Here is a 144179-nt window from a genome sequence, read left to right on the forward strand (position 1 = left end):
ATATAAAAGTATACTGACGTTAGGGGCAAAAGATTTTCCTTTAATGCTCTTATTTTTAATATTTTTGATATGTTTAAACTAACGGTATCTTTAAAATGAACATAAAACTTATGTTATTTGTGAATATATTCATATTGCAACAAGGAGAAACACAATTCTATTATATGATAAGACAAAAATTTTATAATTGTTCATAATTTTAAGTTAGATAATGATTATCTTATGTTTGAAGTGAATGGAAATTATCTTATACATGTTCTAAATTAAAAGCAAAAGACAGAAACCAAACCACGAATGAGGGAGGCCATGCAATTCTGAGTTGGTCTTTTCTTGGTTTTGAGAACTTTATTTAGTGGCAAAGGCATTGACTTTGTTTAGGTGGGAGCATCTCAACCAATAGGGTTGATGATGCCAATTTTGGAATAAAATGAAATGGAGAATAGGAGAAAGGGTTTTGATCTATCCTTTCTTTTTTAAGGGTTCTATATAGCATCCATAACCAAAGATTTTATGCTTTAATTCTTTTGCTTTCGGTAGTTGTTAGGTCAAAACCCTTGTGACCAAAAAGAATACATCAAGATGGTCAAAGAACTCACTAGAAAAAGAAATCAGAGGCCCATATATAAATATCTCATAAATTCATGGAGGCTTTAAATTGAAGATTTGGGTAGTTTGAAATTCTTAATTTGAGTCATAATTTCAGATTATTATTGGGTTTGAGAGGATAAGGAAATATAAACTCTACCAAATTACTCTCTTCAAGAAAATAATAAGTTATTGTTATTTAAGGTTTCATACACAGACACACACAACATATATGCAAGTGTACATTAGCTTTATCCAAAACTAGAATATTTGAAACAACATGAACTGAATTCCAAAACTGTAAGTACCCAAGAAAATAAGGAAAAAAATAAGTAAACGAAATTAGGAAAATGGTGAAACAAGACGGGGGCATATTGCATATGAACTTTATTTTTTGGTACAACCAACCTCTTTGAATGAGCTAAAGGTCAGATACAAGTTGTGCCATTAATTCACAACCAAATCTTTTACTGCAATGGACTTTCCATTAAATCTCTGTGTGGAAACTTCCATCTTCACCCTTGTGAGGTATACAAAGACAGTTACATATGGGGGGTCCCTTCATTTTTGGAAGAGAATATATTCCATTATGGGCTGTTTCAAGGAGGATATATATGAACATGTACAAATACATATATAGCTAAAGTTGTATTAATGTGTATATGGATAAGCAAAAAAGCCATATGTGATTAGGTGCATGAATTCAAGAGAAGAAAAAAATGATAAAATCCCATCCCATAAGTTACATTATAGGAGATTCGAATCTTTATATATGTATATAGGTATTCTTTTATGGGTTATAAATAGAGACCTCAAATCAATGTCTTGGCATCCTACAAACAATATTTCTCAAGTAGTGATTAGTTCTTTGAGAAGAAGAAGAAGAAGAGAGGTCTAACATGAAGATAAGAGTGTTGCTGTTTGGTAGCCAAGGATGACTTGCCTGCATGATGCCCTTCATAAATTATCTAAAGAAGCCATTTTTGTTGGGTTAATTCATCTAGGCAGTCTCCTTTGGCTAACTTGACAGGCTCTTTTCTCTCATTTTAGGCCTTCTCTTCTTCATTAAATACTCTGAAAAATTATTACGTTTCCCAAAATACAGATGGGTTGACAGATTTCATAAGTTTTGTGACCGTCTATATTTGTAAACTCTGTAAACTCCTCTAGGTGTTCTTCAAACAAGGTGATACATATATAGATACATACACATTGTTGATCTATATATGTTTCGTATATGTATTGGAACTATTTGAGGAAGGGAGGCCTTACATGGGGATGAGAGTGTTGTTGGATAGCCAAGGATGACTTGCCTGAGGCCACAACAATGAGGGTTTGAAGATTAAAATGGAGAGAAATTAATTTAAGGCCTTCTTGTTTGGTTTTCTCAGGCAGTCTCCTTGGCTAAGCTGACACACTCTCTTCTCTCATGCTAGGCCCTTCTCTTCTTCTTATCTCCAAATGAGCATTTATAGCTCCTGAAGAATAATACATATATATATACATATATATATATATGCGTGTATGCATATGTTATATGCTTGCAGGGTTGCAACCTGGATTAGATGCGCCTGTAACCAACTTAACCCACAATTGCTTCCAAGAAGAAGGTATATGGTATCTAACAATGCAAAAGAGTCACATGACTTACATGATAAATATATATATAAATATAATTTGATAAGTATATATGTACATATATATATGTATTGAGAATATGTACATATATATGCAGATGTAGATAATATATGCACCTTAATCCTGTGAAACAAACAGATGAAGCTGCAAAACTCAAGTCATGTGGTCCATTAATTCTTTTCTCACTTTGTTCCTGTTTACTTCGAGTAGGAGAGCTTTTGGTTGTATCCTCCAGCTATTTTCACAATCACATGGGATGATAAATGCATGTAATTATAAAATACTAGCCTCTCTCTCTCTCTCTCTCTCTCTATATATATATATATATATATATACACTTCTAAGCAATTATTATTCAATTAGGTAATAACATATAAGGCAACATTTTATTTTTACCATGGATTGTAAGTAATTTTCTTTGTACCTGGGTTTTATTGAATACTCATTTATTCTAAGATGATTCTATCATAATAGTATGATATATTTTCTGTATATTTTAGTTGACATTTTAGTAATTTATATCATTTGTGTGATCAATAATTTATACCCCTTGTATAGTTGACATAGAAACAAATTAATGTTAGATTTTTATTAAAGAATTAATTGACTGAACTAACTTGATTTTAGGATCTACCTACTTACATGTAAAACAAGATACATAATTTGATATTTGTTTGGTACTTGATGGAGTTGGATAAGGGATATTTGAGAATACTTAGATTAAAAATTTCTAGATAATCTGAAATTTAGATTGTATAAGAAAGAATAAGATTTTCTCGTAATGAACTCTTATACTTTCAATTAAACTGAATGTTAAAAATAGACAATCATGTATTTTAGATATAGTACGATATATGAATTATGTCATCTCTTTATTTCGTTTCGAAACTATTTTTTAATAACTGTTGTCCACATATTAAACAAAGTCTCTTCTTAATAGTACTAAAGACACAACACGATATATAATATGACAGTAATTGAATTTTACAAGAATTAGGATTTAGAGATTTTTCATTTAAGTCATGCGACTAGAAGTTTTAAATTAAAAGTTAATTTAATAAATATCTATTTGTAAAATATTCATAAAAAATTTTAAAAATTAATTTTATAATTTAGAATAGTAAAAGATGTTTTTCGTTAAACATACATCTTTTTAAAAGAAACTAATTTATTCAAAAAAAAACCAATACGAACGAAGTTAAATTTAATAAAAAAAATTAAGAAGAAACTAAAATATCTATATAATAAATAATTTACTTATTATATAAATTAGTGAATTTCAAATAGAAATAGAATATATGTCGCTAATACTATCTAAACACTTTAAGATAATTTTATAAATTTATTAGGGATAACAATGTTTAAGTTATCATAAAAGATAAAAATTATCTTAAAGTGTTTAGATAGTATTAGCGACATATATTCTATTTTATAAATTTATTACTGATAACAATGTTTAAGTTATCATAAAAAATAAAAATTTAGTATCTACATTTAAAATATAATTATTCGAGTTAAAATATATAAAAATCTATATAAGATAAAATGATGTCCACGAATTCTAATCAAATCTGGAGCTTTCTGAACCCATCGAAAAGAGTGCAATCCTAGGATGCAAGTTGGCATACAAGAAAAAGAAAAAGCACAAATATAGAAGTATGAAAACTAACAAGATAAGGCTGGTTTCCAGTGGTTATGCTCAAAGAGAAACAAAATGCATTTATAGTTTAATATGACTATGAAATGTGATAGGTGGATGTGAAAATAACATTCCCTTAATGGAAATATTAAAGAGTGTATGTATATGATGCTGAAAATTTACATTCAATGACACCAATAAGGTCCGAAAGTTCCAAAGATCCATTATGAATTCAGTCAAATGTCCATTATGAATTCAATGAAAACTCTTTTAGTTGAAATATTTATTTCTCCTATAAAACCTTGAGGAAGTTTTGGTCTCATCAAGAATAAAGATGAAGTCTGCACAAGAACGCGAATATGGTCAAAGTAGTTTTACTTATACTCTGTGTAAATGATATTATACTTATCAAGAATTATGTTAAGATAATTTGTATTATGTGATTCATCCTAATTAATTAATTAAATTGGAATTTGCCCAAAAAGACTTCATTTTCTTTCCCAAATTGCCATGCTTGTCTTATCTCTACTGACAGCTTCTTTGGCGTCAAGGTCAGCAGTACCGGCATTTTGAACCTGATCAAGAATGTCATGCAATCATCAAAGGGTCATAATAGGGATGAAATGATGGAGAAGGAGAAATGATATGAAAAAGATGAGGTGGAATGCGTCTCAAAGTCAAGAAATTGAAAAGGGTCAACATAAAAAACTCTGTTGGACATTACAATAAGTAAAAGTTTAGTTCTTGGTTATAAATTACAGATTCTCAAAAAACAAAAACAAAAAAAAAAATCAGCAGCAGTATCAACTACGTAATAACCATGAGAAGATTAGGTTGGGAAGACGTCGCAGTTTTTCTGGCATGAAATGTTTGGAGCACCCATGGATTCTCTCTCTCACTCACCCGCCGCCATTACCTTATCAACCAGTTTCTCTGTCAAGCCTCACAAACTACTTTTCCGCGTTGGTTCTGCTACTCAACACATCAAATATCCCAACCCTCCAAACAACGTCCTCCATTTGAATCTTTCCTTTTCTTCGTACTCCACTTCCCGCATTTGTTTACCCACAAGACGAAACGCAGCATCAACCTCTGATACTACTTTAACTTCCTCTTCTTCGTCAACCGCTTCGAACACCCGCCATTGGATGGTCCTCATGGATAGACCTCCTCAAGGGTTCAATTCCAAGCCAGAAATTGTTGATTACTATGTGCAGACTTTAGAGAGAGTATTGGGCAAGTGGGTATGCTTTAATGTTTGTTCAGACGTTGTATTTGTTAGGTTATTTCGCGTCTTATGGATTGATGTTGTTTTTCTTTTTTTTTTCTTTTTTCCTTGCAGTGAAATGGATGCTCAAATGTGTATATATAATGTTTCTGGCGATGGCCATTTGGGGTTTTGCTGTGACCTTGACGAAGAAGCATCCCGTGAACTTGCTCGTACGTGTTTTATTGGTCTATGAATTGTGTGTATTTTCAATTTGTTTGCACAACTAGTTTGGAGATTATGTCTTTCTTTGGCTTGCAATGAAAATTTAATGTTCTGATTTCAAGTGGGTTCTTTGATTTATGGATAAAAATTTATCCTTGACTTTACCAGGTTGAAGTCTGTACGTGCCATGACATAAAGTATAGGGATTGTGCTTTAGATGTTCAATTCAGTAAGTTCTTTTTTTTCTTCTGTAGGTTTACCTGGAGTTTTACTAATTAGACAAGATCTGGATTATAATTCTGAAGAAAAAGATTATAGCCTTCCAAATGTTCAATCAAGTAATCTATCAAATCCACTTGTTGGTAATGTTCCATTATTTCCATCCCAAAGAACAAAGCATTGGCTTGTTCGAATTGACAAGCCAGGAGTGGGGGTTGTTACAAAGGCACAGATGGTTGATTATTACACTCAAATCCTAACCAAGGTTTTGGGGAAGTAAGTATCAAAATGATTACTGCTGTCTGATATTGTCTTGTTTCTTTTGTTTCAAGTAAAAGAGTTGTTTTTGGCAGTGAGAAGGATGCACAAATGTGCATATACCATGTTTCTTGGCAATCCAATTTCAGGTTCTGTTGTGAAATTGATGACGAATGTGCAAAAGAGCTAGCTGGTTTGTTTATGCTCTCTCACCCACACAATATGGTTTGGAGTGTATTGCAGATTGATAACAAATGCTTCCATATGGTGCAGGTGTGCCTGGTGTTTTAGCTGTTGAGTCAGATAAAAGTTTCGACTCAGAAAATAAAGATTATGGTGGTTAGTCTTTTTTTCATCCTCAGTTCAGTATGTTTACTTGTTTGAACTTCATATGTAAATTCAGAAGCTCTTTCACAAAGTATGTCCTTGGAGTGCTTCTTTAATCAATAGTTTTGAATCATTATCAATACACTCTTAAGTTATTGTTGGATTAGTTTCTTCCTGCATGGATGATCTTTTCTCGAGATATAGGACATAATCTCACTATTCTGCAGCAATTGACAAATAAAGTAACAAACAGCACTATTTTAGCAAAAATCATAAGGTAAAAAGAGAACTGACTAGGAGGAAAAGGTAGAATGTTAGGAGAATATTTGAGCAAAGTTCAGGGGAAAAGGTAACTGAAATGAGGGAGGTCCAAGTAATGTGTCAAATGCTCGTTGCTGGAGATCTGGAATGTTTGAGGCTGAACGATTTAACCATTTGACTAAAAATCACCTTTTTAAGGGAATGCGCAAGAGTTAAGGAAGAGAAAGAGTGAGGATTTGAAACTGGGACATGTAGGGGCTGGAAAAATAGAATAACATGGAAGGAATACAGAGGAAAATGTTCACATCAAGGAGAAAGAACAAGTGAGAATAAAGAGATAGAATCACAAGAATGGGGTAGGGACAGGGACCATCCCTCTCCTCCAAAACACGATAGGAAGATTAGAGATTGGATTTCTCTTCTAACTATGGTGGAGCACATCCATTTAGCCTGGCTCTACTAACTCTCCTATTGGAAGCTTTCCAAAGATGGGGAGTTCTATGTTAAAGCCTGCTACACTCACTTGATGGCTCCTGAGACAATCTTTGATTTTGTTTCCCTTTGAGACCAGTATGGAAGACTAAAGTTTCCCTGAGACTTTACTTTCTTGCTTAGGAGGCAGCAAGGGAAGGATCTTAACTGTTGACAATCTTATGATAAAAACATATTTCTGTTCTGGCTTCCTGTGCAACAAGGAGACTAAACATCCGAGCCATTTTCTTCTGGTGTCCAGAAACTAGAAGGCTATGTAACTCAACTCTCAACCCCCTTAGTTGCGGGGTGGTTAATGGCTCTGTCAAGGATGCTTTATAGACTTGGGTTGGAATTATGACAGCAAAGATTAAGAGAGAATTATTGTCATTTATCCCTCTGCTACCTTCTAGGTTGCCTGAAAAGAGAGGAACATATAGCCTTTAAAATATCTTGTCCCCTTTTGCCTCTATTTGGTTGTAATAATCATGCGTATCAAGTTTTGGAATGTATCATAACATGTATCAAGTTTTGGAATGTGAGATTAGATTGACTTGATAGGATTGCTATGACCAATGTGCTCAGAAATTTATTTACTTCATCTACTGCTTATAACTTTAACCATTTCTAAGTTGCAGTGATGCTTTGGAATTTTCCAGGGAACAATCTGCAGAATTCGACAATCCTGCCTGACTCTACAGAAGCAACTAAAACAACCCCAATCAAGAGTAAAAAGCTCTTTGTAACTGGTATGTTGTAACTTTAACATAATGCAAAGTTTACATATGTTAGTTTCTTTCCTGCCCATTGTTATGATGCATGCATGCTTAATTATATTATGCCTTTTCTTGTTGAATGTGGCATTTTGTGGCTAAAAATGGGAAAAGATTTTGATCCTTACAAATTATTGTGAATTTTCATGAATGTTTATTCTGTCCTTGTAGCCAATTATAGGCTCAATGAATGCCTTCTTGGAGAAATAAAAACTCATGAGAAAATGCTCTAACCACATTTGTTTTTAAACAGGCTTATCATTTTATACATCTGAGAAAACATTACGAGCAGCTTTTGAAGGGTTTGGTGAGCTTGTTGAAGGTATTCCTGTTACTAGATCATCAATTATGGATGTGAGAACTAAATACTTGTACTGACGAAATTGTGTTCATGCTTATAAAATATTCTCCATCTTCTCCATCCTACCCTAAAAAAGTTACTTCTTGACAGTAAAAATTATCATGGACAAAATTTCAAAGAGATCGAAAGGTTATGCATTTATAGAGTACACTACAGAGGAGGCTGCTAGTGCGGCACTCAAAGAGATGAATGGAAAGGTGGGTTTAAGCATGAAATGAGTTCTTGTACTTTAGCTCTTAGTTGTCAATAGATAAAGAGTCTCATAAAACTATGGAAGGAAAAGGGTTAAGACTGTCTTCTTGTTGCTGGCTTATGTAGATTATTAATGGCTGGATGATAGTTGTTGATGTTGCCAAGAGCAAACCAAGATACAGCAGGAGCTGACCCATGTCAGAAAGCTGAAGGAGAACAAAGAAAGTGAGAATGCATCTAGCAGGCTGCCTTATTGCACCCAGAGATACCTCGCAAAATAGGAAGCTTACCAGAAGTACCTATTTGTCAAAAGACTACATATAATCAGATATTGATACCCAATTAAAATTCACATTCCGTGTATGATTTATACTAGGTCAAAGGAGCTTTAGGATTTGGTCCTCAAATCCATCTTCATGCCTTGCTGCCTAAGGGAAGATTCTGTTCGAACTTTGAAGAGATTCCATGAAGAACAGAACTTTGAAATCCAAACAGCAGAGTGAAAATCCCTTACCAATGTTGTGTAACGGAAGAGATGTAATCTAGTTGAACCGAAAATTGTTCACCCATCACTAATGAGCTTTATTGAGCTTTTCTATGTATATGCTTAATAGCTTATAGCAGTAGTTTTGAGTCAGATTCGTCTTACCAATTGCAATACACTTCAGACTGTAAGCCTTCAAGTACAATGCACCAAAATCATAAGCTAGTTTTAAGAGTGCTTTCACAAACAAACTCCATAAATTGCCTCTCCAGACCAGAAGAAAAGAGAAAATGATGCTGTAAATAAATTCTTTAACAAATTTTGATGTTCTTTTTCTTTTATTACAAATAATAAACAAATTCAGGTAGTCTAAGATTGTATAAATAAAAGATTATTGATATTGTAATTAAATATGGTGTTAGGGCTCCAAGCATAAAAACATCTAAATCATGCCTATTCTACCATTACCATTCCCAAAAGTTTTACCCAATATCAATATCTTTTGATGGTTAATTGTAAAATTTCAATTACTTGCATGAAATAATATATGTATATGAGAGTTTTTTTTTTCTTTTTAACATGTTATATATGTACTGAGATATTAAACCTCTAAATAAGATAGTACCATATGTAAAAAAAAAAAAAAAAAACTTTTATTATTATTCTACAAAAGTCTATTATATGATATGTAACGACCTGTTTTCTCTATTAAAAAATAAGTGTTACTTCACACATATAACCTGACAAATTTATGCAACAATAAACGAAAACTTAATATTCAATCATCTTCTATACGAAATTACAAGTTATGAGACTTATAAGATCATTTACATTATATCGGTATAATGTAATTAAACTGACTTTATAAGATGAACTCTTAGTGTTATTAAAGATTATTTAAAGTCTTCTTTCGACCTTAAATTTATTTTTGAGCTGAACTAATATGCATTCAGATGTATGAATTAGGGTGAGGTTCACGAACTCAGTAAAAAAAAGGGGCAGTATCCATAACAAAGATATGCATACACTCAATCATCAAATCTTGTAAATCAGTTTATTTAGTAAACATTTATAATTTCTTATTTCAGTAATATAACTCAATTCAACAGTTCCATAAATAGTACAATTTGATATTTAATATCACAATTCAAGCAATAAACAGTTGAATAGATATTAGTTCAATATCTTAGTATCGTAAACTTTTACTCATGACTTCCTATCAGCTTATGTCTTATTAAAAATAGTTTTATCGCGCGATGTCATTTCCACTAGCACCAACGAGCACAGTAAAGATCTTCTCTACCATGTGAATACGGTACAGTTCAGTTCACAGTTTGCAGTACACAGTATACAGTTCACAATTTTTATTGTTTCACCACATTTGGTTAAAGTTGTATCCACGGTAGGGTTCACCATAGTCACACGCTAAAAAACTACACACACACACACACCCCTCGATGATACGGGTTAAACGAATTTTTTCGTCTTTTAAGGATTCTTATATTATCTTTTTACTAATCAAGTTCACCACCAGATGACTTATTCAAACATACATCTATTTATATATCACATATACATTATACATCAATAAAGCTACACAACAAACACAATATATACACTTTATATGCCCAATTATCGACTCAAATAAGTGTTTATAAACATGCAACACATACAACACAAATATACTTATATATTCACACAAGACATATATATATTCCAAAAACAGACACATACAAATTGTTCACTCATACATACACACGTTGCACAATCTATAATTATACATTTATATATATATATATATATATATATATATATATGCGTCACATACACCTATAACTCGATAATTAGCATATATAAAATCTGCATATACATATAAGTAACAATATAAATATATAATTATATGCCATACACAATATCGTGTAGGTTTTTAATCATATGCAATTGCACACACGCGAATATGATGAGTTCGCAGAACTTATGGTGGAAAACGTAAACAGTTTGTAAAGTCTGTAAACAATTAGTTTTAGCATAAAAATTTTTTTCATAAAACATAAAAGTCTATGAATGAGATTAATCAAATTGAAAAGTATTGGAATATTTATTGGTTCGAGTCTACAGTCTTTTCTAAATTCCGATTACTGTTTAGACAATTTTTTTTCTTTACAAACAAAAATACGTGGATTGAATGACGAAGACTTGTGGAAATAATTAAAATACAAAAACATATTGAGATTTACCATAAACAAGCGATCCCAGTCACCGAAATTGCTACGTGCCACCGCACGCATGTCCCTAGTTTACAACGTGCCATTGCCAGACTGTCGCTGCCAGACCACTGCCGGACCATCATGTGTCATCGCAAACCACCGTGAATCGACCAGAATTCACCATGAAATGTTTCACGCACACAGATTCGGTGCGTACATGGTGAAATCGTACCAGAATGAGCTAGAAATATGTGAAATCGCACGGCCAATCGCCATGGATCACCTTCTTCTTTGGATACACGTCGTCGCACGATTCTCTCTCTAGTTTTCAATCGAGCAGACCGTCAGCCACTTAGACTCCTTGGCTCGTCGCGAGAGCCGTACATCGTCACTGACCGCCTCGCGCAGGTCGATGGTAGCCACAACTCCCATCTCTCTCTCTCTCTCTCTCTCTCTCTCTCTCTCTCTACAGAAATCTCTCTCTCTCTTTTTGTACCACTCCCCCTCTCCATGGCTCTATTTTTCCTTCTTTCAGATCAAAACGACGTCGTTTTGGCTTTTCATGCTTCTAAGAAATAGGTGGGTTGGGTTTGTTTCTCTCGGGTCGGGTTGTTACATGATATGTATATAGAAATACATAAAATATTTGATTGGTTGATTAATTGAATATAACATGAAATCATAAACCATTTAAAATTTTTTGAAATTATCCAAATTAGTTATATATTTCAGCATTTAGTAGATTGTATCCTAATGGATTTAGTAGAAAATTTAATTTTGCTACTTCAGATTAAATTCTAGTTTCATTTCTTGAAGATAAAAAAAAAGTTTAAATCCGAACATAATTAACTTCCAAAACTAGATTGTAAGAATCATTTTTCTCTTTTCTTCCATATATGTTTAGGGGAGAGAATCCAGTCACTTTTTAAAAAAAAAATTAAAAATTAAAAAGATTAATTAAAATATTTAACTAAATTGAATGAACTACATATACTAATCAAAATCGAATTAACATATAGATTTGATTAACTCTATTTTTACTCACTCCTTGATATGTTCTTATATAATAGTTATTTTACTTCGCTAACACATTCGGAATCACAAGCGTTATTCATTAAAAATTAAAATAAAATAAATAAAACTCTCTTTATAAAAAAAAAATGTTAAGTACATTAATTCATAAGGTAGGTAGGTGAGAAATAGTTGTATAATTTTGTTTCTCCAAAAATTAATTATGACATGAAAGCTCCTTTTTACTCATTAAATTGGTCAAGAACCAATTTCAAATTTTTTCACCTGAATAAGAAATGGTATCTTAACACTTAATTTTTGAACAAATAAAACAAGATATTCATGAGCAAATTAGACTTTAATTTCCAAATTTGCACAACAAAGATAAGTCAACACTAGGATTAAATCATATCTTTGAATTTACTCATTAATTCTTTCCCAGCTCCAATACATGAACCCCACCATTAGCTTTGAATCACAGGCTATATATGTGTGTATATATGTATACTATTTTGTATCAATTGTATTATACAAAAAAAAAAAATCTAAATACTCACAATACTATCTTTTGCAGTTCTATCAATGGCTGAATATGAAATGATGAAAAGACAGCTTAATAATATCATTTGTTCCATGCAAGATCAGGTACTACTCGATCTTTCTCTTTTATTTCTCGTTTTTTATCTATCTTTCGGTCGATCTATATATTTAGTTATCTATCTATCTAATTTTTATTTGTTTTGGATATAACTTTTATAAAATGATTAGTACAATAGTATATACGTATTGTTTTGACAAAAATTGATAGGATCGTGATTATTTTTGTTTTTAAAACTTATTTTATTAAGAATTTAAAAAATAAATAGATAAACAAGTAACATAATTTACGTTTTTTATATATAATTTAAAGATATAGATAAAAATAATATTTTTCTCTTATAATGAAAAACGACATTTGATATACGCACTAAAAATAATGTCCGATCTTTGGATACATAGAATATAGAAACAACTCAAGTGATAATCCTAAATTCAACATCAAAAAATTTTATAATCTCGTAATTTTCATTCTGATGTAGAATTAATATAGAATTTATATTAATCTCGATTCAATCAGAAAATTTTATTTGAATCTCGATTCAATCAAATGTAATTCACCGTAAGAAATTATATCATTACATTTACGTGTAATATGAATTTTTTTCCACATGAAAACTAAAAAAACTTAGTACACATAAATGTAATGATACACTTTTGGTAGTATATTAATAATAATTATTAATTATAAATATTTATACTTAATAGTATATAGAAAATTTTCATATTCTATAAAAAATTTATGGAGTATAGGCTGTCATCTTGTATATATTCTCATTTTAACATTTTTTTATACTATAATTAGTTTTTGTATATAACTTGATAAGCTTCCATACGAATTTACTTGAAGAAATTTAACTTCGTATCGATATACTAATATATTTGGTAATGCAGGGTATTACAGACCAGCATTTTGCAATAGCTTATGATCTGAAAAAAACTGCGGATAATCCCTACTTCTTCGTTCAACTTCTCTCTACCTTTATTAGCGATACCAATACAACTTTAAGAGACATGAATAGAATTTTGTAAGTCTCCATCTAAATATAATATAGTATTCTTTGATCTTAACAATTTCGTTTTCGTTTTTGTGTTCTTTCTTTGTGTTAAATGTTATTGTGTTTTTCTTTTTACAGAAGTCAACCTATGATAGATTTTTATGGGCTTGAGGAATTTTCCTTGAAAATCAAAGGAGCGGCATCCTGGTAATTGCATGTATACTGGATGTTTTTGAATACAGATTATGAAACAACGTAATATATACATATACATTACTATATATGTATGATAATTGTAAGTTATTATGATTAATGGGTGATTCATATTCTCACACATGCTTATAAGGTAGTGAGTTTGAATATAAGTATATATTTTTTGTGTTATCTTTAGTAAATTGTGATATTATCAGTTATATTAGTATTAGTATTAGTATTAGTATTAATACACGTAGCATGTAATTATTGAAAAACTATAATTATGTATATTTATTAAGCTTCATTAATCAATTTGGTATTTCCACAGCATTGGCGCTTGCCGGATGGCAATAAAATGTCAGGAACTCCTAAATGTTATTCAGGAAAGATCAAGGGAAAGGTAAATATATATATATATAGAGATACCTGTGCAATAATAAAATACAGTGCTTTGCTAAATTTATACAATTTATCAAACATATGTACATATATATATATGTATGTATTCTTCTCTCCAGATAGACTTAGGAAAGTTATATAAGTGTATAAATACAGATAATTTCATGAGAGGGAATAGATATTGGCCGAATCCTGTGATACTTCGTAATATATATAAATATATATATATATATATGCCGTATATATGTCATCATCTATAAGCCCCACTATATATCTTGTCAACTGTGAGTTAATTAATAATTAGCTTTAACTACAAATATCTGGATTTACTTATCATGGTAATTACGAATGAGTTCTTTCAGTTTATACTTTTTTAAAGCTTGCATTATACTGAAAAGTTCTTCCTTTGCATGAGCTAATCTTTCGTTTTTGTTTTTTTTGTTTTACATTCTTTAAATTTCTGTAGGCTTATCATGGCTTTGAATTCAATCCAAAGTGAGTTTTCAATGGTGGAGATAAGGATGAACTTCATTATTGAGGTAATATATATAACATATATATATATAGGACTATATTGTTTGAGTTCTGTAATGAATCATAGATTTCCTGGCTCTTTTTTTTTTCTGGGTTTTCTTAAGATCATATTTTAGAGGATAAATGGATAAAAGTTTTGATAATAAAAATTAATATTTTATATAGAGTTTGATTTTAATGTTAATTTAAAATATATATATATATAAATATAATAAAAATTTTATGATAATTTTATATTAAATTCAAGTTGGTTATTCTTATAATTCATCTTTTGGTATGAGAAAATACAAAAACTACAACTATAGAATTTGATGTAAGAGTGAAATTAATTTAATTAAATATTAAATATATAAATTTTGATCAACTTTTACGCATTAAATAAGTAAGATTTAGGGATTAAACAAGAAAAAATTATGTTTAATAAAGTGTTAATTGTCAGTTTATCTTTAATGGATTTTGGATAGATGATAATTGATTAGTAGATTTTGACCTACTTCTTGTTAATAGCATAACATAATAAAGTTTATATCATTTGTTTTACTTGTAATTTCTTATTACTTATTTTTTAAATACATTTTTTTTTATATTCAGCACTTATTTTATAGTTTGTAATTAAATTTTTACCGTGCAGTTGGAAAAGAAAATTGTCCCTATTGAAAATGCTTGATCGTGAAGCAGAAGTCGAGAAGCCGATGAATGAATTTCTGGAGCAGAACTTGAAATAATAATTATTTGTGTTGCTTCTTTATTTAAGCAAACATTAAGATATTTGGTTCTTCTTTCGAATGTTTTCATTTTATTTAAGTAGGAAGAGACATTACTTCCATTCAATAAGTATGTGATCTTACCAATATATAATATATTGGACTAATATTTGATTTTTATATTGTATTAAATGTAGTTTGAAAGTTATTTTTATTATGTTCATATATGTTTTATATATGAGTATGCATTATATATCATACACATACGTATATTTATATGATTATATTTTGAATTTTCATAATTATAACTCTATTTATAGATTTAAATTTAGAATGATGATTTAAGAATGAAAAAATTTATATCGTAACATGCAACTTCCAAGAACACTTCAATACATACTATTATACAAAGCAATCACTATTTATTCACTTTATATAATGAAAGGCGAACTGTCTTGAGTAAGTTAATTACCATGTATAACTCTTATCATTATTTGTCTGAATTTTCCTCACTATATTTGTATGTGTGTATATATATATATATATTGTAATTATAAAATCTTAATTATTTGTGTAATGATCCAGAACTTAAAGGAAATAAATTTATATTTTAAATGCAAATACGAATAAAAATGTTATGGTTTATATTGCTTACACAATAAATTAGAATTCTCAATAAAGTTACGGGAATGTCTCTTCTACATTAATTTATAAAAAGACAAACGGTAACTAAAAAAATAAATAAATAGATATCTTAGGGTTAACCTTTATTAACACTTGAAGGGAGTCCAAGATATGAACTACTCATAACTCTTTTGTTGATCGAAATCTGTATATTAATCTTCTTGATCTTAAATGGTTAATAAAATAGTGAAGTGTACTAGTTCAATAAGAATATCAAACTAATCACTGATACGAAAAACTAAAGATTGGTAAAAATTATAAAATAACTAATTAAGTCTTTGATTTAAGTAAATACGTTTAACTCTAAAACGTTTTATTCCATACTTACTGTTATAGATTTTTTCGAAAACAACGTATGAAAATAAATAACTAAGTAACACTTTAATTTCGTGCATAAGATCAATAATTATTTCTTTTAAGCTACTTACTATGACCTCTGGAGGTCCATAGAGATATCATTCTACTCGTGAATCTAGTATTAAGATTTGACAATTAACCTGATCAGCCTCATACCTCGTCCAGTAATGGGCACCAAAAACATCATTGCCTCAATACCCTATCCGGTATGAAGGTAAACCATATCTCCTAAAACTTTTCCAGTATGAGACTTTTCAGCCCCGTCCGACTGAGGTAATGTCCACAATAGGGTTCTCTATGTACTAAGTCTATCCACACTTTCCCAAGATACCCAGAAATATTTCATTTATATAGATTTTCATCATCCAAATAACCATTAACGCATACCAACATCTCATTTCATATTCACATATTAATTTAAACGGTATTTAAGCATACGATATAATTTAACATAACTGAATAAATAATGCAGGAGGAACCAAATAACTAAATAATCAAGAAAACTATAAAAACTATTAATTTAAATAAGCATAATATAATATTAAGAAATTTAGACAGTACAGAAAAATAAACAGAAAATCAAGACAAATATGAACTAACCGGTTCTGACTCCACTAATAACCTATAATTATTTTTTTTAGGATTTTTCTAAGTTTCATAAAACACAAAATTATCGATTATTAATTCTCAATTTACCGTAATAGAGAATAGGGTAATGGATCATTACTCGAATCGATGTTTTGAAACGCTGTCCTACTCACTACACTTCCTGACAGGGTCCAGATTTCTTGAATTTTTTATAGGAAAATCAAAATATTCGTTACATACCCAAAAGTACCTCAAAATTCTGAAATCAGTGTTGAAAACTCTTTTCGACAAATTTTAGGGTTCCAGCATGGCGTTGCCGCCATACTCCGACACCGGCTTCGCCATCCACGATGGTGGTTCGCCTCGAATTGACCAGTTTTCCACGTATCCCTACAAAAAAAATATATTATGGGACCTCGGTTGGCTAGAAAATTGAAAAAAAAATCGAACCTACCGGTAAGGGTTCTCTGGGTGCAGCGGTTCTGCCAGTTCTCCTTTGTGACTGAGGTTTTTTCTTTGGTTAACCTGCACATAAAATGACGGTGAATAAAATTGCCAAAAATTTATGTGAAACAGAAAACGGGAAGGGGGTCATCGAAAAGGGTTTAGGGTTTTGGCTGCAGCGGTTCCGTCAGACTTTATCTGCGATTTTCAACTCACTTGCTGTCCTTTTTGCTTCGATATAGTTATCGGGAGGTTTGGAATTGAATTCCAATCATATAGGATAAAATTTTACCCTTTTTTGGCAGTCGTCGATGGCTCCAGTACTTTCGGGGTCGGGGATCGGTCTCTTTCTCTAACATCTTATTCTTTTTCTCCGGCGAGGGCTGGGCATCTAGGATTTGGTTCTTCTGCGACGTAATGTTTAAATACTCATCTCCTGTCGATCTAAGCTGTCCGTTCGGGGATACGTGGAGCGAGGAGGACCGTTCAATAGTTTTTCATTTAGACTAATTGCATATATGAATCTGTACCGTCTATTGCGATCAATCTCGTGCATCCGATCACGTCTAAAGAGAGAATGCATCTAACTCGCTCGTGTGCGCGGGATGCAATCTGCACCGTCGGATCACCCAGGTACGTGGATTGCCTGTGTGGTCTCCTGCGTGGAGCCAATGTCAGCCTATTTGTCATGCAGCGTGCTTTGCTTCACTCGAGTTGCTGATTGGGCCTTCCCGTGTTGCCAAATTTTTTTTTTTTTACGATTTAACTCACAATTTTTAATTTTTCTTTCAAAAATACTCTACATATTCAAAAATTCGTCTATTCTTTTCAAAATTATTTTTAGTTTCGCCCATAATCTATTTTTCTCAAAAAAATTCAATAAAAATAAATTGAATTAATTATTTTATAATTTCTTTATATAAAAAAAAAATTCCGGGCCTATTTTCAATTTTGGATATTATAATGAAATTTTCAATCTGAATAAAAGATGTCTTACACTTGTACTAGAGATTTTTTTTTTTTTTGTATGCACGGGATAACTCTCTATATAATAAAAATATTAAAATCTCTAAATAAGATATTACTATATGTAAAAAAAAAACATTTATTGTTATGTTAGAAGAGTACATTGTATGATATAATATGTATATAGAAATATATAAATTGTTTGATTGATTGGTCAACTAAACAAACCATTTTTTTATGAAGAAATCATAAACCATTTTAAAAAATTTAGAAATTATACAAATTAGTTACATAGTTCAGCATTTGGTAACTTATATCCTAAAGTATTTGGTAGAAAATTTAATTTGCTAGTTTAAATTAAATTCTATCTTTATTTCTTGTAGAAAAAAATATTAAAACATAATTATATTTAACTTCTAAAATTAGATTGTAATAGTCCGTTTTTTCTCTCGTTTTTCATATATATTTAATGTTTAAGACAATGAATATAGTCGGTTTTATTAAAAAAAACTAAAAATTAAAAAAAAAATCCTAACACTTAATTTCCAAACAAATGAAGCAATATATTCATAACAAATTAACCTTTTGACTTCCAAAATAAGTACAACATAGATAAGTCCTACATTAATTTTGAATCACAGCCTATATATATATATATGTGTGTGTGTATATGTATACAATTCTATACCAATCTTATTTTAAAAAAAAAAATTAAATAGTCAAATACTATCTTTGAAGTTTCATCAATGGCTGAATATGAAATAATGAAGAGACAGCTCCATGCTGCCATTTCTTCCATGCAAGATCAGGTACTAATTTTTTTCTCTCCATCTTTCTCCTTTATTTCTCTTTTTTACCTATTCATTAATCTATTTATCTATCAGCGTATCTATTTATTTATAATAAATTTTAAATATAATTTTTTAAAAATAGTTAGCGCAATGGAAATATAGTATGTACATGCTATTTTGATAAAAATTAATAGGATCGTGATTGGTTTTAGTTTTAAATTTTTTATTTTATTAATAATTTTAAAAATAAGTAGATAAATAAATAATCTAACTTACATTCGTCTTACTTAATATGTAGATCTAAATATATATATATATTCATAATAAAAGATGACATTTAATATATATAAATCAGTAAATAAATAATTGAAAAAAGTGTCGATCTATAGATATATAGAATATCATAAAATTTTATAAACATATAATTGAAACTATTTCATTCTGTTGTAGAATTAATATATGATTTATATTTGAAAAATATGGCTCCTATATCTCCACATCAATGGTTAGGTGCGAAGATATTCCAAAATTTTGTAGCAAAATTTTTAACCATTTATAAGTTCTAAATTATGTAAGATAGGATACGATTAAGTTCTGCCATAAAAAATAAAAAAAAAAACATTCTTTTTATTGGAATAATTAATTTCTTTTAAAAAAAATTAAATTTCACAAGCTTATTTGAATCTTAATTCAACCCAATTAAAAAAAAACATTTAATATTTTATCCACTTAAAAAATAATATATTATTGCTAGTTTTTTCTTTCAAATTTATATTATTTTCGTTGTATAAAATGTGACACGTTTTACTTTTTTTGCTAATAAAATGATCGTTATTAATAATGACAAAATAGATATTTCAAAATTATACTATTACATAAAAATTTTAAGACGAAAGATTTTGATAATCTTTTAATTAGTTTCTTAACTTTAAGATGTCTTCTATCTCTAAATAATATTTATCCAAATAGGTATTTATTACTCTCACGTGCATGAGTTTATGATTGTGCAATAATTCAACTCTATATTGCCAAAAAGTCAAATTTACTTCTCATAATGGAAACTCATTAATCATTCGAGACTTTGTTCTCAGTTCACGTTAACTTAATGTACTCATGATAACTTACGTTGATAAAATTTATGATAATAATATAACAAGCCAGTTTAAAAAGTTTTTGCCCTAGCGACTTTGTGACAATCAAGTATTTTTATATAAAAAAATATACTATATTCATTAATTTATCAGTCTCGTCTAACTTTTTTTTGAACATTTTTGAATTGATTATGTTCCATGATCCTACACACTCATTGTTAGTTGTTTCTCAATTATTTATATCGTAGCTAGGTAAGAAATTCATTCTTCCAATGTTATTGTCTAATAGCTTTAGTAGCCTAAAAATTAAATTTTGTTCTAATATTTGTTCTAATAACTACTAAGTTACTTTAGTAGTTAAGTCTTCAAGGTCAATGTTCTAAGAGCTTAATAAATTTAGTAGCCTAGAAATTAGACCAAGTGTATACTAGATGCTAGGTGTATATTCGCATAGAATAAAATTTTTTATCTTACTTAATATTAATATCATTGTTAATACTAATAATCAATTGTAAATATATATTTTTCGTTTTATTCCCACTTAACAATGTATGAAGAATTCTCAAATTCTATATGAATTTCTAGAGTATAGACTATCATCTTGTGCGTGTCATTATTTTAAAATTTATTTTTTGTATTGTAATTGGTATATATATATCGCTTGAGTAACTTACATATGAATTTACTTAAAAAAATTTACTTCACTTTGATAAACCAATATATTTGGCAATGCAGGGTATCGTGGATCATCGTTTAGCAATGGCTTATGACATAAAATATTCTTCGGATGATCCTTTCTTCTTCGTTCAACTTCTCTCTACCTTTATTATTGATACTCATATAACTTTAAAAGACATGAGGAGAGTTTTGTAAGTCTCCATTCAAATATTTTATATTATTTTTTGATGTTAATATTTTTTTTTAATATTAAATATCATCGTGTTTCTTCTTTTTATAGAAATCAATATATGGTAGATTTTCATGCACTCGAGGAATTTTGCGTGAAAATTAAAGGAGGGTCATCCTGGTAATTACACATATACTTATTTCTTTGTAAATTTTTCTAAGTATAAATTACGAATACATGACCCCTGGTAATTACATATATATATTTAGTTTTTTGTAAATTTTTTGATTATAAATTAGGAATACATTATATAAGAGTTAGAACTTAAACCTAATTGAAAATTTATGTAGTTGCTGGATAAAACAACTATTAGTATATTTCCTTGTAGATTTGATATTCAGAAACTCATTCCATCTCTAAACTATTACTATATATATATATATATGTTATAATTGTAATTAATTATAATTAATGGATTATTGATATTTTCGCACAATGTTTATAGCTAACTATATATATATATATATATATATTTTGTTATCTTTAGTAAATTGTGGTAGTACTGATTATGTTAGTATTAATTTACATATACCACATAATTGAAAGAAATGTATGATTTATAATAAATAATTATAATATGATAATTCTGTATATATATATATATATATTAAGTTTCATTAATTAATTTGGTATTTCTACAGCATTGGTGCTTGCCGCGTGGCAATGAAATGTCAGGAATTTCGAACAGTTCTTTACGAAAGATCAAGGGAAAGGTAAATATTTATATATATATATATATATGTATATTCTCCTTCAATAATAACTGTATTATACATTTATATATTTCAGTATTCATTATTTCATCTTCAGAATAATGTGTATCATCCCCATGATGGATTTGAGATACTTGTGAAATACAATTTTGTGCTAAATATATAAATCTATCAATTTAAATTTTAGATTTAACCTGCAAAAATATAAAATATAAATAAATTAAGATCATTTTCATAGTTAATACAATAAGAAAATGAGAACCCAAAAAAATCAAAATCAAAATAGCATTAATTATGGTCATATATGTATATATTCCTCTCTCCAGATAGACCTAGGGAAAGTCATATATGTTGTATAACTATAGATAATTTCACGAGAGGATATAGATATTGGCCGAACCCTGTGATAATGTTGTAAAATATTTAGCTATGTATGCTGTATATATGCCATCGATATAAGCCCCAGTATATATCTTATTAATTTTAGGTTAATTAACAACTAGCTTTAGCTACAAGTTCTTCCTTTGCCTGAGCTAACCTTTTATCCTTTGCTATTCTTTGAATTTCTTAGGTCTATCATAGTTTTGAACGCGATCATGCATGAGCTTTCGATGTTGGACACAAAGCTGAACAGACTTATCGAGGTAATATAATATATATAAATATACACGATAAATCGATCATTAGGTTTCGACTTACTTCTTGTTAAAAGTATAATAGAACAACAGATATAGTATAAGTTTTGTTTGTAATTTCTTATCACATATTTTTCAAATGTTATTTTTTAATTTTTTGCACTTTTTCTGTATTTTCTAACTAAATTTTTACGATGCAGTTGGAGAAAAAAATTGTCGCAATTGAAAAAGCTTGAGCATGAAGCAGGAACAAATTTTTCAGACAGAAATTGAAATAATAATGGAGCAATAAACTATTTATATTGCTGGTTTATTTGAGTAAACATTGGTGTTTATATTTTATTTAAGCAGGAAGAGGCAGTACTTCCATTTAATAAGTATGTTATTTCCCATATATATATATAATATATATATATATATATATATTGGACTTATATTTCATTTTATATTATGTTACTTTTATTTTATTACCATCATCTCAAATGATTTATATCTATATTGTCATACTTTTATATATGCGTCTGCAATATATATTATCCACATACATACATTTGTATAATATGAAGCAGTTGCCAGACTATATATTATATGAAATGTGTTTCCTTGACTTTTACATATGATTATATATATATATATAAAAACATATATAGTTTTTGATCTTGATGTGTTAAAAAAAAAAAAGCTTCTTACCTGAAAACTTTTGCTAATTATTTAGTTAATTAATGTTTGGTTTTTAATTAAATTTAAAATCTATTCAGAACCTATCTCTAAATTTTTATTTATTGTAAGTTGGAAATAATGAAAAGTTTACATTAAATAATAAAAATTAAACTAATCTCAAAATTTATGAATTTATTTGAAATTATGAAAAATTATATATTAAAATAAAATCATTGAAACACCAAAATTTGGAGATTTTCAAGTCAAAGAAAATTCAAAAAAAAATTTGGAATTTATTTTAAAATTTAAACTTAATTCAATATTGTAAAATTTTAAGAACAAAAGAATTTATATTGTAACATGCAAATTTTAAGAACATGTCAATATATACCATTATACAAAATCATATATTGACGTGTTCTATTACCATGTATAACTTTTAACATTATTCTACTGATTTTTCCTCACCATATATATATATATACATATATATATATATATATATTGAAAAATTTCAATTCTTTACATGAGAGATATCTTAACCTTGCGCAAGAGGGTGTTTTTTTTTTTATATGGGATAATTCCATATGTAATAAAATATTAAAATCTCTATATAAGATATTACCATGTGTAAAAAAAAAAAAAAACATGTATTGTTATGTTAGAAGAGTACATTGTATGATATGATATGTATATAGAAATATATAAATTGTTTGATTGATTGGTCAACTAAACATAATACAAAATCACAAACCATTTTTTTTTTTATGAGGAAATCATAAACAATTTAAAACTTTTTGAAATTACCCAAATTAGTTATATAGTTCAGCATTTGGTGACTTGTATCCTAACCCATTTAATAGAAAATTTAATTTCTTAATTTAGATTAAATTCTACTTTTGTTTCTTGAAGAAACCAAAAAAAAAAAAGAGCAAAATCTAAACATAATTAACTTCCAAAAATCTTTTTCTTCTCTCATTTTTTTTTTTATATACATTCAATGTTGAGGGAGAGAATTTAATCAATTTTTTTAAAAAAATTAAAATTTTAAAAAATTCGACTAAAATATTTGATCGAACGAAACGAATTATATATAGTAATCAAATCAAGACCGACAAATAATTTTGATTAATTTAATTTTTATTCACTCTTACTCTTACGTATGTTCTTATATAATAATTATTTTACTTTATAAACACTAATGTCGAGTTAGTACTAAATTAAAATTACTATGACATCTAAGCTCCTTTTGATCATTGAGTACCAACTTTAATTTTTTTTTTTTAAAAATGAATAGAAGTGGCATTTTAGCACTTAATTTTTGAACAAATAAAACCAGATATTCATAACAAATTAGCCTTTTGACTTCCAATTAAGTACTACATTGATAAACCCACATTAGGATTGAATCATACCTTTGAACTTACTACTTAATTTGGCTTCCTCATCACCAATGCACAAAACCCACCATTAATTTTTGAATCACATCCTATATATATATATATGTGTGTGTATATGTATACCATTTTGTACCAATCTTCTAAAAGAAAACCTAAATAGTTGAATATTATCTTTTGTAGTTTCATAATGGCTGAATATGAAAAAATGAAAAAGCAGCTCCATGATATCATTTCTTCTATGAAAGATCAGGTACTATTTTTTTTCCCTCAATCTTTTTTTTTTTAATTTCTCTTTTTTCTATCTATACGTCGATCTATCTATTTATTCGGTTATATATCTAATTTTTGATAAATAAATAATCTAGTTTACATTCGTATAAATAGATAATCTACCTTACATTCGTCTTATCTAATATATAGATCTAGAGAAAGAAATATATTTTTCTCTTGTAGTGAAAGATAGTATTTAATATACGTAAATCAATAAAAGAATAATTGAAAAAAAAAATATCGATCTATAGATGTATAAAATATGAGAGACAATTTAAGTGATAATCCTAAACTCATCCTCAAAAAATTTTATAAATATATAATTAAAACTATATTGAACTACATTAAATCGATTGGCACATTAAATATTTTCTCCTATTTATATTTCATTTGTCTTCTTTGATTATGAGTCTTCTATAACAAAATCTATATTGTCTCTTGATACTCTTCAACATGTTAGCATTGAAACCATCTCATCTTTAGAAAAGAGAAAGCTCCCACTTAATTTTGTACCAAAGAACAAGTGATGATATATAAGATTTGTAGAAATTCATATTTATATTTTAATTGATTATTATGTCGGGCTCCTTCTAATTGAAAATAGATACATAAGATCAAATCTTTTTAATTGATTCATTGAGGACTCAATATACTATTGCAAGTTTATTCTTTCAAATTCAAATGATTTTTCTTTTTTATTCATTGTATAGATTGTGAGATGTATTACTTCTCTCTTGTCTTTTTGTTAATGAAATGATCATTAGTAATAATGACAAAGTTCATATTTCAAAATTATATTATTACATAAGAATTTTGAGATGAAAGATTTTGATCATTTCTTAATTACTTTCTTAACTTGAATTTGAGATGTCTGGCTATCATTAAATAATATACTTTTTTTTAAATCTAAATATGTATTTATGACTCTTACGTGCATGAGGTTATGATTATGCAATAATTCAACCTTATGTTGCTAAAAAGTCGAATTTACTTCTGATAATAAAAACTTATTAATCATCTGAGATCTTATTATTAGTTAATATTAACGTAATCTACTCATAATAACCTGCAATGATAGAATTTATTATAATCATATAATAAGCCAATTTGACAACTTTTTATACTTATAACTTTGTTACAGTCACATATTTCTATAAGGTAAAACATACTTAGTAAACTTATCGACTATTTTCATCTCGATTAATTTTGTATATTTTCACGTCGATTATGTCCATGATCCTACGTATTCGTCGTCAATTATTATTATTTTTTATCGTATCTGGGCAAGAAACTCATTCTTTGAATATTTGTTCATATAAATTATTTTAGTAGTGAAGTCTTCAAGCTTAAGGTTATAATAATTTAATAACTTCAGTAGCTTAGAAATCGAACTAAATGTATGCTAGATCTTAAATGTATATTCACATGGAATAATAATAATAATCTTACTTAATATTAATATCGTTATTCATATTAATAATCAACTGTAAATATTTATTTTTTATTTTATCATCACTTAACAGTATATAAAAAAGTTTTAAACTCTATAAGAATTTATGAAGAACGGATTATCACCTTGTATATATCTTCATTTTAAGGTTATCTTTTCTGTATTATATGTAATATATGTAAATAACTTGATTAACTTATATATAAATTTATTTGAAAAATTTTATCTCCAGTTGATAGTTTAACTTCACATTAATGTACTAATATATTTGACAATGTAGGGTATCGTGGATGATCGTCTAGCAATGGCTTACGACTTGAAAAATACTTCAGACAATCCTTTCTTCTTCGTTCAACTTTTTTCTACCTTTATTACGGATACTCATAAAACTTTAAAAGACATGAGATTAATTTTGTAAGTTTTCATCTAATTTTTTATATTATTCTTTGATCTTAACAATTTTTGTTTTTTTTTTGTTAAATGTTATTATATTTCTTTTTTTTTTACAGAAATCAACCTGAGGTAGATTTTTATGAACTGGGAGAATTTTGCTTGAAAATCAAAGGAGGGGCATCTTGGTAATTGCATATTTACTTATTTCTTTGCAAACTTTTTTGAGTGCAACTTAAGAATATAAGATAATATATATTAAACTTGTCCCTATACAAGAGTTAGAATTTAAACCTCCAATATAATTAAAAATAGTTTGTGTCAATCAAAACTCACAAATAATTGAACTAGTCATTTGATGAGCCATTTTAGTTATATATTTTTTGCATATTTGTTTTATAAAAGTTTAATAGGGACAAGAAAAAACATGTATTTTTTATAAGAAATATGAGTAACGCTTGTAAATCTCGTATGCAATACGTAAATCTAACTAACTGCTATACATATACGTCACAAACTGCAATTGATTATGGTTAATGGATGATCGATATTTTCACATTATGTTTACAAAATAGTGAGTTTGAATCCAATTAAATATTTTTGTGTCATCTTTGGTATATTGAGATACTATCAGTTACGTTATTATTAGTGTACATGTATTATGTTAAGTAATTTTATATATATTCATTAAGTTAATATTTCTACAGCATCGGTGCTTTCCGTGTCGCAATGAGATGTCAGGAATTCCGAACTGTTCTTCACGAAAAATCAAGGGAAAGGTAAAAAAAAAAAAAAAAAAAAGGAACATATTTCTAGTTCAATCATAAAAAACAATCTTATGCTAAATATATACAGTCTATGAAATGTATGTACATATATGTATAGATTCCTCTCTCCAGATAGACTTGGGGGAAGTTATACTGTTGTACAAATACAGATCATTTCATGAGAGGAAGTAGATATTGGCCGAGCCCTGTGATATGTCGTAAAATATTTATATATATGTGCTGTATATATGCCATCAAATATAAACCTTACTACATATCTTATTAATCGTGGGTTAATTAATAATTAGCTTTAACTAAAAATATCTGGATTTGTTTATCATGGTAATTACGAATGCGTTCTTTTGCTTTACATTTTAGTTCTTCCTTTGCATGAGCTAATCTTTTGCTTTTTCCTAAGTAAAAAACTCTTTGATTTCTGCAGGTCTACCATGGCTTTGAATGCAATCCAGCATGACTTTTTAATGTTGGATACAAAGAAGAACATCCTTATCGAGGTAATATATATATAACATGCATATAGGACAATATTGTTTGAGTTCTGTAATGAATCATAGATTAACTGTCTTATTCTCTTAATAAATAGAACAAGGAGCTCTAGTCTAACCTATTAAGGATCAAATCATTTGAATAAAATATATAATTTTGATCAATTCTTATATATCAATTAAGTAAAATTTAGGAATTGAACAAGAAAACATATGTTCGAACTAAATAAAACACTAGTCGTCAATTTATCTTTAATATTTTTTGGATAGATGGTAATTGAATATCAGGTTTTGATCTTCGTCTTAGTTAATAGTTTAATATAGGTTTTGAACTAAATAAAACACTAATTTTCTTTATTTTTTGCTCTTATTTAATATTTTTTAATTAATTTTTAATGATGCAGCTGGAGAAGAAAATTGTCGCTATTGAAAATGCTCGAGCATGAAGCAAAAGTAAACAAACCGATGAATGAATTTTCCGAAAAGAATTTGAAATAATAATGGAGTAGTAAACTCTTTGTGTTGCTTGTTTATTTGAGCAAACATTAAGATATTTGCTTTTATCTTTTGAATGTTTCCATTTTATTTAAGAAGGAAGAGACATTGCCTTCATTTAATAAGTATGTGATGATTCCAACATATAATATATTGGACTAATATTTGATTTTTATATTGTGTTAATATTGTTTCGAAGTTATTTATATTGTGGTTTTATATCTATTATCATATTTTTATGTGTCTATGCAATTTATGTTAGAATATATTAGATTTATTATATTATAATTTGTTGTGAGTAGAAGGGTCTTTGGTGGAAGGAAGAGGCAATGCTTCTGAATTACTGTACTACATGTTGAATCTCATATGAGAATCAACCAACTCTCTCTTTGGTTTAGCCACTTGAATGCTCGTCTAATTTGTATTGGATATATTCCAAGATTTAGACGTGCAATATGGTAGATAACCATGCTTATTGTAACACTTGTCCACTGTGTATCTAATAAATATGTAGTATGTGCAGGTTAATCTCTTATTAGCAGTAACTCAACTAGTTCCGAAATTAAACTTCATATTTCCTCCTGAATTATTGCCAACACTTGGTCTAGACGATTGTCATCTCCGTTGATATGTTAAAACTTTATTTACATGCAATATATTAGAGTTAAAATTTTGCGTAGAGACTCGTGTGCTAAGACTTCTTTTATATTTTAATACTAGTGCAAATACCTTATTCAATGAAGGTAATGACTCTAGAAGTAGGATTTGCAACTTCACAACACTAAATAACTCATTTAGTCCTTTTAGAAATCTAATTGTTCGATCTACCTCTTGATATCTTCTAATTATAGTCGTTACACTACATACACACTGCAATCTACAGTTATAAAACGACACTGGTCTCAAATTTGATAATTCATTCCACACTATCTTTAATTATGTAAGAATATTATATAACAGAATATGTTTCTCATTTTATGAAGTAAATCTCCTATTGGAGTTAATATGTTCTGATAATATCACTTTGTGAAAGCTTATCCTGTAGGTCTTTCAATAAGTCTCTTGCATAATTGATCTAGATTATACTTTGAGCAATGGATGGAGAGAGTGATCATATAATTAAAGAAACTATTATCATATTAAAATGTTTCCATGCTCCATACATAGGGTTATATTTAATTGAAACCTGTATAGAACCATCCACAGGTTTCAACTTATTCTTTGAGATCAACACTATCTTCATCGACCTTGATTAGGAATAAAAGTTGTTAATTGTAAGTACGATTGAAGTGAGCTGGAATGAGTGACTCGTTTGAATGCAGATAAAATGAATTTGTCAAAACTTCTTCGGACTTTGAAGAACCTGAGCTAATAGAAGTAGTATCCATGAATTTTCACTACAAAACTTCGAAGTTGATATGAAGAATACAAAATATGATGAACTTAGAGTTTTCTTTCAAATTTAATTGAAGTTCAGTTAGAAAAATTTCCAAGCTCTAATACCATAACATGATACAACATGCATTTATAAATATTTATATTACAGAATTGAGAGAAAATTGATGAAGATTTAAAGTAAATGAAGGAGATAAAATAATAAATGTTGGGGAAACTAAGATTGAGAAAATGAGTCAAGATTTTGGAATAATCAAAGAAAGTGTGTTTTGTTCATTAAATAAAGGCATTTATATAGGGAAAAAAATGAGTAATTATAAAACAACCCAATAACTTTAATAAAAATATACAAAGACCCTTTTTGTGATATCTTAAGTGTTAATTAAGACAAATGAGTGTCAAACACAAATTCAAAATAACGAGTGCATGATAAAATTTATGCAGTAGAACAAAATTATTACAAATCTTTTACAAATATATATGAATTTCAATACATACATATAATGAGGTCAGAAGTGGCTACAAAATACAAAACAAAACATAAAGGTTACTTCTTTCACTACGCTATTGGACTCATCAGAGTGCGAGAACACTTATGCACTCAAAATTGTGGATTCAGGGGATTCTCATAGACTTCCAATGGTAGGTCAGCCTGCGGCTCCTCACTTTTTTCTTCATATGGAGGGGGGACATGAAAAGAGTGAGTTCCAATACTCAGTAAGGAAAACAATATTAAATTAACATCATAAAATTTAAAAAATTAATTGTTTTATCTTATCATTTAACTTCCTAGTTTACCTATCTCACATTATAGAAAACTATTTATTTATTAAGAAAACAATACGTTAATACAGGAAAGCAAACATACATCATGTTCGATAATAGAGAACATCAAATAAATCATGAAATACTCATATTTTCATGTCATGTTTCGCGAAATGTTTACAACTTCCATCTCTGAGAGCAGATATAGATTTCTAACTAGCCAAGTGGAATGACTAGATCATATACAGATATGAAAATTTGCTCAAGCCTATTCCCAACTAGCCAAACCATGGTACAATCTATGACCACGATCATATCAGTCATAGTGGTCCTAACAGATATCTACAGTCACAATATTATTTAGTCACGGGTGACTCCTACAGATAGTGCGACACCACTCTTGTCAGAAGTTATGCCGTCATCCACTGAGAGTGATTCTCTTATGTCTTTATAGACCAGATAGGGGAGGGAGAAATAGATACTCCGAAGGAAAATGAGAACAGATACTTCGAAGGGCAACAGGAACAGATATCCCTCGGAGACAAAAATTCTAATGAGATACTTGATGTAACGGTCCTGGAATTTAAATGAAGATGTATGTATTAAAAATCTTAAATGCAGAAGCGTAATAAAAATTTTGATTAACATCCCTTACACAATAACTAAAAACATACTCAAAACATGAAAGAATAAGCTAATTAAAAGAGATACTCGAAATAAAAACTATAAATAAAGCTATAAAGTCCTTACGCGTCTAACTCGCCGTCTTCCTACGGAACGGGCTCGGGAACTACGTCTTCCTGATCTGAAATGGTTAAGTAAGGAATGAGCTATACTAGCTCAGTAAAGACATCACACTATCTCACTGCCACAAAAATAAAGGTAGGTAGAAAACAAAAATGACTAATGGAGCATAATTTATAACAAATTCATTTATTAACATAAAAACTTTTACTGTCCACTTATCTCGGTGAGATTCATGAAAATAACATATGAAAACAGTAACATTATAACCATCATAAAATTATATCGACTTTGTAACAGAACACATATCATATTTTGACACTTCAATAATCAGACAATAAATTTCCTATTTTACCAGTCTACTAGTATCCATGGGGATCCATAGGGGGTTCCCGCTACACGTGAACCATGAACATTAATAACCTGATTCCAGGACCGTTCTCATACCTGGTCCGGTATGGGCGCCAAAACTATAAACCTAAATACCCCGTCCAGTATGAGGGTGAAACGGGCCGTCCCCATACCCCATCCGGTATGAGAGACCACATTCCCAGTAGGATTCCCTAAGGACTCGGTCCGTCCACCATCTCCCAGGATATCTAGTCAGGCTGTCCACATTATCCACTTATCAATTCACATAACATTTTTACCCTTTTTCTTGGTCTCAATTATTCAATCACACACAACATGTAAACCAATAATTGACACCAAATAAGACAACACAGTATCGAGTTCACCATAATACAAACCATAATAAAAGAAACCATGATTCATACATACGAGATCATAAAATAATTACATCAAATATCATACTGCATTTAATACTGAAAAATAGATCAAACAACAACTGACCAACAATGTATCAGATTCGAGCTCCATTGGCAACCTCAATCAATTACACATCTATAAAGTCACAAAATACCATTTAATTATTTATTAAGCCTTAATATCGTGGTAGGAAGTAGGGTGAGAGATCCTTACTTGTTTCGGGGTCTGAAATCGGCTCTACAGTGCGCCTACGGGCTGCCCCTAATTTTTCTGAATTTTTTCCCGAAAAACTGAAATGCACTACCAGTACCTGTACGTGTCCCAAAAAATCCCAAATCAGACCTAGGGCCCATTTCGGCCAATATCAGAATTCCGGCACGGCGGCGATCCGCCGTGCTTCGGCGACGGCGCTGCCACTTGCGGCGGCGATCCGCCTCGAGTTGGCCATTTTTGGCCGAATTCAGCCAAACTTGCATTGGTCTTTTCGATAAAACAACCCTATAGCCCTTAGTGGGCCAAAAAATCACGAAAAACTGAAACTTACCGGCATCGGTGCTCTCGGGTGCGGCGGCTTCTCCGGCGTGAATCGCGTTTTGATGTTTTGCTCCAGTCAACCTGTAGAGAAAAGAACGGTGATCACATGGGTATAAAAATTGCATCGAACGGAGGCTGGGAAGGGCCTCATTGGAGGCAAAAACAGAGGGAAGCCGCGAGGGCAGCGGCGGACTTCGACGGGGTTTTTCGGTCGATTGGCCGGTGGTTTGGCTCCGGTTTGGCCGTAGGCGGATTCAGCATCGAAAAACGAGCCAGGGGAAGAAAATTTACCTCGATTGGCGGTCGAAAAATTCTCCGGTGCAGCGGCGGGTGGCGGCGGCCGACTCCTCCAGCGAGGCACTGGCAGCTAGGGTTTTGTGGTCAGGTGTGGGTGGGGTTATTTATACCCTTCGCCTTTTAATCTCAACCGTCCATCAAGATTAAATATGGATCGTCTGATCGCGATTTATTTGGAATTAAATCTGAGCCGTCCATCGCGATGCAATTTGGACCCTTCCTGCCTGATTGAATCTGGGCCGTCCGTACGCGTGAAATCTGGGCCATCCGTGCGCGCGGAAACGGACCTGGACCATCTGGTCGCGCGCACGCGGATCGCCCTCGTGGCTCGTCCCATGTCAGCGTTTCCTTGCCACGCGGTGTGTCCTGGTTGGCCGGGGCTGCTGACGTGGCACAACTTTTTCAAATTGCGTTTTGACCCCCAATTTCCGATTTTCTTTTCAAAAACACCCACAAAGTCCAAATTTTCACTCTTTTTTTCCAAAATCAATTTCAATTAAATCCAAATAATAATTTTACCCAATTTTATCATTACTATTATTTTTATTTTCATTAAATTAAATTAAATTAAATTTTATTAAAATCTAAAAAATTAAAATAATACAAAAAAAATAATTTGGGTGTTACACTTGATGCAATATGCATGTCAATGCAAATACACTTCAGACCATACATGTTTCATTCAACTTTTATCTTTTTCTTTTCTTTTATATTTTTACTGTTACCGATTACATATTATATTTATTACATGCAAATTCATCAAATGTTTGTAATTCACATAAAATGCTTGAAAACAAGAATAATTCGACTCATCTGAACACATATGCATACAAAACAGGCAAAATATCAATCATACTAAATTTGTTTATCTAAAAATATTCCTTAAGACGTTGAAAGAAATATTAAATTATTTACCGAAATCTAAATATTTTCTCCTTCACTGTTTTTTTTCCTTCTCTTCTTCTCTTACTATACTATTCTCTCTCTCTCTCTCTCTCTCTCTATCTCTCTAAACATTTGAAAATTAGAAGAATGAAAGTGTTAACAGGAAAGGAGAAACAGATGATCGGCACGAAAAACGAGGGAGAAGGGCCTCCTCCACTAGCGACGGCGGCCCACTGCCCAAGGCAACGACGGTGCACTGTAGGCTAACTTACAGGCGCACAGGCCTCCTACTGTGTGCAGGCCCCAGGCGCATAGGGCCTATCCGTGTAGGCCTGTTGCACGCGAGGTGACGTACGGACGACTTGCCTATGCACAACAAGACACATTGGTTCTAGCCTCACGCCGTGCGCACGGATATGACATGTGCGTTGTGCACACGTCCCGCAACTATTGTGCGTGCGCACAGTACCCAGCACCTGCCGGGCAACCAGGCTCCTCACAGGATTTTTCCTGTGGGATTTTCTTCCCAATTCGTCGTTTTTCGATTTTTTTAATTAAATTTTATATTTAATTTAAATAATTTAGAATAAAATTATTTTATATAAAATTAAATAAATAAAAATAAATTAAAATCACAAATCATAAATCACGATAAATATTATGTAGCGTAAATTAATTAAATTTAAAGTAGGCAAAAGATCGAATAAATAAAGTTTCTAAATTATTTTAGCACAGTAATAAACGAGGTATTATATTTTTATTTATAATAAATTACAAAATAATTAATCCAATATACTCTAATAATATATATTATACAACGTACATATATTTGTATGATTATATTTAATTAGTTTAGATATTAATGCAAAGGAGCAGTTGCCAGACTATATATATGAAATATTGTTTCCTTAGATTTGACAATTACATAATAAAAAATAATAAGAATTAAACTATTCTCGAATTTTTATGCAGAATTAGAAGGAAATTGAATTTCATATTTCATTATATTTGACAAAAGTAAAATTGCATTATTTCGATTTATATAAAAATTTTTATTAGTTAATTTGTAAATAAATTAGATGTTTATTTCAGAAGGAATTAAAAAATATAATCAATAATTTTCTTCTTGAAATTTTTTTAAATCAACGACTGTTTTGAGTTACCTGACCTAAAATTACACATGAGGTGAAATAGACAGCCATATATATATATATATACACACACACACACACACATACATACATATGATATGATATGCGTATGAAGCGATGATGAAAACATCGTCATAGAGCTTGCTCGTGGCCGCAGAAGAGAAAACCCTAACAACGGAGGAAGACGAAAGAGAAGAGGACCGACCCGTTATCACCCGATCCGACCCGTATCTACCTGGTACGTCTCTGTCCTTCCTGGTTTTACTCTGTCAATTAGTGTTTATTCCATTCGCAAGATTCATCTGTTTTGTTATTTATTGAATCATTGAGCAAGCACTTGAAAATCGATCACATCTCTTAAATTACATTTTTGCTTTTATCTTTCTCCTAAAAATTTCATGGTCTACAGTGGTACGTCTCTGTCCTTCTTGGTTTTACTTCGCCAATTAGTGTTTATTCCATTCGCAAGATTCATCTGTTTATTATTTATTTAATCATTGAGCAATCACTTAAAAGTTGATCGCTTCTCTTAAAATTACATATTTGCTTTTATCTTCCTCCTAAAAATTGCATATTTTACAACACTTTCGTGTCTTTGTATTCGCATATGCATGAGTTTAATTTTGTAAGTTTGTCTTATTCGTAATAGCTTTACTATTGTCACATGGGTGAAGTTTGAATCGCTGCAAGTACTTTTGTAAGTTTATGTATAATCTTTTGCTTCTTGTTTGATCATCTAATACCTGAAAAATTAATGATTTTTTTTTTTTTTTTGGTGAAACCATTTAGTTTTACTCTGCCTGTTTATTTCGTTGTTCTTTTCGTAAGTGTTCGGTTCATTCTTGACTTTGTGGTTCTTTTCATTTTCCTCCTAGTATGATCGAATTTTTTAAATTATTGTCAAGTCTACTCATTGATAATTTTGATTGTTGAAGATTGATTTTCCCGTCAATAGGATGGTATTCATGGTTTGTTAGCTGATGGTTTCCACAAGGTCATCCATAGTGTGTTGTTAAAAGAGGATTTGGAAGAATGGGTTTGTCTGACTTTCTGGAAAGGATTTCATTTTTGAGGATTCAAGTTGTAAAAAGGAAGGCTGAGGCTAAGTCATGGAAATTGTTCGTTCTTGGTTCATCAGGATATAACTGTGTCTGTTTGTGCATATATTACAGGAAAAAGGGTTTTAGTCATTACGCTCCTGAAAATTCTGAACGATCGTCGAGACTTGCAGGGGTTAACGCTGGAGAAATGGATCCTGGTCGATATAGTCTTCAGCAAGGATGGGATAATAACAGCGTAATTGTGGTTTCCTCCTTAATAATCACCTATATGGGATGGTATTACCGAAATTATTAGGGATCATGTGATTGTCCATTTTTTTTCCGGCATCTCATCCTTAAAGAAAAATGAGAGAAAGCTATGGGGCATTGAGGATATGGACTGGATTTGCCTAACCTCCTATCATGATTGATATTTGTTGCTGATATAGCTTATTGTCTTGAATCCACAGGCTCTGGAGGGGTATGGTGCAGTCCATGAGCCAAATTATCGGTGAGTTCTGATTGTTGCTTATCACCATGTAGGTTACATAGCAAATAAGGATAATATTGTTTGCTTTGGAATTTTGACTTAGGTTTATGTTTTAGTGGTATGTATTCAGTGACATGTGAAAGGGGCTGCTGAAGTTTGTTGAATGTTAACAACAACTTTGCGGCTCAACTTAAAGTAATGACATAATTTGAAGGACATGCATGTATAAATTCTCTATGATGTACATACCTGCAGTTTATTTATATAATTGATTTATAGTATCATGTTTTATCTTTTCCCTCCCCCTCCATTTGGTGTTTTTTGTGCAGGATTGGTGGATCATATGATGAGAGGAGATTTCTAGATGAAAGGTACTCGAGGGATAACGTCTACCAAAGAACTGCTTTCCATCGGGACACTTTGGAGAGAGACAATTATCCACCCCCACCCTCAGCTATTGGTGTTTGGCCTCAGGCGAGAAGGAGAAGTTATGAAGAAGAATATCCCATTGAGAGGGAATCTAGGCGGCATGATAAGCCTTATGCTGAATCATATCATGAGATGGACAATTTTCGTGATAATGAAATTGAATCATTTCATGATTTTAATAAGTTCCGAGATGGCTATCACAATATGGATAACTATCGAGATCATGGACTTGACAGAACTTCTAGGTTTGGAGGACGTGATCGTGATGATTATGCTTATGATGATTATGATTATAGGTCTTGGGTTTCTCATCAGAACAGAGAGGATAGTCATGAAAGAGACTATGACTATGGAAGACATAGTTATGATTCTGATTATGATAGGGGGAGTAGGAGAGATGGCAATTGGAGGAGGCGTGAATCTCGTGATCGAGAGCGGGATAAAAGATGTTTGAGTCGAGAAAGAGATCAAAGTCCACATAGAAGGCATGAGAGGTCTCGATCTCGCGGACGTGATGATCGACCTAGATCAAGGTCCCCTCGAGGTCGAAGTCATGGAAGAAGTCAAAGAGAGGATAGCTATGATGATGATCGCCATGAAAGAACTGAAAAGCGAAGGGATCGTGAAGAGAAACGTCAACGAGAGCATTATTCTGTAGTATGCTTTTTTCATGCAAACTTTCATATTTTAATTGGCTTCTTTGTTATGCTTTATCATGCAAACTTGCATATTCTAATTATCATATAATTTGTTCATCTTTTAGGCCCCATCTGCAACTGTTGTTGTGAAGGGTCTCTCGCAGAAAACAACTGAAGAAGATCTGTATCAAATCCTTGTAATGCTCTACCAATGTGATTGGCTTTCTTAATGTTATTTGTATTTGCATTCAAGTGTTTGGCTTGCCTGGATGCAAGGCTTGCTACTAGATTTATACAATAACAAACAGGAATGATACTATTAGCACAAGGATGACTTGATAGAATGTAATGTTTTTTGGTTCTTCCTTATCAACAGGCTGAATGGGGACCCCTTCGGCATGTCCGTGTGATCAAAGAACGAAATTCTGGCATTTCTCGTGGTTTTGCTTTTATTGATTTTCCTACTGTGGTATTTTGGCGTGTCTTCCATTTTGGTTTATGCTTTCACCCTCTTAAATTATTTCAAAGAATAATTTAAGGTGGTGCTAATTGTTGAGAGCAGGGAGCAGCACGGGCAATGATGGATAGGATTGGGGATGATGGTCTTGTTGTGGATGGCAAGAAGCTCTGTTTTGAGTACAGGTGCTTTGGTCTCCTCATAAAATCCTATATTTAGCTTGCTGTCATATCTCCCTGAACTTCAATTGCAATCTTTCACATTCATAAGCAGTTGTCCTCTCTGTTATTTTTTATTATGAACAAAGTCTGCTCTGCCTGCACTAGTTATTATGTTCCGCAAGCAAAAACATTGCGCTTAATTATGTTGTTTTACAGCAGCAAGCCAACTGGGGGGACAGGTGGATCTTTTGGTCAAGAAAGTGCTGGGAGGTCAGGTCATGCTAATCATAAAAGCATCATGGTGCCATCTGATTGGATGTGCATTATTTGTGGTTGCGTCAATTTTGCACGACGAACATCCTGCTTTCAGGTTTGTTCCTTCTGTTAGTTTTTTATTGATTGGGGTGACTTAAGGTTATCTAAGTTGGAGATCAACTTGATGTTAGACAAATTAGCAATCAATTTATCTCTTTAAGAACTTGGTGCAAAATTAAATATCATGTTTAAGAACTCTTGATGATTTGACGAGAGCATACAACTGGACATTAAGAAAGTTCTTTGAATAGCAATCAATCACAAATTGATCTAAAGAATGAGATTGCTAAAAAACTCAAAAACTTCTGTATCACTGGCCCAAGCCCCTTGAATGTAGTAGTAGAGTGCTCTTCAGTGGAGCTTTCAGTATGGGGTTCAATCACGATTGTACTGAAAACTCCAGTCCTGAACGAAAATTTCTTTCAGAATCATATTTGGGTAGAAGAAAAACTTTTTACTACTACTACCTGCGAAACTAGACATCATTTATGCTTCTGCACCTGATAATTTGGAGCTACCTGCACATCCCACCTACAGATTCTTGTTCTGTATGTAATCTCTCGTACAAGAAAAAATTATTTACCTCGAGCTGTCCTTTTTTATGTGTCAAAAAGTCCAACTCTTTGAGTAACTGAACCTTTAAGACATTTTCTATAACCACAGATTGCTTAACATTTATTATGTCAAATTGTTGAAGCTCCATTTTGAATCTCTGTAGTGTAATGAGCCGCGGACAGAGGATGCTCCACCAGCAGATATGACTTTATCAAATCCTGCATCATTAGGAAAGAAAGGATCAGATGCAGGTTGATACTAGCTATTCCTTGTTTGTTTATTGGGTATATGATGTGCCATGTCTTAACATCGGCATCTAATCAATTGTGAATTGATGTATTATCAGGCCCTACTCATGTTTTGGTCGTGCGTGGATTAGATGAAAATGCTGATGAGGAAATGCTTCGCTATGAGTTCTCCAAACATGCTCCGATTAAGGTATCGATATGTTGAACATGTATAATTCTTGCACGCATGCATGTATGGTTATGCTCCAACGATTGATTGTGATTGTGCTGTGTCCATAACATGTACAGGCATGTACTAGTTACTATGCATCTTTGCGTGCATGCTTTGGCTGTATGCTTGAGGGACTTATAGTATTTGGTCAAACTTATATTTGATTGTAATGTGCAGGATCTTCGTCTTGTCCGGGACAAGTTCACTCATGTTTCAAGAGGATTTGCATTTGTACATTTCCATTCGGTATGCAATCTTTGCTCTAGTGGTAATTAAGTGACTTTCTTTCTTGCACTCCTGCTGTTCCAAGTCTTTCATAATTCAAGGTTCTAAATATAAGAATCACCAAGAAATCATATTCTTGAAAGTTATCCTGTATGTATTAATATTGTTCAATATCTAGGCTGTTAAGACTTAATTGACTATCCAGATTTATCTAGGTTGTTGAAAAATGTACTGCAGCTGTAACAGCTATAGAGCTCTCAGTTATTATTACAGTCTAGAGATTATTAAGTGCGCCTTGTAAGGGCTTTGTTAAGTCTTTTCATTTTTGCTATTTCTTTTTCCACCATGCCTATACAGTGGAATGATTAGTTTATTCCTGGAATTTGGTAAGAAGAATAGTACTCCAATATCATTTTGTAATAAAATCAATTCAATATGTAAGAGGGATGCGGAGTTCTGTAATCATATTCTCCTTTGATACCCATTTGTGTATAAATTGTGGACCTTGGTTTGTGGGTTAGTGGGGATCAGTTGGGTGATGACTAGTTCAGTGAGAGAAGATAAATGTGTTTAGAAGGGTATTCGTGGAGAGAAGAAACACGTGTCTTATTCCACTTGCTATCTTTTGGGTAGTGTGGAGAGAGAGGAATAGGAGAGTTTTTGAGGGGTTGGAAGACAACTTTGATAGAGTTAGAGATAGATAGTTGTAGACCCTGAATTTTTTTATTATAGGTCATCCTCTTCACACAATGGAGGATTTTGGGGACCTTATTGATATTTTGATTGACATGTAAATATGTTTAGCAAATGGCTCAGTAATCTTTTGGTGCTTGTGAATGAATGAATGAAACCATACTTTTTATCTCAGAAAAAAATATCAATTCAATACGGGAACTTTAGCCATAGTTTTGATGTGTTAAGGTGGATGATGCAACAAAAGCACTTGAAGCAACAAACGGAACAACTCTTGAAAAGAATGGACAGATCTTAAGAGTGGCATATGCAAAGAGCATTCTTGGTCCTGGATCAGGGACATCGGGATCTTCACACTCCAGCAGCCTTGCGGCTGCTGCAATTGAGGCAGCAGCATTTTCTCAGCAGGTATGTTAGTCGGTAAAATCTCAATTTTATTCATGGTAACTTCTCTTTTTGTTTTATGTGTCCCTAAATTGATGCCTAAGATGTCAGGACAAGTAGAGTTTGAAACCAACTTGTTCAGGGATAGTTTGTATATTAGAGAGATAGAGGGCAGAACACAAATAGGTGTAAATCATAGACCAGAGCAAATTAAGTATCAAAGGTGAAGAATTACAAGGGAGAAATAGACAGAACGAATAGACTAGACAAAACTATTACTAGAGGAAAGAACAAAGAGAATAACAGGAATTAGAACCTAGCATTGATAATTCATCATTTCTATTGTTGATAGTTAATGGCCCCCTTTATATTAGCACTAGTTACAAGTAATAAGGATCTTATCTACAATCAAATAAGATAAATAAGGATCTTTCGAAGACAACTTGAATGAATCCAACGTTTGCAATATTTCCTGTGGGGTTGCCTTTGGAAAACCTTACAGCTTGGACTCTTCTAAGCCAGGAGAAGCCCTAACTGAAGATTTTAACCGTTTCTTGTATTCTTGCAGAGTACCCTAATAATTCTTCCATCTTCTGCATATAGGTTGAATGTGTATCAATCCTTCTCCAACAACAATTAACATAAGACAGCAACCATTTAGAGAATGATTAGCACATATCACATCCTTAAGACGTTATTGATCCGAGCTAATCATGGTAGTATCTCTATACCCTCTGTGCATCCATAAGGACCACAAATATGTTACAGAAAATCATATGTAATTCAGTAATAAATTATAAATTGTAATCAAAAGTTCATTGGATTCTATGCCAAAGATATCGACTGTAAACATAATGTCTCTAAAAATGAATATAGAATGCAAATATCGCCAAACTGACCTCAAAAAACAAGAACATCCTAGAAAACCATATGAATGGTGACAGTCAGTCATGAAGGGCTTGAATTGGTTTCTACTAACTAGTCTGGTAATATTTCAATAAAAAAACAACTAACTAGTCTGGTCAAATATGAGAAAATTGGTCAAACAGAATAGTCCCACTTGCAGGTCAATGATATGAGGTTCATGCGCTGGGCTCTGGTCACTGCTAGAATTGGTGGTGGTTGTATTCGGAGGTCTAGCAAGGCAGTGATGGTTCATGTTTGGCATCGAGTATTGTGTTTTCTTGAGAAATTAATGGTTGAAACTTGGTGGGAACGTTGGCCGAGGGTCTCAAAACGTGATGGCAGTGGCAGTTTTAAGCCACCTCATAGCAGTGGCCGGTAGTCGAGTGTAGCAGATGGTCTTGGCATGTGTGGATCTTTTGTCCTTTCTTGATTTTATCTTTTTCAGACCTTTTTTTCCGCATTTGAAGGATATGATATTCTTTTTTTTTTTTTGGTTTTTTAAGGAAACAGTTTTGGCAAGGAAGGTGAGCACAGAAGTTAGGCTTTGATACCAACTGATATGGGAAAGTATTCTGAAAAAATTTTAGAAAGTAGAGGGATAGACGTGGGGAAATAGTAGAATAGGAAAGAATGGAGGAAAATGGATTCAGAGATGATGAAATAGAAGAGAGAAATGAACAGAACGAGGTAGGATAAATGAAAAATAACTAGAATATATAGCAAAGGAGGTGATAGAAAATAAAATCTGAAACACAAGAACTTCTTAGTTCATTATCATCTATCCTCTTCTCTATTCTCTACTGTTAATATTTAGTGGCATTTTATGGGCACTTATTCTGAATGATAAGGAAATACTGCAGTCATAAAAAGTTAATATTTCAAATTCCTAGTAATTCTTAAAATCTACCTAAGGAAGCTAAGTACATTGAAGATACTAAATGACACATGAACCATGGAAGGAATTTTTTGGAAGACAAAAAGAATTGTCGCTCAAGGCACCAAGGGTTCCGTACATGTTTAGTAAGGATTTACAGAGTAGATTCAGTCAAAATACTTGAAGTTTTCCTTATCCTTCTTCATCATGGAGAGGATGATTCTTGAACAAAATCTAGGTTTAGAACAAATAATATTTAACTTGTCGAAAGGAGAGGAAAATATCCTAACAAGGCTTCTAAAAGAGCCCTTAGTAGTTCTTATTCTTTTTCCTTCTTATAATACTCACTGAATTGCTGAAGGAAGGTATTTCTGTCTTTTAGCTTCTGCAAATTCTAATGATTCTCTATCAATCTCTATTGGAATTTTTCATCCCAAGAATGAATTGGTGTTAAATGCTAATCAGAACCTTATGCCTTTAATTTGCCCTCAGTATGATGCTGTTGGATGGGCTCCAAAAGAATATAATCCCGATGACAAACAGTCCACTGGAGGACAAGAGCAAGGTGGTGCACAAGTGTCAGTTCAGAAAGATGGTTCTGCCCCACAGTCTGGTTTTGTGTGGGATGAAGCATCCGGTTATTACTATGATGCCGCTTCTGGATTTTATTACGACGGCAATACAGGTATTTGGAAAATGTGTTTGGTAACTTGGCACTTGCCTCATAATCATATGGTTTTCTCTTTTGACATTTGGGACGTTGATGGTGAAGTTTGCAAAAAATACATATATTTTTACAAGAATATTATTATTAGAATGAAAGAGAAATTTAGTATAAAGGAGCGTAAGATGTCTGCATAGAAAAGCATGAAATACAAAGAGACAAGGAAGATTCCTCAATACAAGAGAACTTTCCTATCATTTTGTGAAGTAGACAAAGAAATCCATTAGAAGAAACCTTGAGTCTTAGCCCATAGAGAAGTGAAGAAGGCCATTCTGACCCAAGGAATTTTATGTGGTTGAGGTCGAGTTTTGGAAACTCTGGCTTTTGCCCCTACGACAAGACCCATAATGCTCTTTTTTCCTCTCAAGACCAACAAATTAGTAGAAATAGAAATTACTTGGACAAACCCCCACCAAAATGTCAAAGAATCTAACCTAATTTTTCAACCTATATCTAGAGCTAAACTCATGTCTATGTGCTGGAAATCATGAGTATTGTTCTGGTTCAAATAATCTCTTTGGCAAAGGAATTAGTGAACGCATAATTTGACAAATGAGATGATGGGTAAGAAATTAAAAGAAGGGGATTCATACAAGAACAATTATATGTAGGCTTGACTTTGTGGATCTAGGTATTTTATCAGATCTTACCTTATGATTAATTGTTCAAATGACAAAGTTCTGGCAATATTCAGGTCTTTATTATGATGGTAACAGTGGGATTTGGTATTCATATGACCATCAATCACAGCAGTATATTCCTTGCACTGAGCAGAATGATAAGAAAGCTTCTGTCCAGCAAAATGAACCTTCTAAAACAGATGCTTCCAATAATAAGAAAGTAGTGATTTCTGCACCAGCTGCTACTGTAACATCAGTTGAGAAGGCAGCCTCCTTACCTGATGCAGTTCAGGCTGCTGCAGCAGCAGCTATTGCTGCAGAGAAAAAGGAGAAGGAGAAGGCAAAAGAAATAAAGCTTGCTTCAAAGAGCAGTATTCTGGCTAACAAGAAAAAAATGAATAATGTATTGACAATGTGGAAGCAGAGGAGTCATGAAGGTCAGGCAACTCGATTGGCACTGGATGACAATCCACCAAGTGTTTCAGCTGAGGATAGATCCTTTTCAGTTGGACAGTCCACAAAGAACAAGTTAAAACCTGATATGCCGAATGCAAAGGAGAATACTTTGTCCAGTTCAGGAGTTACTGCAACTACTGTAGCTGCACAGCCCATAAGCAATAGCTCAGGTGGCATTTTAAGGGGGGTCATAAGAAGTTCTGGAAGGGGGATTGTGAAGTCAGATGCATCATACTCGGGATCATCCAGTGGAATGACAACATCTACAGGTCAGGTTGCCGGTGTTGTAGGTCCATCTTCAAATTCAGATACATCCACTGCTTTCACTCCCTTCAGGACTGATGCATCAGCATTGGGGTCTTATAATCCATCAGTGGCTTCTGGGAGTGGCAAGAGGAGGTTCTCTGAGATGCCATCTCTTGCTTCCAAAGAGCAGCCTCCGACTACTTACAGGGATCGTGCAGCTGAGAGAAGGAGCTTATACGGTTCATCTTTATCTGTTGAAGACAATTTGCATGACATTGGGTTTGGAGATTCAAGTAAGCTTCCTTAACAATTCTTTTAAGTGGTGTGACCTACGTTGAAAGCCTATAACAAAGTAGGAATCGTTACATTTGACATCTTTTGCTTTCTTCATAATTAGCACTTGGATCTCTTTGGAAGGTGGTTTGATGAGTTTTTCAGTTATCCAAGTTGATGGGTTCATTGCATGCTTTTATGTCAATATTTCTATTAACTTGTGAGACATGTTGTCTTGATGAATTTCAAAGATCGAGATTTTGGATTCCGAAAGGGTTCTTTGGATCCAACACCATTCCCTCCTGGTGTTGGTGGAGGACGTGGAATTACAGCAGAAAATGTTCAGAGTTATGAAGTAATTACAGCAGATAAAGCAATTGATGAGAGCAACGTGGGTAACCGGATGCTTCGTAGTATGGGCTGGCACGAAGGCTCGGTATCATTCCTTCCTTTTTTGCCTCTTTTGCAGTTTTAATTATTGATCTTGTTGAATAAGATGCTTCTTTGTTAAACATCATAATCTATTCTTCTCTTAATAGGTCACTTGAATTTTCATACTGAAACAAGTTGTCTTCATTTTGAATAGCTTCTTTAATGCCATATCTGTTTCTACTTTGCACAAGAAGAAAAAATTTACTGGGAAAGAATATAATAAGAACCTTTTCAAGTATACCTGGCTGCCTCCCATAAACTTTCCCTTTGCTTCTTGGTATGTTAACAGTTGGTAGCTGTGTAAGTGCTCTGAGCAAAAGATCTTACTTGTTCTATCTTGCAAATTATTTTATTCTACTTTTTAATGGTTTCTGGGTTTTGGTATTTGGTTTGATGAACAGGGATTAGGAAAAGATGGAAGTGGAATGATAGAGCCAGTGCAAGCACAAGCTGTGGAAAATAGAGCGGGGCTGGGGAGTCAACAGAAAAAGGTTGATCCAAGCCTTGAGGTGCAGGCAGGGGACAGTTACAAAACTCTTATTCACAAGAAGGCGCTTGCTAGGTTCCGCGAGATGTCGTAAGTAGACGAAAATGAAACTCGCACCATGAACAAATGTCATGGCTTGGTGTCAATATCTTACCGGGTGGATGGACATAGGCTAAAACTTGTTTAGAACTTGAAATTGTGTGTAAGCCCAGAACTGGATTTGTCTTACATGCTTGCTTGCAACTGTCCTTTGTAGAAGATAGGCTCTGTAGATCATGTAAAAACAAGACAGAAGAATCTTCAGACTTAAAAAATTTTTGTCTGCCTTTATTGGGGAGATAATGTCGGAGCTTCCACCATTTTTACAGATTGGCTACTGTTATTACTTTTTTTGTTAGTTTGTGTTTTGGCTTACACATTCTTTTGTCCGTCTTTATTAGTACTGCTACGGTAATCGCCAATTTGATTTGCCATGTTTCTGTAATCTTGTAGCTCACCAAGGCATTGGAGTGGAAGGATTCTATGATTCTAAAATATAAATTCATTTACAGGGAGCCAACAACACATTAAAACATCTGTAACTTCAAATTTACTTCTTAGTTGTACCTGACTTAATCTTTTAATAAAAGCTTAATAATAATTTTTTTGAAAATGTGAAATTGGAAATATCGTAATTTTAATTGAGTTCATACATTAAAAACACAAATCACAGTTCAAAGATTCATAAAGTTTAAGTGTGTATCCATCAGGAGTTTGATTTATCATCACAAACGTTGGTGCTTTTGAGATGTTGACAATGCAAATAAATGCTTAATATTACGTCTGTTCTAAATTGATTAATTGAAACAAAAATAGAACATAATTAAGATCATTCCTAAGAAACTTAATGAAAATTTTACTTTTTATATCTTATTAAGAAATATTGAAGGAGTAATATATAATATATTTTTCTGAATATTACTCATTATAGAAAAATTATAGAGAATTTTTTTGCACTTATGAAACTAAAAATATTACTCGCTCAAATTGTGCAATATCATTCTAAAACTGTCGTAGCTTGAGTAATTGTTTTTCGAATTAGATCTCTTAAATAATTATACGAATCAATTATTAAATTAATAAAAAATAAGATAATCAAATACTTCTATTATAACATAAAAACGTTTACGAGGTTAAAAATGTGAATATAAGTACATGTTAATTAAAAATTTTACAAAATTAATTTTTAATAAAAATAAATAATTAGATTTTTAAATATTTAATTTAGCTATCATAATAAATAATTTATTGAGCCAATTATTTAAAAAGTATAAATTGAAAAAAAAAAATCTAATTAATTATTTATACTTTAACCGATATATTATGAAAAAATAAACATAATAATTAAACCACTTTTAAGCTTTAAAATAAATAATTTTATATTATTTAATTAGCCCTCTTATGTAAAAGATAATTATTCATTGTGAAATATTGTGCTTAGACATTTTTGTTTATAGAGTTCTTTTTAATACATTATAATACATATTATGCGATTTTAAAATTGAAATCTCCATTTTTGTAACAGTTCGGAACTGAAATGGAAATAAAAATATGAATTGAATGTGAAAGTGGAATAATAAAGTTATGGTTTATATTTCTTACACAATAGTTTAAAATACCCAATATGACTACGAGAACGTTCATTCTAAAAGAACAAATGAAAATCAAAGAAATAAACGAAAAGTAAACAACTGAGCATTTTAGAACGACCTTTATTAGCTTTTGAAGGAGTCTGGGTGGTGAACTATGCACAACCCTCTTATTGATCGGGATCTAGATCTTAGTTCTCTTGATCTGAAATAATTAATAAAGGGATGAGCTACACTACCTTAATAAGAATATCACACTATTCACCGATATAAAAAATGAAAGTTGGTAAAAATCATAAAAACAACCAATGGAACTCTTAATTTAAGTAAATTTATTTATCATAAGTAAAATCACTTATTGCATACTAACCGTTGTGAGATTTCCAAAACTTATCTATAGAGACAATAGCTCAATAACATCATAATCTCATATTTAAGTAAGCAAGAATAACAACTTTTTATTTTTATTTGTTTACTGGTATCCATAGGGGTCCATAGGGGTATCCCACTACGCGCGAACCATTTTTCAACTTTGTTAACTAACCGGCCGTCTACACACCCCCTTCGGTATGAGCGCCAAAAATATAATACCTCAATACCACGTCTGGTATAAGGGTGAAACGAGTCGTCCCCATACCCCGTCCGGTATGAGTGCCCAAAATACCAATCCTCGATACCCCATCTGGTGTTCACGGTAAGGTTTCTTATGTACCCGGTCCATCCACTATCTCTCAAGATATCTAGTAACGCTACCATTCATTCATTCACTTAACCAATCAATTTTCTGTTTACATTTAATTTTCAGTTTCACAATTTAACTGTAAATCAACGCAAGACAAACAATACATGCATCAAAAAAATACAACTGAATCATTTTACCAATTTCAGTATATTATAATGCATTTAAAGATGTAAAATAAAACAATCGGTTAAACAGGACAATAATAATAAATAACCAGTTCTGCCTCCATTATTAACCTATAATTAATTCTTAAAACTTTCTAAATTATGCAAAATACCGTATTATTGATAATTAGACTTCAATTTCATAATAAGGAATAAGGTGAGGAATTCTTACCTGAATCGGTGTCCGAAATACCGAACTTTCTACTGCGCTTACTAGAGGTATCCAGGTTTTTTAAATTTTCCTGCGGCGATTAAAACACGTTTCACGTACCTAAAAATATTCGAAAAAAATCCAAAACTAGTGTTAAAAACCTTTTCAAACCAATTTCAGAATTTTGATACGGCGGCACCGCCGTGCTCTGGCGATGGCACCACCACCTGCGGCAATAGTTTCCCTCAGACTGGCCATTTTCGACTTGTTTTGGCTGGTGTTATACTCATACATGTGAAAAAACACGTTAGGGGGCCTCGATTGGCCAAAAAAAGTAAAAAAAAAAAAAACTTGACGGAGGCAAAATTTTTCAGTGCGGCGGCTCCACCAATTCACCTTCGCGGTTAGACATTTTTCTTTGGTCAACCTGTAGAAAACATAATGGTAAACATAATTGTAGAAAAATCGCACGAAATGGGAATCGGAAAGGGGCTCATCGGATGCGATTTTTATTTTTTTCACGACTGTGCCGCCAGGCTTTGCCCATAATTTTCAGTTCATCCACCGTTTCTTTTACTCCGATTTGGCCATGAGGTGTTCGAAATCAAATTCCAAGTGGATAGGAGAATTTTTACCTTTTTTGACGGTCGGAGGTGGCTCTAGCTTGGCGACGGGCGACGATCGGCTCCCTTCTCCAGCGACTGGTTCTTCTCCTCTGGCGGGGGCTTAGCGGCTAGGATTTGGGTTTAGTGTGATGTGAGATATTTATACTCATCTCCCTTAAATCTGGACCGTTCATCGCCTTTGATCTCGACCGTCTGATCGCATTTAAAGAAAAAATCAATATGAACCGTTCATCACGATTTGATCTCGATCGTACGATCATGTTTAAAGAGAAAATGAATCTGGATTATTCGTCGCGTTTAATCGCAACCGTCCGATCACGCCTGAGGAGGGAATAGATCCGAACCGTCCACGCGTGTCGGAACGCATTCAGGTCGTCTGATCGCGGGCACGCGGATTGCCAGCGTGAGCTCCCACATGGCACCAAGTTAGCATGCCTTACCATGCAGCGCGCTCCAGTTCGTCGGGGCTGCTGACTAGGCAGTCGTACGTAGCGTAATTTTTTTTAATTGCATTTTGACCCCCAGTTTTTTATTTTTCTTTTAAAAATACCATCTGAACCCAAATTTTTACCCATTTTTTTCAAAATTATTTTCAATTTTATTCTCCACCTATTTTTTCTAATTTTACATTAAATAAAAATTTATAAATTTAAAAAATTATATTTATATATATTTTTAATTTTAAAATTAATCCCGAGCCAAATTTTGGATTCGGGTATTACAGCTCTCCCCTCTATTAAAAGAAATTTGGTCGTTTAAATTTATCTCTCTCTCACTCAATCAAATAGTTGGAGATACTGGGTTTTGAAGTCTGATTTTAGCTTCTATGTGGCCTTTCTCTGTGTGTGATTCTGCCATAGGACCTTAATGAATGAGATTTTTTAGTTGTGGAGTACTCTGCTCTTTCGGTCCACAATACCCACCGGTACCTCCTCATAGGACAGATCCTCCTGGAGTAAAAGGGGCTCATAGGCCAAGACGTGAGAGGGGCTCGGGTTGTACTTGCGTAGTATAGACACATGAAACACATTATGGATCCTGAATAGTTCTAGAAGTAGTGTCAGTCTATAAGCGGCAGTACCAATTCTGTCTATGATTTCAAATGGCTTAATAAACTGGGAATTTAGTTTCTTCCTCTTGCTAAACGTACTGATTCTCTTGAAATGAGTTACTTTAAGGAATACTCGATCGCCTTTCTCAAATTCCAAATCTCTCCTCTGTGTGTATCTGCATAACTCTTCTGTCTGCTCTGCGCCGTCTGGATGTTCTTCTTAATCTTAACTATTTTGGTTGTAGTCTCCTCCATAAGATCTGAGCTAAACAATTTTCTATCACCCACCTCTTTCCAACATATCGGTGATCTGCATAGAGCCATGTCCATACTTGTTTAATAGCTGTTATTGTAGGCGAACACTATTAAGGATAAATGATCATCCCAATGGCCCCCAAAATCAATAACACAAGCTCGCAGCATATCTTCCAGTGCACGGATCGTCTTTTCTGATTGTCCATCTGTCTAAGACTGTAATGCGGTACTAAAGGATAGTTTTGTTTTCATGGCTTACTGAAAACTAGACCAGAACCAAAAAGTGAACCTGGGGTCCCTGTCAGTACTACTGTCACTAATACTCCATGTAACCTAACTATCTCTCGGATATGCATTCTTGCTAGCTTGTCCAAATGGTCGGTTATCTTGATGGCCAAGAAGTGGGAAGACTTGGTGAGTCGGTCAACAATTACCCAAATGACATCATATCACGAGCGTGCCTTAGGCAATCCTATCACAAAATCCATTGTGATGTATTCTCACTTTCACTCTGAAATTAGTAATGGCTGAAGTAGCCTACTTGGGCGTTGATGCTCTGTCTTGACTTACTGACATACCAAACACTTAGAAAAAAAATCGGTCACTTCTATTTTCATCCCGTTCTACCAAAATCGGGGTCGCATACTTTGATACATCTTAGTGCTTCTGGGATGCATAACAAACTTTGAGTTATGAGTATCTGTCATGATGTCTCTTTTTAGCCTACTGTCACATAGAACACATATCCTGTCCTGAAATCTGAGCAACTCATCGGCAGAGACTCGAAATTTTGAATTTACTCCCTGTTCTACATCTTTTTCGATGGCTGCTAGGGTGGAATCGGCAGATTGGGCTTCCTTTATTCTCTAGATCAACTCAAGTTGAACAGTCAGGTGGGCCAAACATGTAACTCTCTTCAAGTCCTGAAGTCGTACCTGTTATGTGGCCCCTATTACCCTGCATTTTGAAACCATTAGGTAAGCTAATATATCTGCACTTTTTCTACTGAGTACGTCGACTACCACGTTGTCCTTGCTTGAGTAATACAAGATGTTGCAATCATAGTTCTTGAGGAATTCTATCCGTTGTCTCTTACGCATGTTGAGATCATTTCGAGTGAATATATGCTTCAAGCTCTTATGGTCGGTATAGATCTGAAAAGTCTCCCCAGACAAGTATGGATGCCAAGTCTTCAATGCATGGATAATCGCGGCAAGTTCTAAATCATGGGTGGGGTAGTGTTTCTCATGACTCTTAAACTACCTGGACCCATAGGCTATGAACTTCCCATGTTGCATCAGAACGCAACCCAACTCCGGGTAGGAGGCATCACTATAAACTGTATATCCACCTGTTCCACTCGGTAAGGCCAACACAGGTGCAGTAGTCAACCGCTTCTTTAGTTCTGAAAAGCTCATTTCACAGTTCTCGCTCCACTCAAACTTGACGTTTTTCTTTGTGAGCCGAATCAAAGGAGCAACTAGGCTAGAAAATCCTTTCACAAACCTGCAGTAATAACCTGTCATCCCTAGAAAGCCACAAATCTCCTTGACCGAGGTCAATTTCTCTCAACCAAGCACTGCTTCAATTTTTTTAGGGTTTATTGACACTCCGTCCCGTGATATGATGTACTCTTGGAAGGTAGTCAACTCGAGCCAGAGGACACACTTACTCAACTTTACATACAACTTTTTTTCTCTAAGAACTTACAAAACTTGAGTCAAATGGTGAGCGTGTTCCTCTCTACATTTTGAATAGATCAAGATATCATCGATAAATACAATGACAAACTGATCTAAAAATTATCTGAAAATCCTGTTCATCGAATCCATGAAGATGGCTATTACGTTAGTTAGTCCAAATAGCATGACCAGGAACTCATAGTATCTGTACCTGGTTCGAAAAGCTGTTTTGGGAATGTCTTCTGCCTTGGTCTTTACCTGATGGTAACTTGAGCACATGTCTATTTTAGAGAAGATCTAGACAGTCTGCAACTAATCAAAAAGGTCATCGATCCTGGAGAGGGAGTACTTGTTCTAAATTGCGATCTTGTTAAATCCTTTGTAGTCAATACATGATCCTAACGTCGCTTCCCATTTCCTTGCTAATGTGACTCCAACGTCCCAAGGAAAAACATTGTGTCGGATGAACCCATGATTCTGCAATTTCTTGATCTATTTTCTTAACTCTTCCATCTCTACATAACTCATGCAGTAAGGAAAAACTAAGATAGGTTGCGTGCCAAGCTGAAGGTCTATGGTGAACTCAACTTTCCTGTCTACTGGTAGTCTGGAAAGTTCATCAGGAAATATATTCGGGAAGTCTCGGACTATCAAGATTTCTAGAATGCAGATTTCTTTTTTAGGTTTGTCCAATTAGAGAAAATAACCGAGTTAAAGCGCTATGTAATAAAGAAATTGCTATAAGGGAGTAATATTCAAAGCCTTTATTAGCTTGTAAAGGACTCTTCGTTAGGAGGGTTAAATACAAATTTTCTCGTGAAAATAATTCACGGTGGCATGATACGTCATTAACCAGTTCATTTTTAGAAATATATCAAGGTCCTTTGTGTTAATCTCTATCAAGTCCATCATTGGTGAAACCAAGTCTCGTGGAAGAGGGGCCAAATGTTACTAGAGAGGGACTGGGTGGCTTGTAACGGTGCCAGATGATACGATGGGGGCTCCGAATTGTATTGTAATGGTGTCAGATGATACGACAGAGGAGCAGGGTTGCATCGAGGTGGCGTTAGATCCTCTCGTTACAGGGGTGGCTCATATTATGGAAGTGGTGGAGGATCAAACAGTTCCCTCCTCTTTTCTCTGGCCTACTGGGCAGAGATGAGTCTCTCTAAAATTTTGAATAGCTGATCGATATCCTCTCAAAGCGACCCGTCTCGAGTTACCCTGTTCAGTAAGGGATCTCATCTCCTCGGGTCTTTGTACTCATTTTTGACAAGGGTTGGACGATAGTTTGTATTTAGTATTTTAGTCTTTGTGTAATGAATAATTCCGAGGAACCCAGCTCTGATACTAACTGTAACAACCCAGAACTAAAAATAAAATAAAGACATGAATTGAATGTGGAAGCAGAATAATAAAGGTATGGTTTACATTCCTTACACAATAGTTTAAAATACCCAATAGGGCTACGAGAATATCCCTTTTAAAAGAACAAACAAAAATTAAAGAAATAAATGAAAAGTAAACAACTGACCATCTTATGACAACCTTCATTAGCTTTTGAAGGAGTCCGGGTGGTGAACTATTCACAATCCTCTTGTTGATCGGGATTTGGGTCTTGGTCATCTTGATCTGAAATAGTTAATGAATGGGTGAGCCATACTAGTTCAGTAAGAATATCATACTACTCACTGATATAGAAAAAGAAGGTTGGTAAAAATTTATAAAAATAACCAATTGAGCTCTTAATTTAAGTAAATTCATTTATCATAAGTAAAATTATTTATCGCATACTTACCGTTACAAGATTTCCAAAACTGACCTATAAAGACAATAGTTCAACAACATCATAATCTTACATTCAAGTAAGCAAAAATAACAAATTTTTATTTTTATTTGCCTACTAGTATCCATGGGGGTCCATAGGGATGTCCTACTACGCGTAAACTATTTTTCAACCTTATCAACTAACCGGCAGTCCCCATACCCCGTTCGATATGAGTGTCAGAAATATTATCCTTCAATATCTCGTCCGATATTAAGGTGAAATAGGCCGTTTCAATACCCCGTCCGATATAAACGCTAAAAATATCAATTTTCGATACCCGTTCGATATGATGCGATGCTCACGGTAGGATTCTCTATGTACCCAGTCTATCTACCATCTTTCAGGATATCTAGTAAGACTACCATGCATTTATTCACTTAACCAATCAATTTTCTATTTACATTTAATTTTCAGTTTTACAATTTAACCGTAAATCAATGTAAGACAAACAATACATGTATCAAGGAAACACAACTGAATCATTTTACAAATGCTAGTATATTATCATGCATTTAAAGATGTAAAATTAAACAATCGGTTAAACAGAACAACAATAATAAATAATCGATTCTGGCTCCATTAATAACCTGTAATTAATTCTTGAAACTTTCTAATTATGCAAAATACCGTATTATTAATAATTAGACTTCAATTCTATAACAGAGAATAAGGTGAGAGATTCTTACCCGAATTGGTGTATGAAACATAAAACTTTCTACAACGTTTACTAGTGGTCCCTGAGTTTTCTGAATTTTTCTATGAAGACTAAAACATACTTTACGTACCCAAAAATATCCCCAAAAATCCAAAACTGGTGTTAAAAACCTTTTTTCGGTCAATTTTGAAATTTCAGCACGGCGTCACTGCCACCTGTGGCAGTGATTTGCCTCGAACTGGCCGTTTTTGGTCAATTTTGATCGATTTCGGCCGGTTTTATACCCATCCATGCGATAAAACACATTAGGGGGCATCGGTTGGCCAAAAAAAGTTGAAAAATAAAAACTTATCAGCGGTAGGATTTTTCGGTGCAGTAGCTTCGCCGGTTCACCTTCACAGTTGGGCCTTTTTCTTCAGTTAACCTGTAGAAAATAGAATGGTGAACACAATGGTGAAAAAATTGCATGAAATGGAAATAGAGAAGGGGCTCATCGGAGGCGATTTTTGGTTTTTAGTTCATCCCCCGTTCCTTTTTTCCTCGATTTGGCCATGGGGGTGTTCGAAATAAAATGTTGGGCGGATAGAAGAATTTTTACATTTTTTAGTAGTCAGAGGTGGCTCCAGTGCGGCGTTAGGTGGCGGGCGGCGGTCGGCTCCCTTCTCTGGCGACTTGTTCTTCTTCTCCTGCAGGGACTAGCGGCTAGGGTTTGGGTTTGGTGTGATGTGATATATTTATACTTGTCTCTCTTAAATTAGGGTCGTTCATCGCGTTTGATCTTGACCGTCCGATTGCGTTTAAAAAAAAAATAAATATGGACTGTTCATCGTGATTTGATCTCGACTGTACGATCGTATTTAAAGAAGAAATGAATCTTGACCGTTCATCGTATTTAATCGTGATCGTCTGATCACGCTTGAGGAGGGAACCGATCCGGACCGTCCACGCGCACAGGAACACATTCGAGCCGTCCGATCCCGGGCACGCGGATTGCCAGCATGGCCTCCCGCGTGGCACTGAATCAACGTGTCTTGCCACGTGACGCGCTCCGGTTCGTCGGGGCTATTGACTGGGTGGTCCTACGTGGTACAATTTTTTTTAATTGTATTTTGACCTCACATTTTTTATTTTTCTTTCAAAAATACTACTCGAATCTAAATTTCGCTCATTTTTTTCTAAAATTATTTTTAATTTCATCATCAATTTTTTTCTTCTAATTTTACATTAAATAAAAATTTATAAATTTTAAAAATTATATTTTTATATATTTTTTAATTTTAAAATTAATTTCGAACTAAATTTCAAGAGTGAGTATTATAATTTTAAACTATAATTTAAATAATTGTTGAACTAATATCCAAATAGAATAATATTAATCAAATTTGAGTTTCAAGTTTCAAATCAAGATCTAAAAAGACTCAAGATATGATAAAATATCTTCAAATATTTGATAATTACATATAATATATATATATATATATCTATATATATTACATAAGCAGTGACGTAATTTGAATATTACCATAATTAAATCACCATTAAACAAAACATTTAGCCAATTTGGTCATGCATGACATCCGCAGCAGCCCGAGTTCAGTGGATTGGGATTCCCTTAATATGCACTAAACACTTATTATCACTTAAAATATTAGATTCTAAAATCTGTCTTATAATCATCTTTCTGTATTTATATGTGGTTGTTTAATATTAAAATATGACATGTGAATATAATAATATATTATAAAACACAAATATTTTCTTATCGATACCATATTACACTTTTATATATATATATATTAGTCTTTGTACACACACTAATATATATATATATAGTAAATATTCCATATGTATATTATATATAGGAATTGTATATTGTAACTTTTGCTTCCCAAAAAGCAGTATTTTTTAATTTATGGTATTTAAAAAATATATATGTGGTGTAAGTTGTTGATTGGTCAAACTCATATCGACGTGTCATAATAATAATACAAAAAAAATCAAAATATGATTAGTCGGTTTCATTGTCAGCCATTAAATATTAAATTTGGAAATTGTAGAACGTGGGCATGAACGTGTTGTTGTTTTCTATTCCGGTGTTACACGTAATTTCCACACACACGTATACATATATATATACACGCGTACATATATATATATATATTATATAAGAATGTGCCTGCACTGAATTTCCCTTTATGGTAAAAGGTAGAATTTGGTGATATTTAAAAAAACATAAAAAGTTCTATCTATAAAAGGTGAAAAAAACAAAAAAAAAAAAAAGACAACTATAACTAAAATAATAAAAAATAAATAAGAATTCATACAATTTTACCGTTGAATTGAAAAATTTTGATGCTATCATATAAGTTTGTACGGGTTAAATTTATTAAATTAAAAAAAATCTCTATCAAAGAATGAAATAGAACACAACTCTTTTATTAGAACACTGTCGAATTATTAAAATTAATTATCATCTTAATTTTAAGTTCTGATTAATTTTTTTTTACTTATATTTCTTTTGAGAATATTTAAATTCTACCTTACTAATATAATTTTTTAATTTAGAAAGTAATCAAATGTAACACCCCATTTTTTTTTTCTTCAACAGTATTGTCTCAAATACATTAGCATACCGAACACCCATATCTCATTTTAAATCAATCATACACATAAAGAAAAGTACTGTAACCAATTACTCAATTTCTAATAGAAATTCTTAACTGTAAACGTATCAATATAATAGCTTATGAATTTCATAAATCCATATTTTTATATATGATTTACATTACTACCATATACGTAATTATCTCATTCTACCAGTAGTAAACTCTGCTCCGTTTTCTCTATACGCTAGGTTTGAAAACCTGCAACTCCGATCCAGTCTTCAGTCCTACTTCATCTATAATTAATATGGAATAAGTACATACAACTCAGTACAGTAAATTTAAATCACAAATATAGCATGAAAACCCAATTAAAAGTCTATTCTTCTATGTTTTCCCTTCTCGTTACCTTGGTCATGCTTTCTTTCCTACCCCCAACCCCCACTACTATTCATCTAACTCTACTGTAACTACCATGTCTCCTCGATGATCAATTGTCAATAATACTAGGTGTGGTCACCTCCTAACATCATCCCCTCGACCTTGATTCGGCCACTCACCCACACTGTTACCCCCATTCGTCATCAGTATCGGCGACCACTCTTTCCTTTTCCACCACTCGAACCCCAGGTGGCCAACCACACACACACACGTTACTGTTTTTTTTTCGTCACCAACATCAGCAATTCAACTTGTTACAAATCTTGCAACCCCCAAGTATCACCAATATCGGCGATCGACTTACCCTTTCTAAGTGACGACAACCAATATCGATGTCCCTACCTCAACCACCACTAATGTAACCTCACCCCGTCCCTACTCAATATGCCCCACATATATGCATACTTGGCCCACATGTCATGTCATTCCAACTTCAGTTATTACCAAATAACTAACATTGTCATGCAGTTCTCAAATTTACAAGCATATTTTCATAATATACACCAATGCACACCCACATAAACACATATCCACACAAATACATATCCACAAAAATACTCACACACACAACCCCTACATATATACGCTCGTTGTTCCCTAACCTTCATCTTAATCCCTTTTCTCTTCCACTCACTTCACCCCTCATCACAACTGCCACTATCACTCTTTCCAAATGTTCCCACACTCAGTCCCTCTCTTCCCTATTTCTTGTGTTTTTTTTTCCGGCTCTCAGCACTCTTCTCTCTATCATTATCAATCTCTCTCAACATTTCGTCTTTCTCTCTCTCTCAGCATTTCACCTCCCATTCTCCCGTACGTGTTCTGCTTCTCCCAACTCACCCTTCCCGTACCAGTTCACCTCTCCTCCCCACAAATTCTCTTACACCTATTCACTCGCCATCCTCTTTCCTCTAACCGTAACCAAAACCTTTCCTTAACTCTCTCATTCCTTACTTCCTCTACTTCCTTTTCTAGTTTCTCACACTGTCTAGACGATACATTTTCGTACCTATCAACCTCTCCTCCCATGGCTTCCTCCACTTTTCTTTGCTCATAACCCCAGTCGAATTGTTTTGCCAGTCATGATCTCTCTCTACTCTCCTATTCCATCAATCAACCATTTCCTATTTTTATTTTCTTTGTTGTTTATACATTCTTTCAACATTTGCAAAAATAAATCTATAGTTTATCATCATCCTATATTCGAAATTTAAATTCACCATATCTCCGGTCTCCATCTTTTTTCCGCACCTCCGTAGTTCGCACCGTCGACTTCCTCCTTTTCTTGCTCTCTCTTCTCATTCCTTCCCTCTCTCTAGAATCTTCTTTCACCAGCTTCCTCCTTCCCTTTCTGATTCTCCCTTTTTCTTTCCTCATTTTTTTCCCTTTTCTCTTTTTTTTTTTTTTTCTGTTTCTTCCTCCTATTTATACTCCACCTACTACACATCCTGGTCGTCCATCCCATCTCCCCCTCTACACGCATCCTGGCCATCCATCACATCTCTCCATCTACATTCCTCCTAAATGGCACAGTTCACTCCTCTCCCTCTCCCCTATATATATTTATATATTATTATTATTATTATTATTATTACCATGTACGTATATAAATACATTTTTTTACCCAAATCTCAGTTATTACATCAATTGTCCTTTTTAATTATTTAATGAAATGGTAATTTAAAAATTTATAATTCAATAAATAAATTAAATAATAAAAAAAACTTTTGACTAAAAATTATGCGAACTTTTTTTAATAAAAAAATTAGTTGTGGAAGTTCATTTCTCCACTTAGATATTCAGTACAAAGTGTTCTTATAACTCCCTCATGTTCTCTTCTCATTCCATGTGCAGCAATATATCCTTTGTTCATCCCAAAAGAGAAAGAAGCAACCTTTCTCATAATCATCTTGGAGCTTTACATCATCACTACTAATGGAGTTTCCGGCCATTTCATTCTTCCAATCCCATCACTTCTTTCCAATTTTCACACCCATGGCGGTCGTCATCCTTCTTTCAGCTACCTTGATTTATGCAGCTGTAAGATCACTACACAAGTTTTGGTGCAGCTGTGAAATTTGCAGAAGCTATGTCTCTTCATCCTGGTCAAAGTCCTTCACCAACCTCAGTGACTGGTACACTTATCTTCTCCAAAACTCTCCCACTCAAACCATTCATCTCCATGTTTTATCCAACACAATCATCACTGCTAACCCTTCTAATGTTGAACACATTCTCAAGACCAAATTTCATAATTACCCAAAAGGAAAACCTTTCTCCACAATCCTTGGTGATCTTCTTGGAAAAGGTATCTTCAATGTTGATGGAGATTCATGGCTGTTTCAGAGAAAAATGGCTAGTCTTGAACTTGCCAGAATATCTATAACGAGATATGCATTTGAAATTGTTTCCCAAGAGATCAAATCCCGTCTTCTTCCTTTACTTTCTTCTTCTGTTTCCCAACAAGTAGTATTCGATTTGCAGGAAGCTTTTCGTCGATTCTCCTTCGATAATATCTGCAGATTTTCATTTGGATTAGACCCTAAATGCCTTGATTACTCATTCCAAGTCTCTCATTTCGCTGATTCTTTCGACCTGGCATCGAAAATATCAGCAGAAAGAGCAATGGCAACGTTACCCTTTTTGTGGAAGATGAAGAGGTTTTTCAAAATAGGAAATGAAAAAAAGTTAAAGGAAGCCATTGAAGTTATCAACATGATTGCCATGGAAGTCATATTACAAAAAAGGAAACTAGCCTCATTCTCCTCCAATCAAGATCTTCTTACAAGATTCATGGCTTGTGTCAATGATGATTCATACCTAAGAGACATAGTCATAAGCTTCATTCTAGCAGGCCGAGACACCATGGCATCTGCCTTGACTACATTGTTCTATCTCCTCTCAAAACACCCACAAGTTATTGTCAAAATCCAACAGGAATCTCGCCAAGTCCTCTCACCTAATCAAGAACTCCCCAGCTATGACCAAATCAGGAATATGCATTACTTACATGCTGCAATCTATGAAAGTTTGAGACTTTACCCACCTGTACAGTTTGACTCCAAATTTGCAGAAGAAGATGATATATTACCAGATGGGACTAGGGTTTCAAAGGGCACAAGGGTGACTTACCATGCTTATGCTATGGGGAGAATGGAGAAGATATGGGGGGTGGATTGTATGGAGTTCAAGCCAGAAAGATGGGTGGATGAAAACGGTGCGTTTTGTCCTGAAAGTCCATTCAACTACCCAGTTTTTCAAGGTGGGGTTAGGACATGTTTGGGGAAGGAATTGGCATTGATGGAGATGAAAATGGTGGGTGTATGTATAGCCAGTAAGTTTGAGATTGAAGTTGTTGAACCAAAGGGTGCATTAAGGTTTGATCCTGGCCTTACTGCTACTCTTAAGGGTGGCCTTAAGGTTCTACTCAGAGAGAGAAGGGACACAACATATTGATAATGAAGCATCATAATTCTTATGATTTAATTAAGAGGCTCTTGCTAATATAATGTTTTTAATTAATTAATTTACTTCGGCTTATTGCCATATACATATTTTGATTATACAACTGATATTCTTCTCCCCAAAAAAAATATAAATTTAACTAATTAGTTTAAGTAAATAAAAATTTTATATTATATTTTAAAGTTACTGAGTTTTAATATATTAAAAATATAAAAATTATCATATTATAAAAATATTATAAGATAATAGTAAGATTACAGTAGAACTAAGTCTTTAATTCACTATTATTTGTCGGACTGCAATGATTAAATTGAATTAGATAAACTTTCAATTAATCAATTATATTTTTATATTAAAAAAATATTTTATAATAATTAATTTTTTTAATTATAATAGTTATAATAAATTAAAATATATACAATATATATTTAAAAAAAAAGAATCTATCATTTTAAAACCTATTATTTATGATGTAGATTTGGATGGGGAAGTTATTTAGCTATTAATTATAAACATTGTTAAACTTTATATTATATTAGAATTGGCCATGAGAGTTAGAATAATATAAAGTTGTATAGTGTTTGAGTGAAGTAAGATGGCAAAAGATAAAGTAAGAAAAAGTAAGTGAGAATTTACATGTAGAAAATAATTGACAGATAATAAAAATGAAAAAGTTTAACATTTATAAATTATTTAATTTCTTTATTTGTCATTGTTTTTGGAGGCCTCTAATCTGTTAATTTCTTTTTTTTTTTCAGAAAATGAGAATAAGGTAAAATTTATAATATTAATTATAAATAATATATTTTAATTATTAAATATTGGCATTTTTTAAAAAGTAATAATTTAAAAAATTACAAGATAATAATTATAAATTAATGTCGTGCACTCAAGTTTATAATAACACTATCATTTAAAAAAAAAAAAAAAACTTAAATTTTACTCATTCTCCGAACTCTCTTTTATTTAAATATATTAAGGTCAGTATTTTAAAATTTTAGCTTTCCGCAAAATTTATTCTTTATCCTACAAACTATTTATATTGTATTATACTCTTCATTTTTATTCGATAATCAAAATCTGTATATTTTTAAAAAAATTACTATTACTTTTATAGTAATATAAATATAATAAAATACGTCATATTCGTTTAATTATTTCTTATATTCTTTCAATTATCTCTTCTATTTTATCGTCGTAATAAATATAATTTTTTTTATTATTTATTTAGCTTTAAATAAATTTAGAGTAAATATTTAATTTAAAATAATTATCTTCAAGTTCTTTTTATTGAGATAATTACTTTATGTATTGATGTACCTCATCAAGAGAAATAACTTGTTTCAAATGTTTCAAATGACCTTTTGTACATTATAAACGAGCGTATTAAAAAAGAAATATTTTTATCTTAAGTATTTCAAGTAATTCTTTGCAATTTGTCTCACATACTTTAAATGGTGCTTTGTACATTCCAAGTGGTCTAGAGAGTAACAACTTGTGTTAAATCATTCAAATAATTATTTGAATGATATTTCAAGTGACTCAAACTTATATGATTTAGTCTACGAGTGAAATTTAACATTGACTTGTTAACTTATGTTATATTTGAACCAAGTATTTTCAAATAATTCTTGTTTTATATTTAAATAATATTAGTAACTTTTTTTATACTTTGGTCAAATATAATTTTAAGTTAATGGGTCCAATGAGGCTTGATTACCCCAAGTTTTCTTGAAGAAATCCAATCAAAATTTCTTTTAATATTTTATTATTTTTAATAATAATGTTATAAAATTAGGCGAGAGAGTACAAGTTCAAGAGTAAGAATAGTGATAATGAATAATACATTTTATACCACATTAAATACTTGGTAAAATCTTATAAGTCAGTAAAAGTCGATTATATTAATATTTATAGTTGTTTTATATTAAAAAAAGACAAAAAAATATATAATAAAATAATTAATCTGGAGGTAAATTTCATTTTTCGATTTAAATGAACTATAATAATAAAAATTAAAAAAAATAGTTATAAATATTAATGTTTAACTGCTCAAACTAATTTTTATTTTTACCTAATAAACCCTCCCCCCACCATTTTACCTCACAATATCCGTTCTCTTAAATCCCTTCTACAACAAAGATATATACATATATGTATGTGTGTGTGTGTGTGTACACATATTACGTTTCTACTAAATAAATAAATAAATCTATTAAAACCCAATACGTTTCCATTTCAATATATTGCCCAGAAACAAAACTCAACCCCAATCACAAGCCCAAGCCCAGTCCAAACCCAAGCGCAAGCTCCTACGAGCAAGTCCAAGCCCAAGAGCAAGCTCAAGCCCAAGCCTAAGTCCAAGGTCAGAACCAAGTCCAAGGCCAAGCCCAATTCTTATTCCAAGCCTAATCTCAAGCCCAAGTTCAGGCCCAAAACCACCCAATTCCAGGCCCAAGACCAAGCCCAATTCCGAACCCAAGACAAAGGCGGAGAACAAGCCCAACGACTGGGCTGAACCCTATAAACGCCGCCATTCTGAAGTGCTTCACTCTTCTGGTTTTCTACATTAGCAAACTCACTTTTCTTGCAAGTTCTAAGGCTCCGAGTGCCAGAAACGAAGATACCATCTTCCTCCGTTCGAAAGAGGCTAAAGGACAAGAGAGAGACGCGAGCAGAGGGAGAGGCAGAGTTTTTTGTGTTTAGGACGAGGAGAAAGTAGACAGCTTTTCGTGATGAAATCAGAGCAAGGACGACCATGCGCGACCTGCAAGCTCAGCTTTAGCAACAGCTATTGGAGAAACAGAGTAGGGAAAGGCCCGGAAATGAGGTGGAATTGAGGAGCGATGAGGCTATAGATGAGATTTGAGAGAAACGAGATGGAGCGCGAAGAGGAGTTTCAGGAAGGAGAAAGTCGCTTCGGGAGAGGGAGAGGAGCGGCAAAGATATGGGAAATTAAGGAGCAAGTAAGTTTATTATTTAAATGAGATGAAATTAATTGAATTAGGCTATATTTGTTATGACCTCAAAATTGAATAATGTTTATGATGTATAGGAACTTGGCTATGTACTGCGTACATGCTAAATTTGGAAGTGATATTTGTTTTTGAGATCATTCGAGCAAGAAAACTCACATCCATATTATATGAGACTGTATAGTAGTTAATTTATTCAAACCTGGTTTCACAATATGCATCTCCTTGTCTGGATCAGAGGCTTGAATCTTGCTAATCATGCCACGAGATTTTGGTAGACTATCAACTGCTCCATGTTTCTGTGTTGAATCGTTTCCCAGTTATTGAGGATCAAAAGAATAGAAAAGATGATGAAATGGTGGTGGATGAATTGGGAATGTATATGCCAATGAAATCTTGAGCAAACAGAATGAAATGTAGGCACTAATTAGGGAAATGTTTATGTTAAGGTTTATCAACGGTGCAATGTACTAGAGAAGGAAGAAGACAGATTGCTGTCTCTTTTGATATATTAGGCATGAAGAATTTTATGAAAGTTTTGAGTAGTTTCTTACTCAAGAGACCATGGAGTTTTCTCTTAATGAGGCTTTAAATTAGATTCAAGATAGGAAAAGGAAGAAAAACCTCCATTTCCTACTGATTTCTATGTCAATCAACCCTTAATTAGATTCATCAGTTGGGACCCTAATAGTTTATGTACCCATTCATGGTGTAATTGATCTGGATTTTCCATAAATTTCTGAAAATTGATTTTCTTTTCTATATCATGCACCTGTGTGTTTTTTAAGTGTTGGGTTGTTGGGAACTGTAACACCCAAGTAATTTAATTTTTATCTTACTATTTTTATTTTTATTTTTATTTATTTGAATTTTTTAGATTTTTAATTAATTTAATTTGATTTAATTTAATTTAATTTAATGAAAATAAAAATAATAATAATGATAAAATTGGGTAAAAATATTATTTGTATTTAATTGAAATTGATTTTGGGAAAAAAGGGTGAAAATTTGGATTATGGGGGTATTTTTGAAAAGAAAATCGGAAACCGGGGGTCAAAACGCAATTTAGAAAAGTTGTGCCACGTTAGCAGCCACACCAACAGCCACATCAGCAGCCACGTCAGCGGCCCGGTCAACAGTCCCGGCCAACCAGGACACGCCGCGTGGTAAGGAAACGCTGACCAGGGGACAGGCCACGTGGGCAATCCGCGTGCGTGCGATCAGACGGCCTAGATTGCATCGCGATGGACGGCCCAGATTTAATCCCAATTAAATCGCGATCGGACGGTCCAGATTTAATCTTGATGGACGGTTGAGATTAAAAGGTAAATGGTATAAATAACCCCACCCACACCTGACCACAAAACCCTAGTCGCCAGTGCCTCGCCGGAGAAGAAGAACCAAACGCTGGAGGAGCCGGCCACCGCCACCCGCCACCCGCCGCCACACCGGGGAAGTTTCCGACCGCCAATCGAGGTAAATTTTCTCCCCCTGGCTCGTTTTTCGATGCTGAGTCCGCCTATGGCCAAATCGGAGCCAAATCACCGGCCAAACGGCTGGAAAACCCAGCCGAAGTCCAGCGGCACCGCCGCGCCCCCCCCTCTGTTTTTGCCTCCAATGAGACCCTTCCCGGCCTCCGTTCGATGCAAATTTTATACCACTGTGATCACCGTTCTTTTCTCTACAGGTTGATCGGAGCCAAGCGACTCACGCCGGAGGAGCCGCTGCACCCGAGAGCACCGCCGCCGGTAAGTTTCAGTTTTTTCGTAATTTTTTGGCCCACCGAGGGCCCTAGGGTTGTTTTATCGCAGTGACTGATGCAATTGTGGCCGAATTCGGCCGAAAACAGCCAACCCGAGGCGAATCGCCACCGCAAGCGGCGACGCCGTCGCCGGAGCACGACGGAGCCGCCGTGCCGGAATTTCGATATTGGCCGAAAGGGGCCCTAGGTCTGATATGGGATTTTTTGGGACACGTGCAGGTACCGGTAGTGTGTTTCAGTTTTCCGGAAAAAATTTAGGGAAATTAGGGACAGCTTGTAGGCACACTGTAGAGTCGAATTCAGACCCCAAAACAGGTAAGAACCCTTCACCCTATTTCCTATCACGGTATTAAAGTTAAATAAATAATTAAACTGTACTTTGTGACTTTATAGATGTATAATTAATTAAGGCTGCCAATGGAGCCCGAGGCTGATACAATGTTGGTCTGTTATTGTTTGATCTAATTTTTAGTATTAAATGCAGTATGATGTTTGATGTAATTATGTTATGGTCTCGTATGCATGAATCATGATTTCTTTTATTATGGTTTGTATTATGGTGAACCCGATACTGTGTTGTCTTGTTTGGTGTCAATTACTAGTTTACATGTTGTGTATGATTGGATGATTGAGATCAAGGAAAAAGGCAAAAAGGTTATGTGAATTGATGAGTGGATAATGTGGACAGCCTGACTAGATATCTTGGGAGATGGTGGACGGACCGGGTCCGTAGGGAACCCTACCGGGAATGTGGTCTCTCATACCGGACGGGGTATGGAGACCTTATGTGTTTTGGCGCCCATACCGGACGGAGTATGGGGATGGCCCATTTCACTCTCATACCGGACGGGGTATTGAGGTTAAAGGTTTTTTGCGCCCATACCGGACGGGGTATGGGGATGGCCCTGGGATCAGGTTGTAAATGTTAGTGATTCACGTGTAGCAGGGACCCCCTATGGATCCCCAAGGATACTAGTAGGCTGGTAAAAGAGGAAATCTGTTTTTGATGATTGAAATGTAAAGGTATGATATGTATTATGTTATAAAGTGTGTATGATTTCATGATATTATAAGGTTATTGTTTTCATATGTTATTTTCATGGATCTCACCGATGTAAGTGGACAGTAAAAGTTTTTATATTAATAAACGAGTTCGTTATAAATTATGCTCTATTGGTCATTTTTGTTTTCTACCCACCTTTACTTCCGTGGTGGTGAGATAGTGTGATGTCTTTACTGGGCTGGTGTAGCTCATTCCTTATTTAATCATTTCAGATCAGGAAGACGTTGTTCCCGAGTCCGTTCCGCAGGAAGACGACGAAGGGGACGCCTAAAGACTCCATAGTTATATTTATAATTCTTATTTCGAGTATCTCTTTTAGTTAGTTTGTTCTTTCATGTTTTGAGTACGTTTTGGTTATTATGTAAGAGATGTTAATCAAAATTTTTATTACGTTTCCGCATTTAAGATTTTTAATACATATATTTCATTTAAATTTTCGGGGCCGTTACAGTTGGTATCAGAGCCGCGTTCCTCGGACCCATCCCTTACACAATAATGCTTAGAGAAATATTCACCGATAAACCGTTACTCAACCATTCCTTATGAAATGCAGGTGCAGAGAGATGAGGAGAGGAAGACCCCCACTAAACCGAGCGGCCCGGGATAATTCACTTCGGGAGGATGTAGACAGGTTATTTGAGATGATGGAAGGATTCATAGCTGCCCAGCAAGGGCGAGAGGAGAGAAGGGAGTTACCCGACCCTCCTCCACTACTGCAGGTTGAGCCTCCACTACAGCAGGCTGATCCCGAGCCACCCCGGCACGAGCCTGCTCCTCCACAGTACCACCCGGCACCACTACCGCAGTACAACCTGGTGCCCCAGCCACGGTACTACCCGGCACCGCCACAGCACGACCCAGTGCCCCCAGCATATCAGCAGGTGCCACCACAGGACCTCCCAGTCGGGTCCAGTCCCTCCTCCACGAGACCCCGCTCCTTCCTTGATCGACCCGGGCTACATAGAGAGGTACAGGAGACTGAACCCTTCTACCTTTGCAGGGGGATCCTCTTTTGAAGAGGCCCAGTACTGGCTGGCGGAGACTGAGAGAGCTTTCAGGATCTTAGGACTTGCTTCCTACATGCTAGTAGGGGAAGCAGGACGTTGGTGGGAGCTCAAGCAGACCACCCTGCCTACACCCTTCACTTGGGAGCAGTTCCTAGCGGTCTTCCATGCAGAGTATCTCCCTGAGCACATCCGACACCTAAAGGAAACGGAGTTTGTTCAACTGGTTCAGGGAAACATGACAGTATCAGAATATGCTCGTAAGTTCCTAGAGCTGGGCCGATACTCCCCGGAGACATTGATGGATGAAGGCCGAAAGGCCAGGAGATTCCAGTCGGGTCTCCTCCCAGAGATCAGGCAATACTTGTTAGTACTGGAGCTCAAGACATATTCAGCAGTCCTAGCAAAGGCACAGATCGTGGAAAGAAGCTTCAGCACCCGTCCTCAGCCAGGAGGGAGTTCCCGACCCTCAGCTCCGTTCCGCAGGCCAGCACCTACTGCGCCTGCCCAACCAAATAAGAGGCCCAGACCAGCCATCCAGGCCCCTCCTCAGGCTCCAGGGGCAGCATGTGGGAAGATCTGTCAGCACTGCGGCAGAGATCACGGGGACCGACCCTGCTACCGCCTCAACAACACTTGTCGCAGTGCCCAGCATTATGCAAGAGAATGCCCGAGGAACCAGAATCAAGGGAGGCTTCCTATCCAGGGCAGAGCTTACAACCTTACCCAGCAGGATGCCGACGCCGACCCGGATTTAGTACAGGGTATGTATACTATCTGTGACCATGCTGCTCATGTTTTATTTGACACTTGTGCATCGCACTCTTTTGTTTCACATGCTTTTGCTTCCAAAATTAATGTATCACCTGATAAACTTGATTCATTGTTGTTTGTGTCTACTGTCGGGGGTGAAATACTACTAGGGGAAGCTATCTATAGGGCTTGTGCTGTGGAGATAGCAAATAGGAAACTGAGTGTAGACCTGATAGGGTTAGACACGGGGGATTTTGATGTAATATTAGGAATGAATTGGTTAGCGGCGTATCACGCCACCATAGATTGCTTTAACAAGAAAGTTGTATTTAATCCTCCTAACGAGGAGTCATTTACAAATTAATAAAATTATTCAGTGCTTATTCTTTGATGGCAAGTTTTCTTAACTTCTAGTGCCTTAATCTTGCTGTTTTTTCTGACTAAGCAATTCCAAGAAGGAAATTTGTATTCAAGAGATTCCGGTAGTTCGAGACTTCCCAGATGTGTTTCCGGACGAACTACCCGGTCTGCTAGTGGACAGAGAAGTCGAGTTCATTATAGACCTACAGTCAGGTACCCAGCCCATTTCGGTTGCTCCTTACCGCATGAGTCGCATTGAGATGGAAGAGCTGAGGAAACAGATCACTGAATTGCAAGACAGTAGTTTTATCAGACACAGTGTGTCCTCTTGGGGTGCTGGAGTTACTTTTGCAAGGAAGGGAGATGGAACATTGAGACTGTGCATTGATTATAGAGGATTGAACAAGGTTACGGTCAAAAACAAGTATCCCCTTCCCCGGATTGATGACCTTTTTGATCAGCTGCAGGGTGCACAAGTCTTCTCTAAAATAGACTTACGATCAGGTTACCATCAGGTGAAGATAAGAACAGAAGACATCCCCAAGACGGCCTTCCGAACCAGGTACGGACACTATGAGTTCCTGGTCATGCCATTTGGGCTAACCAATGCCCCGGCAATCTTTATGGATCTGATGAACAGGGTCTTCAGAGAGTTCTTGGATCAATTTGTTCATCGATGATATCTTAGTCTCTTTGAAGACCCTGTTCATCAGATCCATAAAGATTGCAGGGGCATTGGTTAACCCAAATGGCATGACCAAGAACTCATAGTGTCCGTACCTGGTTCGGAAGGCCGTCTTGGGGATGTCTTTTGTTCTTATCTTCACCTGATGGTAACCTGATCGTAGGTCTATTTTAGAGAAGACCTGTGCACCCTGCAGCTGATCAAAGAGGTCATCAATCCGGGGAAGGGGATACTTGTTTTTTACCGTAACCTTGTTCAATCCTCTGTAATCAATGCACAGTTTCAACGTTCCATCTCTCTTCCTTGCAAAAGTGACTCCAGCACCCCAAGAGAACACATTGTGTCTAATAAAACCACTGTCTTGCAATTCAGTGATCTATTTCCTCAGCTCTTTCATCTCAATGCGGTAAGGAGCAACCGAAATGGGCTGGGTACCTGGCTGTAGGTATATAGTGAACTCAACTTCTCTGTCCACTGGCAGACCGGACAGTTCGTCCGGAAACACATCTGGGAAGTCTCGGACTACCGGAATCTCTTGAATACAAATTTCCTTCTTGGACTTGGCTAGTCAGAAAAAACAGCAAGATTAAGGCACTAGAAGTTAAGAAAACTTGCCATCAAGGAATAAGTACTGAATAATTTTATTAATTTGTAAATGGCTCCTCGTTAGGAGGATTAAATACAACTTTCTTGTTAAAGCAATCTATGGTGGCGTGATACACCGCTAGCCAATCCGTTCCTAAGATTACATCAAAATCCCCCGTGTCTAACCCTATCAAGTCTACACTCAGTTTCCTATTTGCTATCTCTACGGCACAAGCCCTATAGATAGCTTCCCCTAGTAGTGTTTCACCCCCGGCAGTAGACACAAATAACAATGAATCAAGTTTATCAGGTGATACATTAATTTTGGAAGCAAAAGCATGTGAAACAAAAGAGTGCGATGCACCAGTGTCAAATAAAACATGAGTAACATGGTCACAGATAGTATACATACTCTGTACTACATCCGGGTCGGCGTTGGCATCCTGCTGGGTAAGGTTGTAAGCTCTGCCCTGGATAGGAGGCCTCCCTTGATTCTGGTTCCTCGGGCATTCTTTTGCATAATGCTGGGCACTGCGACAAATGTTGTTGAGGCGGTAGCAGGGTCGGTCCCCGTGATCTCTGCCGCAGTGCTGACAAATCTTCCCACGTACTGCCCCTGGAGCCTGAGGAGGGGCCTGGATGGCTGGTCTGGGCCTCTTATTTGGTTGGGCAGGCGCAGTAGGTGCTGGCCTGCAAAACGGAGCTGAGGGTCGGGAACTCCCTCCTGGCTGAGGACGGGTGCTGAAGCTTCTTTCCACGATCTGTGCCTTTGCTAGGACTGCTGAATATGTCTTGAGCTCCAGTACTAACAAGTGTTGCCTGATCTCTGGGCGGAGACCCGACTGGAATCTCCTGGCCTTTCGGCCTTCATCCATCAATGTCTCCGGGGAGTATCGGCCCAGCTCTAGGAACTTACGAGCATATTCTGATACTGTCATGTTTCCCTGAACCAGTTGAACAAACTCCGTTTCCTTTAGGTGTCGGATGTGCTCAGGGAGATACTCTGCATGGAAGGTCGCTAGGAACTGCTCCCAAGTGACTGGTGTAGGCTGGGTGGTCTGCTTGAGCTCCCACCAACGTCCTGCTTCCCCTACCAGCATGTAGGAAGCAAGTCCCAAGATCCTGAAAGCTCTCTCAGTCTCCGCCAGCCAGTACTGGGCCTCTTCAAAAGATGATCCCCCTGCAAAGGTAGAAGGGTTCAGTCTCCTGTACCTCTCTATGTAGCCCGGGTCGATCAAGGAAGGAGCGGGGTCTCGTGGAGGAGGGACTGGACCCGACTAGGAGGTCCTGTGGTGGCACCTGCTGATATGCTGGGGGCACTGGGTCGTGTTGTGGCAGTGTCGGGTAGTACCGTGGCTAGGGCACCAGGTTGTACTGCGACAGTGGTGCCGGGTGGTACTGTGGAGGAGCAGGCTCGTGCCGGGGTAGCTCGGGATCAGCCTGCTGTAGCGGAGGCTCAACCTGCGGTAGTGGAGGAGGGTTGGGTAACTCCCTTCTCTCCTCTCGCCCTTGCTGGGCAGCTATGAATCCTTCCATCATCTCAAATAACCTGTCTACATCCTCCCGAAGTGAATTATCCCGGGCCGCTCGGTTTAGTGGGGGTCTTCTTCTCTTCGTCTCTCTGCACCTGCATTTCATAAGAAATGATTGAGTAACGGTTTATCGGTGAATATTTCTCTAAGCATTATTGTGTAAGGGATGAGTTCGAGGAACGCGGCTCTGATACCAGATGTGTTGGGCTGTTGGGAACTGTGTTTTATGTGAACAAGAGATCTAGACATGTCCTAGGGAAGAATGAGAAGACTGCTAATTTATTTTTGTTTTGTTTTCTGTTTCCGTTTGTGTATGTAACTTCAACATTCCTAAATATGGTTTATGAAAAGATTTAAGATTTACTTAATATATTCCATGACAGATATTATACTCACATTTGCACAATAGTTAAGACATAAGCAAAGTCCAGAATATGCCCTAATTAACTAGTCTAGATCACAAGGTGGGTGCTTTATTTCTTCTAGCCTTTTGCTACTTTAAACCTAAATATTGATATTATTAATCGCTGCACATATGGTGATTGATCCCACATTTGATAAGACTAATGCTAACTCATTATTTTGTGAACTTAATATTTAAATTAGATTTGATGGAGAACCACTACTTCACCACTGTGACAATTTCAAGTTTTAAAGTTTAGATATATGAAGAAAACTTTTTGTTATCCTTTTCCAAGTAATCAGGAATCTGTTAAAACAAAAACCTGGAAATTTATCTGTTCTGTTATCTTCTTTTCTTGTCGCCTCTTTTAGTCCTTATAGCTGTTTTTCTCTAGTGACATCTTGGATAATCATGATACCAAAGCACTGATGTAGAAGAAAAGTAAAAGGAGAAAAGGAAGAAGAAAATCAAGCCAGATGTGAGTGGTATTCTTGTTGTGGATGAAGATCCTGTTTGGCAAAAACCTGTAAATTTTGATGAAGAAAATGACAATGATTCAGCAGCTAGAACATTAATATGAGTCTATCTTGCCATAGTTTCTCATTTTTTATGGAGTTTTTCTAATTTGTGGGATTATTTTTGGTAGATGAGAAGCCCTAAGTTGGTGAAAACATTGAAGTTCAAAGAATGAAGAGGGTGGAACAGCTTAGAGCTAGGCAAACTTTAAGGATATTACAGAAACATTGGTGGTTTAGTATGACCTTCAAGTTAGACCTCAAAGATTTGTCCCAGCATTGCCAAATATAGTAAGAATTTGGAAAGTTCACTGAAAAAATGCGAGTAAAACTTGTTTTCAAAATGTTAATTTTCACTCAACATAAATATGGCTTTTCGTATTTAACTTAATGTCTTTTCTTTCAGGAGAAGAAGATGTTGGACTGGGATAAGGGCCTGGCTCAGAAGCATGAAGCTGAAGATAGGTTGCAAGAGCTAGTACATGAGAGGGGCAAACCATTTGCTCAGACTAAGTATAATTGTTTAATTTATTGAAAGGCGATGATCATATGATTTTTCTTTGAATAAAAACAAAAGCTTTTCTTAAGAAAATTAGAAGGATCTTATTTATTTCAAAAGTTTAAAATCTTTTCTTTTAAAACGAAAAATAGTCACCATTTGGTCTTCCAGGAAATTGCATTTCCTAGTATCTACTAATTATTTGTGTTTATCTTCCAATCATGGCATTTTATTGTTTTAACCTATGTTTCAAGTATGATCCTGAACTAGACAAAATGCTGAAGGAGAGACTTAGATGGGGTGAGGCACATTTGGTCAAGGTAATTGATTTACTTGATCACTGCTTCATAAATTGGGAAACTTAAGAGTGGATTTCCAGTCATAGCTAGATCAAAAGAGGTTTAGTGCTGCTCCAAATCGTCATGAAATAAGACTAGGGAGGCACCGAGATGGGGTGATCCCATTGCATATTTGGTCAAGTTAATTGATTTACTTGATTACTACTTCTAATTTGGGGAAACTTAAGGGTGGATTCCCGGTCATAGATGGATCAAAAGAGGCTTATATGCTGCTCCAAATCGATATGAAGTAAGATCAGGGAGGCACTGGGATGGGGTTGACCTCAGTAATGTTCTGTTCCCTTCTATTCTACTCTTGTTAGATGTTTCCTGTTTACACTTTTCTTCATGAGTTGTGAAGCACTTATCTTGTGGCTCGCGCCACTTTCCATACAATATAGTTGGGAGAAATCATTAGCTGTAGGAAGACTATTTCCTTCTCAACGAAAAAAAAGTAAAGACATCGAGAACTATTCTTTATGTTTACTCACTATAGAAATGATAATTTTCTTTTTCCGCATTGAATAGGTTTTTGATGAATCGAAGATAGGCTACAGAAAGGGAAGTTTATCTTTGGTTCGTTTCTGATATGTAAGTTTGTGTTGTAGACCCACGATTACATATATTATTCTCGTTTACAGTTGCACCCACGATTCCATTGCAGTGTTGTTCATTCTGTAGAAGACGTTCCTTGAATAATAATTAAAAAAAATCAATTAATAGATTTTGGTTTAGCAATTATTTAAATTTTCATTCATGTTAAAAAGGTAAGATTTGACTTACAAAATTAATTTATATTACTGTTATTGCTTAAAATATAAGAAAAATGCAACATGATATATGTATATATATACATATCAGCACATGCATATTATATACAATATGTTCAAAATGCATTTTGCATCGTGAAGTTATTGTTTTAATCAAGAAATATTACATCAAATTACGAGAGGTTTGACTGAAAAAGATGTTAATTCATAAAAACAAGAAATCCATTGACTTCGAGCTTAAAAAGTGATTAATGGATAGAGTGAAGATGAGTTACAGTAAATTTGTAAAGCAAGAAATTAAAAATTATATATATATATATATTTTTTTCACTTTTTTTAGAACAACTTAATATATATTAATATTATACTGCAAAAGTTGTTAAGTTTTAATAGGAAAAGAAATTTAGATAACTGTCAGATTAAAATTTATTAATTTTTTATTTTATTAATTATAAATTAGTGTACTTACACTATCATTTTGTATGTTATATAAATATTAATTATAATATAATTTTTTAATAAAAATATACAAAATACATAATTTAATATAAATTTATAATCTTTAGAAGAAAAAAAATATTATATTCAATTAATAATACAGAGATGATACAGATGGATATTATTTATGATTTATTTTATAATTAAAAATTTTTACATAGTCATTGTAGTCTTATTTATATATTTTTAAAATTTAAAAAATTTATAAAATATTTAAATAAATAATTGAAATTTAATAAAAAATTAAAAGTATTAATAAGAATAAAATATAATTTAAAAACATATTTAAGATATTATTTACTTAGTAATAAATATAATATATAATATTAATGTTTTCAATTAAAATTAATTTAATTTAAATAGATATAATTATATTTATCCCTGCTTTATATCCATTTTTAAGCTTGTAATTTCTTATATGTATAGATGTCTACATATATTAATTAAAAATTATTATATGGAGTGAATTGAAATAAATATTATAAATTTGCAGATAAAATAGATGAAAGGTGCATGCTAGCTCTTCATCCACCATAGATGGACACTGCAATGGTGGCCAACCAAGAGGGGATGAGCAAATTTCCACTCTTTTTCTTTTCCTTATTTCTTTTTAATGTGCACAATATACATATATATATATTTTGTTTCTATTAATAAGATATATTTGTGGTGTATATATATATATATAGTGCAGGATTGTAGTACACTATACAATTGTGAATGTAATAACCGAAACTAATATTCAAAATTTATGTATAAAATTTAATTTTTAATTTTATAAATTATTATTTAATAAAAAATTAGAAAAAAAAGGTAGAAAATGAAATTAAAAATAATTTTGGGAGAAATAGGTGAAAATTTAGGTTTTATGGGTGTTTTTGAAAGAAAAATTAAAAATTAGAGGTCAAAATATAATTTAAAAAAAATGTCACATAGGACACTCAGTCAGCAGTACCGACGAACCGGAGCGCGCAGTGTGGCAAGGCACGCTGACGTGGTGCCACACTGGTAATCCGCATGCCCACGATCGGACAGTCCAGATTTATTCATGCGCGCGTGGACGATCTGAATCCGTCTCTGTTTAAACATGATCGGACAGTCACGATTAAATGCAATGAACGGTCCAAATCAACTTTAAACGCAATCGGATGGTACAGATCAAATCGCGATAAACGGTCCAGAATAACTTCCTATTTAAATGCGATCGGACGGTTCAGATCAAATGCGATGGACAGTGCAGATTAAAAGAAGACTGATATAAATACTTCTCTTCACACCAAACCCCCTCCAAACCCCCCCTCCCTCTCCCGGCGTTGCGCTGCCGAAGAAGAAGAGCTAGTCGTTAGGAAGGAAGCCAACCACCGCCCGTTGCCGTGCTGGAGTTACTTCCGACTGCCAAAAGAGGTAAAAAAATTTATTCACTCGAAATTTAATTTTGAACACCCTTATGGCCAAGTTAAAGCAAAAAGAGACAGAAATTAATACTCTTCTTCACACCAAACCCTCCCCCCTCCCCTCCCGCCCGCTGCAGTCACTGGGAATGGAATCGACCGGAATCGACCACCGCTCGCTGTCGCGCCGGAGCTACTTCTGACTGCCAAAAGAGGTAAAAAAAATTTCATTCGCTTGAAATTTAATTTTGAACACCCTTATGACCAAGTTAGAGCAAAAGGATCGGCGAATGAGTCGAAAACCGCGAGTAAAGCTTGGTGGTGCCGTCGCGAGAAAAAGTAAAAATCGCCTCCAATGAGGCTTTTCCTAATTCCCGTTTCGCGTAATTTTTCTATCATTATAGTCACCATTCTTTTTTCTACAAGTTAACTGAAGCAAAACACTCAATCGCGAAGATGAGCCGATGGAGCCACCGCACCGGAAAACCCTGCCGCTGGTAAACTTCAGTTTTTCAATTTTTTTTGCCCAATTGAGACCCCTTAACGTGTTTTTTCATAGAGATGGGTACAAAAACCGGCTGAAATCAGCCAAAACTGGTTAAAAACGGCCAACCCAAGGCAAGCGGTTGTGGTGTCACCGTGTCGAAATTCCGAAATTGGCCAAAAGAGATTTCTAACACTGATTTTGGATTTTTGGTATATTTCTAGATACTTGAAGTGTGTTTTAATCCCCGAAAAAAAATTTAGAAAACTTGGGAACCGCTTGTAGGCGCAACTGAAGGTTTAGCATCTCAGACATCAATTTGAGTAAAAATCTCTCACCTTATTCCCTGTTATGGAATTGAAGTCTTATTATAAATAATACAGTATTTTGCGTAATTTAGTTATATAGATAATTAAAAGCTACTAATGGAACCTGAACCGGTTATTTATTACTATTTCTTATGTTTTAATTGATTGATTGATTTTACAGTTTCGAATGCATGATAATATACTAAAATTGGTATGAGGATTCGTTTGTGTCCCTTGATATATGTATTATTTATTTTGCATGGTTTACAGTTAAATTAGAAAAACTGAAAAATTAAATGTAAATGAAAAATTACTTGATTGACTGAATGAATGAATAGTAGTCTTATTAGATATCCTGAAAGCTAGTGGACGGACCGAGTACATAGAAAATCATATCATGAACGTTGCCTCATACTGAATAAGGTATGAAAGATTGGTACTTTGGCACTCATACCGGACAGGGTGTAGGGACGGTCAGTTTATTAGAAAAGTTGAATAAGGATTTACGCGTAGTGGGGACATTCCTATTGACTCCCATAGATACTAGTAGACTAGTTAAAAAGAAAAGCTGTTATTTTGATTAATTGAACATGAGATTATGATATTGTTATATTATCGCTTCCATAGGTCAGTTTTAAAAATTTTGATACGGTAAGTGTACAATAAATGATTTTATTTATAATAAATGAACTTATTTAAATTAAATCATTTTCATAATTTTTACCAACCTTTATTTCTGTATCAGTGAGTAGTGTGACATTTTTACTGAGCTAGTTTAGCTCACTCTTTCATTAATTATTTCAAATCAAGAGAATAAAGATCTAGATCCTTATCCACAAAAAAGTTACGAGTAGGACGTTCAGTTTGTTTATCTTTTGTTTATTTTTTTGATTACTAGTTGTTCATTTAAAAAGATCATTCCCGTAACCCTATTGAGTATTTAGAATTATTGTGTGATAAATGTAAAATTTAACGCTATTATTTCGCTTCCGCACTTACAGATAAGTGAAAATGAGTAGCTCTTTTTTTTCTTAGACTATAATCACAATGGTAGAATAATTTTAATTCACTTAAACAAGATAATATAATGTTTATTCTATGTGATATAATAATTATTATTGTATTTCTTATGTTTTTATCTTGTAAAGGGAACTAAACATACTAAATAGACTTCAAATTTTCAGTATTTACTACTTGTAATTAGTACACCAATTTCAATAGATATATATATTATATAAACATTATTAATCAAATTAAATTTTAAATATGAGAAATTTAAGTTGTGAGGATCATAGAGGTGTATGTACTTTGGTACTGCAGCAGCCTGGTACTAGAAAGAGAGTGGGTGGTACTACCGACTGCATTCAGTTTGGTCAGCAACCCCCAACCAGATTTCATTGTATATAATTTAATAATTAAATTCAAAATTTAATTGGTGATTATTATTTTATTAAATTATTTAAATAGAAAAGATTATCTTAATTATTAAATTATTATATTATTGGTCAATCAGTGGCTACTTTGATGATTTTGAAATTAATAATTTAATTATTTTTACTAATTTGATACTAATATGCATTTAAAATAATTGATTATTCTTCTAAAAAAATAATATATAATTTGCTAATTTTTCAAAGGGAATTTTTTTTTTTGGGTGAAGAATAAAATAAATTATTAAAAAAAAAAGGAATATTTTTTTTATTCCTCATATTTTTCTCTTTACGTTTACGGGAAAGTTGGGCCCAGCACCCTCCATTCTCCAACTCCTTCCCGAATCCCCATTATAAAACCCCCCCCCCCCGTTCAACCCATCGGAAGTCCAGAAACATTTCAAAAAGAAGAAAAGAGAACAGACGACTTTCTTCTTCTTGATCTCCAATCCACGTGGTAGCCATGTCTCAGGTACTTCGAGAACACTTTAGGTCCTTTCGATTATGCGTTTTGAAGATGCATATCTTCATTTTGTTTCTTCTTCTTCTTCTGGTGCAATTGTTGTTTTTTTTTTTGAGTTTTGGATATAATTTTCTTGGTGTTCTTGGATTGAATACCGTAACCTCGGTCCGTGGGAGTTTTAGTGATTGCATGATTTTGATGGTGGAGAATTGATTTTTTTTTTATTGTCTTTCTTAGTATCTCATTAGATTATGTTCGGTTGATTTTGATTTTCTTGAAATAGCACTCGAGGGTTTGGAATTTAGAGTTTGGCGTTTTCTTTTTCTTTTTCTTTCTTAAAAAAGAAGAGAAGTGATGGGATTTTTCAGTATCCTTTCATTCTTCCATGCGGGAGAACTGGAAATAAATGAGAAGCCTTTGCTTTTCCTGGAAAAGGGAGGTGGAGTATATTCATGGAAACTTTTTTTTCATCATTATACTAGACCTTTTATTTTGATGCCTCTGTCTGCTGATGATAGGTTTCTGAGAACTGCTTGGATTACATTACATTATTAAGTTTCTTCTCACTTATATCTCGCAATTCATTAAAATTTCAGTATGCAAATCTTGTGATGGTCAAGAAACTTGATGCTGAACACAGAAATCTAGTGATTATGATCGAAATTAAATGCTGCACCAGTTGTGATTTCCTTGTTTTTTCAATAGCGTTAACTGTTAACTTATCATGTTTCTTCTTTTTTCAATTTTTTTTGCAGACTGTTGTCCTTAAGGTTGCTATGTCCTGTGGAGGCTGTTCTGGTGCAGTTAAAAGAGTCTTGGACAAAATGGAAGGTTTGTTTTATAGCCCTTTTGATTAACCATGCTGTGATCTTTACTAAACTCCTTGCCTTATACAAGGGCACTTGACTATTGGGTAAAACTTAGGTTAATGACTTTTGATTGTATATGTTGCACTGTAAAAGCTTGAGATGTTCTTTTGCTATTATCAGTACTGTACTGTCCTTGAATTTATTAATGTTTTAAGTTTTTCTTGGTAAGACAGTGTATAACTTTTCTTTTCCCAATTCAGATCTTAATATTTTTGCGACATATTTGATTATGTGAGCTTTTACTCAGCTGTTGTTGGTTCTCTCAATTAATTTTTAAGTTAGATATGTAGGATTTGGATAGGTGCAATTGTCATGAGACATCCTCCCAATTTTTCAGGAGTTTTGATGGCCGTTTACTGGGTTTAGTTTTTTTGAAAACAAGAAAACATTGTCTTCGCTCTTCTTGATTAAAGTCCTGATTCATAAGATCTCCCAAACATTATTTGATTTGAATTACTTTGAGAAATCCTAGTAAATAAATCTGTTTGTCTTTACTAATTCCAAAGGCATAGAGATACTGAGAAAATTTTGTGACTTCAATAGTAAAATAAGGTTTCATTTCTTAATGTTTTGAAATTTTACGACCTTTGATTTGAGTGAGTGGTTAGGGAAACTGAGTTTCCATAGCTGACTGGACTAGTTTGGGATGGATTCTACGTTCTTTATTGAATCCAAATATATTTCGTGAGATTTTTTTGTTCGGAAATTACTAATTTAAAGTAAAAAATATGGTGAAGACTGAGAGTTTGGACATGCATTCTCCAACATGCAGTCTGCAATTCTTTTTTAATTTACATCCTCAGTTCAGAAAGGACCCTGTTGAGTTGTTGTTTCAATTTTAATTTTTTCTTCAGGTGTTGAATCATACGATATTGATTTGAAGGAGCAGAAGGTGACTGTGAAAGGCAATGTACAGCCTGATGCAGTTCTGCAGACTGTGGCCAAGACGGGGAAGAAAACCGCCTTCTGGGAGCCTGAAGCACCGGCAGCCGAAACAAAGGCTTCAGAGCCAGAAGCTGCTGTGGCTGCTGCTTAATGTTTCCAGTTTGGTTTGTGTTTGTTGAAATGGATCACATAGCTTAATGATCTTTGTTTATCATAAGGGCCATATCATCTGCTAGTAAATTTGCTTAAACTGTGTTTACTGCAATAAAAAAAAGGTTGGGTGTTTGTCATATTTCTCGTCTCTGTCTGTACCTTGGAAATAGTGAATGATCCAGATGTTGTGAACTTGTGATATTTCCAATCTCTCCATCTCATGTGCACAAAATTGGTTTTGGTTATATTCTGATAATTTTGGAGGATTGCAACCATGAATTTGTGGAGTTTCTGGACATAACAGTGGTTCCATTCTGGAACCAGAAGATAACATATGTACTGATATATTTTATTTTGTAGTTTTTATTTTTCCATCAATAAAAAAATATGTAGCCAAATGGGATCTATGTATGGTGAAATGTGATTCTCAATATAAATAAAACAGGTTTTTTTATGAATATATATATTTGCACTTCAAGTATAAAGAGTAGATTTTTTTTTTTAATTTTTAATTTAATTTAATTTATTATTATTATCATCCATTGTCACTATTAAGTTAAGTATTTCAATATAAATAAAACAAGGTTCGTGTATTTCTTCTTATAATTTAACTAAAAATCTAAACAAAAAAATTAGATTAAATGTATAAATAAACTTGATTTGTCTGAAAAAATAAGTCAACATTCATTTATTGGAGGCAGTTAAATAATTTCTCTGCATGTCTTTGTCTCGACTCGTCCGCTCATTCGGCGACAGCCGGTGCGTCCCAAAGGGAAGAGCAGTCCATGCCAAGATTATCACATCCGGCTCTACCTCGGATGTATACACGAACAATCATTTGCTCTCCATGTACGTGAAATTCAGTCGAATTAGTGACGCGCGCAATCTGTTTGACAGAATGCCTAAACGAAATATCATTTCTCAGAGCGTATTGATCTCTGGTTATTCTCAAATGGGTATGGCGGAGGAAGCTCTGTGTTGCTTTAAGATGACGGTGGCTGATGGGTTTGAGCCGAATGATCATGTTTACGTGGGTGCTTTGTCTGCCTGTTCTAGTATGCTTGATGCTAGAGCTGGTAAGGAAATTCATGCGAAGATTTATAGGAGTTGTGTGGAGTTTAGTCCGCGAGTTAGTAACTGTTTGATCAATATGTATGGGAAATGTGGTCTTTTAGGTTCTGCTAGATTTGTGTTTGATGCCATTCTGGAACCTGATTCTGTTTCTTGGACTGCACTTCTTTCCTGTTGTTGTCAATCTGGAAAAAACTTGGAGGGTTTGAAGATTTTTTTGAAGTCATATGTGGAGGGAGTAGTGCTTAACGAGTTTTCTTGTGCGACTGTATTAGGGGCTTCTGCTGCTTTGGAGGACTTGAGGCTAGGGATGCAGTTCCATTCACTTGTGGTGAAGTGTGGGTTTGAGCCTGACAAGTTTGTTGTTACTGGATTAGTAGACTTTTATGCAAAATGTGGAGATTTGGATTCAGCTTTTCGAGTATTTTCAGAGGCTGATCAATCATATTTGTCGGTGTGGACTGCTTTAATAGGAGGCTATGCTCAACAAGGGAAAGGCAAAGAAGCTATTAATGTCTTTTGCCTGTTGCACGTGTCAGGCCTCAAACCTAATGAAAGAACGTTCTCAGCTGTACTTGCAGCTTTGGCAGATGTAAATGTTGCTGAAATTGGGATACAACTTCACTCACTTATCATTAAAATGGGATACAGTTCATTTATATTTGTTGCAAATGCAGTTATCGGGTTGTACTCAAAATGTGGCTTTCTTGATGAAGCATTGAAAACCTTTGAAGCAATGGACAAGCATGATATCATTTCTTGGAATTCTCTGATCTCCGGACTTGTTGGATCCGGTCATTTCACTGAAGCTGCTCAGTTTCTGAAGGATATGTTGTTGGAAGGACACAGCCCTAATCTTTACACATATTCTAGCATCTTGACTATCTGTGCTAACATCCCAGCTACTGAGTGGGGGAAGCAAGCTCACTGCTGCATCATAAAGCCTGGATTTGATTCTAGTATTGTTGTTGGGACTGCCCTCATTGACATGTATTCGAAGTGTGGAAGATTAACTTATGCTCGAAGACTCTTTGATAATTTGGGTGGAAAAAACTTGGTTTCGTGGAATACAATGCTTGTAGGATACGCTCAGCATGGATTTGGGAGAGAAGCCTTGGTGATCTACAGCATGATGCTGAGAAATGAGATCAAACCTAATGATATTACCTTTTTAGGGGTATTGTCTGCTTGCGGGCACATCGGACTTGTAGAAGAAGGGTGGAACCACTTCAATTCTATGATCACAGACTATGGTATTGTTCCAACTATGGATCATCTAGCTTCGTTAGTAAATCTTTTTGCCCGTAAAGGACAAACCAGAAGAGCATATGAGCTTATAAAGAGTTTCTCTGTGGAGCCAACTAAAGTGGTCTGGCGATGCTTGTTGTCTGGGTGCAAACTTCATAAGGATGTGGACTTAGGAAAATATGCTGCTGAAAGAATTTTGAGCATTGACTCTGCTGATATTTCAGCTCATATCATGTTATCTAATATCTATGCAGATGCCAAGATGTGGGACGAAACAGTACGCGTGAGAAAACTAATGAAGGAGAAGGAATTAAAAAAGGATACTGGATATAGCTGGACTGAATTAAAGAATAGGATATATTCATTCTCTGCAACTAATTGCATGAAATATGAAGGAATTAATATTGTTGAAGTTTTGAAGGGATTGAATGTGCAGTTATTTGATGCAGGGTATGTACCTGATGCTTTGTTCTCATTGCAAATTGAGGAGTGAACAACAGGTCAATGCAATGTATATGGTCCATTTGAAAGTTCTAATAATGTGTATCTCAAGTTTACATGTGAGAGGAGAAAGAGGCAGGGCATTTAAGCCACAACGGAAAAAACAAGGGTTCATGTCTGTTACAAGTGGCAACAAGTTGAATACAGCACCCCTTAAACCATGTTAGCAGCAGCTTTATATGATGGGAAAGAAAGAAGAAATCTGTAAATCCGACGTTACATTATCCTGCAATAGTTAGCAACTGAAGCCCTAGCAGAATTACTGGATGCTGTTCTTGCCATGGGATCCCTTGGGGATAGATTAAGAACCTCCAGCGCTTGTACTCTTAGTTTCATGGGGTAGTCTGCAACGCACCCAATTCTCGGACCTGTTCCAGTTGACCACTTAGAAGATACTTGGTGCCCCAATTGGTATGAATTTTCTACTTTCTTGGATTTGATCCTCTGTAATATCTCATTTTTTGAGACACTACTTCTTGGACTGTGAAGATTACTGGAGAATGATTGTTTATAACTGCTTGTTCTTTCTGGTGGACCGTGTATAGATAATCCAGTCGCTCTGAGGGATTGTGGTTTAATTTCTTGTTTTTTGATGTCCTCTGATCCTCTGAAACTACTTCCTTGTTTCTCAGATTTGCTTTTATTGTAGTTCTCATGATCTTCTTCTTGGCTAAGAACCTGACTCAGTACAACGAGGTCAGAACAACTATGTGATCCATTTCTGGTTAGGCCATAACAGGCTCTTGATTGTCAAAGAAGTGTGACAGCTAGGAGACAAGAAATCTTTGTAAAGGTTAATTTCCCTCTTAGCATCTTTTTTTCTCTTTTTTTTTCTCCGTTTGAATGGCAAAAGAATTACCATTCAAGGGGCACCCATTACTCCTATTGCCTTTAAAACCTTCAATCATTTCCTCTCTTTGTCTCCCAATGTCGTGATTTTTGCAGATAGGGCACCTAAATAGGAAAATTGTTTACCTGCATGTCATCAAGGTTAACTCCATTCTCCTTTAGGAAGGCTAAGAAGCTGCAAAGGTTTTCATTTGTTGGATGGTAATGTCCACTATGTGCTGATACAGACTGAGCCAAGAAAATTCAATTTTAGATTCAAGAGATGTACACATTAAAGCACAATTAGACTTTTCAAATTGATTCCTTGTATGTTTATAACTTGCTTATTATATCTAAACTAAATGCAGTTAGTATCATGACACTGATCCTATACACATTGTTTTGCCTTATTTCTCTTTTTTGGGGCACACGTATTCAGTTTTTACCTCTCATTTGGGTCTTTTCTGCTATTACAGAAACTGGTTCCCATGTGGTTGTCAAGAAATAGGATTTGGCATCTCTGGGGTCTTCCTTTTAGAATTGTGTAACTTAGCTTGCAGATATGACTTCCAGGGCTACATGATCTAGCACCTATGGCTACAGGATATTTACTTTAACCTCTGTGACGTCATTTAGAGGTTTATATTAATTTATCTTCATAGACAACCTAAAAATTGATGGTGCTATTGAATTTCTGGTCCTATTTGAGAAGATATGAGAATAAGATGTTCTTGATAGGGGTTTTCCCCCTTAATATCCAATTTGCTATAGTTATATCCAGCACTCACCTCAGCTAGGTTGCCACCTGACTACATTGGCAGATATCTCCTACCACCTAGCCAGCCATATAGAACCTTGTACTACCTGCCTATTCAAGTCATACTTACTAATACTTTGCAACCAGGTAACTCATTGCTAGCTGGCTAGCTAGAGAATTGTAGGCTACATGGTAGTGCCTACTGCTACCTACCGATGAAGTGGCCATCTAATGCCGCCTACTTTCCTAAATAGTATCTAAAATGCATCATGCCGTATAGCTATTCTGTTCAGGTAGTTATCTAATTTTTCACCTGATTACCTTGTTAAGCAAGTAGTACCACCTGATTACTCAGGCAGTATCTCAGACCAGTTTGCCTACATAGTACCTCATGCTACTTGGTTATTCAAGTAGGTATTTGGGACTATTTGGCAAATTAGGTACTTCCTAATCCTACCAGACTGGCATGGCAAACTATAAGCACTTAGCTGCCTGGCTATCCAATTCAACACTTTTAAGTCACAGTCTGGCATGTGTTAACTCTCCCTAATGCAAATTACAAGCACATTCCTACATTTGAGGGACTGGTTCTGCCCACTCCTTTCCTATGTTCAGATTCCATGACTAAGCATTCATCTTCCTATATAAATATCTATGACCTAAAACGATAAAAAGTTCTAGACTCTCTATGCTCTAAATTTTTATGATTTCCCTGCTAACTAAGCATTGGAGTATCCTTCTTGAGAGAAGTTCTTAGCATAAGATTATTGTTAGAATGCCAAAATAACTTCCTGTTTTTCTGATTCCATATCAGTAAGCAACCAAATAAATGTCATCACAATTATTAGGGATATTCAAGTTTAGGTTTTGAAATAGTGTAGGATTTATTGGAATTGTTGAGAACTATAAGGAACTGATTTAACTTTCTTCTTAATGAGTGTATTTGTTACCTAATATACAAGCACATTTATCAGTGGGTCTGCATCAAGATGAATTGAGTAGTAAAATTTGCAGATTCTGGTTGTTTTTCATTTCCCTCTCATTTATTTTCCTATGTTCTTCCCATCTCTCTCTCTCCCTCCCTCCTTCCTTCTCTGTAATGTTCTAATTTGTTCTTCTTGTTCTATTTTCTCCCTCTATTTTTTCTTCTTTAGTAGTCCCATATCAAAGCTCCAAATTTTCTTAACTAGATTATACAAGTTCCTTCAGGGCTCCGAAGAGCTCCTTCAAACTAGAATGGAGCATATGGTACAATATCATCTAAAACTCTTTACTCACAGTTTTCTTTGGTTAAATTACATTTGGCACACTTTAGTTTACTATATCCTACATTTCCCCCCTCCCCCCATCTCTATTTTAAAAATATTCACTTTTCATCTATTACTGACAAATTTTGTTAACTATAACTAAGTAATATAAAATTAAAAAATTTTCCTCATATGTAAAAGGAAAAAGGCCAAAACTTCCTTTCTCACTCTAAAGCAAAAAGCCTTATCATTTTGTGTTAAAAAAAAGTCTAGAAGAAAAGGCTCAAAAACTATCTTCCGCTCCTAATCTAAACTGGAGTCAAAGAAAATCTAAGATATCTGTAGATTCTTCTAGTGAATGTAAGTAGGAAAAAAAAAAAAAGGAAAATGTCATGGCATTCTAGTGAGAGTTTACTTGCGAATTAAAAAGTTGGAGGAAGTGCCTCTGATTTGCATGAGCATGAGAGAGTTTTGACGCTCTTGTTTAAGAGTGATAAAAGAAATTTACACTTTTGCTTTTATGTATGAGGACAATGTCATAATTTTATAATATCTGGTTATAGGTAACAAAATCTGTTAGCAATGGGAGGGAATGTCTACGTTTCTAAAATGGAGGAGAGGAAGTGTAGGACATGGTAAACTTAAGGGTGCTTAATGTAATTTAACCTTTTTTAATATGGAACCTATTGCAATATCATAGTTCTTTTCCTCTAATTAAAACGTGGGCAAGCAACTCAATCTGTATATAAAGTGGGAACTGTGATGTCAGTATATTTATAAGCAAAAATCTAATTTGTATTTAGGTATTATACAGAAGCTAAATCATATTGCCTGCTTGATTTCTTCATACCCTGAGCTTTCCATCTTCTGACACAAGTCTTCCAGCAGCCAGAGTAGCTCCTCCTGCTAGGAAGCTGGAGTGATGAAATGACCCCTTCTTTTTCTGATTCAGGAAGAATGTTTATTAGCTATAGGATTTTAAGGGAGTGCAAGAAAAAAATGTTATAGTCTCGGTCAACTATGTTTTGAGGTTCATATTAAGTGTTACCTCACCAGCATAAAGTTTTCTAGAGGTACTCATCACAAAAATCCATTTTGAATCTTGTGATCCTTGATTTGTGTTGAGCAGATTTCCTGTTTGTTTGTGTACAATAGTCCCCTCAACAATGACATACTCGTAGTTTTCCCTCTCTTGCTTGGTTAAGAAAGGTCACGAAGGACAGCATGCAAGCAGGTTAGAAAAAAACGAGTGCCTGGAATTCAAAAGCTTCTGGACATTGAAATTTAATGGAAATCATCAAATAAAATTGATATGTGAATCAACCCAGCTAACAATTTGATTTTTTTATATTTTTCATGATTAATGAAACTTGAGACATGATCACAGTTTTGTATGATGACGGTTCATGTAATGGATTAGACTTACCTAGGCAAACAACAAGCACCATATGTTGATGGAAGATTTTTTTTTTTTCATGAAAACTAAATACACTCAGTTATAAGGATTATTTTTTTGCTAAAAAAGGTCTAGTAAAATTTTGGCTGCCATTGGATTAGGAGTTAACCCTAAAATTATCCTAAGTTTAATTATCAAGGTTTTACCGGTCCAAGATATTTTATGCATTCTTGCTGCAGTCTTGCTCTCGGGCATTGTTCAAGATCAATTTCTTTGCCATCTCCAATGTCCAACCTACACAAGAGAATAAAGTAAGCACTTTTTAGCACTTTGTCTTAGTTTACAAGGAAAATGGAAGATCCACACTGTTCTCTTGAGGTGGCATGTAATTAGGCTGTTCCTCGAATCCATCTCTTTTTCCTTTCTCCCATCAATTTTCTTGACATCAGTTAAAACTTTTTGCATTAATGGAGGACAGAAGTTTTTGCTCATAGTTTTAACTGGGTAGTTGAGACAGATTAAGCGAGAAAAATGAGACAAAAGCTCTTATTATCATAGAAGTGAGATGTTATATGAGAAGGTGAGAAGGTGAGTGTCTATTTTGTTTCAGAAGGTTAAGTAATTGTGATTGTTGATGAACTTGTAGTGTTATACCTACAGAACAACTAGAAAGTTGCATTATGATTCCCATTGTAGTTCTCACTCTGTTTTTTTTTTCAATGCAATCTACCTAAATTTTTGAGTTGTCCTCGCAGAACATGAAATTCAAACAGCTGAGCTAACATTATCTTAACTCCACCAACCAAATGCAGGCTCAATCAATCCAGTTCTATATTTGAGGCAAATAGAAGGGAAATGCATTTCTGGCTAAAGCTGTAAGATGCTATCAGACAACATTTATCTTTGTTTGAGTCATTAAATATGTAGCACGTCTCCTTAAGTTTGTATACCATATGGTTCAATGAAAGGACAGGGATATTAGATCTGAATGATTGGGCTCTGGCTACACTCGTGTTGATGATATTTGGACTGCTCTCAAGGGACAATATCTGGTAATTAATACTAACTTTTGACTTGACCAACTTTCTCGAATAGAGTTAATTACCTCCCTTCTTTACTGAAGAAGATGAGGTTTTGAAACTTACAAATATAATAGAAGTAAACTAGAAATCGACTTGGTTTGATACTTAGTCACTGTTGGATGATCCTCTTCTCCATTTGCTTTGTTTGGTTGTAAGAGGTATTGTTTCCAGCAGTGAGACCTTTTTGCACCATAGAGTAGATAGTGTTATTTCTTGGAGAATGAGAGGTAATCTTCAAGGTTATTCCTTTGTGTTAAAAGTGCTGTATTCCTGGGACAGAAAGAGAAAAATGCAAACCTTGACCAAGAAATGAACACATACCAGTAGAAAAATGGTTGCCCTGAATGTCCTTTCCACCACTCTTCGTAGTATAGGTTCAAATTATGACCATATCTATGTCTCGGATCAATCTGCATCTTGACATGTACTTAAGCATTTACAAGAACATGCATAAACAATTGTCAAAATGAAATTTAAGAAAGTTTGTATAGCCAGCTTAATGACAGGCTTACAGCTTCAATCCAATGTTGGAATGCTAACTTTTTTGCTTTTGCATCTCTACCTAAACCTTTTCCCACCTGCAAAACCACTATTTTGTCTAAGATCATTTCTCTGTTTCCTTGTTAGTTGGCAATTTTTCAGAAATGAGAAGAAAACTTATGTCAAAAGATTCATGAAGTATATGAGAAAATGAATGTGGTCCGTGAAAAGCCAAGGAAAGCAAACAACATGCCTTTGATGCAATCAACCTGATCCTGTTCCATCTTGATGCTGCAGTTTCAGGCTTATTAAAATTGAAGAACGAGACAGTACTGTGATTCAGCCTTGCATAGTCTATGGCTTGCCACCTGCAAACACTTCATATTGTATTGATTTGATCACAAAAGAAGAAATTGTAAAACATCATATTTGAGAAACCAGTAAAGACACCAGAGCTCCTCAGCAAGCACTGCAGAATCTGCTAGCCTGCGTCTTGTTCTATAACTCCTATAAACTTTCTGCAACTTCACTGCTGCTTTTGACTCGAACCTGTCACCTTCATCCTGGGGATTGTTCATTTCCATCGACCCGGGTTCAGAGCAATTCGCTGGTAAGATCCTTATCATTGCATTACAGAATTAGATGAGAATAATATGAAGAAAACAGTAGGAAAGATTTAGCAAAAAGGGAAAGATAAATATCACAATTATATCTACAGAGCTTTCTTTTCAATCCCTGTTAACATTATTTTTTTAGGTTATTAATGTCAATAGACACGGAGGTTATAATGTCCATTGATGGGTTGTACAGATTGCAGTGACAAGTAACAAATATTTGTCGGACATCTTGGACTAAAAGAGGGAGAATGTGGTCTCCACTCCTCCACTGTTTGTCTTTCTCAACACCCACTGCCCTCTCAAGTGCTGGTTCCTATCATTTCATATCTCATCTTCACTCACTGGTATGCCCATTCTCACCACCCTCTCATAAAATCTTTGGACCTAGGTGCTCATAGATATATATATGTGCGTGTATATGTGTGTGTGTATATATATATATAGTATTGTATAGAATGAAACTATGAGAAGTTTATCCAAAAGGGTGGGAAGAGCCTATCATTCTAGCTAATTTTATTTGGATATAGCTAATCTTTTTATTTAATTTTACCAAAATGGAGATGCGTTTTTTTTAAGTTATGATGAATTGGTTTGATATTTTTTAATAAAAAATTATATTTTTTATTAATTATATATTATTTATCATTGATAATGACAAAATTTCTTAAAAATAATATTTAAAATGTATAACGTATAATTCGAACTCATATCCTTATAGACAATGGTGGAATTACATATTCATCAAGGTAAAGAATGATAGATGTTGGTAAATTTATATTTAATTTAATTATAAACCATTAAAATAATTTTTAAGAAATAAAAATTAATTTTATGTAAAATATTATTTAAAATTAAAATAATTTTTTTTTTAAATTTTATTATTTTCTAATTTGTTTCATCTCTTAATTGAATGAAATTCGAGTGAATAAAGTGGAGTTAAACTAAATTTTGTTATGCTTTGATAATTTATACATATCTAACGAAAATAACTATAATTATTTAACTTCTCTTATCATCAGATCTTTTTGAGAAATACATATATGTATGTGTGTATATATATATATATATATATATATGCATTTTATAAATTTAAGAAACTATTGTGACTTGATGTAATGCAAACCCACTATAAAATTTTTAGTGGAATTTCTTGTATGAAGTAGATATGATGATGATGATGATGACTGTCGTATTATACATTGAGAATTAGTGAATATGTAAAGATAAAATGAATGGGTTTTAAAGAAAATGAAAGAAAAAACATGTTTTTCTGGTTTTGATAATTAAAAACTGAAAAAAAGTAAAGGAAATGAAAATTATAATATTTTGTTTGGTTTAGATTTATAAATGAAGAAATGATTATAAAATATTTGGATTATGATATTTATGGGGTGAAAAATTTTGGACATGTCATTGACAGTCTAAAGATAATTATAAATATTTTGTAAATGGGTTTCACCCCTTGATGCTGTAGATGCAATATACTATTTACACATATATATATATGTATATTTTATAAAAAAAAAAAATAAAAAATAGATCAATTAGCATTGTATATATTAAAAGTGGTAATAATCTTACAAATCCTTTAACTAAACGTCTAAGTAAGAAGATATATAAATGATATGAAAAAAATGGTGGATTTTAAATCTAAAGAAGAACAAAACAAAGGCCTATAAGGATACCCTACAAAAGAAATTGAAGATACCAAGAAATATAATTCAAGTAAAAAGCATATTATATATATATATGTACATATATATGAGCATACTTAATGAAGTGTTATAAGTGGGATGCAAGAATTATAAAAGCATTCTTGATCTTGCCCTTATCATATTGACCTAACACACACCTCAATTCTTATAATGTGTTCTCAAACTTCAGTTTGTATTTGTGTAGAAAGTAAATGTCTGAGTTAATTTCTCATTTTTTTTTTTCATCAAGATATTGTTACATAAAATTAATAAATATTTCATTTCAACCAACAGCAATGAAATTTAAATTGTTTTAAAACACTACATTTTAATTTGTAATTATTTCTGTATAATAAGTTTTTAATTTAAAATAAATAAAAAAGTTTGGTTGAGTTATTAACTCATTACCGTTACTTTAACTAAGAGAACCTAATAATCATAAAATATTTCTCTCACCTAAAAATATAATAGTTTCGTTGAAATTTAACTCAATTTGATCGCGATATCTCTGTCGACACAAAATAAATTTAGGTTTAAATTTGTTTTCCATTAGAAAAAGAAGGCTTTATTAAGACCTACAGGGAGGGAATTTGCTGGCATCGACTTCTAGAGAGTTTTCATCCGCTCCACCTGCGCAACAGAGAAAAATATAATTATTTTATAATATTATTAATCAAAGAGATGAAAATAGATAAAATACTAACAGTGAAAAATTAAATATCAAAATTAATTTTTATAAATTAAATAAAGAACAGTAATTACTTTAGTTAAGTTACAGTAATTTAAAAAAAAATATAAATCTTATTTTATTTTTAATTAATTTAAAATCAAATTGAATTAATTAAAAAAAAATTATATTTATTACAATAGTAAAGTATTAATAGTCTCAATTATAAAGATTACAAGATTTATTACAATTCTGATGATATAATTTTATTTAAAATATATTTTAATTATCTAAATATAATTATTATAATATTTAATTAAGTAAGAGGAAATATATATATATATATATATATTTTTTTTTACATTTTCTCCTAAAACAATTATTCTTTTTTATATTCATCAACCTGTAAAACATAACACTAACTTAAATTCTTTTTGAGAACTATTCGAATTTAAAGATTAATGAGTAAGAAATTAAATAAATAAGAATGAAATTAAAAATAAATAAATAAAAATCGTATTAAATAAGTTATAAGAAGTTAGAGTACCTTAATTTAAAGGAGTGCGTTTGCGTTTGCGAAGGGTGATGTCTGCTTCCAACTTCATCATCATGTATATCCCATTAAGTGAATAATAATAATAATAATAATAACAACAACAACAATAATAATAATAATAATTTTAAAATCAAAATCTATAATTTTTAAAAAAATAGTTTTATTTTTTATTAAAATATAAATTTAAACTCGTAAATTTTAAATAAAATATAAAAATTTTAATTATTACTATATTGTTATAATTCATTATAATTGTTAATAATTATAATTATGAGCCGGCAAAACATATTTGCAATTAAGTAAAATTCATACTTTATAAGTCAAGAAATTTAAATTCAATTAAAATTTTCATGAAATCTATAAGAAAATAAAATATATGAAAATAAAATTTTACAAAATATGTAAAATAAAATATTACCTCAAGAAGGATGTTTATTTTTTCCTTCATAAGAAAGAAGTCATTTTTGATTGCATCCAATGCCTCTCTGCACCTTTATTTATTTTTTTAAAAAAAAATTTAAAAAATTAAAAAAATCCAATAAAAAAATATTAGTATTATCTAAAATAAAAAATAAGTACGAAATTTATTTACTATATTAATATATAAAGACTGCTAATTAATTTATGGTGTCAATTATGTATGAAAGCTTACCATTCCCTACTCTTTTCATCACATGCCTTGATGAATTCCTCACATTTCAGTGCCATTCCACAAGCGCCAAGGCTGCAATTAATATCAGCTAATTATTTTTTAAATAAAAATTATGTAAATCAATCATAACGCAATACAAATAATTTTTAAGTAAGAATACACAAAAAGTATAGTTTGACTCGAGATTAATTAGACAATATACACTAATTGCAATACAATATAAATAACTTTCAAATAATGACACACACGAAAGTACAATCTGACTCCAACTTATGATCTCTTGTAAAAGAAGAAATGCATTAAGTATCAAACTAATTAAATAATTAATTAAGTAGATATATGTATCAAACAAATATATATATATCATGCTCATCGATATTTGGTTAATTAAATTATTAATTATTTATTTATTTGGTGGATATTTATGTACTTTTATCCTTATCTATAAGAGTATTAATTCAAATCAGATTATGCATCTCATGACATATCATTTAACTATTAAAGTATATGAATTTTTATTAACAAAAATTATACTTGAGAATTTTTATTATTAAATACATATTATAAGATCAATAATAACACACATAAATACTTCAAATTAAAGAGTTTTGAACTGTGATGATTAGTACTAATTATACACCTTGAGGAGGCTCCTTTCATCTTGAAGCAAAGTTCACAAATTTTAGAGAAATCTACATCAGATACGTTGTCCCTACAGATTAAGAGAAGAAGACCAAATAATTAAAACTCATTAACTAGCCAAACATGGTTAATAACTTCTCAGATCTATATCAAAATACATATTATGTACACATACAAAGTTTTAGTCATGTCTAATAAGGTGATTTTAGATTCAGCTACAAAGATGGAGAGCAGATCAGAGAAATAATTAGGACCGCAACCAGGTACTCCTTTCATTTCATACGCTATTCCAAAAAAGTGATCAACCATACCCTTTAACAAAAATCGAATGCAAATCAATCAATGATATCGATATATATACATGATCGGTAAACAAATAAGAGAAAAACAGATAAAATATTAAGCACTAAACCTCTTGTTCCATCGAGTGGATCATGTCGAGGATCTGCGTGCTTCGATCCATCCTATTCGAAATGATTGGAGAAGAGCAAAATGGTTGTGCCGAGAGAAGAGAGATTGTTTTTTTTTTTTGAATCTGCAGTACTCACCGAAGCGGCGGAGGGTTATAATAAGTTTAGTATTTATAACTGATTGCTAATAATCTAGGTCATTTCTAGTGACTGATATTTAGGTTATCAATATTGTACGCATTAATAAACTTGTATATTTTTAAATTTTGCATTCCGATTTTGGATTAATGTTGCTGACAGTTTTATGAGAAAAATATGAGAAAAATTATTATTGTTATTTTAAAAAAAACATGAATTTTGTTTAAGTTATTTATAATATTGTATAAAAAACAAAGATGATTTTTCTCCAAATAAATTACTTCAACTCATAAAAGACATGATATTGGCATATTTAAAAATAATTTTATTGTTATTAAAAATTAGATAGTAGACGATACAATTCTAGCGGCTGATCAAAATTATCACTAAAAGTCAAATAGCCAAATACACGGCAAATAGAGGAAGCCACATGTCTATTTCATGCATAACCTGTCCATTTCTTTACTTGAAAAAAAATTATTTAACTTTTATATTGGTAAAAAAAGTACAAAAAAGGCTAGAAATAAAATAGTTTATCTAATGTACTAAAACTTAATAAAATTTGATCTTCTCTAGTTGTCATCAATTGCTTCTCATCATTCATTGATTTATCAGTTCTCCCAATCAGTCATCAAATATTGTATTTTAAACAGTAAATATATACCATTTGATTCACTCATTTGTATGAGACTAAAAAATTCATTCAAGTTAGACCCTATTTTGTTATTTGATTAAATTATAAATTTAGTCATATTTTTTTTTTACAGTATTATATCAACCTATACGATGCAAGTCAATATATAACATCTAATACAACATTTATTTATTTTTTAAACTAAAAAATCATCATCCATTAACAATAAAAACCATTTTGCATAAGAGGATGAACAAAAAATTAAGACTCATGAACAACTATATATCTTTTAGAAGTTCTTACTACATCTCTAGCTAAGTTATGTATTATTTGCTAATACATTTAAATCCAACTAAAAAAAGAAATAAAATGCCGAATGAAAGTTTAAACATCCTCAAGTAACATTCTAAGCTTAGAAAAATATTCATCAAGTATAAAGTTTGTACTTGGTACCATTGAGAAGGGTTTTAATGCTGCTAGAAATTCGACATACAATACAATTTTAGTGGTTGATTTAAATTATCACTAAAAGTTGAAATGTCATTAGGTAAATATGCAGCAAATAGAGGAACCCATGCGTCCATTTCGTGCCTTGAAGAAAAAGTTGCTTAACTTTTATATAAACAAAAAGTAGTACAAAAAAAGTTGAAAATAAAATAGTTCATCTTTATGTTTTAAAACCTAAAAAAAAAAAAATGTGGTCTACTTTGTTGCAAAACACCAAAGCTTTTGTTTTTGTGTTGGTTGCATTTTATTATAGTCGCCATCAATTATCTCTCATTATTCATTAAAACATCAGTTCTCTTTAGTCGGCACATACTGTATTTTAATAGTAAGTGTAACGGCCCCGGAAAATATAAAAATGAAATGAGTATTTAAATATATCGAATGCGGAAGCGAGATCAAAATTTCAGTTAACATCCCTTACACGAAAAACCAAACAAACGTACTTAAAATATAAAAGGTTAAACTAACTAAGAAAGAAAACTCGAAAATAAACTATGCGTATGACTACAGAGTCTCTAGGCATCCCCTTCGTCGTCCTCCTGCGGAACGGGCTCGGGAACCATGTCTTCCTGATCTGAAATGGTTAATTAAGGAGTGAGCTACACTAGCCCAGTAAGAACATCACGATATCTCACCGTCACGGAGATAAAGGTGGGTAGAAAACCACAAAAAGACCAATGGAACATAATTTACAATAAACTCGTTTATTAACAACAAAACCTTTTATCAATAATAAAACTTTTACCATCCACTTACCCTGGTGGAATTTATGAAAACAATATGAGAAAAACAATAACATTATCATAATCATTGAATAATCTAAGCTGTAAAACATAACACTTATCACGCCTCTTGTAATTCAATCATTGTACAACATATCTTTTTCTCATTTACCAGCCTACTAGTATCCGTGGGGGTCCATAGGGGTTCCGCTACCCGTTAACCTTTAACATTCATAATCAGTTTCCAGGGCCGTCCCCATACCCCGTCCGGTATGGGCGCCAAAACCATGAACCTCAATACCCCGTCCGGTATGAGGGTGAAACGGGCCGTCCCCATACCCCGTCCGGTATGGGCGCCAAAACCATAAACCTCAATACCCCGTCCGGTATGAGGGTGAAACGGGCCGTCCCCATACCCCGTCCGGTATGGGCGCCAAAACCATAAGATCTCCATACCCCGTCCGGCATGTGAGACCACAATCCCGGTAGGGTTCCCTACGGACCCGGTCCGTCCACCATCTCCCAGGATATCTAGTCAGGCTGACCCCCATAATACAATTATCAGTCTACACAATCTTTCATTTTTCCTTTTCCTCAATCAGCATCATCAATTCACATTTAAACAAGCAAATCGTAATTCATACCAGACAGACAACATACAGTATCAGTTTCTCAGTCATTCAACCCATAATTAATAAAAACGTAGTACATGCACACAAATCTGTAAAATGAACACATCAAACCTCATTTTGCATTTAAAGCTGTAAACAGGCCAAATAACAGTAAATCATCAATCACACTAGACTCGGGCTCCATTAGCAACCTTAAGCAATTTCACACATGCGTTAATTCAAGAAATACTGTTTTATCATTTTGAACTTTAATACCGTGATAGGAAATAGGGTGAGGGGTCCTTACTTGTTTTCGGGATCCGAATACGATTCACAGTGCGCCTGCAGGCTGTCCCTAATTTTCCCTGAATTTTTCCCGGGGAACTGAAACACGCTAACAGTACCTGCACGGGTTCCAAAAAAAATCCAAATTAGGCCCAGGGCCTCTTTCGGCCCAAATCGCAACTCCGGCACGGCGGCTCCGCCGTGCTCCGGCGACGGCGCCGCCGCTGGCGGCGGTGAGTCGCCTCGGGTTGACTGTTTTCGGCCGTTTTTTGGCCGAATTCGGCCACACTCGCATTGGTCCTTGTCAGAAAACAACCCTAGGGCCCTCGGGGGGCCAAAAAATCACGGAAAAGCGGAGCTTACCGGCGGCGGCGCTCTCGGGTACGGCGACTCTCCGGCGAAGTTCGTGTTTTGGTGATTTGGCTTCGGTCAACCTGTAGAGAAAAGAATGGTGATCACGGTGATATAAAAATTGCATCGAACGGAGGCCGGGAAGGGCCTCGTCGGAGGCAAAAACCGAGAGGGGGCGCGGCGGCGCCGCTGGGCTTCGGCCGCGTATTCCGGCCGTTTGGCCGGGATTTCGGCTTCGATTTGGCCATAGGAGGAATCAGTGGGGAAAAACGAGTCGGGGGTATGAAATTTACCTCGATCGGCGGTCGGAAATTTCCCCGGTGCGGCGGCGAGTGGCGGCGGGTGGCGGCGGTCGGCCTCTGGTTCGTCTTCTCCGGCGAGCGGCTGGCGGCTAGGGTTTTTGGTCTGGTGTGGGGGTTCTATTTATAACCCCTTGCCTTTTGATCACAGCCGTTCGTTTTGTTTTAATCTGGGCCGTTCGTTTTTGATTGAATCTGGGCCGTCCGTGCGTTTGAATCTGGGCCGTCCGATCGCGTGATTGATCTGGGCCGTCGGATCGCACCCACGCGGATCGCCAACGTGGCTCCTTTCGGAGTGACGCGATCTTGCCACGTGGCAGGCCCCGGTTGGCCGGGACTGCTGACCGGGCCTGCTGACGTGGCTGCTGACGTGGCCCCCCCCTTTTTTTTTTTTTTTTTTTTTTTTTTTTCCCCCTCCTTTCCGGGTGCTACAGTAAGTATACGCTATTGGATTCACTCGTTTTTATGAGATTAAATAATTTATTCAAGTTAGGTCCTAGTTTGTTATTTTATTAAACTATAAATTTAGTAGTATTTGTTTTTAGTACTAAATAAACTTTTACAATGAAAGTCAGTACAGTAACATCCAATAAAACATTCTTAGCTTTTTTTTTTTTTGAGGAAAAATTATCATTCATAAACAATAAAAACCACCATGCTCAAGTAAGTGACCAAACCACATCATGCTCAAGTAAGTGAACCAAAAACTAAGGAGGTTCATGAACAATAATATATATTTTAGAACTTCTTACTGCTCTAGCTAAGTTATGTATTATCTTATTATACTTTTGGATCCAACTAAAAAGAAAAGAAACAAAATGCAGAATGAAAGCTTAAACATCCTTAAGTAACAACTTAAACTCAAAAACATATTTATCAAGTAGAAAATTTGTATGTGGTACAAAATTCCATATAACTAAGTAAAACAAAATCTATACTAAGTTAAATTTTAGGACAAAAGGTTTTATCTTAGTGCAATATAACATTAAAAAAATAAAAATAAAAATAAAAATAAAATGTTAAGATTTAGATGTAATAACGTAATTTTGGAGTATTCTTAAGACTTGATGCACGTTTGGAACCTCAAAGTTATCTTAAAATAGGTCTATAATGTTAAAATAATTTTAAAACCTAATGAAAGCTTTTGGCAAAGCTATCTTATAACCTCATAACTATCTCTAAATATAAGCCAAAAGTTTCCTTATCTTCAACTACCCTTAAACCTTAGCATTATTTCAAGATCCCAAATTAGGTTAGGAGTCCTAAAACCTCAAGCCCTGCTTAAGGAACCATGAGTATCCTAGCTCGTTATTTTCAAGATCTTGATGCAATTGTAATACTCGAAATTAATTTTAAAATATTTAAAATTAATATATAAAATATAATTTATAAATTTATAAATTTTTATTTAATATAAAAAATTAAGAAAAATAGGTGGAGGATGAAATTGAAAATAATTTTGGGAAAAAAATGTGAAAATTTAAGTTATGGGGGCGTTTTTGAAAGAAAAATCAGAAATTGAGAGTTAAAATGTAATTTATAAAAAATGTGTCACGTAAGACTCCTCAGTCAACAACCTCAGCGAACCAGAGCACGCTGTGTGATAAGGCACGCTGACGTGGTGTCACGCGGGAGGCCACGCTGACAATCTGTGTGCTTGCGATCGGACAGTTCGGATTTGTTCCCGCGCATATGGATGGTCCGGATCAATTCCCTCCTCAGGCGTGATTGGACAATCACAATTAAATGTGATGAATGGTCCAAATTCGTTTCTTCATTAAACAAGATTGTACAGTCTAAATCAAATCACGATGAACGGTCCAGATTTATTTCCTATTTAAATATGATCAGACAGTTCAGATCAAATGCGATGGACGGTCCTGATTAAAAAAAGATGGATATAAATATCTCATTTCACACCAAAACCTAATCCTAGCTGCTAGCCCCACCCCCCCCCCCCACCCCCCCGGAAGGGAGCCAACCGCCGCTGCGCTGAAGCCACTTCTGACTGCCAAAAAAGGTAAAAATTCTCACTTGGAATTTAATTTTGAATACTCCTATGGCTAAATTAGAGTAAAAAGACATGCGAATGAGTCAAAAATCGCTGGTAAAGCCCAACAGCGCCGCCGCAGGAAAAATAAAAAATTGCCTCCAATGAGTCCCTTTCTGGTTCCCGTTTTGTGCAATTTTTTCACCATTGTGTAGCACCCGGAAAGGAGGAAAAAAAAAAAAAAAAGGGGGGGGCCACGTCAGCAGCCACGTCAGCAGGCCCGGTCAGCAGTCACGGCCAACCGGGGCCTGCCACGTGGCAAGACCGCGTCACTCCGAAAGGAGCCACGTTGGCGATCCGCGTGGGTGCGATCCGACGGCCCAGATCAATCGCGCGATCGGACGGCCCAGATTCAATCGCACGGACGGCCCAGATTCAATCAAAAACGAACGGCCCAGATTAAAACGAAATGAACGGCTGTGATCAAAAGGTAAGGGGTTATAAATAGAACCCCCACACCAGACCACAAAACCCTAGCCGCCCGCCGCTCGCCGGAGAAGACGAACCAGAGGCCGACCGCCGCCACCCGCCGCCGCACCGGGGAAATTTCCGACCGCCGATCGAGGTTGACCGAAGCCGAATCACCAAAACACGAACCTCGCCGGAGAGCCGCCGTACCCGAGAGCGCCGCCGCCGGTACTGTTAGTGTGTTTCAGTTCCCCGGGAAAAATTCAGGGAAAATTAGGGACGGCCTGCAGGCGCACTGTGAATTGTATTCGGATCCCGAAAACAAGTAAGGACCCCTCACCCTATTTCCTATCACGGTATTAAAGTTCAAAATGATAAAACGGTATTTCTTGAATTAACGCATGTGTGAAATTGCTTAAGGTTGCTAATGGAGCCCAAGTCTAGTGTGATTGATAATTTACTGTTATTTGGCCTGTTTTACAGCTTTAAATGCATTATGGGGTTTGATGTGTTCATTTTATAGTTTCGAATGCATATATTACTGTTTTATTAATTATGAGTTGAATGACTGAAGAACTGATACTGTATGTTGTCTGTTCGGCATGAATTACGATTTGCTTGTTTAAATGTGAATTGATGATGCTTATTGAGGAAAAGGGAAATGAAACATTGTGTAGACTGATAATTGTATGATGGGGTCAGCCTGACTAGATATCCTGGGAGATGGTGGACGGACCGGGTCCGTAGGGAACCCTACCGGGATTGTGGTCTCACATGCCGGACGGGGTATGGAGATCTTATGGTTTTGGCGCCCATACCGGACGGGGTATGGGGACGGCCCGTTTCACCCTCATACCGGACGGGGTATTGAGGTTTATGGTTTTGGCGCCCATACCGGACGGGGTATGGGGACGGCCCTGGAAACTGATTATGAATGTTAAAGGTTAACGGGTAGCGGGACCCTCATGGATACTAGTAGGCTGGTAAATGAGAAAAGGATATGTTGTATAATGATTGAATTACAAAAGGCGTGATAAGTGCTATGTTTTACAGCTTATATTATTCCATGATTGTGATAATGTTATTATTTTTCTTATATTGTTTTCATAAATTCCACCGAGGTAAGTGGATGGTAAAGGTTTTCATGTTAATAAACGAGTTTATTGTAAATTATGCTCCATTGGTCTTTTTGTGTTTTTCTACCCACCTTTACCTCCGTGACGGTGAGATATCATGATGTTCTTACTGGGTTAGTGTAGCTCACTCCTTATTTAACCATTTCAGATCAGGAAGACATGGTTCCCGAGCCCGTTCCGCAGGAGGACGACGAAGGGGATACCTAGAGACTCTGTAGTCATACTCATAGTTTTATTTTCGAGTTTCTCTCTTAGTTAGTTTAATCTTTTATATTTTAAGTACGTTTTTGGTTTTTCGTGTAAGGGATGTTAACTGAAATTTTGATCTCGCTTCTGCATTTGATATATTTAAATACTCATTTCATTTTAATATTTCCGGGGCCGTTACAATTGTATTTATCATTTTGTTTTCCATAGGTTGACCAAAGAAAAACGCTCAACCATGAAGGTGAGCTGGCGGAGCTACTGCACTAGAAAACATCGCCGCCAGTAAGCTTCTGTTTTTTAATTTTTTTTCTGGTCAACTGAGGCCCCTTAACGTGTTTTCTTGCAGAGATAAGTACAAAACTGGCTAAAAACGGCTAGCTCGAGACAAACCGCCGCTGCGGGCGACGGTGCCGTCGCCAGAATTCCAAAATTGGTCGAAAAGAATTTTTAACACTGATTTTGAATTTTTTGGGGGTATTTCTAGGTACTTGGAACGTGTTTTAATCTCCAAAGAAAAATTCAGGAAACCCGTGGACTGTCAGTAGGTACAGGTGAAAGTTTAACATTTTGAATATCGATTCGAGTAAGAATCCATCACCTTAATCCTTGTTATGAAATTGAAATTTAATTATAAATAATGTGGTATTTTGTACAACTTAAAAAATCTCGATAATTAATCACAGGTTACTAATGGAGCCGGAACTAGTTATTATTCACTGTTAATCCTGTTTGATTGATTTTACTATTTTAAATGCATAATACTACACTGGAGTTGGTATGATAATTCAGTTGTACTTTCCTGATGCATGTATTGCTTGTTTTGCATGATTTACAGTTAAATTATGAAACTGAAAATTAAATGTAAATGAAAAATTATTTGATTAAGTGACTGAATGAATGGTAGCCTTAGTAGATATCTTAGGAGATGGTGGACGGACCGAGTATATAAGGAACCTTAACGTGAATGTTGACTCATATTGGACGGAATAGAGAGGAGCACGCTCACCATCTGGCTCAGGTTTTGCAGATTCTCAAATAAAATAAGTTGTATGTAAAGCTGAGTAAATGTGAGTTCTGACTCGACCAGACTACCTTTCTAAGGCACATCATATCAAGGAATAAAGTGTCAGTGAATCCCGAAAAAGTTGAGGCATGGCTCGACTGGGAAAAATTAACCTTCGTCAAGGAGATTCATAGCTTTTTGGAAATAACATGTTATTACTGCAAGTTTATGGAAGAATTTTCTAGTCTAGCTGCTCCTTTGACTCATCTCACAAAGAAGAACGTTAAATTTGAGTGGAATGAGGACTGTGAAAAGAGTTTTTCAGAACTAAAAAAGAGGTTGACTACCACACCTATGTTGGCCTTGCCGAACCGGACAGGTGGATATACAGTTTATAGTGATGCCTCCTACCTAAGGTTGAGTTGTGTTCTAATGCAGCATGAAAATGTCATAGCCTATGGGTTCAGGTAGTTGAAGAGTCATGAGAGAAACTACCCTACCCATGACTTGGAACTTGCCGCGATTATCCACGCCTTGAAGACTTGGTGCCATTACTTGTATAAAGAGACCTTTCAGATCTGTATCAACCATAAGAACTTGAAACACATTCACTCAAAAGGATCTCAACATGCTTCAGAGAAGATGGATAGAACTCCTCAAGAACTACGATTGCAACATCTTGTATCACCTGGGTAAGGGCAACATGGTAGCCGACGCACTCAGCAGAAAAAGTACAGGTATATTAGCTTACCTAATAGTTTCAGAATGCAGGGTAATAGGAGCTGCACAACAGGTACAACTTCAAGACCTGAAGATTGTCGCATGTTCAGCCCACCTGACTATTCAACCTGAGTTGATCTAGAGAATAAAAGAAGCTCAATCCGCCGATTTCACCCTAGTAGCCCTCAAGAAAGATACAGAACAGAGAGTTAATTCAGAATTTCGAGTCTCTACCGATGGGTTACTTAGATTTCAGGACAGTATGTGTGATCCAAGTGATAGTGAGGTAAAAAGGGATATCATGACAGAGGTCCATATCTCAAAGTTTGTCATGCATCTCGAAAGCACTAAGATGTATCAAAGTATGCGATCCTGATTTTGGTAGAACATGATGAAAAAAGATGTGGCCGACTTTGTTTCCAAGTGTTTAATATGTTAGCAAGTTAAGACAGAGCATCAATGCCCAGGTGGACTACTTCAGCCATTACCAATTCTGGAGTAAAAGTGAAAACATATCACAATAGATTTCGTGATAGGATTACCTAGGGTATGCTTAGGACATGATACCATTTGGGTAATTGTTGATAAGTTCACCAAGTCTTCCCACTTCTTAGCCATCAGAATGACCGACCCTTTAGACAAACTAGTAAGAATGTATATTTGGGAGATAGTCAGGTTATATGGAGTGCCAGTAACAATAGTGTCCGACAGGGACCCAAGTTCACTTCTCAGTTCTGACTTAGTTTTCAGCAAGTCATTAGAACGAAACTGTCTCTTAGTACTGGATTCCACCCTCAGATCGATGGACAATCAAAAAAGATGATCCGCACACTTGAGGATATGCTCTGAGCTTGTGTTCTTGACTTCGGGGGCTATTGGGATGATCATTTAACCCTAATAGAGTTCACCTACAATAACAGCTACCAATTAAGTATCGGCATGGCTCTGTACGAGGCATTGTATAGACACCCATGCAGATCACTGATATGTTGGAAAGAGGTGAGTGATAGAAGATTATTCAGTCCAGATATTGTGGAGGAGACTACAGCCAAAATAGTTAAGATCAGGAAGAACATCCAGACGGCTCAGAGCAAGCAGAAGAGTTATGCGGATACCCGGAGGAGGGATTTGGAATTTGAGAAAGGTGATCGGGTGTTCCTTAAGGTCACTCAGTTCTAGAAAATTAATAGGTTTCGCAAAAGGAGAAAAATTAAATCCCCGATTTATTGGGCCATTTGAAATCTTAGATAGAATCGAAACTGTCATCTACAGACTGACACTACCTCCATAACTTTTCAGGTTTCATAATATATTTCATGTATTCATTCTACGCAAGTACAACCCAGACCCCTCTCATGTCTTGGCCCACGAGTCTCTTTCACTTTAGGAAGATTTGTCATATGAGGAGGTACCGGTTGGTATTGTGGACCGAAAGAGCAGAGTACTCCGCAACTAAAAAATTCTATTCGTTAAGGTCCTATAGTAGAATCACACACAAGGAGAGGCCACATGGGAACTAGAATCAAACTTTAGAGCCCAATATCCCCAACTGTTTGATTGAGTGAGAGTGAGACAAATTTAAGGGACTAAATTTCTTTTAAGGGGGGGAGAGTTGTAATACTCAGAATTAATTTTAAAATATTCAAAATTAATGTATAAAATATAATTTATAAATTTATAAATTTTTATTTAACGTAAAAAAATTAAGAAAAATAGGTGGATGATGAAATTGAAAATAATTTTAGGAAAAAGGGGGGAAATTTTGGGTTATAGGAGTGTTTTTGAAAGAAAAATTAGAAATTGATGGTCAAAACATAATTTAAAAAAAATATGCCACGTACAATCGCCCAGTCAGCAGCCTCGGCGAACTGAAGCGCGCCGCGTGGCAAGGCACACTGACGTGGTGCCACGTGGGAAGCCATGCTGCCAATCCGCGTGCCCGCAGTCAGACAGTCCGGATTTGTTCCTGCGTGTGTGGACGGTTCAGATCCATTCCCTCATCAGACACGATCGAACGATTGCGATTAAGCGCGATGAAGGGTCTAGATTCGTTTCTTTTTTCAACGCGATCGTACGGTTCATATCAAATGTGATGGATGGTCCAGATTAAAAGGAGATGAATATAAATATCTCACTTCACACCAAACCCTAACCCTAATCGGCAGGCCCCCCGCAGGAAAAGAAGAATCAGTCGCCAGGAAGGGAGCCGATCACCGCCCGCCACTGCGCCGGAGAAACTTTCGACTGCCAAAAAAGGTGAAAATTCTTTCAGTCGCTCAAAATTTAATTTTGAACACCTCTATGGCCAAATCGGAGTAAAAGGACCAGCGAATGAGTCGAAAACCATGGGTAAAGTCCGGCGGCGTCGCCGCAGGAAAAATTAAAAATCGCCTCCGATGAGGCCCTTCCCGATTCCTGTTTCATACAATTTTTCTACCATTGTATTCACCATTTTGTTTTTCACAAGTTGACCAAAGAAAAATGTCCAACTGCGAAGGTGAACCGGCAGAGCCGCCGCATCAAAAAACACTGCCACTGGTAAGCTTCTATTTTTCAACTTTTTTTCGACCAACCGAGGCCTCTTAACGTGTTTTCTCACAGATATGAGTATAAAATCGGCCAAAATTGATCAAAATTGGTAGAAAATGGCCAGGCCGAGGCAAACCGCTGCCATGAGCGGCGGTGCCGCCGTGTCAGAATCCCCGAAATTGGCCAAAAAGAGTTTCTAATACTAATTTTGGGATATTTATAGGTACTTGGAGCGTATTTTAATCTCCAAAGAAAAAATTCAGGGAACCTGGGAACTGCCAGTAGATGCAGCTGAAAGGTTATTATTTCGAAAATCGATTCAAATAAGAATCCCTCACCATATCCTTATTATAGAATTGAAGTTTAATTATAAATAATGTGGTATTTTGTATAACTTAAAAAATCTCGATAATTAATCATAGGTTACTAATGGATCCGAAACCAGTTATTATTCACTGTTGATCCTGTTTGATTGATTTTACTGTTTCGAATGCATAATACTACACTGGAGTTGGTATGATAATTCAGTTGTGCTTCTTTGATGCATGTATTGCTTATTTTGCATGATTTACAGTTAAATTATGAAACTGGAAATTAAATATAAACAAAAAATTGTTTGACTAAATGAGTGAATGAATGGTAGCCTTACTGGATATCCTAGGAGATAGTGGACGAACTAGGTACATAGAAAACCCTACCATGAACGTTGACTCATACCCGACGGGGTATGGAGGATTGATATTTTGGTGCTCATACCGGACGGGGTATGGGGACCGCTTATTTCACCATCATACCGGACGGAGTATTGAGGAATAATATTTTTTACACTCATACCAGATGAGGTATGGGGACGACCGATTAATTGAAAATATTAAATAAGGGTTCACGCGTAGTGGAAACATCTCTATGGACCCCCATGGATACCAGTAAGCAGATAAAAACAGAAAGTTGTTATTCTAGTTAATTGAATATAAGATTATGATGTTGTTTGTACTATTGTCTCTATAGTTCAGTTTTAAAAATTTCGCTATGATAAGTGTACAATAAATGATCTTACTTATGATAAATGAATTTACTTAAAATAAGAGCTCCATTAGTTGTTTTTATACTTTTTACCAACCTTCATTTCTGTATCAGTAAGTAGTGTGATATTCTTGCTAAGATAGTGTACCTCACTTTTTCATTAACCATTTCAGATCAAGAGAACCAAGATCCAGATTTCGATCTACAAGAAGATTGCGAATAGGATGTTCAGCTGTTTACTTTCCATTTATTTCTTTGATTATTTGTTGTTCTTTTATAATGGTCATTCTCGTAACCTTATTGGGTATTCTAAATTATTATATAAGAAATGTAAATTCTAACACTATTATTTCGCTTCCGCACTTAATTTATAATTATTTCCTTTCAAGTTCCAGATCATTACAGCAATAAATTTCAGTTCTTAATCTTAGTGATACCTTAAAAAGAATATTGTATTTAGTCTGGTCTACTCTACTTCTAAACTAATAACTACCTCTTATACTATATATTAGAGAAATTAAAATTACTTTTAGATGGTTAAGTAAAGATGTTATTTGAGAACAACAAAAAATGTTAGTGTTTATTAGGCAAAATAATCTGGTGAGTCCTTAATTATATATTTTTATAGATATCAAAACTTTCAACATGAATTTTGTTAAAGTTTCTTGCCACAATGTACAAATTACTTAAATCCCATTTCTCTTTAGTTATTAAAAATTGATATACATAAAAAAACATATCATGTAAATTAAAGAATAAATTTCTTGCTTCCTAATAATACTCTATTGAACTCTCTATAGCACTATCAACTGCGACAAAGTCTTTACAAGCTATAGGAGGAGGAATAAATGGTGGTTTTATACATCTCAAAAGTGCCCAATTAATCCCATGGAAAAATTCATGTCGTTTGATTGCGGCTGCACCCATTGTGGACCCCATTCGCATGGTGGGGTCCTTGATCAATAGTCGTGTGATCAAATCCTTAGCCGATTGTGACACCATGGCTTCTTTTGGAAACTCAAGTGCTCGAGCCACAATATTCGCCAAGGTCAACTCGTGGTCAACTCCCTTAAATGGCGTCGTGCCATATAACATTTCGAATATGAATATCCCTAATGTCCACCAATCAACTGCATTTCCATGTCCTTCACCAGACACAATCTCTGGTGCTAAATACTCGTGGGTCCCAACAAAAGACATTGATCGGACGTCCATTGGCTCTGTGATGATCTCCACAGCCGCACGATGTGTTGACTTCTTTTTTTGCTTGTGTTGACTAGGGTGCAAACAGGAAGCTACTGCAGGTGTGATACAATTGGGTAGAATGCATGATGAATTAGAGAAGTGGGATTGATTATCAGGATAACAACTTATGCTTGTGATTGATGATGCATTTTGATAAGAAATTATATGGACGGTTGATGTGGAATTATTGCCTTTCAGTGAGAGGTCGAAGTCTGTTAATGAAATGTGGCCGTCGGATCTTACTAGCACGTTTTCAGGCTTTAGATCACGGTAAACTATCCCCATCATGTGTAGGTATTCTAAAGCCACCATGACTTCAGATGCATAAAACCTGTCCAAGAAAGAGAATGTCACAAATTTTTAAAAAAGAAAATAAATGAGTAAATTTAAATAAGTTTGAAATATATAAAATTGAATTTGATAAGTTACTCAGAATAGTTTATTAAAAATTTTAATATTAAATTCTATTTAATATCTTTAGAAATATGTTTAATATAATATTAAAATATAATTATCTCTCATAATATTATATGTATTAATAAAAATATGTAATATATTTAATTTATTAATATATAAACATGTTCATGAACTTGTAAACCAGATTTAAAATTGGCTCTTATACAATAATGAGTTTAGAATGTAGCTATACTTATAACATTTAGGGACAAAATTAAAATAGGAAAAGAAGATTTTATTAATTAATAAAGATGTAAATGAAGATGGTACCTATTCATACATATATATATATATATAGAGAAATATGATAGAATTAAGAAGGTGCAAAGGGGAAAGGTTTGAAACTTCAAAGAAGATACATATAATTGGGAATTATATAAAAGCCCGAGCTGTCTTCACATGTTTGGTGGTCACCTTCGATCCTTTTCATGTGAGATGTTCGGATTTGACCCCTATCTACTACCTTAATTCTCCACTTACCTCTCCTATACATACATACATACATATATATATATATATATTCACTGTATCAAATTAATTATATTTTCCATTCCACAAAATATTTTATTCACCAATTATTTTGTCTTTCTATAAAATAATTTTTATTACTAAACACATTAATCATTCTATTCAGCATTGACTCTCTTTTTTTTCATTTTTAATTGTAACTCTCAAATTCTTAATTTATTCCTAATTTTATAATTTTATAATTTTCTATATGTTTAATTTTTTTAATAAATTACTGTTAATTACTAATAAGTGAAATATAATATTTTTATTTGCGGTTCAAAATTGGGTCATATTTATTATATTTTCTCAAAATATAAAAAATAAAAACTGGGATATATATATATATATATATATTTATAGAAGAGTGGGGCAACGTTAATTAAGGTGGCTTTCATTGATTTCCTTAATTATATGACGACGTATTATTTTACAACTAATCAAATTTCCCACCAGACAAATTCACCGGCGGGTCCCGCATGCATCCACCTTAGCTAGCAAATAGTAAAATCCACAAAAAGCCACTCATGATTGCTCATACACCATCATATATATGAATCATATGTTTATATATATATATACACACACACACACAATCATATACCCAAATCATTATTTAACTTGGATTATCGCATGCAAAACCTATGAATTACCCATTTCCTCCCATGCTTGCTCTACATGATTTATGTGTGTGTATATATATATATATGTATAACCTTCTCGATTCATCAATATATATATGTGGGTATAGATAATGTATGTACGTATATCACGATATTAATTACTTTAAATATTAGAATAATAAACTAACGATTCGAATAATCACATAATATATTTTTATAGATATACATAATTAATGTTAGTATACGTACGTACCGGACAGCAGCTTCGTTGAAGCGTTTATCTGGCTGCCGTTGACGGAGGACGTGAAGATCGCCGCCGGGACAGAACTCAGTGAGTAAACACGACCACCGATCGCAATCCAAACTCGCATAAAGACACGGCAAAAACGGATGATCCAACAATTCCAATATTTCCCTCTCTGTCCTTGCTCTTCCTTCCTTGTTTCTGCTCGCCAGCTCCTTTTTGTCCATCACCTTTGCCGCAAACCACGATCCCTTTAGCTCCACTAGATAAACGCTGCCGATGTCGCCGCTACCCAGCCGCCGGACAAACCGGAGGTCGTTTAGAGTGATGACGTCGGAACCTTTCTCAGATTTTGACGACTGCGCGTGGTGGCGCTTCGCGGAGGAGCAGGTGGTGGTGGAAGTGGTAGTTTCAGAACCTGAACTGGTGCTGCGGTTTGTTTCCGCCGGAGTTGTGGAGGTGGTGGCGATGCTTGAGTTGTCGAGAGAGTCGACGAGGCTTTCAACCACGAGTGGTTGCATGTTGGTAGTGGTGGCGGCGGCGCCGCCGGTTCAAGGAGTTGCAGAAAAAAGGAAGCTTGGCTAGAGGGAGAGAGTGGGAGAAGAAATAATTATAAGACTGAAGGAAAGGAGGAAAGGAGGGAGGAGAGGAGATTGTTTTCTCATTTTCTTTAATGGGCCAGCAGAATTGGATTGGGCCATCTGGCGACCCGTTGGGCCTGGTGGGCCAATATGGGCCCATAATTATACAATTATTTCCTCTTTTTTTTCACAAGTATTAGCCAAAAAAAGTTGTATTTAAAAAAAAAAAAATTTAATGAAAATCACGAGGAAGATTTTGTGATATAAAGAAATGTAATAAGGGGTCCAAGTATATAATCCTTGTTAAACTTATTCTTTTGGTTTAAATATATATGTATATACATATTTTATGTTATTATAGATATATTGGTAATTGAGATTATACATCATTATACGTATATCGATATTTAGAATTGGTAAATTAATAACCTCTGCCTTTCAACCTTTTAAATATAATTAAATATCTATTTATTTACTTTTTAAAAATGAAATTACTATCTCTTTAATTGTTTAATGTAAAAAAAAAAAAAAAATCTAAACTTTGACTCTTAATAAACATTCAGTTCTCTAAATTTAGATTTTTTTTTAAGTATAATCTTATAATAATTTTTTTAAAAATAACATATTTTAAAATAAAAAATAATGTTAAAATTCTAAAATATTTAATTACATAATTCATGATGTAATATTTAAACATAAAACGATAAAATAATTTTTTTATAAAATTAACTCCGTTCATTTCTTCATTATAATACAATTTTTTTGTAATCTTATCCTCACATTTGGTATTGTGCTATGGTGTGATCATCCTTGTTATTGTGTCGTGGTGTGAGCACTTTTAAATGACTTAGAAATATAAGAAGAATTAAAAAATAATTGAGAGAAAAAGAAGGAAAAATAAAAGGAAATGAGATAGGCAAACAAGAATAGAGAGAAAGCAAAATAAAGGCAAGTTTTTTTTTTTTTTTCCTAATGCACAATTAGATGGTAATCATAAAGTAAGTTCGTTATAAGAATTTATATTTTTCTAAAAATTTCTAAGTTTCAATTAACAGTCGTGAATTAACTCCAATAGCATATTGACTTTTTATGAAATTATTTTTTTTACTCCAAATAATAGAAAGACATATATATACAATCTAAATTAAAAATATCCAAAAATATATATGTATACTTGCAGTACTAAATCTATTTGCTTCATTTGATTCAATTTGTATTTTTTGTAAAATTGCTAATAATCTTTTATATATGGAATGTTATATATATTCATTAATTTTATTTTTGAACCCCTTATATTTTTATCTTGAATTTATCAAATGAGATTTTACTCCATAATCCTTCATATATATACGAAGATAAACCGGAATTCAATTCTTAAAGAATATAAATAAGCGAGTTCAAATATTAAAATAATGATATATTCTTTAATTATATAATACGGAAGAAATGGTAGTAATTAAATTTATTAAGAAAACCATGAAAATTATAAGGAAATTAACGCAAATAGGACAATTAGATACATGTACAAATTATTTTAGCTTTTAATACTATACTATACTATACTAATATGGTCTAGTCATCCTGTCATAAAATGGTGCATACTTGTTTTATATATATATATATATATATTTTAATACTCCTAAGAATGAATTAGCCCTAAACAGAAAATACCATAAACAAAAAAATTTGAAAAAGAAGAAACGCTCAACACATGACATAGGAAACGTTTATGAATGATGAATGGTTTACAGATCAGAGAACGGAGAGTTATAGGCATAGGAGACTGCAATTTTGTTTCCTTGTGAAGAAAAATGGTGAACAACTCACTATCAGTTACTCCACTGTATGTAACCGCCATTTCCCTCGGTGTATATATACCTATACACAATGTCTTCTCCATCACTCTCCAGTACCGGTTGACTGACTCTTCTGCTCATCAATGGCTGATACGGCTGCTCTCAAAACCCAGATCTTGAATATTATACAGGAGATGGAACAGGAGGTACTCTCTCTCTCTCTCTCTCATATGCTACTGTATGATACATATATATATATATATGATGGTTTTGATGCATGCATGTCTAGTCAATATTTGTAATGGTGAGGTGCAGGGGATGGTGGACGAGCAGCTTGCAATGGCTTATCGAATGAAAGAGATTCAAGAATGTGGACCTTTCTATTTTTTCCACCTGCTTCCTACTTTCATGAACGATTCTCGAGTTACTTTAAGGAATATGACAACAAAATTGTATGTGTGTATATATATATATATATATATATAATATTGTATATCTCTTTATTATTCATATAGCCTTTAATACTTAAGTATTTTTCGTAGAATCCATTATATATTAGTCTTACATTAATTAAGAGATCGAATTTAAAGTTCTAACATGAAGTTAAAATCTGATGATTCCTTTATCTTCCTGTTTAATCATTCATGTATTACGTGGATGTATATATATATATATATATGTAAGTATATATAATGTCTGTTTTCTCTTAATTTAACTGTAGGGAAAAACCGGAGGTGGATTTTCACGAGATAGGCGAATTTATCTTCAAAATCAAAGGGGCATCGTCATGGTAATTAACTATACAACCCCGGATGAACTATATAAATAATACTAAAAATATAGATCATAATAAATACTATTGTGTGTGGGTACATATATATATATATATATATATGTATTATCATTGTTACTGTGGTACTCCAGCATTGGTGCTTGTCGCATGGCACAGATCTGTCGTGAATTCCTTAAGCCTGTTGAGGACAAATCTAAGCAACAGTAAGCAAACATTTATTTTTCTCTTTTTTTTTCATCTGCATGATATTATTATACAAATATATGCACCAATATATATATATATATTGATGATCAAATTAACTTTGGTTCAAAAATTCATCTCGAGACACTTGTGTTTTTTCTATAGGTGTATCATGAAATTGGAAGCACTCAAACATGAATTCTCAATCTTGCAAGAAAAATTGAGCATTCTTCATGAGGTAATTAATAATTATTGTTGGTATTGTATATTTATTCTTACAATATAATTTTTTAATGATTAGTGTAATTTGACCCACGACTTAAAATTTTTTATGTAATTTTTTCGTTTACAAATTGAATATATATATATATATATATATATATGGATGAGGTTAATTTCTATTGTTGTTGGGAAATATATTTATTTTTTTGTTTTTAATATATTTTGGTGTACAGATTGAAAGAAGGATTGTGACTAATGCTAGACCAAAATGAAGCAAAAGTTGCTGAATGCTATATATTTAGTTTCCTCTATGAGCTTAACTTTAGTTTCTTTTATGAGCTTATCCCAGAAACTTGAAAGATTGTAATAGAACTTTAGTTTTCTTTATGAGCTGATAGTAAGAACTAAAAATTTACAAGTTTGTAGTAATACTAAAATATGTAATGAATAAAAATGAGTTTACAAAAAGTATCTTCGCTCTCAGATTATTGTCTCATACAATTACTTTACATACCACTTGATTTTTTTTAACAACAATGATGATTTACGAGGTAAAAAAATTATTATAATTAATTCAAAATAATTTACGAGATATAAAAAATGTCATAATCGAACAATAAAATTAAAATAATATAAGGGTATTCTTGATTTACAATGAACTCTCTAAAAGAATGTTTTTCACTCCTATAGTACTATGTATATGATATAAAGTCTGTAAAGAAAAAATAATTTGTTAAATCTCTAATACAGGAAGATATTTTCAGCTAATGCTAATCCTAAATCAACATATCATCTTTACATTTAAGTTGTTTAGATAGGCAAGTTGAGCCATAAATTGAAGTTACCTATACTTACGTGAAAGCAGCTTCAAAATTTTATTTTATGTAAGTCTGTTGGGAGTACTTTCAACCGCGCTTTCTTGTGGGGTTATCACTTATCATACAAGAGAAGCCATTGACAAGCTTGGAATCCTCTTCAGTTCTCAGAATTTTGGCTACACTTGGGTCTGCAAGTAGGAGCTTAGCCACAAGGTATCCAGCAATTGACCATGTCTAGAAAACTGTGCTTGCTTCCCAATGAACCTTCCTTTTTTCGTGTCATAGTATTCAGGCCACTTGTTTCTTGACATGCGTCTTTAAGTAACTTCAACAGCTCTTGCAGCGATTTCTGGTCTTTTCATCTTTATGGCTGCAACAGTAAGCTGCAAAAAGTATTTTTTTAAAATCTGAAGCTGTACTACCAACATTCATTCATTATTGCTTTATTTTATAAAACATCAACAAGGTGCCATATCCTATTGGATTCAAGCATGACACCTCAGAAAATTTATACCTAAATATAACTTCTACAAAGGGTTCTTTGGAGCAATGAACAAAATATTAGCAGCAGAGAGAATATTTAAGCATAATAAACTAACTTGCCATAGCAGAGTTGGCCAAGAACCACCATTGTGGTAAGACCAAGGCCTGCATCAGAAGAAAATGTAGAGAGAAATGCCGAAGATAATGAAAAACTAGATCATAAATAAATAATACGAAAGCAGATATATTACATGTTCTTAGAATCACTACCAGTGACTACTTGCCACTCCTAACCTTCAAGAGCGGGATAACATATCTTGAATAACAAGTTTGCTACCAAATCTGCCCATTTCGCTTCAATAAGATCCAGTATGGCATGTGACTGATCAGCTGTTGTCAACAAGCTTGCAAGAGATCACATGTTTCCTAGAGAAAAAAATTGGAAATCTATATACGAAGGCTGTAAGTCTCCAATTAGATAACCTCCTTTATTAGACATCCATTCCACCAACCAAGGAGAAATTTGATCTGGGTAAATGTTGAACTTATTAACTGCCCTCAGTCTTATAATGATAAATCTCATTCAGTTTTCTCAAATCAATCCAATAATACACCTTGATGTGGAATGAAAGAGCAAGTAGACAATTATTCAGTGCCCAGATAAGATCAGCTGATCCATCTTCTAGAGCAAGCATTTCACATGCACAGAGTAAGGCAGAATAAAATAGTTCCTGTAAGGAAAAAAAAAATCAGGATTAACTAGGGATACCACAAGAAAAGAAGATAAACAAATAAGATCTGTTAATTACCGACTTACAAACTTAAATAATGGCCGATTCATGTAGGTTAGTGAGTCAGATCATAATCTGTTGTTTCCACCAAGATGTTACAAACATACTTCACTTAGTAATGAACAAACCAGATCTCCATGGTGTCAAACATGTAAGCTATAAACTCTCTCGAAAAATATAAGCTGTAAACTGTACAATCTCCATCATTCTAGGGAGTTGCACCATTAGGAAGCAACCAAGAATACAATGAGTAACAATTCCAATAGTTGAACATTTTCTAAATCAACTAGACTAGAATCATATACTTATTGCACCTGCCAGAAACTCACTTGAGAAGCACCAAGATATGATATAAATTTAACTCAAGCTTGTCAAGTACTTAGTCCTAGCTTTATTTTCAAACTTCCACTATTGTTACCCAAATTGATTTAGTTTTATAATTTCACTTCTAGCATAGTTGCTGCAACAAGCCTCTATTACACCATGTGCAGAATTATTCTATACCACCACTCTTTTGCTACAAAAGTCGCAAGCTCCAAAAAATGAAAAACTGAATACCAAATGTCCATTACCATTTCAAATGAACCATAAAGGCAATTTTTTCCTTGCTTGAAATAAACAGTTGACGAGCACATATGGCTATTCAAACAACTGTTAGAACAAAAAAATGTATCTGCCCTGATGATTCCTTCATTCCACATAATAGAGTTAAATACCTCTCCTCTTTATTAAGAGGGTCAGATTTTGAAACTAACAAATGTAAATAGAATGTAAATAGAACTTGACTTGGTCTAGTACCAAGTCAGTGTTGGATGACCCTCTTCTCCATTTACTTTGTTTGGTTGCAAGATGTATTGTTTCCAGCAATGAGACCTTTTTTCACCATAGACAAGTTATTGTTATTTTTCTCAATAGTCTGCTGATTGGCACGTAAGGGGTGACCGATGGATACAGTGGATGGCATGACGTCGTTGTTGATCGCAGAGGAGGAGAATTGGTGCTGGGGCTTAACTGAACTTGTCCCTGAACAGCAAGAGTGGTATAACCTCTGTTTGGTGGGAAGATTCTTGACGCAAGCGGTTGTGAAGTTTGAACTGATGAAGAATACACTGACAGACCTGTGGAGGCCGATAGGGAGAGTAAATATTGTAGATCTCGGTTCCAATCGTTACTTATACAGATTTTTCTGCGAAGTGGATATCCAGAGAGTGCTCAACAGAGGGCCATGGACTTTTAACAACCACTTGTTGGTTGTGCACCGCCTTAGGGAGGGAGAACATCCAATGAAAGTAGCCACTGACACGAGCCTCTTCTGGGGGCAGAGTCATTCACCCCCGCCGGGTTGTGTATCGGAAACAATTTGGTTGTGCACCGCCTTAGGGAGGGAGAACATCCAATGAAAGTAGCCTCTGACACAAGCCTCTTCTGGGTAGAGATTCAGTCACTCCCACCGGGCTGTGTATCGGAAACAATGGCTAGGCAGTTTGGGAACCTGTTAGGGGGTTTTGTGGACTATGACACACGTTCGTCTTCTATGGCTGGGATGGGGGGTTGTCTGCGGGTTCGGACGGCCACTGATGTTCGAAAGCCTTTGTTCAGAAAAAAGAGGCTCAACCTGAGAAATGGGGAATCAACATTTGCAATCTTCAAGTATGAACGCCTGCCTTTATTCTGCTTCCTGTGCGGTCGATTGGGGCATTCGGAATCATTCTGCAAACTCCACATCCATTCCAGTGCGGCGCCGCTGCAGCAGGGGTGGAATGAATCCCTCCGCGCAAATCCCCGACGGAATCTCGCTCCGACGAGCAGATGGTTACGGGATGAACAGGGGGAAAACTGAGGGCGAAAATCCCGGCAAGTATCTCGGGGATAGGGGGAGGGAAGGAAGAAGCGAGTATCTCGGCCGAAGCGGGAAAGAAGGGAGATTCTTCAAATTTTTATTAAAAAATATAAATTTATATATTTTATTAATTATATATTATTTGTCCACCAATAATAATACAACTTATATATATAGGATGTATAGTTTATAGTCCCAACTTTAAATACAACTTTTATAGATAATGGTGAAAGTACAAATCATTTATCTAAAGAATATTAAAGGTTGGTAAATTTATATTTAATTAAATTGTAAAATGTTAAAATAATTTTTAAAAAATAAAAATTAATTTTATGTAAAATTAAAATAAAAAATTTTAAATTTTATTAATTTTTGTTATTTTTTAATTTGTTTAATCTCTTTAATTGAATGAAATACAAATTTACTCATCATAATAGTGAATAAAATAGAATTCACTTATATTTTATTATGATTGAATAATTGATACATAGCCAATAAAAATAACTACAATTATTTAACTTTTTTTATTGTTAGGTTTTTTTTTAAGAAATACACACACAAATACACATATTTTGTGTATGTGTGCGTTTTATAAATTTAAAGAGTTATTGTAACTTGATGTAATGTTAAATCACTCTAAAATTTTCAGTAGAATTTATAATAGGAAGTTGATATTATGATGATGATTGTCACATTATACATGAGACTCACTAAATATATATACATGAGAAAAAAAATATTTTTTTTGGTTATGATAACTAAAACTTGAAAAATAAAGAAAATAAAAACTAATCTTTTCCTCTTTCCTCTTTGATTAAGAGTTCTTATGTGAAAAAAGATTTATCATTTATGTATGATAGCAAAATTACTATTGAAATAATTAATAATAAATATTTGTTTGAATATGTCATGACTCAACCAATACAGTTATAAGCTAAATTTTTTTATTATATTAAATCAAATATTATAAACAAATCATTATTAATATATATAATTATATTTAAAAAATGATAAATTTTATATTTTACTAAGATTCACACTTGTTATCTTCAAGAAAAGTGTAAGAATCTTAACTATTTAAACCTAATGTTTATGATAATTTATGAAAATTCTTAAAAATTTCATTGTAGGGTGTGCATAATTTTGATAAATGAACAATAGTCACAAACTTTAATGGGGGCATTTTGGTGCACGAAATGCATGTTCCCATGTTAATGGATGTTAGTGGTTATTTTCTCTTTTTCAATGGTATCATCCTATGTTTACCTTATAAATAGCTAGCTTCTCTACTCTATCCTATCTTATTCCTACATTTCTCTATTGCTCTCCTTTTTATTCTTTCACTTTTATTTCTTTCTAAAATTTTCTTGAAATATTCTAACTTTTCCTTTTCTAGTTGTGCAAATTAATAAAATCCATGATCTATAGCTAGCTAAGCTTATTGTATCGTGCAATTAACATGTCAAAAAGCTCCTTTCTAAACTCGTCTTATCTGATTGACCTAGTGCACACCTCAATCCTTATAGTGTATCCTCAAACTTCAATTCCTATTTGTATAGAAAGTAAATGCCTAAGGTAAATTTTTCTATCTTTTTTCATCAAGAGATTTTTACATGAAATTATTAAATATCAACGATTCATCTGAACCAACAACAACAAAATTTAAAATTTTTTAAAACAATACATTTTAATTTATAACTATATTTGCAAGATAAATTTGAGTTTTAAAGCAAAAAATTAAAAGTTAGGTCAAGATTTTAATCTCCTGTAAGTCCTTCAACTAAGAAAACTTAATAATCATAAAATGTTTCTTTCGCCTAAAGACATAATAGGCTCGTTGAGATTTAACTCAACTTAATCACCGCATTTCCACCAACATAAAACAAGTTTGAGTTTAAATTTGTTTTCCATGAAAAAGGAATACTTATTACAACCTGCAGAGAATTTACTAGTATTGATTTTTAGTAGCTCTCATCCACCCCATCTGCACAACAAAACAAAACGTAATTACTTTATAATATTATTATTGAAAGAGATTAAGATAGATAAAATACTAATAGTGAAAAATTAAATATTAAAGTTAACTTTTATAAATTAAATAAAAGACAATAATTACTTTAGTTAAGTTATAATAATTAAAGAAAAATATAAATCTTATTTTATTCTTGATTAATTTTAAATCAAATTGAATTAATTAAAAAAACCTACATTTATTACAATAACAAAATATTCGAGAGTAATATTCTAAAAAGATAAGAGATTTGTTTTATTTAAAATATATTTTAATTAACTAGATATAATTATTATAATATTTAATTAAGTATGAGAAAATAGATTTCTTTTTTACATTTTCTCCTAAAAAATTTATTCTTTTTTATATTTATCAACGTGTAAAACATAACACTAACTCAAATCTAACCGGTCAAACATAAAAATTATACAATGCAAAAATCCATTTTCTAGAACTATTTGAATTTAAAGATTAACGAGTAAAAAATAAATAAATGAGGATGGAATTAAAAATAAATAAATAAGAATCATATTAAATAAGTTGTAAGAAGTAAGAGTACCTCAATTTAAAGGAGTGCGTTTGCGCTTGCGAAGGGTGGCGCTTGCTTCCAACTGCATCACCATACATATCCGATTTAGTGAATAATAATAATAAAAGAAGAAAAATAAGAGGTATAAAAAATTTTAAACTCGTAAATCTTAAATAGAATACAAAAATTTTAACTATTACTATATTATTATAGTTCATTATAATTGATAATAGTTATAATTATGCAGCCCGCAAAATAGATTTTTAATAAAGTAAACTCATACTGTATAAGTATGCAAATTTAAATTTTGAATTAAAATTTTCACGCAATTCATAAAAAAAAGATATATAAGAGAAAAATATACACATGAAAGTAAAATTTTGTAAAATATATAAAATAAAATATTACCTGAAGGAGGATTTTCATGTTTTCCTTTACTTGTGAGAATTCATGTTTTATTGAATCTAATGCGGCCATGCACCTTTCAAAAAATATAAAAAATAAAAAAATACTTAGTGGAGAGATATATTAGTAATATCTGCAATAAAAATTAAATATAAAATTCATTTACTACATGAATATATAAAGACTGGTAATTGATTTATGACATCAATTATATATAAAAGCTTACCATTCCTTATTCTTTTCATTAGATACCTTGATGAATTCCTCACATTTCAATGCCATTCGACAAGCGCCAAGGCTACAATTAACATCAACTAATTATTTTTTAAAAAATAAAAATTGTGTAAATATATTAATTAAGTGATATACATCAATCATAACGCAATACAAATAATCTCCAAATAAGAATACATACAAAAGTGTAGTTTGACTCGAGATTAATTAGGCGATACACACTAATTGTAATACAATACAAATAACTTTCAAAAGATGACACACATGAAAATACAATCTGACTCGAACTTATGATCTCTTGTAAAAGAAGAAATGCATCAACTATTAAATTAATTAATTAATTAATTAAGTATATACATATACCAAACAAATATATATATCCTGCTACTAGATATTTGGTTAATTAAATTATTAATTATTTATCTATTGGGTGGATATCTATGTACTTTTATCTTTATCTATAAGAGTATGAATTCAAATCAGACTACACATCTCATGATATATTATTTAACTATTAAAATATATGAATTTTTACACACAAAAATTGTACTTGAGAATCTTTATTATTAAATACATATTATAACATCAACAATAACACACATAAATACTCCAAAATTAAAGAGTTTTAAACTGTGATGATTAGTATTAATTATATACCTTGAGGAAGCTCCTTTGATCTTGAAGCAAAGTTCACAAATCTTAGGAAAATCTGCATCAGATACTTTATCCCTGCAAATTAAGAGAAGAAGACCAAATAATTAAAAATTATTAACTAATCAAACGTGGTAAATAACTACTCAGATCTAAATCGAGATATATATTATGTACACATACAAAGCTTTAGCCATATCCGATAAGATGATTTCAGATTCAGCCATGAAGGTGGAGATTATATCATAAAAATAATTAGAACCGCAACCAGGTACTCCTTTCATTTCATATGCTATTCCAAAAAAGTGATCTACCATACCCTTTAAAAAAATCGAATGCAAATCAATCAATGATATCGATACATATACATGATCGATAAACAGATAAGAGAAAAATAGATAAGATGTTAAGTACTAAACCTCTTGTTCCATTGAGTGAATCATGTCGAGGAGCTGCGTGCTTTGATCCATCCTATTCGAAACAATTGGAGGAGAGCAAAATGGTTTTGGCGAGAGAAGGGAGATTGTTTTTTTTTTCGAATCTACAGTGCTCACCGAAGCGGCGGAGAGTTATATGAGTTTAGTATTTATAACAAACTACTAATAACCTAGGTCATTTCTAGTGATTGATATTTAGGTTATCAATATTTTATGCATTAATGAACTTGCATATTTTTGGATTTTGTGTTCCAAGTTTGGATTAATTTTGCCAACAGTTTTATGAGAAAAATTATTTATTTTTTTTAAAAAATAAAAGTTTAATTTATCAATTTATAATATTGTATAAATAATAAAAATGGTTTTTCTCCAAATAAATAACTTCAATCGATAAAAGGCATTATATTAGCACCTTTGAGAACAGTTAATTGCTACTAAAAATTAGACAGTAGACGATAAAATTTTACCGATGGATTTATATTGTCACTAAAAGTCAAAATGTCGTAAAGTAAATATGCGGCAAATAGAGGAAGCCACATATCCATTTCATGTACAACTTGTCCATTTCTTTATTTGAAAAAAATTATTTAACTTTTATATTGACAAAAAAAAAGTATAAAAGAAACCAGAAATAAAATAGTTTATTCATTTCATGAAGGTAGTAACCAGGATAACAATTTATTACACATTTAAAGGAACAATAATAATAAACTTACTTTTTCACCTGCTTATCAGTACCTCTGGGGGTTTATAAGGATTCTCCCTACGCGTGGACCCAATATCTAAGTTATCAATTAACTAACCGTCCCATACCGTATGAACGCCAAACATACTCTATCTCGATACCCAATCTGGTATGAGGGTGAATTATACCTATGTTCGCATAATGTCTACGATAGAGTTTTTTCTATGTATCAAGTCCATACACCTTTCCCCAAGATATCCGATAAGCCTTTTATACACATATCCATATCATTAACCAGCCACAAATTACGCATAACCATTTCATATTTACATATCAATAGTACGATACATAAACGGACAATACAAACAATTAAGAGAACGTGATTAGGACATTTACTTCAAATCAGTCAACAGGTAAGAATAACAGCTAAGCAACTAATAAATGAAAAAGCGATTAAAATCAATAAAAAATAGCAATTTAGGCAGTATAGGAATAAACAGAAAACACAGTTAAAGCAATTATATACTGACCAGTTCCGGCTCCACCGGTGACCTGTAATTAATTTAGAAATTTTTAATTTTTACAAAAGACACTGTTATTAATTATTAAACTTTAATTTACTTTAATAGGAGAAAATGGTGAGAGATTCTTATCTCAGGTCGGTGTTCGAAACACTGCTTTTTTCACTGTGCTTCCTAGCAGTTCTCAGATTTCTTGAAATTTTTCTGTGAAAATCAAAAACACGCGTCACGTATTCTAAAATACTCCAAAAAGGCAAAAAATACACATTTTTAAGCTTTTTGGCTGGTTTAGGGTTCCAGCACGGCGGCATTGCCGTGCTCTAGCACTGGCTCCACCACCCACGAAGGCATCTTGTAAGGACTAGAAAGTAGAAAGACTAGAAAGAAAAAATAATAATAATAATAATAAAAATAAAAATATAATAATTAAATAAATTTCTATCAGGTAGGAAACGACGTCGTTTTAGAGAGGGGAAAAACGACGTCGTTTTGAAAGAAAGAAAAACGACGTCGTTTTGGGGTAGGCTGGTAGAGTATAAAGGGAGGTCGGGAAAGGGAGAAGGAAAAGGAGAAAAAGAAAAAAAAAGAAAGAAAAGGAAAAAGAGAAAAAGAGAAAAGGAGGGAAGGAGGACAGCGGAGACGAAGAAGAAGAGGAAAGTTCCAGAAGGAGAGAGGAGAGAGTCGGGGCGGAGGGGAGCGAGAAGGGAGAGGGAAGGAGGCCGTGGACGGACGACGCGACCGGCAGGAAGAAGGAAGATGGAAACGGGAGGTACGGTGAAAATTTGAGCTGTTTGGTGTGGTGTGTGTGTGTAGAGAATTTTGTTGCAGGTTGCGGCGTCGGCAATGGCGCGACGGAGTGGAGCAATGAAGGTAGGCCATAAGCGTGGGGTTGTCCCGCGCGCTCACGGAGGTGATCGGGGAAGGAATTGAAGGTATGGCGGTGTTGGAGGCGTGTGGGGAGTCGTGGGGAAGGATGGGGGTGGTGCGGGTAGAACAGAGTGAGGAGGATGTGAGAGGACAATCTAGGGGGCGCGGGTGGGATAAAAACTCGAGAGGACAGAAGAGGTGTGTGCGTGGTGTGTGCGTGGGTGGGGATGTGGAGGGAGCCGCTAATAGGCGGCGATGTGTTTCCCCGAAATGCACAGTGGTGAGGGCGTGTGTGTGGCGTGAAACGGTGCAAGCTGAGAGGTTAATCGCCCTAGGTAGGCAAAAGTGTATAGGAACCGGGAGGAGGCAGGAGGATGGGGGAGGTAGCGGGTAGGGGGTAGTGGGAGAGGGAAGGGGGCTGGAAGGTACGGCAGAGGGGACTAGGAAATAGGATTTGAGGGGGATTGGATGGGAGAAGAGGAGTAATGTGGTCAGTAGGAGTTAGCAAGTTAGAACGCTTGGGACTAGCATGGTATAAGGGGAGATGGGAGTATGCGGTTTGGGATGGGAGATTTGGAGGCCGTTGGTAGGGGCGGGTTGAGTTGCCGATGTTGGTGGAGCAGGGAGGGATATGTGTGTGGGTGTGGCCTAGCAAGGCCGAGAGGGGTAGAAGGGTGCATGAGTCACGGATGGTGGTGACGGGAGGTGGAAATGTTTGTGTGTGTGCGTGGTCCAATGAGGTCGAGAGTTGGAGGAGTGAGTATGAGTCGCCGATGTTGGTGATGCGAGACGATGGTATTTGTGTGTGTGTGTGGCCTCTTTAGGTCGAGAGGTGGAGGAGTGAGTATGAGTCGCCGATGTTGGTGACGCGGAATAATGGTGTTTGTGTGTGTGCGTGGCCTATTAGGTCGAGAGGTGGAGATATGGGTATGAGTCGCCGATATTGGTGACGTGGAATGAAGGTGGTTGTGTGTGTGTGTGTGTGGCCTCGTGAGGTCGGGAGATGGGGGAAGAGTGTATGAGTCGCCGATGTTGGTGACGGGAGTTAATGGATGATTGTTGGGTGGGTGTGGTTGTTTGGCCGTGCTATTTCCTTGGAATAGGACCTTGATAATTAGTGTAGGGAGGGGGTTATGAGTTGCTTGGGGTTGGGTAGGATAAATGCATATAGACATTTCTGGAAATTCTTGTCACTGCATATTACACTTACAACTTGATTTTTATCGTATTGAGTTATGTGAACTCACTTCTCATCATTCACAGGTGGAGTAAGGACGGAATTGGGATCCGAGCGGCTGGTAACGGAGCCCCGTCGGTAGTGCCATAGGGCACAAGTTTTGTTTGTGATTTAAAGTAGTTTGAAAGGATGGTTTAGTCTGGATATTGAATATCTAGGAATGTTTGATATTGTATTACTATGTGTTGTAGAGGTGGAGATGTATGTACAATTGATTTGGAACAAAGAAGTTGGTCAAGTTTCTCTTGTGCATGGTTGGAATAATATGGATTTCGGTATTGTGTTGTATGAGTGCTTTATCGTACACCGTTAAGAAAAAAAAAACGGGGTGTTACACATCTCCTCTCAGCTTGGCCGTTTTCGGTCGATTTTGGCCGATTTTACACGAAAACCTGTAAAATAATGGGGTTAGGCAGCATCTGTTTGCCGGTAAAGGGAAAAATTGAACTTTACTGGCGGGGGGAGGGGGGGTCTTTTGTTACGGTGGCTCCACCGTTTTCCTCTCTCGTGGCTGGGGTTCTCTTCAGTCGACCCGCACTAGAAAAGGATCAGGAGCACAATTGTAGAAAAATCAAAGGGAATGGGAAAGGACTCGTCGAAGTGATTTTTGGATGGCGACCGCAGCAGCTCGGTCGAGCTTCACTAACATTTTTTGACTTAGCCTTTTCTTTTAGGCTCTAATATGAGTGTGAGGAGGTTTGAAATCGAATTTTGAGTGAGAAGGGAAGAAAATTTTATCTTTCCAGCATCAGCTGTTGCTCCGATGTAGCGAGGAAAACTATTTGTTTCCTTTCCAGCTACCCTTCTTCTTTTTCTCTAGCGAGGACTGGTGGAGCTAGGGCTAGGGTTTCCTAGAATGCAATGTATAAATACCCTTTCTGAATTGATCTGGACCATCCATGCAAGGACACATGACTCTCTCTCGTTCGTTGGATTGCTCTTATTCTGGGAATAAATCTGAACCGCACGATCGAATTGAATCTGATCATTTGATTGTGCCTGAAGAGAGAATGGATCTGGGTCATCCGTGCGCATGGGAGGAGATTTGGGCCATTGGATCTGTTGGCATGTGGATCGCCCGCATGGCTTCTCGCGTGGACGCGTGAAAATGTGTTTGCCACATAGCGCACGATGATTGGCCGCGTTGCTGACGTGGTAGTCCACGTGGCCAAAGTTTTATTATTTTCACTTTTACCTAATTTTTAAAATTTTTTTAAATAGGTCCTCTCATATTTCTACTATGTCCCTGATTTTCAAAAATATTTTCAAATGCATCCAAAACACAAATTTTTTCAAAAATTCATTAAAAAATTAAAATTAAATTAGTTTATTTTATTTTTTTATTATTATTAAATTATTTCGGGCCTACTTTTCGAGTATAGGTGTTCTCTCCCCCATAAGAAAACATTTGGTCCCTTAAATTTATTACTCCCTCAAAAGTCAAACAGCTGAGGGTACTGGGCATTGAAGTCTGATTCTAGCTTCCAAGTGGCCTCGTTCTTCGAGTAATTCTGTCATAAGACCTTGACGAAAGAAATTTCTCTATTGCGAAACACTCTGCTCTTCTGGTCCAAAATACCTATCGGTACCTACTCGTATGATAGATCCTCCTAGAGTGGAAGTGGCTTATAAGACAAGACATGTGACGGATTCAGGTTGTACTTGCGTAGCATAAACATATGGAATATATTATGAACTCTGGATAACTCTAGATGTAGTGTTAGTCTGTAGGCGGATGTACCAACTATGTCCAAGATCTCAAACGGTCCGATGAATCGAAAATTTAACTTTCTTCTATTTCCAAACTTGCTGATACCTTTAAAAGGAGTGGCTTTAAGGAACACTCGATCGCTCTTTTTAAATTCCAAATCTCTCATTCGGGTGTCCGCATAACTCTTCTGTCTACTCTGAACTGTCTAGATGTTCTTCCTGATTTTGACTATTCTCGTTGTGGTCTCAATTACAAGGTCTGAGCCAATCAATTTTCTATCACCCATTTCTTCCCAACATATCGGTGATCTATAGGGTCGGCCATACAATACCTCATATGGAGCCACGTCAATACTTGCTTGATAACTATTATTGTAGGCGAACTTTATCAAGAGTAAATGATTGTCCCAATGTCCCATGAAGTCTAAAATATAAGCCCTGAGCATATAATCTAATGTATGAATGTTTCGTTCTAACTGTCCATTTATTTGAGGGTGGAATGTTGTGGTAAAGAAAAATTTCGTTCCCATTGCTTGCTGAAAACTTAACAAAAATTGAGAGGTAAACCTGGGGTCATTGTCTAATGCCACTATCACCAAAACTCCATGTAACCTGACTATCTTCCGGATATAGATTCTTGCTAACTTGTCTAAGAGGCCAATCATTTTGATGGCCGAAAAATGAGAGAACTTAGTGAATCAATCAACAATTACCCATATTATATCATGCCTCGAGTATGCCTTAGGCAACCTTATTACAAAATTTATAGTGATATGTTCCCATTTCTATTTCAGGATTGGTGGTGGCTGAAGTAGCCTGCCTGAACGTTGATGTTCTACCTTAACCTGCTGACATACAAGGCACTTGGCGACGAAATCACCAATCTCCATTTTCATCCCCTCCATCAGAATCGAGGTCGCATGCTTCGATACATCTTAATACTTCCAAGATGCATAACAAACTTTGAACTGTGAGCCTATATCATGATATCTCTTTTTAGTTCACTGTCATTCAGAACAGATATCATGTCCTGTAACCTAAGCAGCCCATCAATAGAGACTCAGAATTCTAAATTTACACCATATTCTATATCCTTTTTGAAAGCTGCTAGAGTGGGATCAATCAGTTGGGCTTCCTTTATTCTCTGAATCAATTCGGGTTGGACAGTTAGGTAGGCTAGACATGTGGCCCTTTTTAAATCCTAAAGTTATATATATTGTAGCAGCCCCGAAAATTCATAATGGAATGTATATTAAAAATATCAAATGCGGAAGCGAAGTCAAAATTTGAATAACATCCCTTACACTAAAACCAAAACGTGCTCACAAAATATAAAAGATTAAACTACCTAAAGGAGAAACTTGAAAGTAAAAACTACGAATGTGACTATGGAGTCTTTAGGCGTCCCCTTCGTCGTCCTCCTGCGGAACCGGCTCGGGAACGATGTCCTCTTGATCTGAAATGATTAAATAAGGAATGAGCTACACTAGCCCAGTAAAGACATCACGATATCTCACAGTTACGGAGGTAAAGGTGGGTAGAAAACACAAAAAGACCAATGGAGCATAATTTACAACAAATCCTTTTATCAATAATAAAACCTTTACCATCCACTTACCACGGTGGAATTTATAAAATAATATACGAAAGCAATAACATTATCATAATCAGGGAATCATATAAACTGTAAAACATAACACTTATCACGCCTTTTGTAATTCAATCATTATACAACATATCTTTTCCCCATTTACAAGCCCACTAGTATCCATGGGGATCCATAGGGGTCCCGCTACCCGTTAATCCTTAACACTTGAAATCCATTCCAGGGCCGTCCCCATACCCCGTCCGGTATGGGCGCCAAACCATAGACCTCATTACCCCGTCCGGTATGAGGGTGAAACGGGCCGTCCCCATACCCCGTCCGGTATGGGCGCCAAAACACATAAGATCTCCATACCCCGTCCGGTATGGGAGACCACAATCCCGGTAGGGTTCCCTACGGACCCGGTTCGTCCACCATCTCCCAGGATATCTAGTCGGGCTGAACACATTATACAATTTCCATTCACATTATCTTTCATTCTCCTTTTCCCTCAGTCAGCATTATCAATCACATACAAACAAGCAAAACGATAATTTATGCCAAACAGACAACATATAGCACCAATATCCCGGTCATTCAATCCATAATCAATAAAACAGTAAAATATGTACACGAAACTATAAAATGAAAACATCGAACCCCATGCTGTATTTAAAACTGTAAAACAGGCCAAATAACAGTTAACCGACAAACACACTAGACTCGGGCTCCATTAGCGACCTTAAGCAATTTCACACATTCGTTGATTCATAAAATACCGTTTTATCACTTATTGGACTTTAAAACCGTGATAAAAAATAGGGTGAGGGGTCCTTACTCGTTTCGGGGTCCGAACACGGCTTCACAGTGCGCTTGCAGGCTGTCCCTAATTTTTCCTGAATTTTCCTCGGGGAACTGAAACGCACTACTGGTACCTGCACGTGTTCCAAAAAAATCCCAAATTAGGCCCAGGGCCCCTTTCGGCCCAAATCGCAACTCCAGCACGGCGGCTCCGCCGTGCTCCGACGACGGCGCAGCCGCTGGCGGCGGCGATTCGCCTCGGGTTGGCTGTTTTCGGCCGTTTCTGGCCGAATTCGGCCACATTCGCATCGGTCCCTGCGAGAAAACAACCCTAGGGCCCTCGGGGGGCCAAAAAAATCACAGAAAAACGGAGCTTACCGGCAGCGGCGCTCTCGGGTGCGGCGGCTCTCCGGCGAGGTTCGTGTTTTGGTGATTCGGCTCCTGTCAACCTGTAGAGAAAAGAATGGTGATCACGGTGATATAAAAATTGCATCAAACAGAGGCCGGGAAGGGCCTCATCGGAGGCAAAAACCGAGAAAGGCGCGACGGCGCCGCTGGGCTTCAGCCGTGTATTCCGGCCGTTTGGCCGGGATTTTGGCTCCGATTTGGCCACAGGAGGAATCAGCGTGGAAAAACGAGTCGGGGGTACGAAATTTACCTCGATCGGCGGTCGGAAGTTCCTCCGGTGCGGCGGCGGGTGGCGGCGGCCGGCTTCTGGTTCGTCTTCTCCAGCGAGCGTCAGGCAGCTAGGGTTTGTGGTCTGGTGTGGGGGTTCTATTTATAACCCCTTGCCTTTTGATCTCAGCTGTCCATTTTATTTTAATATGGGCCGTCCGTTTTTTATTAAATCTGGGCCGTCCGTGAGTTTAAATCTGGGCCGTCCGATCGCACGCTTGATCTGGGCCGTCCGATCGCGCCCACGCAGATCGCCAACGTGGCCCTTTTTGGAACGACGTGATTTTGCCACATGGCAGGTCTCGGTTGGCCGGGACTACTGACCGGGCCTGCTGACGTGGCTGCCGACGTGGCTTTTTTTTTTTTCTCGATCCGGGCGCTACATATATTGTGTAGCCTTTATTATTGTGCGTTTAGAAACTATTATGTGAGCTAACATATCTGCACTTTTTCTGCTGAGAGCATTGACCACTATATTACCCTTACCTGAGTGATACAAGATCTTACAATTATAATTCTTGAAGAGCTCTATCCAATGCCTCTTACGCATGTTGAGATCATTCTGAGTGAATATATGCTTTAAGTTCTTATGCTCTATATAGATCTCAAATATTTTTCCATACAGGTAATGGCACCAGGTTTTTAAAGCATGGATAATAGCGGTAAGTTTCAAGTTGTAAATGGGATAATTCTTGTCATGCCTTTTCAATTATCTAGACTCATAGGCTATGACCTTTTTATATTGTATCAGAATGCAACCCAACCATAAGTAGGAAGTATCACTGTATACTGTATATCCACATGTCCTATTCGATAGAGCTAAAATCGACGCAGTAGTCAATCACTTCTTGAGTTTTACAAAGCTTCTTTCATAGTCACCATTTCACATAAACTTGATGTTATTCTTCATAAGTCAGGTCAGGGGGGTACCTAGGCTTGAAAACACTTTTACAAACTTGCGGTAATAACTTGGCATACATAAGAAGGTTTGAACTTCCTTAACCGAGGTTAATTTCTTCTAACCCATTACTGCCTCAACATTTTCAGGATTCACTAACACATCATCCTTTGATATTATGTGTCCTAGGAAGGTAGTCTACTCAAGCCAAAACCCATAGTTGCTCAGTTTTGCATATAGCTTCTTTTCCTTGAGAACTTGTAAAACTTGAGTCAGGTGCTGAGCGTGTTTCTCTCTACTCTTTCAATAAACCAGGATATCATTAATAAACACTATGATGAACTTATCCAAGAACTGTCTGAAGACCATATTCATCAAGTCCATAAAAATGACAGGTACATTAGTTAACCTGAATAGCATGATCAAGAACTTATAGTGCCATTACCGAGTTCTGAAGATCATTTTGGGGATGTTCTCTGCCCTGATTTTTACCTAATGGTAACATGTACACAAGTCAATCTTAGAGAAAATCTAAGCACCCTGTAATTGATTGAAAATATCATCGATCCTGGAGAAGGGGTATTTGTTCTTGATTGTGACCCTAGTAAATCTCTTGTAGTCAATACACAACCTCAAAGACCAATCACATTTTCTTATAAAAGTGACTCCAACACCTCAAGGAGATATGTTATGTCGGATGAACCCATTGTCCTGCAATTTTTTGATCTGTTTCCTCAGCTCTTCTATCTCAACACAACTCATTCGGTAATGAGCAATTGAAATGGGTTGGGTGTAAGGCTAAAGATCTCTGATGAATTCAACTTCTATATCCACTGGTAGTTCTGGTAGTTCATTAGGGAATACGTCCAAAAAATCTCATACCACAGGAATCTCTTGAATATAAATTTGTTTATTAAGCTTGTCTAATATAGAAAAAAATAATTGGGTTAAACCATCAGATAAACAATGCAGTTACTATAAGAGAATAATATCTAAAACTTTTATTAATTTGTGAAGGGCTCTTCATTAAGAAGGTTGAATACAAGTTTCTTATAAAAATAATCCACGGTGGCGTGATACACCGTTAACCAGTTCATTCTTATAATTACATCAAAATGTCATGTGTCTAGTGCTATCAGGTTTACACTCAATTTTTTACTTACTATTTCTACGATACAAGCTTTGTATATGACATTCCCTAATAGTGTCCCATTCTCCGGTGTAAATACAAACAACACAAAATTAAGACTTGCAGGTAACACATTCAAATTTTTTGTGAAAGCATGCGAAACGACATAATGTGAAGCACCAATATCAATAAAAACATATGCAAGGTGATTACAAATAGTGTACGTACCATGTCTCACTTTCGGGTTGGCTTCAGCATCCTTCTGAATGAGGGTATAGGCCCTGCCCTAGATTGAAGGTATGACCTAATTCTGATTCCATAGGTACTCTCTTCCGTAGTGTTGGACACTTCCACATATGCGGCAGGTATTGTTGAGGCGATAGTAGAGTCTGTCCCTATAATCTTTGCCACAGTGCTAGCAAGTCTTGTTGTGTCATGTTGTCAAGGCCTGAGGATAAGCTTGAGTCGTAGGTCTAGATTTCTTATTTTATTAAATCGGTGCAATGGGTGCTGGCCTGCAATGTGGAACTGGGGCCCTGGAATTTCCCATCGCTAGAGGAAAGATATGGAGGTTCCTTTCTATTAGTTGTGTCTTGGCTAGAACTGTTGAGTAGGTATTAAGCTCAAATATATATAATTGCTATTTGATCTCAGGACAGAGGCCCCACTCAAACTTCCTTATCTTTCTGCCTTTTTCCATCATGCTCTCGGAAAAATATTAACCTAACTCCAGAAATTTTCGAGTATACTCAGACACTGTCATATTATCTTGGACTAGGTGTACGAACTCTATCTCCTTCAAATGTTGAAGGTGTTTTGGGAGGTACTTTACATTGAAAGTTGTCAGGAACTGTTTCCAGGTGATCAGAATGGGTAGGGTGGCCTGTTTCAGTTGCCACCAATGACCTGCCTCACCTACGAGCATGTAATTAGCAAGTATGATCTTCTGTTTAAGAACTACTCTACTACTCTAAGAGTTACGAAGGTCTTCTCTATCTCTGTCAGCCAATACTCAGCTTCTTTGAAAGTGGATGCCCCTGTAAAGGTAGGTGATTTAAGTCTCTTGTACTTTTTAATGTACCTTGGGTCCATCACGAGTGGAACTGGGTCTTGTTGAAGAGGAATTGAATTATGCTGGGGAAGGACCGGGTGACCCTGTGGTGGCACCTGGTTGTATGGTGGGAGCACCAGATTGTATTGTGGCGGTGTTAGATGATATGGTGGAAGATCAGGATTGTACCGAAGGGGCACAATATTTTTCCGTTGCAATGGTGGCTCATACTGTGGCAGAGATGGAGAGTCAGGCAACTCCTTCCTATCTTTCCTGGCCTACTGGCAGAGATGAGTCTCTCTAGCATCTCGAAGAGTTGATCGATATCCTCTCGAAGCGACCCATCCCAGGCTGCTCTGTTTAGTGGGGATCTTCCTCTCCTCATATCTTTGTACCTTCATTTCACAAGAAATGGTTAAGTGACGAGTTATATTGAATGATTCTATCCTCTGTGTAAGGAATCGTTCTGAGGAACGCAACTCTGTGCCAACTGTAAAGGTCCAAACCTTAATGAAAATTGATATATTGAATTAGTAAAATAATAGTGGAAGCAATTATGAGTTTAAGGTTTATATTCCTTACATAGTAAATCAATATGCCCAATAGAGTTACGAGAATGTCCATTTAGCGAACTGAAAATAACATAAATAAAGAAAACATAACTAAAGTCCTATAGAGTTAACCTCTGCTGGGCAATTATGGTAGAATGGGGGAGACAAATTTTTAATCGCAACGTTCTTACTGTTCAGAATACTTATCTTGATATTCTTGATATAAAATGATTAAATAAAAAAAATGAGCTATACTAGCCCAATAAGAATGTAAATGCTTAATAACGATATAAAAAATCAAAAGTTGGTAGAAATCATTAAAATAACTAATGGAGCCATTTTCTTTCTTAAATAAATTCATTTAACACAAATTGTGACTTTCATACCTACCATTTTTAAGTTTTTAAAACTCACTCATGAAGGCGGTAACCAAGATAACAATTTATTATACATTTAAAGGAACAATAACAGTAAACTTAACTTTTCACCTGCTTACCAGTACCTCTAGGGGTTTATAGGGATTCTCCCTATGTGTGGACCCAATATCTAATTTATTAATTAACCAGCCGTCCCTATATCTTGTCCGATAATGAGCGTAAAACATATCACCGTCTTGATACCCCATCTAGTATGAGGATGAACTATACCTCCATTCAATTGAAGTAATGTCCATGGTAAGGTTTTTCCTAGGTACCGAATTTGTACACCCTTCCCTAGGATACTCGTGGTCAAATCCCTTAAACGACGTTGTCCCATATGACATTTTGAATATGAATATCCTTAGTGTCCACCAATCAATCGCGTTTCCATGTCCTTCACCTTTCATAATTTATGGTGCTAAGTACTCGTGGGTCCCAATAAAAGACATTGATTGGACGTCAATTGACTACGTGATGATTTCCACAGCCGCACAATGTGTTGCCTTTTTTTTGTTTATGTTGATAAGGATGTAAGTAGGAGGCTACTATAGGTGTGATACAATTGGGTAGAATGCATGATGAATTAGAAAAGTTGGATTGATCATTAGGATAACAACTTGTTTTTGTGATCGATGATGCATTATGATAGAAAATTATGTGGATATTTGATTTTAGTGAGAGATCAAAGTTAGTCAACAAAATGTGGCTGTTGAATCTTATGTAGGTATTCTAAGGCTATCATGACTTCAGATGCATAAAACCTATGCAAGAAAGAAAATTTCACGAATCTTTAAAAAAAATAAATGAGTAAATTTAAATAAATACAAAATATATAAAATTGAGTTTGATTTAAGTTATGCTAATAGCTTATTGAAAATTTTAATACTTTATTCTATTTAATATATTTAAGAATATATTTAATATGTTATTGAAATATAATTATTTTTTGTAATATTATACATATTAGTAAAAATATATAATACATTTAATTTATTAATATATAAACAGGTTCATAAACTTATAAACCAAATTCTTTGGTATTTGAATTTGGCTCATATACTTCAACATTTTGGGACCATATTAAAATATGAAAAGAAGATTTTGTTAATTAATAAAGATGAACATGAAGATGGTATCTATATATACACATACATTTATGCAGAAATATGATAGAATCAAGAAGGTGCAAAGGGGAAAGGTTAGAAACTTCAAAGAAGATACTTATAATTGGGAATTCTATAAAAGCCCTAGCTGTCTTCACATGTTTGGTGGTCACCTTCCATCCTTTTCATGTGACATGTTCGGATTTGACTCCCATCTACTGCCTTAATTCTCCACTTACCTCTACTATATATATATATATATATATATATATATATATGTAAATATACATTGTATTAAATTAATTATATTTTATTCAACAAAATATTTTATTTCCAATTATGGTGTCTTCTATAAGATAATTATTAATATCAAACACATTAATCATACTATTTAGCATTCATTCCACTTTATTGATTTTAATTGTAACTCCCAAATTCATAATTTGGTCCTAATTTTTAAATTTTATACTAATCTTAATATAACGTAATCTTTTATATGTTTAATTTTTTTAATAAATATACTATAAATTATTATTAAGTGAAATATGATATTTTTATTTAGGGTTCAAATATTTTTAATATTTTCATTAAAGTGTGGGACAACGCTAATTAAGACGGCTTTCATTGATTTCCTTAATTATATAATTTTCCAACTGTTAAATTTCCCACCAGACAAATTAACCAGCGGGTCCGACATGCATCACCTTAGCTAGCAAATAGTAAAATCCACAAAAAGCCACATATGATTGCTCATACACCATCATATATATGAATTATATGTGTGTGTGTATATATATATATATATATACACAGATGTGGAGGAGAAAGGACGAATAAGCTTTTATACATAATTAACCTAATAAATTATATAACGACCCAAAACTTAAATAAAAATAAATTCATTAATTGAGTGCAGAAACGAAATAATAAAATTTAATATTTACATTTCTTACACAATAATTTTGAATGTCCAATAAAATTACGAGAATAACCATTTTAAATGAACAAACGAAAAAAAAAGAGATAAAAAAAAAGACAATATATTGAGCATTCTAGGACGACCTTCACTAGTTTTTTATGGGAATTCAGATGGTGAACTATTCACAACCGTTTTGTTGATCGAGATTTGAGTGTTGGTCCTCTTAATCTAAAATAGTTAATGAAAATGTGAATTATACTATCTCAATAAGAATCTCACACTACTCACCGATACAGAAACTGAATGTTAGTAAAAATTATAAAAACAACCAATAGAGCTTTTGATTTACGTAGATTCATTTATCATAAGAAAAATAATTTATTACATATATTTATCGTTGTGAGATTTCTAAAATCGACCTATAGAGGCAATAACTCAAATAATATTATAATCTTATATTCAAGTGAGCAAGAACAATAACTTTCCCTTTTTATTTGGATACTGGTATCCCTAGAGGTCCATAGGGACGTCCTACTACGCGTGAACCAATATCCAACATTGTCAACTAACTGGCCGTCTCCATACCCCGTATGGTATGAGCGCCAAAAATATCATTTCTCACTACCCCATCCGGTATGAAGGTAAATCGGGCTGTCCCCATACCCCGTCCGGTATAGACACCAAAAATACCATCCCTCACTACCCCGTCCGATACGAGCGCTAAGAATACCATTCATCGATACTCCATCCAATATGAGGCAACGTTCATGATAGGATTTTCTATGTACCCAGTCCGTCCACCATCTCTCAGGATATCTAGTAAAACAATTACTCATTAATTCACATAACCAAACAATTTTTCGTTTACATATTAATTTTTAATTTCACAAATCAACCATAATTCATGCAAGACAATTAATATATAGTTTACTGCGCCTACGGGCGGTCCCTCAGTTCCTTGAATTTTTCTTCGGGAACTGAAACGCACTTACGGTACCTACAAATATCTCAAATAAACCAAAAAATCAGTCTCAGGGCCTACTCGGCCATTTTTGAAAATCTAGCACTGCGGCTCCGCGTGCTCCGGCGACGCCGTTGCCGCCCGGGACGATGATTCATCTCGGGTTAGCAGCCGAATTAAGCCAAATTTATATCGGTTTCTATAAGAAAACACACTTAGGGCCCTCGGTTGGCCGAAAAAAATGTGGAAAACCGAAACTCACCAGCGGTGGGGCTCTCCGGTGCGGCGGCTGCTCCTGCTCACGTTGGGATTGGGTGTTTTGCTCCGGTCAACCTGTATAGAAGGAAACGGTGATCACAATGGTGGAAAAATCTCATCGAATGGGAATCTGGAAGGGCCTCATCGGAGGCATTTTTTAAAATACCTCGCAGCGGTGCCGCCGGGCTTTGCCAGCATTTTTTGGCCAATCGGCCGGTCCTTTTACTCTAATTTGGTTATGGGTATGTTTAAAATTAAATTATGAGAAAAAAGTAAAATTTTTACCTCGTTTGGCGGCTTGGTTGTCTTCTCCGGCGAGGGGATTTGGCGGCTAGAGTTAGGGCTTGGGTGCGGATGGGGTTATTTATACCCATCCACTTTTGATCTGGGCCGTCTATCGTTTTTAATCTGAACTGTCCGATCGCGATTAAATCAGGAGTAAATCTAGGCCGTTTATTGCGATTCAATCTGGACCGTCTGTGCGCAATTCAATCTGGACCGTCCGTGCGCGATCTCAATCTAGGTCGTCCGTGCGCGCGGGAATGGACCTCAACTGTTTGATCGTGCGCACGCGGATCGCCCACGTGGCTCCCCCCCGCGTGGCCTCCCGCGTTAGCGCCTCTGCCACCCGGCGCGTCCTTGTTGGTCAGGGCTGCTGACCGGGTATCTGACGTGGTATAATTTTTTTAAATTATATTTTAACTCTCGTTTTTTAATTTTTCTTTCAAAAATACTTCAGAACCCAAATTTTCACCTCTTTTTCCCAAAATTGTTTTTAATTTAATCCTTAATAAATTTTTACCCCTTTTTTAATTAAATTAAAATAAATAAATATATATATTAAAAAAACAAAAAATAAAATTAAAACAATTGTTGGGTGTTACACTAGTCCCTTTGTTTTATTTGTTCATTTCATTTGATTATTTTTTAATTTTATATCTAAATTTTCTCTCATTTTTCTACTCTCCTTTTCTTTCTGCTTTTTCTTTTCTCTGCATCACATGGTTAATGATAAGTAAAGCGGATGTGCAGACGGAGGAGATATCTTACGGTGAGGGCAAGCACAATATAAATTCATGCACCCTCCATTTCCGCCAATTTGCGATTAATTTATTCAACTTATATGATCAATGATTTGTGTTGAGCAGATTTCCTGTTTGTTTGTGTACCATCGTTCCCTCAACAATGATATACTCATAATTTTCCCTCTCTTGCTTGGTTAAGATAGGTCATGAAAGATAGCATGCAAACAGGTTCAAGAAGAAAAAGTGCCTGGAATTCAAAAGCTTTTGGACAATGAACATTAATGGAAATCATAAAAAAATAATTGATATATGAAATAAGAATACGAGAGATCTTCGACTTAATGAGAGAAAAATGTAAGAAATCTCACCCTTTATATGTATTCATTTTGTGAGTTTTACTTTAACACGTTTCTTCATCTTTAATATTTATGTTAATAAATAATTTAAGAAAAATGTTAATTCGGATTTTTTTGTTTATTATAATTATTCTAATTAAATAAATCTAATCATTACATAATATTATTTTCGTTTGGATATATCATGATTTTTTAGAACAAAATCAAATTTGATTATTATATCTTTGCCAACACAGTTATAAGTTAAATTGTTTTGTTTATATTGAATCAAATATTATAAATAAAGAATAATTAATGCATATAATTATATTCAAAAAGTGATAAAGTTTACATTTTAATAAGATTTAAACTTGTTATCTTTAAGAAAACAGTAAGAATCTTAACTATTGAAATACCATATTTATAATAATTTATGAAAATTCTTAAAAATTTCATTGTAGGGTGTGCGTAATTTTGATAAATGAACAATAGTCACAAACTTTAATAGAGGCATTTTGGTGCATGAAATGCATGTTCCCATGTTAATGGATGTTAGTGGTTATTTTCTCTTTTTCAATGGTATCATCCTATGTTTACCTTATAAATAGCTAGTTCCTCTACTCTATCCTATCTTATTCCTACATTTCTCCATTGCTCTCCCTTTTATCTCTTTTCTTTCACTTTCATATTTTTCTAAAGTTTTCTTGAAAGATTTTAACTTTCTATTTCCTAGTTGTGCAAATTAATAAAATCCATGATCTATAGCTAGCTAAGCTTATTGTATCATGCAATTAATATGTCAAAAAGCTCCTTTCTATACTCGCGTTATCTGATTGACCTAGTGCACACCTCAATCCTTATAATGTTTCCTCAAACTTCAATGCCTATTTGTATAAAAAGTAAATGTCTAAGGTAAATTCTCTTTTTTTTTTTCACCAAGATATTTTTACATGAAACTATTAAATATCAACGATTCATCTCAACCAACAGCAACGAAATTTAATTTTTTTTGAAACAATACATTTTAATTTGTAACTATCTCTGCATAATAAATTTGAGTTTCAAAGCAAAAAATTAAAAGTTAGGTCAATATTTTGACCTACTGTAGTTCCCTCAACTAAGGGAACTTAATGATCATGAAATGTTTCTTTCGTCTAAAAACACAATAGGTACGTTGAGATCTAACTCAGCTTAATCACCACATCTCCACCAACATAAAACAAGTTTGAGTTAAATTTGTTTTCCATGAAAAAGGAATACTTATTACAACTTGCAGAGAATTTACTGGTGTTAAGCTTTAATCAACCCCATCTGCACAACAAAAGAAAACATAATTACTTTATAATATTGTTATTGAAAGAGATAAAAATAGATTAATACTAATAGTGAAAAATTAAATATTGAAGTTAACTTTTATAAATTAAATAAAAGATAATAATTACTTTAGTTAAGTTACAGTAATTAAAAGAAAATATAAATCTTATTTTATTCTTAAATTAATTTGAATTAGTTCAAAAGAAACTATGTTTGTTATAATAGTAAAGTAATATTCTCCATTTACTAGAACTATTCCAATTAAAAGATTAAAAAATTAAAAAAAATAAATAAGAATCGAATTAAATAAGTTGTAAGAAGCAAGAGTACCTTAATTTAAGGAGTGCGTTTGCGCTTGCGATGGATGGTGCTTGCTTCCAACTGCATTATCATACACACCCCATTTAGTGAATAATAATAATAATAATAAAATCAAAATCTACAATGTTTAATATTTTAAAAAAATAGTTTTACTTTTTATTAAAATACAAACTTTACATCTTTAGTGAAATTTAAACTCGTAAATTTTAAATAAAACACAAAAATTTTAACTACTACTATATTATTATAATTCATTATACTTCTTAATAGTTATAATTATGAGCCGGCAAATCAGATTTTCAATGAAGTAAAACTCATACTTTATAAGTCAGCAAATTTAAATTCAATTAAAATTTTTACGAAATCCATAAGAGAAAAAGATATATATGAAAATAAAATTTTACAAAATATGTAAATAAAATATTACCTCTAGAAGGATGTTTATTTTTTCCTTCATAAATAAGAAGTCATTTTTTATTGCATCCAAAGCCGCTATGCACCTTTAAAAAAAATTAAAAATTATAAAAGAAAACTCAATAAAGAGATATATTAGTATTATGTAAAATAAAAATAAGTACGAAATTTATTTACTATATGAATATATAAAGACTGCTAATTAATTTATGACATCGATTATGTATGAAAGCTTACCCTTTTTTACTTTTTTCATCAGATGCCTTGATGAATTCCTCACATTTCAGTGCCATTCGACAAGCACCAAGGCTGCAATTAATATTAACTAATTATTTTTTTGAACAAAAATTGCATAAATTTATTGATTAAGTGATATACATTAATCATAATGCAATACAGATAATCTCCAAGTAAGAATACACACAAAAGTACAGTTTGACTCGAGATTAATTGGGCGATAAACACTAATTGTAATACAACATAAGTAATTTTCAAATGATGATGCACATGAAAGTACAATCTGACTTGAACTTATGATCTCTCGTAAAAGAAGAAATGCACAAACTATTAAACTAATTAATTAAGTATACACATATACCAATCAAATATATATATATCCTGCTAATAGATATTTGGTTAATTAAATTATTAATTATTTATCTATTGGGTAGATATCTATGTACTTTTATCTTTATCTATAAGAGTATAAGTTCAAATCATGCTATATATCTCATAACATCATTTAACTATTAAAATGTATGAATTTTTACTAACAAAAATTATACTTGAGAATTTTTAGAATTAAATACATATTATAAGATCAAAATAACACATAAATACTCTAAATTAAAGAGTTTTGTGCTGTGATGATTAGTATTAATTATATACCTTGAGGATGCTCCTTTGATCTTGAAGCAAAGTTCATAAATCTTAGGAAAATCTGCATCAGATACTTTATCCCTAAAAATTAAGAGAAGAAGACTAAATAATTAAAACCCATTAACTAATCAAACATGGTTAATAACTACTCAGATCTATATCGAGATATATATTATGTACACATACAAAGCTTTAGCCATGTCTGATAAGGTGATTTCAGATTCAATTACGAAGGTGGAGAGCAGATCAGAGAAATAATTAGGACCGCAACCAGGTACTCCTTCAATTTCATATGCTATTCGAAAAAAATGGTTTACCATACCCTATAACAAAATTGAATGCAAATCAATCAATGATATCGATATATATACAGGATCAGTAAACAAATAAGAGAAAAATAGATAAGATGTTAAGCATTAAACCTCTTGTTCCATCGAGTGGATCATGTCGAGGAGCTGTGTGCTTCGATCCATCCTTTTCGAAACGATTGGAGAAGAGAAAAATGGTTTTGCCGATAGAAGGGAGATTGTTTTTTTTCTTTTCGAATCTGCAGTGCTCACCGAAGCGGCGGAGAGTTATAATGAGTTTAGTATTTATAATAGATTGCTAATAATCTAGGTCATTTCTAGTTATTGATTTTTAGGTTATCAATATTATATGCCTTAATGAACTTGCATATTTTTTAATTTTGTGTTCCGAGTTTGGATTAATCTTACCAACAATTTTATGAGAAAAAAATATTTTCTTTAAAAAAAATAAGAGTTTAATTTACTCCATTTATAATATTGTATAAACAACAAAGATGGTTTTTCTCCAAATAAATTACTTCAACTGATAAAAGGCATTATATTAGCACCTTTGAGAACGGTTAATTGCTACTAAAAATTAAACAATAGATGATAAAATTTTACCAGCAGATTTATATTGTCACTAAAAGTCAAAATGTTACAAAGTAAGTTTGCGGCAAATAGAGGAAGCCACACATCCATTTCCTGCACAATCTATCTATTTTTTTATTTGAAAAAAAAAAATTATTTAACTTTTATATTGACAAAAAGAAGTACAAAAGAAATAAGAAATAAAATAGTTTATTTTTATGTTCTAAAACCTAAAGAAAATTCATTCTCCTCTGTTGCAAGACACTAAAACTTCTCTCTCTGTTGGTTGCATCTCATTGCAATCATCACCCATCACCTCTCGTTATTCATTGAAGTATTAGTTTTTCTTATTAGTCGTTAAATAATGTATTTTAAATAGTAAATTTACATTACTTGATTCACTCATTTGTGTGAGATTAAATTATCTATTCAAGTTAAATTATACTTTATTATTTGACTGAAATGCAAATTTAGTCACATTTCTTTCTACTACTGTATAAGTCAGTAAACAATGTAAGTCAGTACAATAACATCTAATACAACATTCACTTTTTCTTTTTAAAAAAACATTATGGGTAAAAACCATTATGCTTAAGTAAGTGAATAAAAAACTGACACTCATGAACAACTATATATCTTTTAGAAGTCTTTATTATTAGGTTTACGCCAGCTGAGTAAAAAAATCTGTGCTTACATTCCTTATTATGATATGTAGCATATATAGTGCGGTTTGTGATATGGATAACTACAAGGAGGAGATAAGAGAGAAAAGATATAAGAGATAAAGGTGAGTTGCAGCTTGTGATATGATAAGCATAAAGAGAGTAGGTGATGACAAATAGGAGTCCTTAACACCCCTTGGTAAGCCCATGCTTCGAAGATTGTAGATGAAGCTTATCGTGAATGAACAGGCAGCGATCACGAAGGAGGGGCTTGGTGAAAATATCAGCAAGTTGATCCTTGGTGGCTAGAAAATAAACATTAATATTGCCATTTTCTACTTGTTCTCAGACAAAGTGATAGTCGAGCTCAATATGTTTGGTGAGAGCATGAAGGACAAGATTGGCAGACGTATAAATGGCACTAATGTTTTTGCACCATAAAGTAGCTTTAGTGGATGAAGGAAAGCCAATTTCTCGCATCAGTCCCTATAACCAACACAACTCAAAGGTGGTGTTAGCTATAGCCTTGTTTTCATTTTCTGTATAGGAACGAGCAATGGTAGGTTATTTCTTTGCAACCCAGGAGACCAGATTCTTGCCAAGGTAGATAGCATAGCCATTGGTCGACCTTCGATCATCAGGACACCCGCCCCAATCACTGTCACTAAAGCATTGGAAATCGAGTGTTGTATCATGAGATAGCAGGATACTAAGAGAAGTCGCGTACTTGAGATAAACACATTTAATTTCCTTCCAATGAGTCTCGTTTGGGGAATACATGAACTGACAGAGTTTGTTGACTGAACAACTTATGTCCGGTCTAGTGATGGTGGCATATTGTAA

At 34.2% G+C, this 144179-nt stretch overlaps 8 protein-coding genes, 1 long non-coding RNA gene and 2 pseudogenes across 35 annotated transcripts; 6 read left to right on the plus strand and 5 right to left on the minus strand.

Annotated features, from left to right (window-relative positions):
- Window positions 1-4413: 4413 nt before the first annotated feature.
- LOC110825354 (RNA-binding (RRM/RBD/RNP motifs) family protein) lies at window positions 4414-8793 on the plus strand. Of its 4 annotated transcripts, none has more exons than XR_015816816.1 (9): window positions 4414-5102; window positions 5205-5302; window positions 5549-5789; window positions 5867-5964; window positions 6045-6110; window positions 7469-7579; window positions 7857-7957; window positions 8055-8161; window positions 8283-8300. XR_015816816.1 is itself a non-coding variant. In XM_088212637.1 (9 exons), the coding sequence occupies exons 1-9, from the start codon at window positions 4729-4731 to the stop codon at window positions 8346-8348; spliced, it is 1230 nt and encodes a 409-aa protein (XP_088068763.1). In that variant the 5' UTR covers window positions 4424-4728; the 3' UTR covers window positions 8349-8793. The 4 variants fall into 4 exon arrangements, 3 of the variants coding, with proteins under 3 accessions (XP_088068763.1, XP_088068764.1, XP_088068765.1); XM_088212637.1 differs by having other exon boundaries at window positions 4424-5102; window positions 7857-7925; window positions 8283-8793; XM_088212638.1 differs by having other exon boundaries at window positions 4430-5102; window positions 7490-7579; window positions 7857-7925; window positions 8283-8793.
- A 26223-nt stretch (window positions 8794-35016) lies between these two features.
- On the plus strand, window positions 35017-46169 carry SUA (suppressor of abi3-5). Of its 6 annotated transcripts, XR_015816817.1 has the most exons (17): window positions 35020-35176; window positions 35874-36234; window positions 36449-36489; window positions 36798-37554; window positions 37661-37732; window positions 37912-38004; window positions 38098-38177; window positions 38370-38523; window positions 39187-39274; window positions 39370-39461; window positions 39660-39728; window positions 40629-40808; window positions 43057-43249; window positions 43983-44903; window positions 45135-45319; window positions 45470-45592; window positions 45717-45833. XR_015816817.1 is itself a non-coding variant. In XM_088212645.1 (16 exons), the coding sequence occupies exons 2-16, from the start codon at window positions 36187-36189 to the stop codon at window positions 45894-45896; spliced, it is 3153 nt and encodes a 1050-aa protein (XP_088068771.1). In that variant the 5' UTR covers window positions 35017-35176; window positions 36111-36186; the 3' UTR covers window positions 45897-46169. The 6 variants fall into 6 exon arrangements, 5 of the variants coding, with proteins under 5 accessions (XP_088068771.1, XP_088068766.1, XP_088068769.1 ...); XM_088212645.1 differs by lacking the exon at window positions 45470-45592 and having other exon boundaries at window positions 35017-35176; window positions 36111-36234; window positions 45717-46169; XM_088212640.1 differs by lacking the exon at window positions 45470-45592 and having other exon boundaries at window positions 35021-35176; window positions 45717-46169.
- A 13269-nt stretch (window positions 46170-59438) lies between these two features.
- Window positions 59439-61275, plus strand: LOC110817182 (cytochrome P450 94C1 pseudogene; annotated as a pseudogene).
- A 2350-nt stretch (window positions 61276-63625) lies between these two features.
- On the plus strand, window positions 63626-74213 carry LOC148268664 (uncharacterized). 3 transcript variants are annotated; one of them, XR_015816818.1, is made up of 4 exons: window positions 63626-64059; window positions 67447-72693; window positions 72862-73021; window positions 73137-74213. XR_015816818.1 is itself a non-coding variant. In XM_088212646.1 (4 exons), exons 1-4 carry the CDS (start codon window positions 63952-63954, stop codon window positions 74153-74155), a joined length of 342 nt encoding a protein of 113 aa, XP_088068772.1. In that variant the 5' UTR covers window positions 63632-63951; the 3' UTR covers window positions 74156-74213. The 3 variants fall into 3 exon arrangements, 1 of the variants encoding a protein (XP_088068772.1); XM_088212646.1 differs by lacking the exons at window positions 67447-72693; window positions 72862-73021 and having other exon boundaries at window positions 63632-64059; window positions 73137-73241; window positions 73481-73549; window positions 74096-74213; XR_015816819.1 differs by lacking the exon at window positions 67447-72693 and having other exon boundaries at window positions 63632-64059.
- A 4557-nt stretch (window positions 74214-78770) lies between these two features.
- ATX1 (homolog of anti-oxidant 1) lies at window positions 78771-80957 on the plus strand. The gene is made up of 3 exons (XM_088212663.1): window positions 78771-78920; window positions 79667-79742; window positions 80635-80957. Exons 1-3 carry the CDS (start codon window positions 78912-78914, stop codon window positions 80814-80816), a joined length of 267 nt encoding a protein of 88 aa, XP_088068789.1. The 5' UTR covers window positions 78771-78911; the 3' UTR covers window positions 80817-80957.
- A 213-nt stretch (window positions 80958-81170) lies between these two features.
- On the plus strand, window positions 81171-90556 carry LOC110806894 (pentatricopeptide repeat-containing protein At2g27610-like). Of its 15 annotated transcripts, none has more exons than XM_088212651.1 (6): window positions 81171-84431; window positions 84584-84688; window positions 88679-88741; window positions 88840-88918; window positions 89576-90038; window positions 90239-90556. In XM_088212651.1, the coding sequence occupies exon 1, from the start codon at window positions 81537-81539 to the stop codon at window positions 83628-83630; it is 2094 nt and encodes a 697-aa protein (XP_088068777.1). In that variant the 5' UTR covers window positions 81171-81536; the 3' UTR covers window positions 83631-84431; window positions 84584-84688; window positions 88679-88741; window positions 88840-88918; window positions 89576-90038; window positions 90239-90556. The 15 variants fall into 15 exon arrangements, with proteins under 15 accessions (XP_088068777.1, XP_088068782.1, XP_088068775.1 ...); XM_088212656.1 differs by having other exon boundaries at window positions 89591-90038; XM_088212649.1 differs by having other exon boundaries at window positions 81171-84049; window positions 84271-84431; window positions 88679-88918.
- On the minus strand, window positions 83639-90245 carry LOC148268665 (IQ domain-containing protein IQM3-like). Its single transcript, XM_088212662.1, has 9 exons — window positions 89879-90245; window positions 89682-89796; window positions 89461-89526; window positions 89270-89358; window positions 88073-88160; window positions 87519-87665; window positions 87321-87413; window positions 84614-84715; window positions 83639-84316 (listed from the first exon to the last, which is right to left on the minus strand). The coding sequence occupies exons 1-9, from the start codon at window positions 90052-90054 to the stop codon at window positions 83855-83857; spliced, it is 1338 nt and encodes a 445-aa protein (XP_088068788.1). The 5' UTR covers window positions 90055-90245; the 3' UTR covers window positions 83639-83854.
- Window positions 90557-92245: 1689 nt separating the features above from the next.
- On the minus strand, window positions 92246-93450 carry LOC148268666 (uncharacterized). The gene is made up of 3 exons (XR_015816745.1): window positions 93381-93450; window positions 92954-93005; window positions 92246-92369 (listed from the first exon to the last, which is right to left on the minus strand). It is a non-coding gene; the product is annotated as an uncharacterized LOC148268666 (long non-coding RNA).
- A 14515-nt stretch (window positions 93451-107965) lies between these two features.
- LOC110826146 (serine/threonine-protein kinase AGC1-5-like) lies at window positions 107966-111218 on the minus strand. Of its 2 annotated transcripts, XM_022056750.2 has the most exons (3): window positions 110374-111218; window positions 108726-108865; window positions 107966-108587 (listed from the first exon to the last, which is right to left on the minus strand). In XM_022056750.2, the coding sequence occupies exons 1-3, from the start codon at window positions 110883-110885 to the stop codon at window positions 108061-108063; spliced, it is 1179 nt and encodes a 392-aa protein (XP_021912442.2). In that variant the 5' UTR covers window positions 110886-111218; the 3' UTR covers window positions 107966-108060. The 2 variants fall into 2 exon arrangements, with proteins under 2 accessions (XP_021912442.2, XP_088068790.1); XM_088212664.1 differs by having other exon boundaries at window positions 107966-108865; window positions 110374-111215.
- Window positions 111219-115074: 3856 nt separating this feature from the next.
- LOC148268667 (neutral/alkaline invertase 3, chloroplastic-like) lies at window positions 115075-117945 on the minus strand (annotated as a pseudogene). Its single transcript, XR_015816944.1, has 4 exons — window positions 116058-117945; window positions 115492-115971; window positions 115357-115405; window positions 115075-115140 (listed from the first exon to the last, which is right to left on the minus strand). The product of XR_015816944.1 is annotated as a neutral/alkaline invertase 3, chloroplastic-like (transcript).
- Window positions 117946-141150: 23205 nt separating this feature from the next.
- On the minus strand, window positions 141151-142269 carry LOC148268668 (histidine-containing phosphotransfer protein 2-like). Its single transcript, XM_088213258.1, has 4 exons — window positions 142219-142269; window positions 141983-142119; window positions 141806-141877; window positions 141151-141226 (listed from the first exon to the last, which is right to left on the minus strand). Exons 1-4 carry the CDS (start codon window positions 142267-142269, stop codon window positions 141151-141153), a joined length of 336 nt encoding a protein of 111 aa, XP_088069384.1.
- Between the last annotated feature and the right edge of the window lie 1910 nt (window positions 142270-144179).

The sequence above is a fragment of the Carica papaya genome, chromosome 2 (genome assembly GCF_054855325.1).
Source record: "Carica papaya isolate Zhongbai chromosome 2, ASM5485532v1, whole genome shotgun sequence".
In the NCBI taxonomy this organism is placed as follows: domain Eukaryota; kingdom Viridiplantae; phylum Streptophyta; class Magnoliopsida; order Brassicales; family Caricaceae; genus Carica; species Carica papaya.

What these genes read in the sequence shown, in the direction of transcription:
- LOC110825354 (XM_088212637.1), top strand. Translation starts at nt 4,729, where the DNA reads ATGTTTGGAGCACCCATGGATTCTCTCTCTCACTCACCCGCCGCCATT. An exon ending in TAAAAAGCTCTTTGTAACTG is followed by an intron (nt 7,580 to 7,856) that starts GTATGTTGTAAC and finishes GTTTTTAAACAG; the next exon opens with GCTTATCATTTTATACATCT. An exon ending in GTTTGGTGAGCTTGTTGAAG is followed by an intron (nt 7,926 to 8,054) that starts GTATTCCTGTTA and finishes ACTTCTTGACAG; the next exon opens with TAAAAATTATCATGGACAAA.
- SUA (XM_088212640.1), top strand. Translation starts at nt 35,971, where the DNA reads ATGGGTTTGTCTGACTTTCTGGAAAGGATTTCATTTTTGAGGATTCAA. An exon ending in AACGAGAGCATTATTCTGTA is followed by an intron (nt 37,555 to 37,660) that starts GTATGCTTTTTT and finishes TTCATCTTTTAG; the next exon opens with GCCCCATCTGCAACTGTTGT. An exon ending in AAGATCTGTATCAAATCCTT is followed by an intron (nt 37,733 to 37,911) that starts GTAATGCTCTAC and finishes CCTTATCAACAG; the next exon opens with GCTGAATGGGGACCCCTTCG.
- LOC148268664 (XM_088212646.1), top strand. Translation starts at nt 63,952, where the DNA reads ATGAGATTTGAGAGAAACGAGATGGAGCGCGAAGAGGAGTTTCAGGAA. An exon ending in TATGGGAAATTAAGGAGCAA is followed by an intron (nt 64,060 to 73,136) that starts GTAAGTTTATTA and finishes CTTTTCTTTCAG; the next exon opens with GAGAAGAAGATGTTGGACTG. An exon ending in GTGAGGCACATTTGGTCAAG is followed by an intron (nt 73,550 to 74,095) that starts GTAATTGATTTA and finishes CGCATTGAATAG; the next exon opens with GTTTTTGATGAATCGAAGAT.
- ATX1 (XM_088212663.1), top strand. An exon ending in AGTCTTGGACAAAATGGAAG is followed by an intron (nt 79,743 to 80,634) that starts GTTTGTTTTATA and finishes TTTTTTCTTCAG; the next exon opens with GTGTTGAATCATACGATATT.
- LOC110806894 (XM_088212653.1), top strand. Translation starts at nt 81,537, where the DNA reads ATGTCTTTGTCTCGACTCGTCCGCTCATTCGGCGACAGCCGGTGCGTC.
- LOC148268665 (XM_088212662.1), bottom strand. Translation starts at nt 90,054, where the DNA reads ATGATAAGGATCTTACCAGCGAATTGCTCTGAACCCGGGTCGATGGAA. An exon ending in GTGCTTGCTGAGGAGCTCTG is followed by an intron (nt 89,797 to 89,878) that starts GTGTCTTTACTG and finishes AAGTGTTTGCAG; the next exon opens with GTGGCAAGCCATAGACTATG. An exon ending in GGGCAACCATTTTTCTACTG is followed by an intron (nt 88,161 to 89,269) that starts GTATGTGTTCAT and finishes TCTCTTGTGTAG; the next exon opens with GTTGGACATTGGAGATGGCA.
- LOC110826146 (XM_088212664.1), bottom strand. Translation starts at nt 110,885, where the DNA reads ATGCAACCACTCGTGGTTGAAAGCCTCGTCGACTCTCTCGACAACTCA. An exon ending in TTCAACGAAGCTGCTGTCCG is followed by an intron (nt 108,866 to 110,373) that starts GTACGTACGTAT and finishes TTTCTTGGACAG; the next exon opens with GTTTTATGCATCTGAAGTCA.
- LOC148268668 (XM_088213258.1), bottom strand. Translation starts at nt 142,269, where the DNA reads ATGGATCGAAGCACACAGCTCCTCGACATGATCCACTCGATGGAACAA. An exon ending in TCAGACATGGCTAAAGCTTT is followed by an intron (nt 141,878 to 141,982) that starts GTATGTGTACAT and finishes CTTAATTTTTAG; the next exon opens with GGATAAAGTATCTGATGCAG. An exon ending in ATCAAAGGAGCATCCTCAAG is followed by an intron (nt 141,227 to 141,805) that starts GTATATAATTAA and finishes TATTAATTGCAG; the next exon opens with CCTTGGTGCTTGTCGAATGG.